This window comes from Paramormyrops kingsleyae, chromosome 9 (genome assembly GCF_048594095.1).
Source record: "Paramormyrops kingsleyae isolate MSU_618 chromosome 9, PKINGS_0.4, whole genome shotgun sequence".
NCBI lineage: Eukaryota > Metazoa > Chordata > Actinopteri > Osteoglossiformes > Mormyridae > Paramormyrops > Paramormyrops kingsleyae.
Window position 1 is genome coordinate 9,223,672 of NC_132805.1, and position 144,179 is coordinate 9,367,850.

The 144,179-nt window shown below is 45.8% G+C and overlaps 1 protein-coding gene and 2 long non-coding RNA genes across 4 annotated transcripts; all 3 read right to left on the reverse strand.

Annotated features, from left to right (window-relative positions):
• Window positions 1–5,931: 5,931 nt before the first annotated feature.
• LOC111848860 (uncharacterized) lies at window positions 5,932–8,634 on the reverse strand. Its single transcript, XR_002839409.2, has 3 exons — window positions 7,533–8,634; window positions 7,068–7,148; window positions 5,932–6,972 (listed from the first exon to the last, which is right to left on the reverse strand). It is a non-coding gene; the product is annotated as an uncharacterized lncRNA (long non-coding RNA).
• Window positions 8,635–11,290: 2,656 nt separating this feature from the next.
• Window positions 11,291–13,541, reverse strand: LOC140592592 (uncharacterized). Its single transcript, XR_011992942.1, has 3 exons — window positions 13,415–13,541; window positions 13,004–13,224; window positions 11,291–12,504 (listed from the first exon to the last, which is right to left on the reverse strand). It is a non-coding gene; the product is annotated as an uncharacterized lncRNA (long non-coding RNA).
• Window positions 13,542–30,361: 16,820 nt separating this feature from the next.
• grik3 (glutamate ionotropic receptor kainate type subunit 3) lies at window positions 30,362–113,746 on the reverse strand. Of its 2 annotated transcripts, XM_023821261.2 has the most exons (16): window positions 113,227–113,746; window positions 73,476–73,649; window positions 72,048–72,305; window positions 70,939–71,120; window positions 67,879–67,932; window positions 64,846–65,019; window positions 63,373–63,516; window positions 61,681–61,788; window positions 57,863–57,976; window positions 54,676–54,879; window positions 50,099–50,322; window positions 46,861–46,979; window positions 42,023–42,240; window positions 36,937–37,162; window positions 36,422–36,672; window positions 30,362–34,796 (listed from the first exon to the last, which is right to left on the reverse strand). In XM_023821261.2, exons 1-16 carry the CDS (start codon window positions 113,339–113,341, stop codon window positions 34,602–34,604), a joined length of 2,760 nt encoding a protein of 919 aa, XP_023677029.1. In that variant the 5' UTR covers window positions 113,342–113,746; the 3' UTR covers window positions 30,362–34,601. The 2 variants fall into 2 exon arrangements, with proteins under 2 accessions (XP_023677029.1, XP_023677031.1); XM_023821263.2 differs by lacking the exons at window positions 73,476–73,649; window positions 113,227–113,746 and having other exon boundaries at window positions 70,939–71,080; window positions 72,048–72,218.
• Between the last annotated feature and the right edge of the window lie 30,433 nt (window positions 113,747–144,179).

Consider the following 144,179-nt stretch of genomic DNA (forward strand, 5'->3'; position numbering starts at 1 on the left):
GGAACCTCTCGACCCGGTCAACAATCTCTCTGCAGGCAGACACACTGCTGATGGTTTGCTCAAGAGGTCGTTAAAGGCCTGGATCTTGGTTTTTATCCAGGACACTTGCAAACCCAGACACTCAGACTCCTCACTCAGTCTCTCGAGAACCCTGGTCAGAGCCTCCCTTGAGTCTTTAGAGATTACAACATCGTCGGCAAATTCAAGATCAGTGAATCTTTCTTCACCAAGGTAAGGCGAGTATTGAAAAGAGTAGGGGCAAGACGAACTGCAGAATCCGCAGGGAAGAACAGAGAAGCTCTGCCTCCACTCTGCACAGCACCCACTGTACCACAGCCATGACACCCAGCAACTTCGGGGGGATATCGCGAAGTCTCGTAATCAACTTTACGAAAATCCCCAAAGGCTACAAAGGAACTGGCGATATTTGCGATTGCGCTCAATGAGAACCCTCAGTGCCAGGGTGCAGTCAATGGTACACGTCTTAGGTGGAAAACCAGACTGTTCCGGTCACTGGTACAGTATGTGAGCAAGTGATGACGGATCCTGTTGAGGATGACCCTACAAGGACCTTACCTTGCCCTGATAGCAGTGTTGTCCCCCTGTAGTTACCACAATCCAGGGGACCACCCTCCCCTTTCCAGATAGGGACAAGTCCCGTTTTCCACAACAAGCCACTTAAAATCATGGTACAGTTACCTGACATCTACTGAGCCTTCCAGATGTTAATTACGACTGCATTCTTTTAAATATAAAATGATGTATAAGTATGGCACCACTGAAAAATAAAAAGGAATAACCTTCATATTTAGCACCCAGGTATACAGGATGTGTATAAGAAGCAGCTGATCGACCTCATCTGCTATGGCTGCTGGTTTCCACACTTAATAAAAAACGTGGCAACAAAAACAAAATCCAGCCTAATTATAGTAATACACAATAAAAATGAAATTGCAACTATTCTTAATTAATAAAATTTTAAAACGCGTCAGGATCAACACCCCTAGCACTTTGTCCTTTGCCTTTGTGTTCTTCACAATATGGATGACAGCTAATTAAATAGCAATGTGTTCCTCTAAAGACGGCATCTTCCGGCTTATAGGTCTAATTCTATGAAGCGTGATGTAACTACTCAGTCCCTGCTATCCTGACCTGGGAGCAAATGGGCTCACAACTCCAGTATTGGGGGGGGGGGGGGGGGTACATTTTCTGCCCTACCTGTGTGTGTGGGTGTGACCGTGTGTGTGTGTGTGTGTGTGTGTGATGACGTTTGCCTGTTTTCTCCTTATTGTGTGGATTTCCTCCCATAGCCTAAAGACAATAAATTAATTCCATCCATCTTTTTATCTATCGTCCAACCACTTATCCGGTGTGGTAGTGGCTCAATTAATGAATTGGTGACTCCTAATTGATTTGTAATTCAACAACTCATTTATAACCAAGCAATCAGCAACAGGCTTTGTCTCTGATTTAAAAACTCTTACAATGTTCCACTGAGATGTAATTAGATATATTTTTTTATACAGTGGAGGATCATTTACTATAATCAGGGCTATTGTTTTCTCCAGATGCAAAGAGTTAATACAAAAATTCAGTTGAAAACCAATGCATTATGGGTATATTGTTATTCAAAAATAATATGTGATTGCATTTCAAAAACCCAGCTTTTTAAAGAAACTGACGTACTAAAATAAGTTCCACTCCACTGGCGTGTTTTATCACCCAGCTTCAGGTATAATGACTGGTAAAAAGGCTTTGCAGATGATGCATTTAGCAAAATTGCTCATAAATCATAAAAAGAGGCAGGAGGAGTATCACCCATATCTTTATAGCTCTCAATGCCAATGTTGGACGCCTTAGAAATGCTTCCGCTTTCCATGTTGCCTCGTGAAACGATGAGCAGGGAAACGGGAAGGAGCCGCAAATCCGCATCCGCCCGCCGTCTCAGACGGGAGGACAGATCTGAGAGCAGCACCTGCTGTTACTTTAATGATATCTGACAGTACTTGGGGTATCTTTTACTGCCTGTACTCAGTTTTGATATTTCACCTGTGAAATTTCATCTCCATAAAAGTGACGCGGCACTCATCAGTTGGGGCTGAACACTGGAGTCTCTCTCTTGACAGAGATTAAAGTTGCCGGATTGGCATCAGCTGGCATGCAGGATACTGGAAAAGAAATAAAACGGAATAAATGTCTGCTGAACTGATCAATACAAATAACTCTGGTGAGCTGAATCTTCCAGATGAGACAACTTAAGGACCCCGCCCGTCCCCCCCCCCCCCCCACACACACACACACACACAACATCAGCTTTCAGTAATATGATCACATTCATTTAGCAGATGGTATTTCCAAAACAGAAACACATTTCAGAAATCAATTGGGGTTAAGGGCCTTGTTCAGGGACCCCACAGTGACATCACCATGGCGACCCTGGGCTTTACCCTTCCAATTACTGGCACAGTAGTCTAAATCGCTGAGCCACACACCGTGACCCACTCAGAGAGGTCAATAATAATTCATATAATTCATAGGTATGCTGCATCTTTACGTGAATACAATCATCATGTAACTGTAAAATGAAAATATGTGTGGCTAAATGTTTTGTTGGTGCTCTGGTAGAGAGTCGAAGGTAAGAAGTGCCGCCCCTAGCACCACCCCTGGAAGGAGAACCTGGGTACTGTAGGGTGCCACGTCTGTAAGCTGCTGCCTTCCCAGCACATGAAGCAGAACCTGAGACCGGTTCTGTGCCCAGAACATTTCCATTTAACGCTCCTCAACAGTACAGAGATGAAGGGTATGGCAGGTAGGGGTGAAATTCAGCTGGGCACATCCGCCATCTGGATTTGGGGGTGAGTGGGGGAGGGGGGGGGGGGGGTCACTACCTGATGTCTTGTTTTTCGCTGTGACCAAAACCCACAGAAACTGGAAGTACTGACCCGACATGAAGCGCGCGTTCATCACTGGCCAGCAAAAGATTGAGCCGAAAGCATACAGCTTCATTTTTCGTCTCACGAGCAAAATCCTTTTTAATATATTTATTCCTGCTGCTGTCTGTTGTCAGACACTAGAAAAAACACAGAAAAATGAATAATAGCAAAGATGTTTAGCTGGAATTTGCTGCCAAGACCAAAGTGATGCTGGATGTTTAGTTTCTCACGGCTCCTTCTAGGGAAGCTGTGTGCTATGACAGGGGGGAATGTGGATACTGTTATAGACAAACCAGTCATGTCCATTTTCCCTCTTACACCTCACACGCCACGTCTAATCCTCACCCCACAGACAGATGATGAAAACAGCAAGATCTGCTAACCCGAAATAGGAGATTTTGAAATGTGAGGATCCTGGGCTCAGTGAATCAATATGCTGCGTTTGGCTACGACGGAGGCTGTAATTAGTTAAGTTTAATGGAACTGTTAATTGAATAAGTCCTGAACATCTCTTGACAGTAATCTGCGACTAGATGTGAAAAGAGTATATGGAATTGCCTGGTATGTGTTGGTGTTAATGGCATATATTTTGTTATTTTGTTCGCCTTTAACAAATTAGTAATACAAGATTAGTGTATGACTCAATTAGAACTGATTACTCATTCATCTAATGAAATACCTCAGGCTGTAGAACTATTAAATAATGGAGTAACTAATGTAGTTGTATTGTTACATTTTGTGGGTTAGAGATGAGGAAAATGCCATATTGTGTAACCTCAACACCACAGGCATTTCTTGGGTTTAGCATCGTCTGCTAATGTGGTAACAAAATGAACATCTTCTGACTTGATTGAAATTTGCGGGCCTGGGTGAAGGAATGTGAGTGATCCTGCGGTTCCTCATTCGGCAGATTTTATCTGAAAGTGATTTTAATTGCATTAATGATTTACATGACTGCACATTGCTCACTGGGACTCTAGTAAGGCTCCTGGGATGTGAACCGACAACCTTCTGGTTAGAAGACAGTTACTTATTTAAATGAGTATTCGCAAATGGCTGGGGGTATTTCTAAAATAAATTACCATAACTCAAAACATAATTTGTTTTAGGCATTACTTTTAATTATTTTGCTAATTAAATTAGATGCAGAATATCGGTAATGTGCATTAGAAATTCTTTCACCTAAGTACAGTAAATGAATTTAGGTTATGGTGTGTCTGTAAAAGAATAATCAGTAATGTCTTATATTAGCAGTGTATTTTGTATAAAGCATTCACAGAACATATGTAACATTTATTCATAAGCAACATGTAAGTATACCTTAAATTCGTAGCATACCTTAACAGATTTAATGTACATTAATAACAGACATTACATGATTACACAATTATGATGATTGTTTTTAATGTATATTACAGCTGCCATAACATGTTCATTTAAATTATTATGATTGTGTAGCTTTAAGATATGTTAAGATATGCTTACATGCTGCTTATGAATATTCTTCATATTGTATTATGAAGGTGCACTGAATGTTCTATGAATGCAAAATGAATGCATTGTAAAGGTGCAGTTATTATAAAGCGTTACCTAATAACCTTGCATATTTACATTTTTACGATTAACTGTCATTTAAGGAGAAACTACTTAGTGGAGAATTTTGCATGGACTTAGTCTGGTAGATCAAAAGCCCTTGCTTTGATCCAACTCATGATATACTGTACATCATACTGCATAGATTAGTGCTGATTCCCAGCAGAGGAAGGAGCAATGCATTCACTGTGCATGGGAGACATGTTGATGTTCTGAAATCCTTTTTAAGGAAACAATGCCTGAGATGCAGATAAAGATGCATTCTGCTGATAAGCTGATCGCCGTGGCGATGTTCAGAGGACGTCTTCCATGTCCTTCAGGTTGAGAGATTCTTAGGATCAGGGCCGCGGCACCAAGGTGAGGGAGCTTGAGTTTATGAAGCATGCAGAAATGTGATTAGATCTACCTGCTATGTTTAGGTTAAGTATGAACGGAAGCTGAGGTGACGTGACAGCACCTACAACTGGGGTCATGCGCTGAGCCTGTAGTCACTCAAGTTCAAGGCCAAGTTTCAGCTCAGATGTGAGTAGGATCTCACTTTGGCGGCAAAGAAACATACCTTACTGTAACGCCAATGGGAAGAAATAGACCAAGATTCACTTTAAGACAAATACAGTGTAATTTTCACAAAGAAGTCACATATGTGATAATTGAAGGCTGCAACCCCTATTCGAAAAATATCACAAAAAATAAAATACAATACAATACAATGCCTAAAACAGCCAAACAACTCACTCGCACAACGTGCACAAACATGGTCCGGTTCACATTCTGACAGTCATGAGATGCTAACCAATCACAAACCGATTTCGACAAGTTTTACTTACAAGGATAAACAAACAAACAAAAAAAAACCTCACAGAAATACCAGTGTGGTGTCTGTTGGCATTTTAAGCATTTTGGAGACCCTGTTACCGGTCAAAAAGCTTATTTTGAAAGCTGTGACCCTTGGGAAGAATTGATATAAACCTGTTTAGCAACTGCAGTGTTTGCAAACAATCCTGCAAACTGCAAATAAAAGTGGAAAAAAGGACCTTACCTGTTTTTAATTGTTTTTTTTTTTCTGCTTACTTCAGTTCCTGGCTTTGTATCCTAAGTTTTAAGTCATTAAAACTGGTCTACCAGTGACTCGCACCATAAGATTTTGTGCTACACAGCTTTAAAACAAGGTGGGGCTTGTGTTGTTCAACCCATCTTTTTACTGGCAATTCGTTTATTCCCATGTCGAGGAACTGTAGGTTATTGGGTGGCTGCGATGTCCGTCAAAAGGAGGGTATGTACTCCCCATGTTATGAGGTGGTTGGCTGAAAACCCTTGTCATTCAGCGAAACCTGAGCGGATTGGCCCTTTCGAGTTCACCTCCAATCCCGTGAATCACGTGGATATGCAGTGTATGTGCTGATATCCACAGGTAAATACGGATAGTGTAATGGACACCATGTAAACGGGTAGTTTTTGCTGTGTTTTAGTCATTTTAGCTTGTTTTTAGACTAATGGACTATGTCAGATACCGATCATTGGCCCCTAATGGAGATAAGAGTGCCGAGATCAGCAAACTTTCTGTAGTAAGTGTTTTGTTATTCATGTAAACAAACAGGAAATGCACAGTTCAACAAATACCCATATTGAAATGTTTATTAAGAATTTTATTTAAGTTGCTTTATGATTTATGACTTTATGGTTAATGTTTTTAATGATTGGAAAGTTTTGTTTTACTATAATAAAATCATTTACATTATGATTTTTTTCATTGCAATTTCGTAAACTATCAGTCCTGGAAGTTCAGAGATTGTCAGGTTTAAACCTTTCCAAAAATGAACCAGCTCATGCCTTCGTTATGTTAGTACATGTGCTGCTGCACATGCCTTGTTCATCTACTCTGCTTGTCCATTAATGTGTCTATGCATGTTGTGGAACATTGTGGAAATGGCTTACACACTGTGACATTGTGCGTGCAGCCTTCAGTCGGCCGATTCACACAGGCCAGCATGCAGAACCGGCTCATTGGTGGACTTTGGCTTGAACCTTGACCATGGTATATACACCCTGCTTTTAGCACAGGAGCGGGGGGAGTTTTTGGTCCCTCTCCTCCATTGTCCTCTGGCATTCTTTCTTTCTGTATTCCCTTTTCCCCTGTTTTGTGTATTATCCTGTGTACATGATGTAGTAATGTATTACCAGACATTCATGTAAAGCAAACTGGGGCAACTCAGTTGTGAAAGACATTATAAAAATGAAATTGAACATCTCAGTTGCGACAAGGCAGGACACACTGCTATCTCGTATTCTGGACGTCGCCATTACAGGTGAGAGTCCAAATGGAAATTTCCAAATCTCCTACGCTTTTCTCTTCTCTACACTTCTCTTCTCTGGTTACGAGTGTCACATTGCCAGCACACGTTTGAGTGCTCTGCCAACACTTGAATCATCTTCATCATCACAGACTCTGCGTGGAACAAGACAAAAAAAAAAACCACAATAAATCTGTTTCTTAAATGCACAGATAAATTAGAAGGATATAAGTACGATGAGGAATATTACCCAAGAGGGATGGCCCATATGGCTTGGCGGAGAAAGAGCTTGTTATTTGATTGCAGGCAGCCCCAGCGGATTGGTGAGATGCTGATGGCAATTTGCAACGAATGGGGGTTTAACATTCCACAGGTGTTCCGGGTTTTCTTGTTTTATATTTTGGAGCATTAATTATACCTTAGCAACAGTATTATTTCTATCAAAGAGAACACATTTTCAGTGACATGAAAAGGTAGCTTTCACCGTAACTGCTGGTGTTTCACGTATTAAAAGATAATGTGTTGAATTAAAGGCATTCTTGCCTCTTTGAGCAATGTTAGCACATATTGTGCATTTTCAGACAAATTATTTTCTTGCGGCTCAGGCAAAGCATAACCCCAACCGAATGTTGTGGCACATAATCACCAAGCAGTGGAACTCATAGAAATTAAAAATTATCATTTCGAAAATCCAGGAGAAAAAATGTATTATCACCTTCCTTTTTGGACAGGAAGAAAGTGAAATTGCTGCAGACCTTGGAGGACTAGTGATTCTCTATTTAAGGTGTCACCAGGCTCATCACCTTGGAGAAAGGGTTGGGATTGAGTGACTGGCATTGACTTCCTGCTTTCTCACAAATCCAGCATCGATTCAGTCTCACGGGTTCAGTTTGAATGATTTTGTAGACTTTATGTGGTCCGGAACAGATTCTCCTTCAGCTTTTCCTTACAGATGTTTCACAAATCCTCTTGTCCTTGTCATCTTGTTAATAGGGCATTTTTACAAATATTCTCATCAAACTTGTGTCCCGAAGCCATGCTTGTAAACATGAAGATTAACATTAGACATGAAGCTTTGTAAAAAAGTAAAACACTGTCAAACTTCTCAATACAGATGCTCCTCTACTTACGAATTGTCAATTTACAAACTTTCAGACATATGAATGAGGATCACTGTAAGTCCAAATTGTGTTCATTGGGCTCCCGTTTCCTGTCCGCAACATCGATTTTTTTTTATCAGCGCACCATTTCCACCTAGTATGACTTCTGGCTGCTACTCCCGCCGCGCAGCAGCATAGCGTGCGTACTCCCAGCATCCTAGTTCTTTCTACTTGAGTATACCCTTTAAATTATGTTGAATAACGACTTACGGATATTTCGAGTTACGATCGTCTGTTCGGAACGTATCTCATTCGTAAGTAGAGGAGCGTCTGTATATTGTAGCATAAAAACTTAATGAGAAAAACACTGAGCCTATGAGAGTGGTGTCCCACGTGCCTGTGCAGCACAGTCAGCCGCCCCGATCAGAAACACCTCTGCGATCCCCCTTAACAAATCTGTCTCTTTTGTTGATTCAGTGTAATTTCTGATGCTCTTTCTTGTATCTTCAGTCCAGCCCTGACCTTCCTTCCAAGTTCCTGCCCTCCCTGATCACTGTCTCCCTCGAACCACCTCTAGTCTCCTATGTTCGTGTAGGGCTGATATCACCCAGCACCCTACACCTTTGGATCAGTGACCCCGACTTTGAGACCAGTGTGTTGATTTAATCTTTGTGTGTCCATTTCCACAATGAAGCCCCAGTTGTCCCAGTTTGGTTCTCTGAGATTCTGTCACCTCAAGTCTATAGATTAAATTTTTTTTATCCATTCAATAACTGTTGGAAAACGTTGCTTAATCAGGTAGATAAAATTACAGAAAGAAAACACCAATTTTTCCAGAAAAACAGCACCAAGTTTTAAGGGTTTGACTGTACTGCTTACTGTTTAATGTTTATCAGTTGAAAATAAAACTCAGAAAGGTCTTTGTGTTGTTGGAGGTACGCTGCAGCGATTTATGGAATTTTGTTTTCATCAAAAGCATAAATCCGTTAAGTTTCCTGGAATCGAAATTACTGAGTTAATAAGTGTATTGAGGGAAGTGGATCTTGGCGGCAGGTTATTTATGCTCCATATTCTCCATCGGCAACCTTTGGCACTCCCACATAGCGGAACAACAGCCCGTGAAATATCATTTGATAAAAGTCCCCCGTTGTTGGCCATCGTCTGGCACTGGGCTCCGAGGCACTGGGAGAACATGCGGTTGACCCAAGGCTCTTCATTACTGGAACACAGGGAACCAAACAAAATATTGAAACATCTGGGCTGGGCTTCAAAGGCCAGAGAGAGCCAGTCTTCTGAGCAACATACTTTTAGTGACATAAAAAGCAGGACCTCAAGTTTTAGTCTAAACATTCTCAAGGAACACATTTCATAACTCATTAATGCAGGATACCCGCTCCCTTTTTTTACAGCCAATTCCCAAATGATATCACCGAATTATAAGCAGCTTCATCGTTATTAGGGGTATCAGAATCCATTACATTCTGTCAGCTTCTGCTAGCCAGTGCTCAGTGATCTGATCGCTATCTGCCGCAGGGACTTTTGGAAGGCCACCAAGATGGGCACGGCCAGCTTGACTTGGCATTCTGGAGGTGTGTTTTTGGCTGGGACAGGGAGGAAGGGAAAGCCGCGACCTCAGAACAGTTTACACCACTGCCTCACTGTTCACAGGGAGCTGCCCCTGAACAGCTCAGCGAACACTACTGCTTTATTACCATCAAGAAACCAAGCCAGGTTTAGTGTGGTAGTGAGGGCAACTCCGACGCCAGCAAACACAATGGTCTCTTGGTCAATCATTAGTAGGAGATCGTTGTGAGACAGCAATCCTGCAAATGGCAGAGTTACCCTTAAATCAGTGACCAGCCTACTAAGAATTTCAAGAACATGTTAGCCCTGGGGCCAGTCTGGATAGGAATGCTTTCCTCATACTCTACAATGCCTGTTACTTTACACTATATGGGCTGTTAGCAGAATGCTCCATGTAGCACAACCCACTCCCTCTAATCCAATAAGAACATTTGTTGTAATTTACTTTAATGGCTCTTATCCAATCCAAGCATCTGTTATAGTATACCTTACTGGATCTGATCTTGACATTCGCTATTTGGATACTTAACAGAAACACATCCAACTCTAGATACTGCACAGGAGAAAGGAAGGACAAACGAAGTAAAATGAGGAAACAAACCTCGGACAACACCGCCAAGCTGTCACCACTGGTGCTGTTTGTTTATAACCTGAGCCGGACTATTTTTGCTTATAGAAAAATCGATACTGCTTGAGTTATCAAGCTATACGCGGATCTGGCTGAGCAGCATAAAAATCAATGCTGAGTTATTGCCTTATTTAAAAGCCGCTGTGAATAGCACCGTTATGATGTTAAGCAGCGGTGAAGTTATAAAGCGGATAGACGAGGTCAGGGAAGATGAAACGATGCCCGCTTCTTCCCGGTGCCCGGTGATTAGCCGCTCCTGCTCCATCACTGTCCTGTTTCACTTCTTTGATCATGTGCCCATTTATCAATGGCTTCCGTGTCCATTTACAGACATTTCGGTTTCCCCACACTTCTAATTATGAGCAGGAAATGTAAACGGTCGAGGATTGCCCCAGCAGGATGCAGAGACACTGAACCCTCGTCCCACTTTAAGGGCAGCCTGCTAAGATTAACGAAAACACGACTCAATCACCATGCCAACAATCACACTTGCTTGTCTAACAGCTGATCTCCATTGTGATTACATTTAATATGCTTCTTTACTGTTAATGGCTTGAGATGGTATCTAGCGTTTTTATGAATTCAGAGATTAGGCTAACCACATACTGTACATGTCCAGTGCCAGAGTTCACCGACTGTGTCTTGTAAATGTTAACACTTTGGATTTTTGCTTGTAAACATACAGCCAAACTGAGCAAGACCGTAAAAAACACGCAAACACTTCTTTGCTTGCACAGTCGGAGGCTAAAAGTGGAAACTGTGCCCTTTTCAATTTGTAGACTAGTGACAAGCATAATTTCCACGACGTCTGCAGAAACAATAGAGCAAATCACCTGCCTTTCGACTACAGTACAGAATCTCACTGAATGCAATCCGCCTGATTGATTCTCGGTGCCTGAAAGGGGAAGAAACTGTATAATGGAACCACAGAGAGAAACAGTTAAAACAGTAATCATGAAACAAAAACTCAGACTCTCTAAACCAGGGGTGGCCAATCTTATTCGCAAAGGGCCGGTGTGTATGCAGGTTTTTGGGATAACCTGTAGGTCAGCTGTTCAATCCCAGGTGTGAGGACTCTTCAGCCAATCAGTCCTCTAATTAGTAATCTAATTAGGGAGTTGCAGTGAAAACACCGGCCCTTTGCAGATAAGACCACCCCTGCTCTAAACCCTTCAATGGTAAACACTATGGCTAAATCATGACAAATTCAGCTTTCAAAAAATCAAAAAACGAGGAACCCTCAGAATATTTCCATCAGTACTCAAGCACAGGACTGGATAGGACCAGCCTCATTATTTTGATGTTGCGGGGACCATTTTTTTGGTCCCCACATGGGGAAATAAAAATCTGTTTATAAAATTTATAAAAAATCTGTGTCTGCAATCAAAAAACCAAAAATTCCCAAAATCTTTCATTTTGTTTGGTTACTTATGGCTAAAGTCAGGCCTGGGTAGGGGTGTCATTGTTGAGATTATGGTAAGGCCCATAGAAATGAATTGAGTCCCCACAAAAAAAATTTACACCAAATTTGCATACGTGCATCCGAGCATACATGTGTCCATCCATCCATCCGTGTGTGTGTGTGTGTGTGTGTGTGTGTGTGTGTGTGTGCGCACACTACACGACCCCAAAGACATTGTGTGGGCACCATCCATCTCGCTAAAACACACAAGCAATCAATCGAGTGCCCCCCATTTAAACCCTAATGACGACTGAGGGTTAATTGCGGTCAGCTGGGTTTCATTACCTTTGGCTGATTGTCAGTCACCATGGAGACACAACCAATCACGCTAAACTAGTGTCCTACCATTGCTCGGCATCCCAGCCACTGACAAACACGGAAAACCGAAGAAAACTGACGTAATCCTGTTACTATACTACAGGACTGAAGTGTCAGAAATATCACTTGTCAGTTTTTCTACCTGTCATTTACCTGAACCACTGTTTTTCAGAATCAAATATTTACCTAGTAGCCTTTTTTCATGATGGGTTTCAGTACAAACCTGTGTCATTGTCGTGTTTGTTGTTGCTCTTGTATTGTGGTATTGTTTCTTCTGATATGTAGTTAAACAAATCATGTTTACATGGACTGGGGGTTGGTGACCTCACTTCAGTTGTGTATCATTTGCAACAATTTTGATTTTTTTTCCATAATGGTGTCTCACATGTAGATGTTTGTATCGTGTTTGCCCCTTCATGGGATGTGTTGGGACGATTCGCTTGGCCTTTCTAACCACATCCATTCATTCCATGTTCGTTTACCCACTTCCAGTGCGCAGAACTGTATTTATATAAGACGAGCACGTCGACCAGGCTGCCCCCCGCCTTGTGTCCTGTGTCTCCTGGGACAGGGTTCAGGCTCCCTCTGACCTGCACTGGATAAGCAGCATTGAAGATGGATGAAACGTCAGGGGGACGATCTTTAAGATTATTATCATGATTGTTTGTATTTCAGCCAAATGAACAAGTGCCAGATGTAAATAATAGGTACCAGGGTTGGGGCCATTCTGGAATGCATCGGTCAATTCCAATCCAAATCAGGAAATGGAAATGGAGTTGGCATTTAAAACACCCTGAAATTCGATTCAATTCCAATTCTGTTCCTCAGAGTTTTTTTTTCCAATCCCAACTCCAGTTCCATTTCCAGATTTGGACTTAAATTTATGAATGCATTCCGGAATGGCCCCAACCCTGATAGATACATATTATGATTTATATATTTTGTGTTGTTGTACCTTAGTATATAAGTTTTATTTTCAGCTCCATTCAATTGCAGAGTGAATGAACAGTAATAATAAACCAAAATGTGTGTTATTTGTCGCTCCCATCATAAGGCACAATAAATGATGTATTCATAGACGGCGGTACTATTACCATTTGACTAACAGACATATTCACAGAAGGATCCATCTGAGGATGAATTACTGTGACGGAGAGGCGGCGTCACGTGTCTCTCCATTCGCTCGCTTCCTGGGGACACGCTTATTCCCTCACAGGTGCTGGTCCTTCTCGCATTTCTTCCCAGAGAATGTGATATTTTTGAAGCTTGGCAATTAAATTTCACAGCAGATTGTGTTGCAGTCTTAATCGGGCACCTTATACACAAACGGAGAAAGCAGGCGACACGTAAATCAGACATTTAACCGGCCTCCACCATTTCGACATCGAAGGCACAGCGAGAAGCCGCTCCAAACATCAGCCGTGCCACAGCTGCTATTATCGATTTCTGGCCACGTTTCGATAGCCGTCGTCGGACAGATGGTGCGACTCGCTTTGCGGGTTCACCTGGAATGCATGCCGACGAGTCGGCCGGCTGTCCACTGTCTGCGACGGCGGCGTCTCGCAAAACGCACCAGGGGGACGCCGCTTTACGAGACTAAAAACTCCGTCATGGCCTTACGAGGCAGAAAAGCAAGAGAAAGGCAATTGGAGAAAGAAGCAGAGAAAAGAGTAGTGAATAAAAAGAGGCAGACGGACAGGCTGGTTTCCGGCAGCCATGTGAACGATGTAAAGCTGCAGAAGAAGGAGAATCTCATGCCTAATGCACATGGAATGTGGTGAGCCGGGAAAACAGGAACATACCACGTGTGCGTCAGGGAAGGGGTGTCACTAAAATATCATCTTTTGGTGGGCATTTGGATTATTTTTGGATAGCAACAACAAAAATGTTGTTTTCCCTAAACGTGTTAAGGACATAGTATAATTTTGAGAAGGGTGGGGGGTAAAAGGAATAAAATTACAGTATAGGCCTACAGTTTTTTTTCTAAGGGGGTCAGGCCATTACCTTGTGAAAAAAAAAAGATTTAGATTTTATGATTTTATAATGGAGCTGGTTAGCTAGCTAAACCAATGGTCACCAAGTGAGCTGGTAACTTAAAAGAAACACATAGCTTACAAAATGTGCAAACTCAATTGTGAAACTGTACAAGCTACTAATATTTTATAAAAACCATGGGAAAGAATGAACAAGAATCAAAGGTATTAATAGTTTTAATTGGATTGCTCAGAGCAGCTAGCTACAAACAGGTTTTGCAGTTCACTTAAGCACTTCTGTACAAATGTGTGAAAAAGGGTCTCACTTTGGCAGAAATGTAGAAGAGGAGTCCTGACTGAACACGCCCCCTCCTTCAAATGGCCAGCAGGGAAGCGGAGCAGGGAAACTATGAACACTCGTGACTTTTTCATAGTTTTCTTTGCGATGTTTATGTCGCTAATAAATGAACGCAACTGGCGTGCACTCCTTCAGCACCAAAACAAATCCGTAAAAATCCCTGTCTTTCAGGCCTTTGCATGCTTTCGGTTCTGCTTTTCGATGTGATAGCCATCCTCATCACCACTACACTAGGCTTTTCAGTGTGTATGATCCCGAAGTGATCTGCCGAAGTGAATCATGAGGTGTTTCGCTGATTTGGAGCACGGTGATATTGTCTGCCCATTTGTTTGTGTTTAGGAGATGGAAAGAATCCAAGCATAGAGGTGGCTCAGCTGAAATGTGTTCAAGGGCTGCAATAGGGACAGGCTCGAGCCATTGTTCTGGACTATTCTGCATAAATACCACAGCATACCATTCACAACTTTATTGGTTTCAGTTCCCTTCCACCTCTAGTGTGTCCCATCCTTGTACCATGTTAATTGTCCATAAATGCCGAGTGCTCTCTTCATGCCAGGTTACATAAGGGGGTGATGTATGGCACTGTGGGTTAGGACTGTGATTGGAAGGTTGCTGGGTCAAATCCTGTAACTGCCAGAATGATGCCACCGTTGTATCATTTGACCCCAGTCACTGCAGAAACACTGTCGGACTCTGCTCTCTTATCTCACTTGTACATCACTTCGGACAAAAGCTTTGGCAGAATGAAAATCTTACTGTGAGGCAGGAGATTCAGAGTGCACCATTGCACCTTAGCAACTGGCAAGTCGGAGAGTGGCCACAGGAATTAACTTAGGCACTCGCAGGAGAAAGAAGGCAATCAAAGGCTTTTACGCTCTGCTATTTAAAGCACGTCCAATTTCAGAACAATCAGGAACTTTTGTTGTGCAAGAACTTTTCTTTGTAAAGCCTTGTAACGTTACGCTGTTCGATCGTTGCTCCTGTCGACCTGAACCCATGCCTGCCCCTCCTACCATAAAAGTTACCCTCCCTTCCCGCTTACATTTTCTGTAACACTTTGGCTACTGTTTCTGAGTGCTGGCTGTGCCAGCAGTTGGAAGATTGCTGGTTCAAATCCTATGAATGACTGGAGTGATTCTACGTCATTAGGCCCTTAACCTGCAACTGCTTTGTCCTGGGTATGATGTTAATCTACACCCAGCCCTATAAGGAGATCGTCCAACTTACAGGGCAAAAACTTCTGAGGTTGGTGGCAGGATTGGCACTCTAGCCACTGGAAAAAAAACTCACACTGGTCCATTTGGACTAGTGTAGTGTTGAGGTATTGCCCACTGCACGGCTGCGCTCTGGTTCTCATCCCTGACATGGTGTGGTCGATCATGCATGCTCCTTATCTCTGGGTTATTAGTGACCTGTAGGGGAAGCCTTTTCCCCCATACAGCACCATCATGGTGCCAAGACCAGTCATCACACATCCCCAAGCCCCCATGGCCCCATGGAGTAGGGAGCTCAAGCAGCTTCTTTGAGAGTCAAAAAGAAGAAGGCAGCTTTGATCTCCCTCTAAATGCACCCTGGGATAGCTGCTTCCCATAATGCCTTGCATCTCTCCTGGCATCCATACACTGAAATCTCCAATTCCAAGTCTGTTTACCCATTTTAAAGTTTTCTCAGCGCCCCTAACCCTGATCCTAACCCTTACTGTCACTCCAACCCTGACCCTAAACCTAACCCTAACCCAAATTACAACACGTGCAACAGAACTGCTTCACATAATTTGCAAATGTAAATGACAGCCCAGCGTCGGTACTGTCTGGCTCAGTGGGTTAGGATTCTGTGCCGTCGGTTTAAATCCCAGCATTTTGGGCCTCTGGTAAAGGCCCTTGACCACCAAATGCTTCTGGGACTGTCTGACTCAGCTTTCCTTAAAAAAAAAGTACATCGCTTTGGATAAAGGGTCCGCATCCACTCGATTCTGGTCACACGGGGACCTCCGCTCAAGCCCTCAACAACGTTCTCAAAGAAAAAGCGTGACAGCACTGGCTACATGCTCAGCTGGTGTAGTGGGGGCCGTCTAAGCAAGCTGTCACGCTCTACACCAATAATCTGCATGTACCTTAGGAGTAATGGTGCATTTCATGGCAGTCTAAGCCTCTGACTTTGTGCCCTGGCTGTGTAGTTTTATCATGTAGCCAATATAGGTAGCATGGAGTAATGGGGTGCCCAGTGAGGATTAATTACAATCCGTGGTGAATTAACGAATCAGTGAAGTTCAAGTATAATCCATACCTGACTAAGAACCTCTTTAAGTGGATGATGGGGGGGGGGGGGGGGGATCAGCATTTAAAGGGATATTCCCACATAAAGGGCATTTAACCCTCTTGGGCTTTTGGTGGTATGTTCACGCTTTGCTGGAAGGCCAGATTTTCAAAAGTGAATATTATTAACACCCCCTAGAAGGAAAAAGTCACTCACCACCTTCGAAAAGCCAAACGTAAAATCCACACCCCTGATATCGGAATTTCGAGACGTGCGTCTGACCAGCAAAACCAACGTAAACCCCGTTATCGGTCATCAGTCGAGCCTACCTGACCAGACGCTGGCGTCCAGGCGAGCGGCAGACCAGAATTAATTACCTCAATGATGTTAAACTTAAGATACTGCTTGGAGCGATAAGATTCTCCCCGCGGCCCCCAAAATCTAGAAGCGACGGCTTCTCGGCAGGCGAGCCGCTTGTCGGAATGAAAGGCGACGGAATTAAAGGCCGCGTTTATTAATTGCAAATCTCCTCGACTCGCCCCGAATTCCAAATCGTCGACACTAATTAAAACTACACAAACTCTTCAAAGGAGAAATAGGCATTAAATACTTTATTACTGTTTTTTTTTTTTCTCCCCCCAGAACACATCAGCCTGCAATATTTCAACTGCTTCCGCCTTATTAAGAAGCCCTATTATTAAGGCACCAAAATCTCGGGGTGCTGGAGAAGGGAGAAGCTGGGGAAAGAGAGTAATATATGCATTATAAAATTAAGTGCTTACTAGGTAGTGCGAGATGGGATTTCAGTGCAGGTGCAGAAATAACCAAAAGCTCAGCGTCATTATGGTGTGTCTAATTTTGACACTCGGCTAATTAATCACATTTGCTCATATAAAATACCTGGCGGCACATGGGGCTGCCTTCACGCTCTGGGGAAGGTGGTCCTACGTGTGTGTGTGGGGGGGGGGGGGGTGCGGTAAACAGGATCTGCTTCTATGCCCCACACGGCTGGCACTGACATCGACACCCCGCTGCATCAGGGACACCTGGAGAGCCCTGTGTCCGTCCCCCCCCCACCCCCACGGCAGGCGTGACGCCATCGTTGCCAAAACCAGCCAACTGTCACTTCCGTATGTGGAATTAATGAGCCGGAATGCATCATAAAGCGACCAGGCGGGGCCTCGCGAAGCCGTCCACTGCGGTGCCCGCCACATCACCTCCGGATTTGCTCTCTTCGTAGGGCTGTTGGGAACCGGAGGCAAACTAGGGCCCCCAGTGAGAATGGGGCAAACAGCTTGAAGCCTCACACAGCTTCCTGTCACCCAGACATTATTCTGGGGGGGGGGGGGCAATCATGATCCATTCTAATGCATAAATAATGGCTGCAACACCTTACAGTATGTACTTTCCTGTCTGTAAGCGACGTTTGCTGAACATAAAGGAGAATCTCTCACGTTCTAATAAAATATTTTGACTAGCAGGCCTTTGGGCTCCCTGTTGCTTCCCTGATCCACCTAAGGGCGAGTCTGGTATTTCTGTGTTATAAAAGTACCCTTTATTATACGTTCTGGGGAACGAAAATCCACATTTCGCTTTTAAGAAATTCATTTAGCTTTACTTAAAAGCTGAGTGTCTGCATGCTCATTTACCGCCGAGACATTTTCACTGGATGCTTTTCTGAAAACTGAAGTCTCTCTACAACTCCAGAGTCAGTTAAGCTTGATTGAATTTTGTGTGATTAAACCTTGTTTATCAAAACCTAGGTCTCATAAACTGAGAGATATTTATAAATTTAATTGCAGGAAAGCTTCCAATCTGCACTCAAAATGAATGCATATGTAAAGTAGTTCTTGTCAGTTCAAGAGAGCCATGCATAGATGTCACTTAATGATATGCTCTTAGACAATCACCTCACAGTATCCTGCTGCTCCACATTACAAGCATTTTTCTTTCAGGATTAGCAATGATGTCAATGTCTGCACTTCCTCATTCTGTATCGCTCTGTATGGAATACATTTGCTTTTAAAAAATTTTTTAGGACAAACCACAGAAATATTTTTTAGGTATTGCTACACCTAAATATCACCTAAATATAACATCATATGAACATCACATAAATATTGTCATAAGTTAGGAGCAGTGGTGGCCTAATGGTTAGGGAAGTGTGCTTGTGACTGAAAGGTTGCTGGTTTGAGTCCTTGAGTAAGCACTGCTTGCTGGGTGTTAAACAATAGCTGCTCACTGCTATAACACATATGGGATAAATGCAGATGACATGTTTCATTGCGGTGTGTAATCACTTTGCATACATTTGTTTAGTTGTCACTATACCTATAGAGTTTAGGTGTTGTTTTAGTGGCACCTAAATACCCACTGGGAACCAAGAAGGTGCAGATAGGTTACTGTCGATAAGCTGGGCACTAGGGGTGGAGCCGAACCCGAATACGGTATTCGGAAAGGCACAAATAATGTGTTTTTTACGAATACTTATTTCGAACAAATACTTAAAAAAAAAATTGTATTCGGGAACAAGAAAAACTTTATATTAAAAAGCTGCGTTTCCTCTTGAGACCGCAGTGCATGCCCGGATGAGTGAGTGAGTGAGTGAGTTCAGGAGTCGGGGGGGGAGTAAAAGAGGTGACTGACACAGGCTGCTCCACACAGCAACAGAGAAGACTCGGCTGAGCGAAAAAAAGACTTAACTGTATCACTATTTTTGTTGAATAGATTTTTGTACCTTAACTGGGTTCCGGAGGCAGTTTATAACTTTTGGGAAGCGGAGTTTGATCGGGAGATTATTCCATTACGCTGCATTATTGACGTCTGCAGTCAGGTGTTCTCATGTTCGCTCTGTTTACGTAGCTCTGTTAGCTCGGTAATTTAGACAATAGGCTGTTGAGAGTAACGTTAACGTTTGGTTAAAAAGGTTAAAACAATGCTTGTGTAGTTGTGTCGAATTGCATGCACTTGTAGGAGTTATATGGCACGTTTAAGTTACTCTGTCTACTGCATATCCATAATTATAATTAAAGAATACTTACACTATAACGTAAATTAGAAGTGCAACGCAAAAAAACTGGATTTTTATGCCTATTTTGAATTTTACTCGAATACGAATACAAATACAAATACTTTTCCCCCCTCAACAAATACAAATACAGATACAAATACCGGCTGCTTTGCACACCCCTACTGGGCACTGTGGAAAAAGTGCTTACAGTTATTAGGAAGAGGGCCGGGATCGTACAGAGACTCCCAAAACGAGCAGAACACAGGTTTACGTCTTAAAGAATTGCAAATCGCCTGCATATAAACTTTCCCCGTCTTGAAAAGGAGTCAAATCCTGTGTGTACTTCAAAGGAACTAGCCACTGGCAGCAAACAACCTTGGAATAAAACTTTGCCTGGATTTCAGTGTTTTTTTAGGGGACATGTATACTTAAAAGATCAGAAGGTCTTGGATAATGAGGACCATGGCCCACGATTCATGTGGGTGATCCAACTTATCTCAGATTTTAAGCAGTACACTGCTTAAAGAGGAACGTTTACATCATTAGTGGCATCGATGTCCGGCTCCACAGAAACCCAAAAGCATCGTAACATCTTCATAACCTTAGACATATTTAGCAGGTCTTACGGATTTTTACACGAGGTTGACATGGTCTGGTAAACGAACAGAGTCTAAATATTTATCTCCTCCAGTGGGATCTGGATTCTGAAATGTGTTCTTGTTTGTACTCCCTTAATATTCTAGCTGTGCTGTTTAATTTAAATTAAAATTTTAAATCCCAGGAAGCTACTTGGGCTTCTTTTAATTTAGCTAATACTGCTAATGTTATTTATTGCAGTTTTATCTGAAGCTGTTTAGATCCTAAGACATGGGATTAGTCCGAGCTAGGGCGGCTAGCTTAACCTTGCGAATGTCACTATTTTCCTTAATTTTATCAGCTTCAGGCCATGTGTCTCCGTCCTGGTGCTTTGGGTATAGAGCATGAATAAATCATTCCAGCCTAGTTTATCCTTGTTCAGTCTTGTCTTATGGAAAAACAACATATCGGACATGGACACCATAACAGTATTTGCAGGAAACATACAGTAACACACACACAGGCATAAACACACACAGAACAGATGCTGGCCTTTGACACAAGCTTGTTTTCAGAATGTAAATCACACTATTAATGAATCACATCTATTTGCTTAACCTACCGGCTTTGAAATCAGGGGAGGTTATACCACATCTGTCTAGGAGAGAGCGCTCTCTGCTCATTGCGATGCACCATGAAAGAGCCTTCAGTTAAATCTTATCGCTCATTAAACTGAAAGATAAAAAAATCTAACTCAGGCTTATTTTTTTTAAAAATCACCGCGATCCCAACCTCACAGCTTACGAGATGGAAATAAATCTGCACAAAACCACAGAGTCAGCGGCAGTTCATCACCCATCCCGATGCCCCCCTCTGACCTCCAGCTGCCCTGCCAATCATTTCAGAAATGTCATGCAAAACCACACCGACGGAGAGCACCACCGGCCACAACCAAACCAGCACTTTCTATGACGCATGTTAAATTTTGCCTTTTATGCAGAGAAATAGTGATTGTGAGGGGAACGCTTTTGCGTAAAAATGACAGATGGATGGAACCACGTTTCACCCCCCCCCCCCCTTTCTCATCCTGTCATGCAAGACAAATGGTCTTTAGGGTCAAAGGTCAAAGGTGGACATCTCACATCCCAAGCTCCTAATTACATCTGACAACTTTTCCCGGTCTAATCCTCTCCAAGGGTCTCAGGTCTCCAGGGAGACATGAAAAGATACGGCTGGCAGTATGGCGTTCGACTGTGGCGGGGGTGTGGGGTCTGGGGTAGCCATGTAAGGTACTCATTTATACGCATGAAACATATGGTTTCTCTCAACAGAAAAGCAATACATGCCATTTCGGACTGATTAAATGGGTGGAATACGGAATGAAGAACGAACATTTCCTGGCACCATGTCAAAACGCCGCAATTACACATCTATCAATAATTCAACGTTACTAATGTTGTCTGGGGGGTGTTATCACTCACTCACCCCCCACCCTGCTTCGCTCCCTTCTGCTCTCTAAATTAGCAATATTCCTATCCAAGCATAGCAGACAATATCAACATCTTGCTGCTGATCCTCTGTACTTCATATTTTATTTAGGACCGCCCGGTTCCGGACATGGCCCGCACTGCGGAAATCTGAGCGCGATGCCTGAGCCTGACGGTGCTGATGGGGGGTCTTGTCGGGAGGAGAACAGCAGGCTACACGCAGAGACACGTCCTTGTGCGTGTCTGAGCCTTTCACAAACTGGGTCAAGGTGTTACCTGTCTTCAGAGAGAGCTAAAAGCATTCCGTTGGACCCAAGCCACCTTGAAACATTTCACCATTTAATGGATCCCCTGCCTGACACTTCTTACCAGATTGGTCAGGCTGGACAACCAAGCAATACAACACCAAACAGGAAACCCTAAAATGACATACAGTAGAAGCATCATATTGTTGTGTGGATAATGGTATATGGCTAAAGTGTAAACTGGCTTAGTGCCTCATACTTGTTCTTAAAAATTCATCTGCTAGATTATTTGTGATGCCGCTTGGGGCCACCTGAAGGACCAGGTCCTCTCCAGTGCCGTTTGTTTATCAGGAGACTGGGCATTGAACTGATTACTAATAATAAAAGCTAAGAGTCCTTTAAAGGCAAAGCCTTTCCCTGCTGAATTTCACTTCAGTCTGAGAAGGACGAGAATAAATGAAGCCTCATAGACCCATTTCCTTGACTAGCTATTTTTATTTTTATATGACTAGAGAAATCCCCACTAATGAATTTAGAACTAGGGAAACACAATTGTCTAATACAACATGAGAGTTTTAAATGATGTTGGGACAAATGAGGATTTGAGGCAGGGGGTAGGGGAGGTGGGGTCTCGTGGAGTATTGAGTGCTGTTGCGGAATGGCTGGTTTAAGCAATCAAATGGTTGGCTGAAAGTCCTAGAGATTGACTGCTTTCGAAACCAGGCCTATCGTGTTTCAAAACCTGATTTGCTCCATCATAAAAAATCGGCAGGAATCACCATCATGGATCAGTTACTCAAACCTGACAATTTTTTACAGTTTTTGGGTCTGTTTCCAAACACCCTCACTTTCTGCTGTAAGACCAAACACATTCTCTTCCTGCTGTAAGACCAAACACCTTCTCTTCCTGCCGTAAGACCAAACACCTTCACTTCCTGCTGTAAGACCAAACACCTTCACTTCCTGCTGTAAGACCAATCACCTTCTCTTCCTGCTGTAAGACCAAACACCTTCACTTCCTGCTGTAAGACCAAACACCTTCAGGTCCTGCTGTAAGATCAAACACCTTCAGGTCCTGCTGTTAGACCAAACACCTTCACATCCTGCTGTAAGACCAGACACCTTCACGTCCTGCTGTAAGACGTAACACCTTCAGGTCCTGCTGTAAGACCAAACACCCTCACTTCCTGCTGTAAGACGTAACACCTTCAGGTTCTGCTGTAAGACGTAACACCTTCAGGTTCTGCTGTAAGAGCAAACACCTTAATTTCCTGCTGTTAGACCAAACACCTTCACTTTCTGCTGTTAGACCAAACACCTTCACTTTCTGCTGTTAGACCAAACTCCTTCACGTCCTGCTGTAAGACCAAACACCTTCAGGTCCTGCTGTAAGATGTAACACCTTCATTTCCTGCTGTAAGACCAAACACCTTCACTTTCTGCTGTAAGACCAAACACCTTCACTTCTTTCCGGGTTACAGAGGACACTGCTGTACATGATGCTTCTATTGAAAAGCCAAAGCACTGCACAGGTGAATAAGCCTGCATTTCAGCTCTTGGTTTCTCTGAAATAGCTTCTGTACTACATACCCTCCTACCAAAATCAGCATATAGTATACATATGGGGGTGTATGAGATGAGCTATGACAATCACTGTAGTTGATCTACATACACTGTTAGTAAATAATAGTCTTAAGAAATTCACTGAGAAGTAGTTCACTGGCTGAGTGTGTTGCACAACCACCTCATGGACTAGACATTGATAGGGTCCCTTCTGTCAGACAGAAGCAGGTGATGCTGGGATCAGACAGGGCGTCACAGATTATAAGCATGCAGGTGTCCTGGTGCTGGGATGATTTCAGCACCGAGACTTGGAAAACTGAGAAACCATTTCAGCAGGCAGCAAGTGGAACCGGCAAGCTTATGGCTGGCGTGGAGACCAGAATTGGGGTGACTGGGCCAAAGCGCACCACTTTAAATAATGTGCAAAACGAGAGGCAGGTGGAACCAATCAAAATGAACACCCAGGACTTCCCAAACATGCCCAAGCTCTCATAAAGTAAATACATTTAGCACGATATTCCAAACTTCCACACTCTAAGTGTGAGCTGTGTACTCCTACGTTTACACCCAGCATCATACACTTTCAGGTTTGTTTTTTTCGTTATTTTTCAGACTGTTTTACCCTGGCAAACAGGATTATTTGTGAACACACTTAACAGTATAATGAGTTGTAATAAATAATTATTTTGCTTGTTTATTCAGCTTTCAGCCAAAGCATGAAGCATTTCCTTCCCCCACTGTAACAGTAGCTATCATTTAAAGATGTTTTTTGTCTGATTTTAACAGTGTGAAAACAAGAAAAAAACATTGCAATTATAAAAAGGTAAATTAATGAATAAGACTGCCATTGTCAGATGGGTGTTATGCTTCAAGTACATGATTAAAGACATTTTTATCAACACGTTTCTCCAAGCATAAAAGCACTCCTTAAAAGAGGACATGCAACTATAAATTAAGCGGTTAATAAGCACTTAAAAGTGTGCAGTTTGGTTCTTCTAGCCATGAAGAACTCTGACCTATTTTCTGTGTGATTGCTGCCTAAAAAACCAGCCTGCCTCTCCCCCAGAAGCCTCGCAATGCTGCAGACTGCCCCTCCGCTTCCCGCGTTTCTCCTGTTTTTCACTCCATCATTCATATGACCCCCCTTATTCTAATCTTTGCATTATACTGTGACGTTATACTGTGACGGAAAAATTGTAATGCTGTAACAAAAAAATCTATCATTGCACACTCATAAATATTTAATAAAATATATGTTTGCACATTCCAGTCAATGCAATTCATTGACAATTTGCACAACTCTGTATATAATTTGCACAACTTTTAAACTCTTGTTTTTGCTTTTATTTCCCTGCCTACGTCCCTGTCTCAGTATGTCATGTTTAAATCGTCGGATTGTCAGTGGTTAAGTGTCTTTCATATTCATAATTATATTCTATTTATCACTGTTTCTTGCACTGTGACCAATGAGATTGTAATTTCATTTTAGCATATAACTCATGCAGGGGCACCGTAAAGAGGAGTAAGTTAGGCCCAGGCATTGCATTCACCGTGCTTAAATCTACCAAGAATAAGATATACAATGTAATATAAGAATACAGTATGATGCAATTAAAGTGCAGTACAAGTGGAAAAAAACAAAAAAGGTAAAATACAAAAAGATGAGGTATGTAACTAAAGTGAGTATGCATGTGCAGAGCGTGTAAAATGGTACCGTAATATGCAAAAATACAGGATAATGTGCAAAAACAAACAAAAAAACAACAGTAATCAAAATTAATTGAAAAGTACCATTAAGAACAGAGCATAGGAGCCCAGTGCTCGATATGGCCTGGTGTGGGGGCGTCCCTCCAAGACAAGTGAGAGGGGTTGTACAGTCTGGGTTGGGGGACCAGTATGATATGCTGCCATGGGACGCAGAATCGCCATGGACCGTGGATCAGATGGCTTAAGACGCCTAAATGATGCTGAGAAGATGATACTTTATTCCTGTGTGACCTCTGCCACTCTCCCTTTCTCTCTCCGTCATCCTTCCCTCCAGCTGCATTTCTTAGCTGGAATCATTTGCTCTGGATGCTGGTCCAGATCAGTCCTAGCCTGACCCACAAACACCCCCCCCCATGCTACCTGGCATAGCCCCCCCCCCCCCCATGCTACCTGGCATAGCCCCAATGGCGATAGTGACTCAGCAGAATAGGGAAGTTCTATTTTTTCTATAATTTCTCTCGATTACGGTAATGGTAAAGCTTCTCCAAAGACATTGTTTTGCTAAACATTTTCTTATTCCTTGCACCCCATGCTACCTGGGATAGCCCCCCCCGCCCATCTAGGGTTAGTGGTAAGATGGATACCATGTTAACGTGGTTCACCAGCTACAGGAAAGCCAAAAATAAAAAATATTGGTCTAATAAGGCCCAGTTGCCTAAAATTAGCTACTTTTTGGCAAGCACTCTTTCAAAGCAATATAACTTTAGGGATTAATAGTCATTATTATTCGTCTTAGTATTATATTATTCAGGATAAGTACTCAAGGGTACAAAAGCAGAACCTGCCCTGGGATTTAAACCTGCTGCCCTCTCATCATAAGCCTTTACCCTGCTGAACACTCTGCAGTAATTAAGGCCTAATTAGTTGTGAATAAGGCATGACAGGACTCCAAAACCAGGGGGTTGGATAAAACCGTGACGGGGGGGGGGGCATGTTTCAGCGGCGAACTTGTGAAATACAGCCGCCCATTTTCATCTTCAACTGGACAAGCAGAAATGTGCAGCTTGTTGCCTCCTGAGGGTGAATTCACGCCTATGATAGCCTAAATTGAATGAGATATTTCCAGTACATGCATTTTCCTCGGTTTCTATAAGCTTCTATTAGCGTGCCCATAACCCATGAATTTCATTAAGTGGATTGGGGGCAGAGAGGGTCTCCTCCAGTAGGCTGGGTCCCCAGCAACTGGCGGCCCAGTGCATTTGGGGGAGGCCTTCAGAGCAGCCCGGGCCATAGACAGAGGCGTTCTGTCCAGTCGCCAAACCCTTATTCATCCTGAGCCCTTGTACTCATTAGTTAACAGCCTGTTACTTATCCCAGAAACACGAATGCCGCTCTAACTCAGCACACCATGGGCAAACAAGCCACAATGGCTGCTTGTTATGCAGAAGGCTCAGATATCTCCAAATCTCCCCATTCAAATGCAACCAATCAATGACATACATGCATTTTGTTCTGATTCAGACGTTGGCGCTCATCCAATCAAAATACGCGTTATACGCGCAAAATAAGTGTAGCGATAGTTAAACGTTAGTTAAATGTAGGGCTGCACGATTTGGGGAAAATATTGAATCGCGATTTTTCTGACAGAAATTGCGATTACGATTTGATTTGCGATTTAAGTTTTTTATGTCAAGCTTCAGTTCAATTTTCATTGTGTAGTAATTTTAAAACATGACGCAGCATGATACCATCGATCAGTATTAGCTGGTCTACGTTCTAATGCAAGGATGAGAATTTAAAGATGTGATGTGTCAAGTTAAATAAAGTAATAATGAAAACAATTATAATATTAATATATTATAATACTGTTATTATATTTATTATAATAAAAATAGCGACCTTGCAGGTAACGCTTATTACCCTCATAATAACACTAGAACCGCCTTTTATCCCACGCCAATGAACAAGCAAGAACTACTTCGGTGTATGCAGCCCTTTTGTTTGCGCTATTGTGTTGTTAGCTGCTGTTAATAACACTCAAAAACCCGTAATGTTCATAACAGAGTGGCTGTTCTGTCCTGAAACCGTAAAGCTGGAAATTTTAAACGTAGTATGCATTTTATAAAATGTTGAATAAATAGAAGTCGTTTATTGGTGATTTCATGTTGGTCGAAGTTTCCGCTTTTTTACAACTGCATACGGTTATTTTCTATACAAATCAATTCAGGTGAAACAAAAAATGTACGTGTTCATGATTGCAAACTCTTTCAGACTCTCACGCAAGAAATCTTACGGCAAATCTATATTCCATTCTGAACTTAAAATTAACTGCATCAAAAACGTTACGGCAGTTTGTAAACCATACAGACTATTTACAAGGTAATAAAACTTACATACATGTAAATGCTTGTTAAGAACAGAGAACAGAAAATCTCACTCCATGCAGCTGACCACAGTTGCCCACCCTGCATTTTATTTTAAATGAGAAGTAAAATGCAGTTTTCGACTGAAGCAGCTTATCATTCCTATGCTTTGTTACTCGGACAAATACAAAACGAATGATTAAACATTATATGCGTCTCTTTTTGTATGTTTTCTAAATAAGACCGCGTGCCCATACCCAACTGTAATAGCGATTAAAGCGATCTATTCTTTTAGTATTTATGTTAAAGCAAGACTTTTATTTTATTACTGTTGTGTTGGAAACACTTAAATTTAATAAGCAGAAAAACAGAGAAGGGTCCAGCTGCAGACGCCTGTAGAGTGGAGCTCCACCGGAAATATGTCATCTCCAGAGGAAACACGTGGCCTCAACTCTGTGTCACAGCGAATAAACCTTAACCCTAACCCTAACCGGAGCTCCACTTTACGTCCTTAAAGATCCTGTGGAGGTGACGTATTTCCGGTTGAGCTCCACTCTACAGGCGTCTGCAGCTAGACCCTCTTGGAAAAACATATGACATAAACGACTGTATTGTGGGTTTTACGACTTTTTTGGAGGTCACCGACTCTGCTGCTGTGAGAATTACTGACTCGTTGTTTTGATGGGTTAGCGGTATACTAATGCTATTGCCTATTAACAAAAACCAAAGGTATTATACGATGAAGAATATTGCAACTTGTATTTAAAAGGAGCTCTCTAGGACCTTTCTGAAACAATATTGGACCATGAAATAGGAAGGCAATTCACTTATAGCTCAGTAGCGGAATCAGTATTTTTCCGCACCGCGAGTGTAACATTTTCCTTGGGTTTCAAGTATTTGCTATTTGTGGGCCTATACGCCTTCTTGGGCCACTTCTGATTGGTGAGCATGACTGGCACGCGAGAAGCACGGCGCTTGTGATTGGTGAGAATGACTGTCACACAGGGAGCACGGCATGAATTTGTAAAACTATTCTCACAGCAGATTTAAACCCTGGGTGCGATGTGCTGTATAATGTATGTCCTAAATCGCAATTTTTGCGACTTGCTAATCACGTTGTTTCAAATCGTGATTTCGATGTGAAATCAATAAATCGTTCAGCCCTAGTTAAATGTGTAATCACATGCCACTGCAGACATCAAGATGTCCTTATTCTTATTAATGCACAATTTGATGTGCAGTTTGTATTGGTATATACTGTAGTATTTGTAGTTTGCATTTGATTCCTGTGACGTGTGCGCATGTCTTTATATTGTTTGATTACAGTATTTTACTTAAAATGGTGTTGGTTGACTAAATAAATGTGACCATTGACTTTTAAATAACATCTGCATATCATGTTGTGTTGACTTAACAGGCCTAATCCATTTCAGGGAAGTTGACATCATACAGTGTCATTTGGCTAGTACTTCTACAATGGGACATGATGCAATTTCAAGTTTATAATTGTGTATCTTCAATTTGATGTTACAATTTCATCTACAAATTAAGTATAATTGAAAACAGTTACATATTTCCCATCCTTTAGACAGTTGTTGGAGGTGATAGCTGTTTTTTCAGATGACTTTGGGACCAGTCAGTACCCGTCATGTCAGTCCTCAACAGCACACAAAAGTTAAGGGAGTCTTTTTTTCGGTCTCGGTCTTGGTCTCGTCTCGACTTTGTCCTGATCTTGCCTCGGTCTGTCTTGGTCTTAGTCTTGGTCTTGTCTTGGTCTCGATACCCTCTGATCTTGGTAGTGTCTTGGTCTTGGTTTAGGCGGTCTTGACTACAAGTCTACCTACCACAAAAGTACAAAAGGCAACCTGAGCTAAGGGTCTGGACCAGGGGTGGCCAATCTTATCCTCAGAGGGCCGGTGTGTGTGCAGGTTTTTGGGGGTTAACCTTTAGGTCAGCTGTTCAAACCCAGGTGTGAGGACTCCTCAGCCAATCAGTCCTCTAATTAGTGACCTAATTAAAGAGTTACAGCAATAACACAAACCCCTGGTCTAGACTGACTGCATTTATTTGCTGTTAAAATGGAAAAAGGCTAGAATAACATCAGTCCATCCCCAAGAGCAGCTCAGCAGAAACCGCGCCTGCATCTGCACCCTCCCCGGCCCATTCAGGACTAAATTATAATTGGAAGAAGACTGAAATACCACTGGGCAAACAAGCTGTCCATCAGGCCCCCTGTTGGCCACCTCACTCTCGAGGCCTTTTAAGTTCACTACTTCAGCAGTCAGGTTCACGTGGGAGGACTTTTGAAGGCATAAACTGCGAACTATGGCTGGCTCAGGGGCTGGACATGTGCCCCAGAGTGGTGGGAGTCAGAGTGCATGATGTACCCAGCACTTGTCTAGACTCCTCTTTGATGCCGATTATCCATAGCTGGGAATGGAATAACAAGCATTAGCTGTAGGGTTGAAGTCCCAGGTGGGATTTTGTATTTAGACCACCCTGGTGACATACTTTACTACACCCCACATCCTGGTACAGTACAGTTTATTATCTAAACAGTAACAGAACAGAAGCCAAGCTAAGAATAGTAGCTGGGAGCCCGGAGCCTAGGGGCCGTCACGCTCGCTAAGTGTCAGTTACTTGATTAAATGCGTTATTGACATTAAGGGCCCCAGCTGGGCCCTTCATTAAGTGATACAATCAGTGACTGCTTGATTGGGCATCCCTTTGACTGCCTGCTCAAGAAGCACTAAAAATACACAGACAGAATCTGTGGGCTGTTAATCCTCACAAGACCAGTAAGATTAATAATAATAATATAACATGTCTGACGAGTAAAATGAATTTCAGCACAAATCACTGAAAAAAAAACATTTTATTATTTTTTTATTTAAAACTTTAAAACCATATTACCCATACAGCAAACTGTACAATTGAATTATTCACAGTGTTAAAAAGAAAATAATTCAATACCTTCTATATTTATTTTTGTTCCCTTTTTGCATGTTTTTTTTTTCTTTAATATAATATCAATTAGTCTAAGGGTGATCAGCTCGTAACACATACAGTTACTAGGAAAACAAAATTGTTACAAAACATTACAAAAAACTATATTCATATAAATCCTGCATCTCCACTCAGAGAACCCTGGTCGTCACCAAATATATATTCATCAATTTATTTTATTTTTGACAAACGATAAAGCAGACAACCCAACAGAAAATAAATAAATAAAACGAACCTTGTTTCTCCTCAGCCATTTTCGACTGGGCTTCAGTCTACTGGGCCTCATTCATATTATAAGCTGGTCTATCTTTCCTTCATTATTTCACATGATTTATAAAATAGGAGTATACATAGTTCACTATAAAATAGATGTTTATGCTCTGTACGTAAGAGTAATTCAATTTATATAACCAAACTAAATGTCTATTTCTGTGACTCTTTTGGGTATAAATTTTAATTATTCACATCTCTACAAATCGGGTACGGATTTTACGGCTGAATTTAGTCAGGGAAGTCAAGCCTGCAGATTATGAGATAGGCATCCATCAGAGACCATCTAGATGTGAGGTCGACTACAAACCAGCCTCTCTGTTCTGACAGCCTGCTGGTTCGTGCTCCAGCATTAGCAGTTAGAAACCAAATGCTATCCATCAGGACTGGAGGGAAAATTTATTTTCCTTCATTTTTTAACCTTTATGATTTTGGGAATGCAAATATATACACCTATTATAAATACATTTAATGTAAAAAATATAAAAATGAAATGAATTGTCCTTTTTCCCCACATCCTTCCATGTCTGGAGTAGGGGGTGATTCAGAGGATGGGGGGGGGCGGAGGGGGGGTCCAGCTGCCCATTCAGACAATGAAGACGATGTGGGGGGAAGGTGGGGAGGCAGTGTGCACAATCTGTTGTACAGACTAAACTATGCCGTACGCTCATTAGTGGAGAGACAGTCACAACAAATGAAAAACAGAACATTATGAGTACAGATATATTATTTAAGGAATGCAGCAGAAAAAAAGAATAATTTATTAAAGTACAATTTAGCTGTCTTGCTCTCATCTTTTAAATATCAGAGTGTGTGTTTAAATTACACTGATTTTAACAATATCCATATAATGGTATTTCAACGAATGTGTTTTGAAAATGGGTCAATGTACTAACATACACTATTTGCCTAAAAAAAAAAAAACTACTCAAAAAATGGAATCCCAGTACGAAATCGTACCTGTTTCAGTAGCCCGACCTTGGAGATACCCAGTCAGGCACCTCTGTGACACATTTAGCACCTGTAGCAATACACCAGAACAGAGTATCAGGAAAGGGAGCAGAACTATAATGGAAAAGGACCGTGTTTCCTCTCAAATAGCATCCCCCCAACCCAGGTGACTGCAGGCAAAACAGCCAGCCAGCAATCGATGGCCTCGATGTTGACGTTTAGCAGCGGTCTGCGTGAGGTCTGCCTGTATTTACAGAAAGTTAGGCACAAGAAGGCCGGGAGTCTCGCAGCAGACTGTGGACACGCTACTGCAGGGCTCTCAAAGTACCGGCCCGCGAGACGGTTCTACCCATAAAGTCACGTGTTTTTGAATCATTATTAAAACTACGTCACTGATCAATCGATTGTTCTCCACCGATAAATAACAACATTATGTCATTTCACTAATCACCGGCTGTAAAATTTGACTGCACCATGGCGAATTATACCACTGCCAATGTTGTCGACAGATTCTAGTGTGGACTGTTTAGCGGAGGTCCGCTTGAGCTGAAGACCTCCTAGCAAGACGCGCCTGGGTCGTCTGCATTTGAGACCTCTGGGATACAGCCTTACTGTCAAACGGAGACGGATCATATCTCATGGGCATCACTGCAGAGCTCACACGGCACTTACAGAGACGGCCATGCTCAATGGCCCCTACTCCCTTACAATAAGGTTCACAGAAGGAGGGGCTAGACAGGAATCTGCCTTTACGACCATCGGTCCAGATGGCACTGCACCCAGCACCCTGTCAAAGCTCTATTGGAATGACGTTTTAATGGCAAAGCTGAGCTGTCCTAGGTCATGTGACACAAGGACTGGATGTGTCACTACGGACAGAGATGTGGGCTACAGACTAATCGATCTAGCCAATCACATGTATGATGATGGACCTTTCTAATTAAACAGATGTCCCATATTATTGAGGGGGTGGGGGGGCTCAATAATGATGTTAACAAGGTGTGCAGCCAGCTCAGCTCCAGTCACAAAAACAGACACCTTATGCCAAAACAACAGGCGGGATTTTTTTTGTACAAAACCTGTTTCGTCCAATGAAATATCGTTCTGTATTCTGTATTGGTTCCTCTTTCAAGGCAATCCTGCCATTGTTGGTAGTACAGTCAGAATTGTGGGTCGTATGGGGTAGGGGGGGTTTCAAATTAGGCCAAAGTCACTTTCCTATAAATCTGAATTTCTTTGTTTGGCAACTGCTGGAGCTCCAGGGGCTGATACACTGGCTTTCCTGCCCCCTGCTGGTAGGGGTGTGACAGCTCGTGGGGCACAGGACCGGTTACTGTGGCACAGACACCAGCACGGGCCGACGGGAAGATGAGGAACATGGGGAAACCCAACCAAATGGTGGAGAAAGCAGGATTTGGGGGGCATATGACACCTTAAACGAGTGGAGGAAGAGGAGAACGGGGAATAATGATTGTTTTAGAACAATGCAGAGGACAGAATAAGAGCATCAGCAAAGACAGGATAAGTCAAGTCAATTACAGAATCAAGAGAAAACACCAGAATGCCATAAGCATTCGATCTGGTATCTTAGTGAAGAATTTGTAGGATTAACTGTGTCTCAGTTCCCTGTTAGCAAGCTACCCAGTCCTGAAGTGTAATATGGAAATTAATTTGTTTCATGAGAAATGAAGATGGCAAAAACATAGTTACTAGCATCACATACATTATGCAATTAAAGAAATCTGTTGTCTACCTTCTACAGAACTTAGCCTAAAAAAAAGACCCTAATTAATACATAAATGCACTGGAAATAAATCTGTTTTGAGAACAGCTATTAAATTCCAAAGAACATAACAGAATAATTTATAGAATGTCATAAATCTTCACAAAAAATATTGTATGTGTGTGAAAATGTTTTCATCACCACAATAGTTAACACATACCAGAGGGTATCTGAGAAACTCTATTTAATTTTAAACGATTATTTATTTACTAATTTTCATGACGTTCTTGTGGAACACAGGCGATTCTATTCTGCAGACATCTTTGGTAACCGTGTTACTTAATTCCTCATTTGTCTCCCATCTAAATATATAAAAGGTAATCCTGGTGAATTACGTAGCGTCGCACAAATAAATGAAAAAGCCTGAGCTAAATTATATAAAAAAAAATAAAGATTTCAAATGGCACAATTGACTTGTTTGTTGCTTGACTTCTTGACTCTTCCACTGGAACCTCGGGATGATATTGACCCTGTCATGCAGCTAAAAAAAAAAAGAAAAAATGCCAGACCGAAACTCGCAGCTGAAGCGGCTTCCTGGCAGTACGATGTTGATGGCTCAAAGTTTTTTCAGGCCGTAGAGTTCCTGCAAAAGTTAAAAAACCCAGTGATGATGATATCTACGATTCCAGCTAGCGTCTCTCCAAACGCTGCCGCCTTTTGAATCTGCGACTCCTTCAGGGCAGGAAAATAATCAGTCTGCACAGGATTTGAGGTAAAAGGTTATTTTTTTTTCCTGCCAGAGAACCACTGCATCTCCAGAAATGACAAATATATGAATGGCCAGACCCTTAACGCCGATGGATCATGTGCTATGTGTGACCGCGACCGCTTCCCCATCCGTGGTTCTTTTATTGCCACGCTAAAATGATGCCGTTTCGTCCTTTGCATCGGTCATTCCTCTTGGGTTCTCATCCTGGCATTCCACGTTGGTCTCGGAGCGCAGGTTGCTATGGAAACGCCACCCCGGGTGCGACGCCGCTTCGCCAAGGCGCTCCCTTCGGTTTCTCGGCTTGTTCGTTTTCGACGTTAGCGGTGCCGCCGTTTCCGCTGGCTTCCCGCCACTCCGGCTGGCCCGATCCCCCGCCCCCCAGCCCCACCCCACTCATGTCTGTTTGGCCACGCCCCCTGCTCCACCACGCCACGGTCACGGGAAGACCGGGGTCATGCCGGTGTTGCAGGTCACGCTGTCCTTGCCGGGCAGCCTGCGGTCGTTGAAGGTGTGCATGTTAATGACGGCGTCCGTCTTCATCATCATGGGCGCCTGCGGCTTGTGCTTCACGCGGCGCTCACAGGTGAATGACAGCCTGATCTCATCCGCCATGGCGCTGCAGAAGGATCTCTGGGAGGGAGAGAAACAGAGTTTTTTTTTCATTGGGCGTGACTGTGCCGGCTTCAGCGCGACGGTGATCATCAGGGACCAGCCGGCGACCCCACGGCGGCATGGCAGGAGATGCCACTGGCATAGAGGACCCATCTGACGCAGCGAGCGTCTGCACAGAGACCCCTGTGAGTGCACTACTCACAGACACACACACACACACTAATATACAGCAGAACACAGACACATCCTGAGACAAACACACATACACAGATTTGTAATTATATCCTTGTGGGGACTCTATGGGGATTTATATGGGGAAAACTCTAATCCCAACATGATGACCTTAACCCCTACCCAGCCATAACCTTAATTATAAGTAACCAAACAAAAAATGAGACTTTTGATCACCACAATGTAATATAAACCTAATCCATACACACACACACATACATGAAAATATAGACACACCAGAACACACACACCCTAGAGGACACACACACACACACACACACACACTGTTTTTGTTGATGCTTGTTGCTTTGTCACGGATAGATTGCAATTCGACAAGCATCACACTCAAACAAAAAGCCTGGGGTGCAGAATTGTGTTTAGGACCGAGCCTGAATTCCCACCCCCCACCCCCGAAACACCCCCATGGGGCCACCGTTTGCTGTTGCCATGGTTTTCTGATCGGTTATGACTAACAGAGGATTCATTTTACATGCTCCAGTTTGTAATTATGACAATTAAAATAAAAATTAGAGTTACTCAGTTTTACAGCAAAATGACGTGTGGGACGAATCGAGGAATGTCGCGTCTCGCCCCAGTGAATCGTGAGGGTGCCTGGTTGGGGGGCGGTTTACTCAGCCTCAGAGTCATAGTCGAACAACCACACAAGCCTGCATTTCTTCCTAAATATGAAAAGATGAAAACTGCCCAGAACCTTCAAAGGGGGCTGCTTCTCACTTGGATTCACGAGGCTGATATTATGTACACGGCACAGACAGGCCCAATATCGTCCTCCGTGATTTCCCAGCTGGGGGGTCCTAATCTACGCCCAGCCTGTGTCTTTGGGGGTCTGTGTCAAGTCTGTTTGCTCACCCTACTGCCACAGAGCGGAAAATGCCCTTCAGGTGAATCACACTGCCCTCACTGCCCTGTGCCGTATGCTTGTACACTTCAGCATAACAATATGACTAAACTGCAATAGACTGAGCTTCCTGCAATAGACAGTCCCCATCGTGAACCATATACCTCCGCGGACAGACGCTGAATTTCATACTCTGATTGCCTTCATAAGTTCATTGGCACGAACCTCAAGCTGTCTACAGCACACATTCGCTTCTTCCTCCTATTTATGGTCCATTGTGTTTATCTATTATTTGCATATTTGTATTTCTACTTTATTACCTCTGTCTAACTTGTGTTTATTGTTCTTTGCACTTTTTTTTGATTATATGTTTAATCGTTATGTTTAACTCCATCACCTGCACCAAAGAAATCCCCTGTACTTTTGAGCTTGGCGAATAAAGATTCTGATTCAGAATTACTGCAATGCTGACCGAATACACAAATGTGTAAAGCCGGAGGATGCCTATATCAGAACAAATCGTCTGAAAATAGGACCAGTGTGTGGGACTCACCTGTTCACGCTCTGCAGTTTTTCTCAGTTTATAGATGAACTCCCCAATCGCCACAAAGACAGACAGGACCAATCCCGCTGCCAGTATCATGAAGATCCCGCCCAGGTTCTGGATCCCCATTGGCCCGGCATCCCGTCGATCATCATCCGAGCAGGCATGCCCGCCCCACCATTTCTCCTTCATCATGTGTAGACGCCCATCTTCCAGGATGCTCAAGATGGCGATGGTGACTTTGTCTCTGTATGGGGAACCTAAAGAAGACCAAGAATGACAGACACTCCTCAACACTCAACTGGAAAATAGTACACACACAGCTTCTGCAATCTAACGGAAAGAATTTTGATCTGAGTACGTCTTATAATAAATGTTTATTTGCTTTCACTTTCGCTTTATCAAGCTGTCAAAGCAGATGCTTCGCTACGCAGTCGATTGTGATGACATCTTCAGCTTAACCCAGCAGATCATATTGCAGCAGTGCAGTAATGTAGGAGCAGTAAATCGTGCTCAGTGTTTACCCAGAGGGGTGCCGATGCCATATCCCTTGCTGTCGATGGTGCCCCCGACCTGGGTGAGGTTGCAGTTCCTGCGGGTGACGTACTCGATGGTGGTGGACTCCATTAGCAGGGCGTAGTCAGAGCTTAGCACTCTCTGCATTCCCTCCTCGTTCGACTTGACCAACGTCGTGCTCTGCTTGCTGCTCATGAAGGCCCACATCTTCTCAAAGGTGGAGACTTTGGATTTCTGAAAGAAGATGTGGGGGGGCATTGTTAAGGAGGCGCCCCCATTGAGAGCCCAGCCCATGTGCAAATAATTTCCCATCCCAAAGAAGAGGTCGGCCACACACTTAAGAGAAAAGCCACTTTTGTGGTAATGCGACGTGTCAGCACATGATCCCCTTAAGGTCAACGGGATGGGCTGACTGCTCTTCCTGCCTCTTGAACGCTGTTTAGAAGCACCTTATGGAACTCCACTGAAGTGCACAAGGCCCCCTCCGTAATCAAAGTCAGCCCGCCAAGAGCAAATGATCACCACAGATGGGGAGAAGACGGGCAGCTCATGTCTAACCGTCACACTTTATCATTCACCGACCCACCTACTGTAGGTCGATTTTCAAAAATGCTTATAAGATGGCCCCCACTGAGAGAGTTAACTCCATTTCCGCTCCATCCTGCCATACTTGGAACATTTCCAACATTATTTTCAGCCCCATGCGCTGACATCTTGCCCTCTCGACGAATAAGCAGCACCAGGTAATGAAAATTCACTGGATTCAGTGGACAGGGTAACAAACAGAAAAATCAAGCACTACCAAATAAACTTATTGCTATAACACGGCTAGACACGAATTACAAAATCACTTCATATGCTGTCCTGCAGTTAGGGCCAATGCAAAGACAAATATTTATAAACCAAAACTGACAGCCAACACAAATTCTATCCAGGATTAAAAGGCACTGGAGTAATGCTGTGTTTATATGGAGACAAAATTTAAACATTTAATTTCTGTTGAAACATAATTACAAACGCAAACAGGTGAGGCAGGCCTGCTCCTTTGTGCTGCTCCGTCTGGCTGTTTGAGGTGGAAGCAGCTGCGCATACTCAGCCTCAGCTGCAGTGACGACATTTTCCCAGATACCTACCTGGAAGATTCTACTGCTACAGTGTAACTATTGACAGGCAATAAAGTGAAATCTCTCCTCAGAAAAAAATGCCTTCATTTCTTATTTATAGCACCAGGAACACCTGCATTGTATGACTAATATACTCAATAACTGTGTTACATCAAAAAACATAAGCTGAAATGTAGCAATTTTTTTATCGGTCAATTCCAGTGAAACAGTTGCTTGATGAGCAGTGTGCAGCTTAGTGGGTTAAGAATCCGCCTTCGATTTTCTGTATCCATGCATGGAAGGTCATGGGTCCAAATCCTGTGCCTGGTAGAGTAATTACATCACCTTCAGGCCCTTGAGCAAGGCTCATAACCCACCTGCTCCTGAGATACCAGCTGAACCTGTTCTTTGACCCTTATATCTGCATCACTTTGAACAAAAGTGTCCTCTAAAGAAAAAAAAACATGAAAAATACATGTTTTCATAATAGACTGACATGCTTATTACCGATCTGACATCCACACCTAAGGGAAACATGAATAAGAATATAGACTGATGATTAAATGGGCTTAACAGTACATGGGCGGATTGAACGACTTACAAATGTCAACAGCAGTATACCGTGAATAGCAAATTCCTGTTATTCTGCTATATTACACCTATTCATCTTCCATAACCGCTTATCTAACACTGACGCTGTGAGTCTGGAATATGTTTGAGGAAACAAAGGTGAGGATATGCACTGAATGGGATAGCAGCCCGGTGCAGGGCAAACACGCTGTACAGCCATTTGGAGACAGGATGTTTTTGGATCGCGTGAGGAAAACAGCACAAACACAGGGAGAACAAGCAAACTGTGCTCGCACAGGGTGACGCAGCTACAGACAACAACTACAGACTCAGCCACAGTGCCACCCAACTGTATTAGATATACATTTATGGTTATTTGGATTTATCTGTTAAGCATATTCCAGTGTTTCTCATCTCGGTCCTCGAGAACCCCTCAGACGGTTCACATTTTGCTCCATCCCAGCTCCTGCTAGGGAACAGTGAGGGAGCAAAACTGTGGACTAACTGGCAGGGAGCTGGAAGGGAGCAAAAAGGTGGAGGACCGATTGGGAAACACTGGCATGTACTTTTATCTAAAGCAAAGAGCAGGTTAAGGCAGATATATACACAATACGTGTGCTACATATACGCATATGCTACGTGACGTTAGCAGCCTTAGCGTCTTCAGCTGTTCCTTGTTTTTTAAGCTGAATGTGGCTGGGTCAATGAACATAATAACACTGTGTAAAGCATGAGAGGACTCATTTATTTTCTGTGGACAGGAATAGCTTCAGGTTAATTGAGTTTTTTTTTTTTGTTTTAAGTCCGTCTGACTGTGAGATATTTTGTTTTCCATTTTGTAAGGAGTGATACAGATTTACCTTAACTAATGGTAAATTATTACCGGCTGGAATGTGACGCGGGGCTCGGGGTTTCTAGAGAAGCCGGCGGCGGCTCTCCGAATCTCAAACAGGAGGCTGATAACAAGTTCAGAGGAGCTTCATTGTTCCAGTGTTAAATGGGCCTGACAGACTCCATCTAAGTGCCAGAAAGGCGGGATGGAGAGACTGAAGCAGGAAACAGCGGAAGCAACCTAAAGAAATGAAGTAAAATAGAAAGAAAACCCAGGAAGGAGCTTTTGATAATAACAACTGATGCTTTTTATTGACCCTTGCAGGGAAACTGTCTTTTCACCACCCCCAACTCGATCTCCATGAGCGCAAGCTGGCTATGAAGGGCAACCTGTTGGGACACCCAGGGAGCTGGGGGTTTAGGGCCTTGCTGAAGGACCCACAGATATGGTGCGGCTGGGCTCGAACCCCCGACCTTCTGATCACAGGCACAGAGACTTAGCCCACTGAACCACACCCTGCACCCCAGCAAGGAGATTCTCCACCTCCTTCTCGCTCGATCTGTCCAGGTACCAGGGGCTTCTACAGGCTTCACCCCAGTGCTGTAGGGGGAGATTCTGTCAACCCCCCCCCCCCGCATGCTATCCTTCACCCTGACTTTCCCGTACCCCTCCACCCCCCCCAACTCATCAGCAGTCTTCATTAGCCATCCCGGAGATAACGAGATGCACAGACGAGCCGTACCCAGGCAGGCTTGATGAGGTAATTACTGACACCTGTCTCTCTCCAAACTAATGATTTTTTTATTTTAAAAGCTGCAATCACATTTAAAAACATCTCCCTTTCCTGTCGCTACTCTCTAGCTTCAGCCCATAACCGAAGGGTGGGTTAGGTACAGAGGGAGGGATGTGAAATACAGGGACCCGTGACACATCACCACCGCTCTCCTGGGCTTAATTCTGCACCTGACCTAAAGAGCCGGAAGTCGCCCTCGGATGTGAACTCACGGGGTGTCCCATGTGCGCTCGGCCAGCAAAGCAGGAGACGGGCTATTACCGCAGTAACTGTGCCAGTTAACCCGCTGATTTGGCCCTCAACTCGCCTCAGGCAGCCGTCGCCTGCTTTGGCCCGTTCGGAAATTAGTTTGGTCTGGCTGACTCCATTGTTGTTGACCTCACGTTAGCACACGACAGTCTCCCTCCGGCAGTCCTGGAGCGGTTACAGTGCGTCACTGGCTTGGAGGCGGAGGGGCTACTCTTTGGGGGCTTTATCGCAAACACAATAGCGAGATTCCGGAACCCAGCTGAAAGGCGCGTGCAAATATCACAGGTCCATGCTTTAGTATGCAGGGGGGGGGGGGGCAGCGTGGCACCCCTGTTTACAAAGTAGCTGATTAACGAGCTGCCTGTGACCTCAGAGGTCACGGGGTCACAGCCCAGAAGACCCCGCGTCATTATAACCTTGAACTACTACGGTAAACGATTAGCTGCACTAGAAGATAATAAAATGCAATTATTTAGCGTGCGTCTCACTTCAGGCAGAATAAGTGGCTAAAAAATCTATAACAATAACAATCGTCATTGTGTGCGACCTGCTTTCATAAGATGCTGTCCCCCATTGTGTCAAGAGGGGGAGTCAGGAGACTGCAATATCTGGCGTTAACTCGTACGTAATTCCCACCCGAACCCTAGCCCCCACCGTGATGCGAGCTGCTTTTCTTTTCTGACACTGGACTACAGCCTTGTTCATGCAATCCCCACCCCCTCCCCACCACATTAACCTGGGATTTCCAACAGGTCCCCTCGACATAAACAAAATGAAAGGGAGTGTGTAAAAAGGAGAAATAACATGTTCAATAATAAAAAAGGATGCGGATGAAAGAGAAGGAGGATGTGGAGGAGGAGGTGAAAAGGAGGAATTGGTTAAGGAGGTAAAGGGGCAGTAATGGCGGCGATATCTCACATGTTCGCGGACAGATTAATGACGCCTGTATTATGAAACTCGCTAACCCCCACAATATGTGAGACAAGCCCAGCAAATTTCCAATAAAAGTTCCATAGCTGTAGAGACAGAACAGAAACACTTTCCATGATAACAGCCTGTTATCCCTCGCCCTCCATTTCCCGTCGGGAACTAGCAAAAGCCTCCCGCTGGTCTTCAGACCACAGCTGTGTCTTACAAACGCATGGTTCTGCTCTTTTTAGAATGCGGATAAAAGATCTGCGAAGTCTCTTTAAGGGGAATGAACTGCCTTCAGTTTTACCAGAAAGAAGAGAGTCATATGGCGCTGTATCCTACACCTGACTGGTATCTGGCATCCCACTGCTAGGGAAAACTTTGGAATTCATTTTTTAAAATACGCCTGGAGGAACATAAGGAACATCACACAGGAACGAGAATCTTGGAGATAGAACTCAATATGGCATAGTTAAATCTTTTTCCCAAAATAGCAAATATGAATAAATTTATTTCAGAATAAAATTCTGAAAAAAAAAATGCTAGTATTGCAGTTTTGCTTGGTCACGGTTCAGTCATTTCTGAAGTGTTACCCAGTGTGTTGCAGTCAATGGAAGTGGAGCGAAGGTGTTCACCTTGAAGAAGGTCATGGTGGCACCATCACGCACGACGCCGTACTCTATCTTGGTCTGCTTGGCCAGGTCGTCCACCGAGTCCACGGGCGACTCCATGCGCTCCACGGTGAGGAAGGCGGCCAGGTTGGCGGTGTAGGAGGAGATGATGATCAGGGTGAAGAACCACCAGATCCCGCCAATGATCCGTGTAGAGAGGGCCTTGGGCATGAGCTCAGAGCCTGCAGACGACAGAGATGACAGCAGCTGAACTTTATGAAAATATGGGCAGTGCCATCTTCTGTCAAGGAACTGTAATGTTAAGATTGTAAGACGTGCACATTTAATAGATGAGAATTAGATCGGTCCTGATAATTAAAATGGTTTTGTGTGACAACTTGTTCGGACATGTTGGTTATCATGTAACATATTTTTTAGAATGCTTTCATGATTTCGAGTGTTACACAGCTCTTACATTTACATTATGTATCTAGTAGATAATACATAAGTATTCAGCTGTCAAGGAGGAAATTAGGCATAAGTGCAGGTAGGCTGAGCTTCCAGTGAATGCCCAGTAAGTGGAATTGTAGCAAGATTTATACAATATGACACATAAACAGCAAGAACCTATTCAATAAAAGCTAAGTGGAAAGAAGAGCATTAAGAAAACGCAACAGACCAGCTAAAGGTTCACGGGTGAAGATACAACACGTCAGTGGCTGAGGAGCTAGTTGAGGGACTGGTAAGTCCGATTCTTGAAGGTTGAGAGGGATTCAAATGACTCTTGCTATTGATTTGTTTTCCACGAGCCTTCATAGGCCTGAAAGAACACGAATCCAGGGCTTTCATATCCACACAGCAGAGTGATTCTGCTCATCATTAATATTAAAAGACAGCGCACAAGCTGAGACCTTGCCGGACGGGATATTGCAAGATCGGGTCAAGTACAAATGACCATCAGCTCAGTATGAACGACACCTTCTGCCTTTGAGGTGATTTGTCTGCTCCTAATTACTCGTCTAGCGTACGGAGAGCGGCCATTCATCACATCCCTCTGGCGTCTGCACTCGCTAATCGATAACATCGCACGGAGGGACCAGACGATGAACGTAACGCACGGAGACTCCTTCAGCTTGTTCGAGAGCAAGCTTGGGGGTCACAGCACAGTCAGAACCAGTGTGCAGCCCCTACAGGAACTGAGGGTTAAGGGCCATGCTCAGGGGAATCGGCAACCTTCTGCCGAACCACACATTGCCTTCCAAAAAGCAGAAAGATCTGCTTTTCCGATCCTTCTCTTAGTAACCATAAGTAACCCCGACAAAAACTACAGACCTCATCCAAATAAGAGTATCTCAAAGACAAAGGGACTGTGTTCACAGTCAGCATTTCTTTGAGTTTGCCGGTGCATTCACCCCATCGCTCAAGTTTTTCTCATTCACGCCGTTTCTTCCTTCTGAGCAAGCCGCGTTATTGCTGTCAGACCATGTTGGTTTCCACATCACTCCATTTCAAAAGGGCGTCATTTAATACCTGGGATCATGATGAAGGGATTCACTGCAGATCACCGTCTTTCTGTTCTGTTTTCTGAAAGCGCTTCGATCTTCGCCCTTCAGCTGAGACGTTCCGCCTTTCTGCCTGGCTGCTTCATCGCTCTTTATTTTCTAGGCAAAATGTTTCTTTTATGCTGGAGTTTGGCCTCAACGGCCCCAACGAAAGCCTTCATCTCTCTCGGATTTTTTCCCCCCTGTTCTTGAAATGATTTATAACAAAAATATTGAAACATGATGGGCAGGGAGGCGCCAGGTTTGCCGAATGTCGGCGAATGCAACGTGCCCCCGTAGCAGACGGCGAGCAGAAGCTACGGGCTAAAAGTCAAACAAATTAGCCGTGGACTCAGGGCCGCCACCACTGCCGCGTCATTGTTATTATTTTTGATTTATCTGCGTGGAATATTTCTTCGGTTTTGTTTCGGCGTCCATTTTCCAGCATACGCATCTGCTAATGAAATTCGGGTGAAGCGACTTTGAACTCGCAACTTTCAAACTGCGTGCAGCTAGAATGTGTCGGCCATTAGCGACTTCCTGTTAGCGGTGTGGGAAAATATAAATGGGCTGTACAACATGGTCACTGATTAGGTGTTATAAATCAGTCTCTGTCATGCTATCTGCCATGCAAACAAATGGAAATTATTCTCTCTCTCTCTGTTTTTTTTTTTTGGTCAGACAAAGGGTTCATTAAAAAATACCACCCATATTGTTCATTTTTATCACGGACGATAAGGAGACAGACACGGAAAATTCCCACCTAGTACAGACTGGAACAGCGGCGGTGACAGAAATGAAAGGCTTTTGTACACTCTGACAGGCAATTTTACACCCCAAAAAAAGCTTTGACTCTTTCCATAAATTATATAAATGAGGCCACGGGGTTTCTGCAAGTAACAACACTTCACCTGAGCTGGGAGTACAGGGTGGGGCAGGAGAACACGTGGATTTGAAGTGAGCCCACATTATATGACGCTGTAGCCATGTTAAATATCTACAAATGGGCTGACCTGCAAAAATAAAATGACTCTAACCAGTCATAAACTTCTAGAGACCCACTTTAGCAAGAGGAAGAGGTGCACACCACTTTGAAAGTCATCAGGCCTTCTCAAAAAACCCTAAACCTAACCCTAACCCTAACCCTAGCATATCTAAATCCAGACTGAACCAACCGGGATCCATAAATGAGAAAACCAGAGACTGATCAGAATCGCACAACCCACACATTCATTAGCGATTGTTGGCTCCCCGACACTCTTTTCTGGCAGGAGTGTGTGTATTTGTTTGTGTATGTGCACAGGTGTGTGTTTACCGTGTGCTCGCACGACCGCGGCCACCTGCCCACAAACGCCGGCGTGTACACAAGATACAGACGTGTCTGCCACAGCCGAACAGCGCCAATCCAGGCACTTTCCAGAAATAGAGGCACATTTCTTGACTGACTGGAGAATGTTCCTGTGGTCTGGGTCCATTCTTGTCTCATAGCTGTTTGTCTTAATCCGGAATCCGCTCAGAGCCAAACGGTGGTTCTCCTATTCGGCCTCTACAGTACCATCCACAGCCATGACAGATTTCACACCTTTGAATGCCACCATTCCCTGAGATGTGCATCTCTCACACAACGTTTTATGGCAGTAAATTCACATCCCCTGCAGAGAAGGACCAACTAAAAACCACTTTTTAAATAATAAAACGAGTGAATGATTTCAAGGCTGAGGTAGCAGATTTAACTGCTGCTGTCAGGCTGGAAGTAAGTATTTCACTTTAAAGACGTTTTATTTTTCTATGCCAAAGCTATAATTTTTACATAAATTGAGGTGGGGTGGGGGTGTGTTTCCAGGCCAGACTCACAGGCAGGACCCCTTAAGACGTCAACGGTGACCATTTAGATAACAGCTTGAAAAACAACATTTTGGGAAGGATTGTGCACAGAGGAACCAATCAGAAATCGACTCATTTTCTTCAAGGCAGTGTAATAAACATGCATTTCTTTATTTTTATTTCCGAAATCTTCAATCACATTAAACTTCGTCTTATCATCAAGGAGAACCTCTGTATTTCAAATGCCTCTCTGAATGACTTTAACATACAAATAAGTAAAAACCAATAGGACAACAAACACGCGTTGCTATTGGATGATTTTATTATAGTTCATCCTTAAATTGGTGCAGAAATAAACCACTCTGAAATGAATCTGGCCCACCTAAGCAGAAACCGGGAGTGTAGCTCTGCATTTTGGCAAGACTTGACAACTTCGTGTTCTTCCTTAATTAGCTTCAGCTAAACGAAGGCAGCATCCAAAAGCTGTAAACTTCTTGAGAGTATCCTGTCCATGTTGGGAATCTATTGGTTATAATAATTCTGGGCTGGTTTGCTAATGCCCCCCCCACCCCCGCCATCAACCCATTAGGTGATATAGGCGACCATCCAAGACGCCATCCTCCAAGGGGGCACTGACTTAGCAATATGTTGGCGCCACCCACCACCATCACACAAGGAGCATGTACAGCACCGTATGTGCCGTCTAAGACAGTTTACGGGGGGGGGGGAGGGGCGGTGAAGCTCGTCTAAGGCTGCACATGGGCTTCGACTGGCACTGATAATAACTATTACTAATCCTGTGAATAAATAAACTCTACCAGTGGATTAAGAAAACAAATGAAAAGCACATGTCAAGTTGGAACCTTCCAGTGTATCTGAAACATGGACAGGGCTTTTATGAAAAAGCCCAGTCAGGGCAGCTGACGGACACGAAACCTCGGTCACCTGACTCTCTCCCCTGACGGCTGTGGCCACGCCCTTCCCTACTGCGTCCTAGCAACAGCACTGAAAACCGCAGGCGGCGTAAACCAAAGGCGGATGGGCAGCTCAGAGGCGCTGGGAAAAAGACAGGCGGAAAACGGATAATGACTCGGACGCTCTAGGCGGGATTCATCCAGAACAAGGAGGCCCTGTGCCGGCTGACGTGGGCCGAGGAACATTAGGGAGGCCCGCCTCACATCAGCCGGCACCGTCTGCTTCGATCCAGTGACGAATGTCGTCCCCTCTGCTGCCAGAGGCTCCGTTTCCACATTGAGCTGTTGTTATTTCAGGAGGGGAAATGTAACTGTCTCCCCTACCCCCCCCACAGATGGTGACAGGCCGCTGACACGTCCCCTCCTCTGCGTTTATACCGCACGCGCTCAATGGTGACAACATCGTCCTTTCAAATGTAAGTCTGTGCTCCACTTGTTCCTGACAGTCAAGACACCTTAAAAAAAGACACACGGCCCGTCAAACCATGGCGGCGGGTGGGAGCGGTGGGGGGGGGGGCTGTACCTTGCTGCATCAGGGAGCCGATGCCAAACCAGAAGCTGTTAAGGAGGGTGAAGTTGTTCTCCACCACATCCGAGCCCGGGTTGCAGGGATGGGCATCGTACCACTCGTACGGGCTGAACCTGAAGAAAAGCACAAAATAAAACTCAACCACTCTGTTTGGCTGCAAATCCAATGTGAATCTGAAAATCTCCCAGAGGGTGCATCTCTGTCGGTAATCCATAGACCAAGTGCGACATTTACTGCCCCTCAATTTACCAAGTCATGGCATGGGGGGGGGGATTTATTAGACAATTTATAGTGTTATAAGTGTTTCCACTCCTGGACTCACAGACTCGCCATCAGCAGGCCACTGAAACACCAACAAGAGACAAGCATTTAGGCTTCACCAGCGGCGGCAAATCTGCAGCGGCTCATTATTACCAGGGCAACCTTCCGCGGTACGGGTGAGCGAGGGCCTCGCTGCCTGGGGCACCGTGCTGCGTTGCCAGACAGCAGAACTTTGGATAACGGCGGGACTGTAGGTCTGAGGTCACGGACCCAGTAAGACACGGCAAATCTGGCAAATGCAGAGCAGCAGTACGGTTCCCACATTCCACGCCCGGCTATGCGGCTCGCGAGCGATCCGGTCCGATCGCACGTCAGGGGCTCCTCCTTCACCGAGCCTCCAACTCCGACCTTTACGCCGCCTGTCAGTTTTCCCGTCACATTTCCCGCCAGATCAAAGTCCCGATAACCGCCTTGTCAGAAATCACACATCCTGACATTTCAGAATCTACAATCCAGAGATCTTTAAGATCTCTCTTGCCTTTTTTTTATTTTTTTATTTTTTTATAGATATGCTTAAACTTCTCGCAAGTTATAAATATAGTTTTTTTTTCAGGGTTGGTGCGGCAGACACTCAAAATGTCACTCGCGAGATGAGAGAAGCTTTAAAAACGTCAAAGAACTGGGTCAGCGCGACTCCCGCTCTGCCGATTTGCTCTCCCCGTTGCCAATGAGCAACACGTCCTTTTCGAGTCGACAGAACAGTCACTCCGACCGTGAGGAAAAATACACACATCTCTCCAAAAGTCAGATGCACGAAACTCTAGCAGTTTCCTTAGTGTCATTTACTGCAGTCATTGTAGATAATTGAATTAATGACATCACATCATTCCTAATCCTCTGGTTATGGTTTTCCCAGATGAAACATCTTGCATCCATCTTATCAGCAGGACACGTCGATTTCTTCAGCAAAAAAAGCTTTCATTTCTGTGTGAGGTTCCGAAAGAGGCTAATATATTCTCAGAAAAAGGGTGATTTTGAAAGGGAAAAAAAACACATGAAAAAGATGTTAGAATTGTCAAGCTCAAATATTCTAGGTGTGTAGACACTAAATTTTCACTGAAGACATTTGGCACATTTGGCAAATTATTTCCTTTTGTTACATGAAAGTAATATGACCTAAGATAACTCAGACATAATCTTACGATGGATTTGATCAAATATAATCATTCACTTTTTTCCAAATTTCTTCTCAACCTGGCACTCGAAACCAGAAATATAACCAATAAATCTTGAGCAAATACATAAAAAGTTGTGTTTTCTGAATCCGACATATGCCTCACATTTCCCTTTTTTATTGTTTTTTTCTATTTCTTTTTTTGGTTGTTTTTACAGACTTTGGTAAACAGTAGCCTGTGGGCACTCGTGTTATAAAGCCCCCGAAAGAGGCTGGAGAGATAAGTCGCTGTTTCTGTTTGTTATCTTAATTAAAAATTGCCCCCCCCCCTCCCACCACATCTGTTCCACCAGCCAGGTTCCCCGGGAGACTTTCGGAGCAGAAAACTCCCAGAGATTGAATCCTAGCCAGTGCCTCGCTATTGGAAACACTAGCATTGGAAAAATGGAGATGAAGAAAAAAATAATCTATTATTACATGGTATCTACAGCATTTATGCTTTCCCACACCAGCATGGTATTGGGTTTAAAATTTAATCTCCATTCCGCTGCCAGTTTTTATCTGCTAAATTTCAAATGTGTATTTTCCGAGTTCCTGAGCAGAGTGCTGAAGCGAGGGATCTGGTGACTCCCTCTTCCCTGTTACATCCTTAAAGTCATCCCGGGATTTAAAGGAGACGATAAGACTGTGAGCCCCATGCACGATCCGGTGGGGGTGGGGGCTTCCCATGCTAGGATCCTCCTAGACCCGCGTAGAATCCCCTGAACGATTTTGGAAGAGTGCCGATGTGCGGCGGTTTATTCACTTTGCGCGACTCTAGGCTCTCGAACGGAAAATCTGAGGCCTTTGAATCGGAGGTTGCACTTCGATTGCTGTTCAGTCACCATTTTGGATCCAGACTCCAAGTCAGTCATGTCAAGTGGCCAAATAAATTGGTGACAATTTAAAATAATGGGCTATGGTAACAGGCATCATGTCAGTCAAGGTGATATTGCCAGAGGAAATGTTTTGTCTTCACTAAAGGGCTTAAAACTGGGCTAAAAAAAAACACACTATGAACAGGTCAGTGTTTAGGGGCACCAACAATCTTCCAGAATGCTGGTTTTAGTTGCGGCTTTGTGTTGGAACAAGATTTTTGCTTCCCAAATATGTGAAAGTAGGTTCTTATTTAAGTACTATATGATTTTTTTCCCTGTTCACAGATATAAAGAGAAGCTGGGCCCTCAGCGCATCAGTGTGGTATCTGAGGTCATCAATACGTAGCTAATTAGCATTAAAATTTTGCTGAATTTTTTCAGTTTCTTGCTTCCGCACATGACACCTAAAGTGTGGAGCAGACTTGCTTCTCAAAGGTCAGGAGGGATTACTGCCAAACGCATCTCTTTCGAGAAGACGGGTTGTCTCTAAGACAACGAAAATAATCCCAGTCCTGTTTGAATTTTCCTGAAGTGGCACTTCACTCAAGAGTGATACTCGTGAATGGTACTCGTGAATGGGGATTTTCATACGGACTACCTCTTAAGCTCATCAAATCTTGATTTAGCCTGCAAACTTGCTTCTGTCCAGGTTTTGTTAGAATGCAACATTTAGTTATAATTAGTTGCTGATAAATTTACCTATCAGGATTTCCCAGTCGTCCTAATGTCTACCTTCTATAAACACCAGCTGTGTGAACTAATCAAAACTGAGAATGTACTTGAAATTCACTTTCATCCATTCCATTGAGAGTGTAACCATGCCGACAGTCCAGCTAATGATAAATGCCAACAGCCAACTAGAAGGAGATGCCACACTTACCTGGCGATAACAAACAGGACACAGCTGACCCCCAGATAGGCGAGCAGGATGTACACCCAGATGTCAGGGGTCATGGGAGTAAGGAAGGAGAAGAAGCCACTGTTGGTGTTGTTGGGCTTCCGGTAGAGTATGCTGATGCCCATACTCATGAAGGGCTTTGAGAAGTCGATGACCTTTTCCCGGAGGTACGAGATGGTCAGGGGTGCCACAGCCAGGTCGGCTTTCTGAAAGGAAGGTGGGAAACACGGTTACATCATTCTAGAGAATGCTAGACTCAAGTATGTCCTTCATCTTCTTGGTGCGGATGGCTAACTCATGCTCGTGGAGTGTGCTGGTTCAGCCTGCTGGGTCTCTCCTGTCACAAGAAGAAAGACAGACATGCTGCTAGCACCTCCACGGGCAGTACAGTGAAATCCGCCATGGCACTCCTCTTTCGTGTGGCGCCGGGCCGGTATCTCTACAGTGCCGAAAATCCTTCACAAACTGCCGGCCAAGTCTGGGAGATGCAAGGGGGAGTTTTCAGCAGACAGGCAGAGCCGTGAGCAGCTGATGCAAAACAGAGCCCGCCTGGAAAATGCCGGAATCACTGCTGTGCCGAGGACCACGCCTCCTACATAGAGGGATGGCCCTAAATCCAACTTTAATGGGTCACTTCAATGTGGGAAGATAAGAGGAGATTTCCTTCAAAAGATATCCCAGAAGGTGCAGGTGCTCTCCCTTTCCATCTTCTTGTTCCGGGGGGGTTGGTCCTCTATTTCTAACATGAGAGCATCTCCAGGCCCCACGTGGTGTCTTCAGCAGGAGCCTGATGGAAAGGAGCCGTCCCCAATTACACAACCTGCTGTATATTTAGAAGGTCACAATTTACATCACCTCACCTCCACCCCTCTCTCTCTCATGGGCTGAATGGGAGGTTAATGAAACCAGCTGCTTCCCAGCATTGGGGCGGGGGGGGGGGGGTCATTCCAATATGCAGCAACCCCCCCCACCCCCTTTCCCCAAGAACCCTTTATGGTTTAGGAGACCTTAGTCGTCCGACACCTCCTAGTGGCGCTATGGAAATGGCTGCTGCTTCTGCCCAGTGCAGCACATTGCCAGAAACAGGGCGTCCGAAAGTGAGGCTAGCAGCATTAGCCAGCATCACCCATGCTGTACTGTACGACGACACTCCAATACAGCCGAAGGATTGCCTTCTCTGTTCAGAAGGATGCTGACCTGTCAGCGACCTTGCGCAGTCTACTACGCCAAGTCTATTTCACACTTTCAAAGCTAGGCAGACATAAAGGCCTACTTAGTCTGCCCCCAACAGCTGGCGTAGGCTGTTTTATCAAAATGGCCGCCACAGCAGCGTAGCACGAACTCCTGTTGAGGACAGAGTGCTGAGGCCCCATTCCATCCTACCTGCGCTGCCTGCTGGCCATTTATTCAGAAAAAAACACACAACAATGAACAGAGCGGACGAGCCGAACTGAATTTCCATATAAACTGACCCATTAAGTAAAGTACATCTCAACAACATTCACATATTCCAGAAACACCAATATGGCCCATCTCCCATAAAATAACATTTTCCTTTAATTTCTAATCACTGCCTTTACCTTTTACTGCCATCACTGAAGGATAATTAGGTATAATTAATGAATTGTGAAGCATATTATTCCTACTGCTAATTTCATGCTTTGAACAGTAAGTGAATGCCAAGCTGTAAAACTAGCCACAAAATTCATTCTCTGGCTGTAGTAGTGTTTAGCCCACTGTTGTTAACATTTGCCTAGGATTGCCCATGGTGGCGCAACGCGGACACAACAGTCGAGTGGTAGCCCTCTCTATCCTCCTTTCGTCTCAACCGGAGAGCAAATTAATTTCCGCGGAGTGGAAAACAAATGAATAGCTAAGCTCATTATTAATCCGACCATCGTACAGCGATTAATGGGATCATCTGTTGTAGCTAATCAAGTTTAACAAGGCCTGTTGCATCACTTGGCACCTTTTCCCACAATGCCCTTTGGCTTTTTTAGTGCATTTTGTGAGAAAATGATAAAGGCAAATAAGCCCTGTATCTTTTTCACTTAATTAGAGCCGCGTCACATTGAGCATTTTTGTTCTGTGTTTACACTGACTGAGACTCTCGCTTCCGCTCATTTCCACACAAACCACACTCTCACACATTCACTCCCCCTCCGTCTCCCTCAGTCACCCACAGGGACAAATGGAAACGCGGTCTGCGGACTCCAACGAGCAACGCAGGCACGGTGCCTGATAATAGATTTGGGGGGCAAAGGGACGTCTGTAATTCGGTAATGAAGCTGTGATTTATTCAGGGTGGCACCGTGACACACTCAAAGCACAGCCTTGTGGGTAAGTGGCAGTCTGTGCAAAAAAAAATAAAAAATGTCGGGTCAGTCTGCTTTTTTGTGTTTGCAAAGCAATAAAACCCACAAACAGGATGTTCTTTAGCCAAGTTGCCCTGTGAGGTCCTGTACAGTAATATACACTGTTTGTCCAGGCTGATGAACAGATAATGAAATTTTTAGAGGTTAATAAAAAGCTCTGATGGCAAAAAAATTGAATCAATAAATAATGTTGACAGCAACCGTTAATAAACTTTCTTCCTCCCCTTACAGGACCTCTGGGCCGCTGTTTAGACCATAGGGTAGTCTCCTGTTTTCAGACAGACCTTGTAAAGTGCAACCAGAAGGGCAGGGCTGCTCGTCAGCATTTGGGGGGGGGGGGGCGTAGACGTCATTTGGGAGGCGGGGCAGACGGCGATGCGGTCAGGGACCAAAGCCATTTCAGTTAACAGATAAAGCCCCCAGCTCACTGGCTCGAAAACAGGGTTTCTTACCAAGCTTCAAAGAAGCCTGGGGGTGGGGAGGGGGGGGTTCAGGTCTCAGAGCACGTTCCCAGGTTTGCTGTTTGGGTCGACGACGTCGATATCAGCTTATCTGCCACCGGCAGGAGAGGGAGGTGATGAAGCTTAGGATGACCCCCCCCCATCCCACCGAAACACACAGGAGGCTCTACCATGAGGTGCCGATAAGGAGCCGGCGTAGGGGAACCCATCGCGCGATAAGACCTGGGGGGGAAATGGATACCTGAGCTCCGGGTACCGAGGTGTCCGATTTCAGATACACGATGAAATCACGCATGCGTGAATGCCCTTGGGTGCGCTCCAGACACAAATGCTATTGTTTGTTAAAGACTGATATGTAACGTTACAGGGTTTTCTCCAAATGACCAGATATTTCAGAGCATACCTCACAAATTGATTAATTGTGGCCTACCACAATCCCTAATTTAAAAATACATCTGCCCATCCATCCATCCATCCATCCTTTGCCACAACAGGGTTGCGGGGAGCCTGGGGAATTACAAAGCACAAAGGGCAGGGGTCGGCAATCTTATGCAGAAAGGGCAGATTTTCACTGCAACTCCCTAATTAGGTTACTAATTAGAGGACTGATTGGCTGAGTCCTCCTCACACCTGGGTTTGAACATCTGACCTACAGGTTATCCCAAAAACCTGCATACACACCGGCCCTTTGTGGATAAGATTGGCCACCGCTGATGTAGGGCCCTAGATGAGATGCCAGTCCACTGCATCGCGGAGAACATCTACAGAACGATTTAAACATGCCTTAAAAAGGTCATATTCCGATAGTCTCAGTCAACCTGTAAGTACTTCAACCCCACTGACTAATTTACCGACAGCTTTCTAAGGCTGCTGTTTTTCTGGAAATGCACTAGTTGGGCTTCTCCTAACCCACAGAATGGTGGAACGGCCTTGTGTGATTATGTCAGCTGGAAAAAACACCATCCTTTATTCCCGAGAATAGTCAGAGCATTTTTGATTGCAGCTACGGTGAAAATCAGAAGAAAAATACAAGTTTGAAGGGGCTTAAAACTCGACAGAGTGGCCATGTGTGATTTGTCTTCCTGGTCGCGTTTACTGACACGTTGATGCAAGCTTCACTGCTGACGGCTTGTGTTGCTCGTGAAGGTCCTGGTAGATGTAGCACATGACCAGCCGATGGATCGTCTGCACACGGAGATGCAACTGCAAGGACCACAGCCTTCTTCTCCACAGCCTTCTTCTCCTCCCAGTTTGTCTTTACCAATCCACAGAAACGTCAGGTATATAAAAAAAAACAAGCTATGTGTTTTTGCGAGCAGAGGCATGTCCACTTGTGATCTCTGCAAACGCTGTACTCTTCTTCACAAGAACACTTGGAGGCCTTTGAGAGAAACTTGACTTCACTCGCACAAAATAAAAACAGTCTTTCAAGTGTTGCCACTATGACGGACTGAACTTGCTCCTCTCTCGGGATAAAGCACGAGATTAAGCAAAGTTTCACTGCAAGAGTTAGGAGAGAGTCCACTCATTGAGTGAAATTACAAACCCTCCCAGTGGAACCAGTTAATTACCAGGTAAATGAAAAGTGTTTTAAGGTCAGTGTGTGTCTTACTGGTTTGTCTGTCCTGCTTCATTGCTACTTCTCCCATCAAGGCTGAATACATGACCTTTAACCTTTAACCTCTAACCCTTAACCCATCCCACAGATGGTACCGGAACTCACATGCTCCATCAGCTCCCTGACCATGCCGTTCCACTGGCCCTTCTCATCCTGAGAGCCGTACTTCCCATCAGGCACCAGGCGGATCTCGTAGCTGAAGCCCAGTATGTTAGCCAGCTCCTTCAGGAGGTCAATGCAGAAGCCCTCAAACCGGTCGTTGCCAATCAGAGCCTTGTCAGACCTCTTGAACATGACGTACGGCTCCTCCTATGGATGAATACATACACACATAAGTCACGGCAAGCTCAAAAGACTATCCGATTGCCATAACAGAAGCTCAGCGACTTGATAGATCAGCCACAGCTTTTCGGACGATGGGATAAAACTTCAAATGGCTCTAGCATCTAATCTTGATCTGTTCACACAGTAACATTTAAGCTTGCAGGTATGTTTGCTTCAGTCTCGTTCAATTACAAAGACTTATTTCAAGATATTTTAAATACTGTATAAGATACACTACTGTAACTTGTAACTTTAAGTTTAAGACTGTTAACCTTGCAAAGGGTTTGAAGACCTTATGATTACGGTCTGAAATGAGTGAACTCTGAAATTTCTATGAGTGAAATTCTTAGCTTTTATTGAAGGAGGAAATGATCACATCATACACAAATTATTAAAACAAAGCACATATAAACTTTACAATGAATGCTAACAAGCAGAAACATGTACACTCCTCTGCAAGGTCCCTGAAGAAAGTCAAACTAGTCAGGATCAGACACCTGCTTCACCACAACTCCTACATAGTAACAGCGCATTGCTGCACGTGTTGGGCTCCTCAGTATTGGATTGTGCTACGAATCACAAGGCTTTCACGCTGTTTATTACTTCAACACAGACAGATGTTCATTTCATACACTCCTAGTCTGGCAATCGATTCGAAACCCGTCGTCTGCATCTCAGACCAGATGTTGGCACGAGGAAAGCCGACCAAGGAACAGCAAAATAAATGCTTTTCAGAAGATCACTGAGGCACTAGGATTGCTGGTTATTGTGGAGGGGGTGTGGTGCGTGGGAGGAGCTGCAGAATGGGACATTCATCTTACTTCCTTTGTTCTTGGAGCAGTGTTGTGTCTTCAGTAAATACAAAGGGTTAGATCTGATGTGTGGGTGGAGTGTATGGAGCATTTATATCTGACAGACTATTGTCTGGGTCATGCCCCCCCCCCCCCCCCCTAAGCCCCCCCCCCCCCCCATATCAAAGCTGCTATAAACATTCTGGCAGGAAAGATGAGTTATGAGGTCTCAAATCTAATTTAACCCAATGGTCCAGTATAGAAGATCCATAAGATCACCATTAGTCCAGGTTAAAGTAATGCAAAGATCAAATTAGAACAACCATTGAATTTTGAGGCGCAGCCAAATGTTATGAGATATATCTCGTGATCTACCAGCGCAGAGGCACAAAGTCATCTGCACTAGCTCCCACAGCTAAGTCCCAATGTGTCGGAGCCTTCAGCTCCAGGCAGGCTGAGCTATGATTGAGATGTTCTCCTTGGTGAACACAAGGGGCAGAGCCCAGCCAGCCCAGCAGACCGGAAAGTCGCCAGGCCAGCCTCTTTCTTCAATTCAAAAATGTTTACAAATGAAGGAGAGGAGTATCACTGCTACCTGCATTCCAAATTCCTTGGAGACTAATCAAAACTTAGAACACTTAGAACTTAGAACACACTTATAGCACTTTCTGCCTCTCTCTCCATGGGGGAGGAGCTGCAAAATAAGAAATCCTTCCAGCCAGTGGAGTGTAGACAATTAATACACAATGGAGACCGCATTTAATATCTTAATCTGTTTTCCAAATGCAAAAACCCGTCTCTATAAAACCACCCGAGTCTGTCTTATTTATGCACCAATGAGAGCGTCAGACGTTCCATTATTAGGCCCCCGAGAGCTCTGCTATTAATCATTTTACACTCAAACACAACTGAGTCCGCAAACACCCACCCAGAGGCCCCTCCTCGGATCTCCCTCTCCGGTAATCTGAACGTTTGGATAACGGCGGTATGTAGCTGGCTTGGTGACACAATGAAAATTAATGTGAGGACTGTGAAAATGACCCACTGGATGGGGGGGGGGGGTGGATTACATTCAGGAAATGAACTTTGGGTGTTCTCCAGATCTGTCTGCCCGGAGGGGGGAGCACAGGGGAGCGTGGCAATGCACCCCTCCCCTGCACCCCCGACACCTCACTCAGGCTGTTCCTTCCCCCCCCCCCAGAGAAAATGCTTGTCTCGCTCCCTGACACCAGATGGGAGCTGATTATATCCCTCCCGATTCTGCTCAGTAATAATTACTGCCCGCGGGTCCAGCGTTCGTGTAACGACGACGTTTAGCACCTCTGATGACTGTCCCCCCCCAGCGCCCCATCCAAATTAAGCATGGCAGGGCTGTTTGTTGTCAGCGCCTGTCCCATAACCCCACAGAAATGCACGCCCTCCGTGACAGACTTAAATATAGGTGCTGGGGTGGGGGGGGGGATGTGTGTATCTCTATGGCACGGAACGATGGCATGTTTTCATTGCTGATATTAATAGTTTGACATCCTCCACACCATCCACTCTTCTGTAATTTGTCTTTAACTTGGTGTGTGTTTTTATCAACCCTTCCTGCCTCGGAATCATCCTGAAGCGACAAGACTAAGCTTGGGATATATTTAAATCCCCCCCACCCCTCACAAACACACACTTCACGTTTACGAGACAGGTCACAGATCGCGCGCTCCCACTCGGAATCTCACTGTGCAACTCTGCACGCCCTGGCACCCTGTTTGCCCCGGGGGGAGCCATCCCCCCCCCCCCCCCCCCATGCACTCCCACAAACCTGGGATTCCCCCGAGCATCTGCTGAGCTTCTGGGCCTGACTCTTCTGAACCCGGAATTATTTCAGAATGAGTCGCACGCCTCCCATGCGTATGTAACACCGGGTCTCAGCTCTCGAGCTTCTGTACTCCCACCATGTTTGAACAGTTTGTCACACTATAATTACTACAAATTCAAAACTTCAGCGCATAAGAAAAAAGGGCCTAAAATTTTGGATGACAGAAGTCCCGGCCCGTATGAATGTTTAATGCGTCAGGAAATGAGCTGGCTGTTCTCAGCATGGCCGGGCAGGACTCCGCTCAGCTCTCCCTCACGCCTTCTCCTCTTCTGTCCCTCCATTTCCTCTTAAGGACAAGCTGGCATTGCCCACTTACCAGCACAGTGGTGACGACCAGGGAGCGGTTGGCCAATGAGTCAGTGACGTTCATCCCTTTCCTCCTGGGAACCTCGGTGATGTTGAGACCCCCTGATGCACTCCATTTCCCCACCTGTGGATGGTGAGGGGGGGGGCAGGGGAGACACGGAGAACGATACAGAATCAGTCACAGCCCTCTGAAGGCCCTTCTGTCGGATGCTGGACGCTGCATCGTTAGCTATGCGTGTAGCATCTGACATTGCAACGCTGTCACTTTCCAACTATTTACATTTTATTTAATTATTAGACACTATGATTTGAAACAACATAGATATTTCCTTTTGCGAAGGCAGGGTCTTTCTTCAGGCCCCAATTACTCTGCCGACCCTGGGCTTTGAACCAGCAACCATCTGATCACAAGCGCAGCATGCAAACCCACTGAGGTACATGTCCCCTGCTGAGCTACGCACTGCTCACTATTGACCACTAGTAGGGTAAATCCCTGGCTTCTGTGCCTATACTTTTTTCATATATTGTAAAAGTACTCACAATTCTCATGCCCCACAGGAAGTACAATTAATCAGCCTTGATTAGGTTACCATTCTGCTGTAAGAGAATGGGTTCCTCTCAATGCAGTTTGATATATAGTCTCTGTAACAATGTTGAAGCTATGAGTTCAATCTGTATGGTGGTTCATATGCACAAGGGAAATTTCTGCCCCAATTATTGAATAAGAAGCCATTAAATTATCCTGTGAGTATAATCATCATATATAATGTGCATATTACGATAAGCTATGTGCAGAATTTTGAAAAATAATGCCGCTTTACAGCTTTTCGGATGAAATCCTTCATCTCATCAACTACTTCCAGGGACTTGTTCAGCGGCATTTTTCCTGTTATTAAACACAAGTGCTGACAGCTGTTTAATAGGCGCCACTATCCAGGTGCATTGTGGGAGAAATGCAGTCAATCATCCCTTTTAGAGCATGGGGCGTGACCTGAATATGCCTTTTCTGTGGCGCAGAGCCGGGCAGCGTGTTTTCTGATGCCAGGGTGTCTTTCATGGGAATTAAAGGGTGGCACATGTACAGAGGCATGAGCCTGGCGGCGGCCAGCAGGGGATGCCAGAGAGCAACTTTCCCCACTTGGTGAGAAGGGTCCAGCTGCAGACGCTCTAGTGGAGCTCTACCGGAAATACGTCACCTCCACAGGAAACACGTGACCTCTGTGTTTCAGCGAATAAACCCTAACCTTAATCTTAAGCCTAATCCTAACCCTAACCCTAACCAGAACTCCACTTTGCCCCCTTAAAGATCACGTGTTTCCTGTGGACGTGATGTATTTCCGGTGGAGCTCCATTCTACAGGCGTCTGCAGCGAGACCCTCTTGAACTTAGTTGAAGAGAGAAATGAGACAATAAGAACTCATGGTGGGCGGGGCATCAGCATTCTGTCAATCAGTAGGCGCCTTAACTCAATGACCCAATTAGCCCAGAGAGCAAAGGGTCTCTTCTTGAGCTCTGTGATCTGGTGGAGCTGCCAGCCTCACAAGTATCCTTAAATCCCCTCTGTAGGTCACTAAACTCAAAATAATTAGAAGAGCAAACTAACAAGCCATCAGCAAACGATGGAGCTGGCTGCCTTATAAAGCTCTGTAGCACCTTGGAAATCGCAGCTCTGACTCAGCTTTGGTGGCGGACTGAGACAGGGCAGCCGAGGCAGTTTTGTGAATGAACCACAAGTGGGTGGGTGTTGTGTCGCATCCCATCTTTTGCACATGGGAGTGTGCCCGTTTGTGCGCACGCGCTCCCACGTGTGTTTCCACGCGAGGAAGATTAAATATCAGTGCGCCGATGCGGTAAATATGCTTGACTCATAAATATTCATTCTTCTAAAATTATGACAGAAAATAATTTAATCGTTTTGCTACGGAGGTTTATACAGAGGACCCAAGCTTTGAAAGACCTGGAAAAAAAACGTGCGCTTGACGGAACAATCATTTCTCCTTGCTAAATGGCCTTTTTGGGACGGGCCTTCATGATTTTCATTTCAGGGAGCGCATTAATGCACATTTTTCGGTTTTTACTGGGGGGGTGTCTGCCCCAAGCGGGGAGAGAATGGGGGGGGCAGATCACTTTTGCTGAAGGCCCAGGCCCACATCTGAGCAAAGCCGGGAGTTCTGCACGGTCACGTTCGAAAACGGCCCTTTGGCCATCAAAGGGAAGCCTTTGGAGGAAGAGGACACGGACCAACGGAGCCCCGCCTTCACAGTCGGCGAAAACACTCATGGGGCTGGTTTTTAAAGCAGCCGCTGCCAGGCGGGGGCTGAAAGGCGCAGGAAACGATGTTCGCTCCAGAGTTCTGATTGAAAGCAGAGCAAGTGCCTCCTGAAAGGAATATTACTTACAGCTTGCGAGGGGAACGACTCCGCAAAAAGCGGGCCGTAAAAATATCGCAGCACTGCCTTCCGCTCAGCACGCTGGCCCATTCTTCCTAATTGCGCACAATTAACTCAATTCATTGAAAGTGATTATCCGAAGCAGTGAATCCAAACTTATTTTGGCGTCGCACAAAGCCGAGATTTCCAACTTTTTTTTTTTTTTTTCGCCTTTTAACGATATTAAGGCCTGCAATCAAGAGGCTTCTCCATTCCGGAAAGTTCTAATTTGATAAGAGTCTAAAATGCGCGTGGATATTCAATTAAGCGCAACCGAGCTGAAGTCTGCCTGCATCTGTCCGGGGGGGGGGGGCAGCAGATATTGGCACAATTCCCTTGAAATGTGACAAATATGCTTAAATTCCTTTTTAGGCCACTGACCGGTTTTTTTTTTCCCCCAGGAACATTTGAAGCGAGTAGGGTGGGGAGTGAAGCCGCGGAAGGATCCGGAAGGCAATAAATCAGAGTGAGTGATATCGGCAAGAAGGCATCAGCAGCTCCCCATTGAGAAATGATAACATGTCTCCCTAACTGGTTGCGCCTGAGGGCTTTTCTTGTGGGCACTTAAACATCACATGCGTTTGGTGCGTGTGTCTGTACTGAAATGCACGGTTTTACAAAGAAAAACCAGCAACGGGCAAATTAGCCCAGTAGCTAATGGAACAGAACCTTCGTAGAAGATTCCAGAATGCTGCAGTGTTGCCACGGCGACACCTGGGCCTCTTCCTACGGCACTAATAAGTTTAACGGTGCGGAGGCACCTCGCTGCCACGGGCAGCTTAACACGTGACCCCGGACAGTCGTTAGCAAAATCCACAGTTAACAATCCAATTTGCTTTACGGCCCACTAACTTACAATCGCATCAGTCATTTTGTTCCTTGTTAGGAGGTAAATTATACAACTGAACACCGATCGCGACGTACCAGTTCTCCTCTACAGACGGAGACAGAAGTATTACAACATTGCGGAGTAACAAACGCAAAAGGTGTGTCTGAGGGAGCTCATTACCCAAGGCAGCGGGGTGTGAATTCTTCCCGTTCGGTGGTGGCTGGTTTAAACGCCCCCCCCCCCCCCCCCCCCAGCTTCCTTCCTGTCAGTTACAGTATACATTTGGGTTAACACTGACCGGTGTGGTCCCTTGCCTGTCAAAGCCTCATCTGTAACATCACTACGTACTGTACATAGCCAGTGTTCGAACTAAAGGACACAGGGGACCCCCTAAAAAGACCAGCTTCACCCCCTCCCCCAAATATAATCTTGTATTATTTCAAACAGGTAGCTCCTCACTGGGGGTTCCCCAAGACCTCTGGCCAGTTATAATAATGTATATGACTGTTCATGTATGACTGTGTGGATGGTCTCCTGGCCTCTGGATCAGCCTGCTGGCCCCCTACCCACCTTCTCCAGCCCATCCTCCTTCAGGCTGATGATGTCCAGGTCGAAGTCGGTCCGCAGGCCGCTGGTCCTGTTGAACACCAGTCTCCCGGTCAGCCCCTCCCAGTGAGACTGTGGAGACATGGGGAGTTGTTCACATTGGCCCCCCAGCTGTAATCCACCCCCCCCACAACACGAGTTCTCGCCACCTCCTTTTAATTATGCTTCACACCCACATGGCTCAGACGTGTCTCGCCGGCGAGCCTCGATTAATTAATGACCGTCGCCCCCTCCCCCCCCCCCACCACCCTGCATTGACGCGGTGCAGGAGAAAACCCATTACAGTCCTCCATCCTGATTCATAGATAACCTCCCCCCTCCCCCGGCAGAGAGCGAGTCACATTCCCGGGGGGGTCAGAAAAGATGTCAGTTGATGTCACTGAGAGGCACCGAGCTCCAGGTGTGATGAGGACGGCTCTGGCTTATCAAGCACATACACACATGCGTCCCAGTCGGCCTGTTACACTCGCAGTCAGCCTCTGAGATTCGGGGCCATCACTTCTATAATCTTATTATAATCAGACTCATCAGAAAGGAGAGTCATTCTGCAGCATAACTGAACGCCGTCATTCTTAAGCTGCGTCTTGGCCAACCTGTGTTGACCAGGTCCCGAAAGCTGTACCCTGAATGGGATCTCCATCCTCTAACAGAGTAAGATCCTCCACCCCCACCCCACCCCCCCCCCCACACACACACACACACACATATCTAAAATGCCAGGAGAACAAAAGCAGAGTAGAATTAACAAACTTGTTTTAATTTAGGAAAATAAACCCGAATGTAATCAGCCTTAACACATTGCTGACAGATAATGAGGATTATTGTGTTTCTTAAAGGTACGGTACTGCTTTGGGCCATGCACTGTTCCTGGGAAATTTACAAAGTACTTTTCAGCCATATGCATACATAACATAACAGGCACATGCAAAATGGAAAAAAAATGCCTGATAGCTGTGAGGCATACTGCATCAAATTAGCATTGTGTAAAATATGTTATTTAACTGACATTATTTAAAATTCTATGGGGCTTAACATTCAGCACAAAGGTTGGTGAAATGGTATAAAATGTGGTATCAGTGTTTACTTCCACAGCCATGTTTACTCTGTTATGGTTCAGGGTGAATTTTTAACATTGTGCATTGTGTATGAAGGGCCCCTATTCTAACCGGAGAGTAATGTCCAGGTTATGATGTCATCAACGCCGACCCCTTGGTGCTGTAGGGAGCAGGCTGTCCCCTCCACCAAGCATTCTCACACTAGCAATTTTACCAGGGATGTAAGGGTGCAATTGCACCCCCTACTGATCAGATGAAAATACTATTTGAACATACCGAGTCCAATAAAATTTCAATAATTTTAAAAGTTATATTTGAAAATTTGGCTTATGTTAGAATCAAAATGTAATAATATCAATTTATTGTAAATGTATTTACTATTTGTTTTTGGCTATTTATTTATCTAGATTAATGATTGGTTGGGCTCTCTCATCTTGCACCCCCTGGGAGAAGAGCCTAGAGTCACTGATGCATTCTCAGCTGGTGAAGGACGTCGGTTTGGAACAGTTCAAGAGGACAGAGATTGTGACCTGCCTGGATCACCCGCTCGGACCCTGTGCTCGGACTCCCCAATTCCCCCAAGCATGCCGGCCTTCAGCACCTCCTTGATGAAACTCATGAACCGTCCCCCGAACCTCCAGGGCTTGTGGCGGTGGCACTGCAGGGAGTTGACGGTCATCTGAGGCGCGTGCTGGTAGGAGACGGACACCACGTGGACCGCGTCATACGTCAGAGCCGCGTCTGTCTGGAATGAAGGGAAGCAGTGAGGCACAGGGTCAATCAACCCAGTAAACCACAGACACGCGGTCAATTCAGCATCTGCTAAAGCAGGTAGCTGCCATGAGGTCCATTTACTCAGACCGAGATGCTGGAGAATCCAGGTTACATGGATACACTATTACACTTGTGTGGACATTGTTTGAGGGGGAGATGCTCTGAAATCCATACTTTTCCCTAATAAATGCAGCCAGAAGGAAGAAAGGTTGAGTTTGAAACCACAATGAATGGTGCAAATGCAACTAAATGTGATCCATTTTAATTGCTTACCGCCTGTTACTAATAAATGGTGCTAAATGCCAATTGCTGTGAGAACAATTTGTCAAAGCAGTTCATTCCTTTCGCTTGGCCGTAAGGCCGCCCCCCCCCCCACCCCCTCTTCAGGGTCTTGCGTGACTGAGCCTCATCGCAGGCCGAGCAGTCGGACAGCTGATGGATTCGAAAATAATTGCCACACCCTATGAATGGATGAGTTCTGGACGCTGTTTTTCCAAGAAAAATATCACCAGGAGCAGACGGGTAATTTAAACAGCCCGTCCGTTTTCATGATTCCCTTTCACAGAAGGCAGCTTTCAGCCTTTAGCAACACAAAATCAGAAGCCCGTGCGTCTGCGTTGTATTAGGCGGAAACGCAACCGAGTCTGAACCAATTAAACACTGTGGCCATAAATTATCCTGGCAGCTGTGTGAAAAAAAAATACTGCATTCAGAGATTCTGCCATCTCTGCACAGCAGAAAAATAAAAAAAGTTGTAGGGACGAGTCAGTAGTAGCAAATCAGTTGTGGTAAACACACACACAAACACAGACATATATATATATATATACAGTATATATGTGTGTGTGTGTGTGTGTGACGTGTAAAGACAGGAATGTTTCACTATTCAACTGCTTTATTTAAGTCCTAATGAAGCTTTTTGTACTGCTTACGGCAAAGAACAGAGCCCCTTCTTGATTTTTAGGCACAATTTATTAATAAATTCATTTTAAAATCTGTATTAAATTCCAGTTTACGTGTCTACGCTCCTTGAGTCTGGATGGGTTATGCTCTTATTTAGCAAAACCCCTAGCGAGGCTTTCCTTGTTATTTGGGTATCAGCGATGGAATCTGTGCTGATTGGATTTCTGCCAGCCTGCCGGCGTGGTTCACTGCGCCGAAAAAGGTGAGCAAATAAAACGGGGATCGATGGGAACTCAAGGCCGAGCAAACAGGCGTCACTAAGACACACGGTATGAACTGCACCTCTCCGCAAAGGCCAGACAAAAGCGGAAAAGAAAACAGGAAAACAAACCCATACCGTCATGATCCCGTCCAGGAGGCCGGACTCCGGCTTCGGGGCTGCCTGCAGCCTCTCCGTCGACCACTTCTCCACAATGGAGGCCACCTGAGGGTTCTCCACGTTCAGGATGCGGAAGCCGGTCATATTCACCCCGCAGTAGCGGTATGGCTCAAGATCCAGGGCAAAGAGATCCTTTAGGGTGGGAGACAAAAAGATCCCGATTAGCGGGTGGCGGTGATCAAGGTTTATTGTCACCAAGAGAGACAGCAATGATAGGAGGAGACAAGCCAAGAGGGCGGGGCTGTATACCCACAGAAATTATATCCGCAGCCCATAAAACATACACAAGCCCCTGATGAGGCCTTAAACAGAGTCCTAACCAAGTGATGAGATCACTAAGAAATAATACAACCAGGGATTAGTGGCCACAATGCCAGCTTTATGTCCGCCCCCTTAGGGGCCTGCCTACAGATGGGACCGTCCAAAAGGACTGCAGTACCTCCCTGTCAGAGCCACTACCGAAACGACGCTGAAAACACCCCCGGCACAGATGGAGAGATAGGTATCAGCACGGTGTCTCTGAAATAGATGTTTTTAAAGTCCCTCCGAACGGGTGGGGCAGGATATTTAATTAGCACCCCACCGGGTGTGTTAAAAAAAGCTTCGAGACGTGCACGGCTCCTCAATCCACACAGACGTCCTTCCCTTCTCCCAGACGCTGCCATGGAGTCCGATCACAGTACTCATGTGTCCCTGCTACTCCATTAACGTACCTCCTAGTGAAAACGTCATAATGTAGATGGTTTCTAACACGTTAACTGCAGGAAGGAATAATTAATTGGCACTTAAGAATATATAATCTTTTTATATCTTTGTGTGTTTTTTTCCTCTCTAAATAAACAGTCCATCAATAAAATGAGTAATTTCTGTGTTTGTACTTTCAGCTAAATAGAGGATGTTTGCGAGCGGAGGACTAAAGCTGAAGTTTCTCCGACATAATTATTCCAAATACATTTTGCTTCAAACGCAAAGTGATTAACCAGCCACAGCATTAATGCAGGGGCAGAATACTGAGCAGACTCGTCTAGGCTGCAGCTTAGGGGCCCACAGTGACCAGAGGGCCCTTTTTTTAATTATTACTTTTTAGAAGGGACCCTTTATTGGTCGTTTATTTGTTTGCAAGTTGGTGATTGGTTGAAACTGAATGGAGACGAATTTTAAATATATCTCTTTCTTTGGTACACTTCTTGTACCCTTGTGCGTTTTGTGGTATGCATGTGCATAGTCGTCTCTCTTACACTGAGTCTGTTTTTAAAATGCATGGAGGAAAACATTCTAATGCTAATGACTTTTTTTATTGATTGGAATGTGCCCCTCTCTGTAAAGTTGTCTATCTGTGGTCTATGCTATCTATGGTAACTGTATCTAGCACATTGTGATTCAGTTGACACTCAGTGGATGAGCGTGTACAGTAATGCTTTACGGTCTCCGCTATTGTGATTCATTCAATGAGGTCTCTGTTTATTGTTCTTCTGATGTGATTGTGTCACATTCTCTTTGACTTTGTAAAACTGACTTTATAATTTCTAATATTTATTAGTTTTATAGCTAATTGTTTTGGGGAGTAGGGGCAGAAGAAGGGCCCCCCAGAAAGTACTGCCTAGGGGCCCGAGCAGGGCAATCCGCCGCTGCAGAAATGTGTTATGTTTTGTAAACAGGAAACAGGTCTGTAAGGCTTGCTCTGATTGGGATAATGTAAAAGCAAGCATGGGAGGGCAGAACCGGGACTTTATTTGGGTTTTACGTTTAGCGAGATGGAGGAGAGCAATGAGAGGGCAGCAATATGAGCAACAGGTTCACAGACGGAGGCAGGATTTGAATTTGGCCTGGTACGGAAAGACAGAAGTCTAATTTCATGTCAACATGAGCATGAAAGGCTGTGTCAGCTGACCCCCCCCCCCCCCCCCCAGACCTCCACGCCCCACCCCCGTCCTCTGAGGACCTTTGTGAATTACTGTATCTAATTCATGCATTGTTCATGCCATCGGCAGTGACTATGCTCATCTGTATTCATAGGTGCTGAGAAAATTTACATGTAAACATAAAAGGAAGTGAATCGGTCATCGTTACTGCGGAGCTTTGCTGCTCCAAATTAACGAGGATTAATACTCATCTGGGTCAATAGGGATATATTTATCTCAGGTTGTGGTACGGAAAGTCCTGTGACGATTTAGAAACCTGCACAGAGATTATGAGGCGCACAGAAACTGCAGAATCATTTGTTTATGTAACTCTTTTGGCAATAGGTCAGTTAAGTATCAGAATTTACCGCCAGAAGGTTATGAGCTCAGACATTACTGGTTAACACTGGTGGGATCATGATACCCCTCTAATGGGCGTGTGGGTTTCTCTGCTTCTACTCCGAGAGGAGAGTTCATAAAGTCTCCCAACTTGGGCTCGGCGAGAGAAGTTTGGAGCTAGATATCAGGTGATGGAGGCGATAGGCAGAGTAAAACCGGCTTGGCACTGCGGGCGGCAGAAACCAGGTTATGTTATCGGGCCTCTGCTGGCGGAGCAAATTAGGTGTCAGCCGCCAAGGTTCTCCGTTATCGCGGCAACGGCGCAGAGGCGCAGACGTACGGATGGTCGAGGTGCTGCATCTCGAAATGGATACTGGAACACCGAGATAAAAGCTGAGGGAATAAATATTACCGTTAATCCCAGGAAGTTCAAAACCGAGGTTAAAAAAAAAAAAAGAGTATTTATTTTGAAATTCAGAGGAGTCACCTTCCGGTAGCTGTTCCTGCCTAAAATACGCCAAACAGCGACAGTACTTGCTGTAAGCGCGGTCTCTTTGTCCCGCCTCTTCAAAGGCCGCCGACTTTAAGAAGGGGGGGGAGGGGAGCTTATCGCAGCTCCGTCTATGTTATCCTTTCGTCACACGCTGTCGAAATCGCGGTCTGGATTTAACTCCCGCAAGCGGTGATCCGATAAAACGGGGAAGATGAGAACAGATGCGGTTTCATTTGCATGAGCAGGAGGGTACCTTACCAGCGTTGTGAAGATGTAGTGATAGTACTCCGTCATCATCCCCATGGCCAGCGCCTGTAGAGGGAAGCGCAGGAGAGCGAGTGGGGTAAGTAGGCCATGACACTGACTGATCATCTTACCGAGAGAGCTTGCGAGAGCCCCAGAGCTGCTGTACGGTGTCAACGAGCCTTAACGATCGGAGCACGAGTGCTGCTTCTTCTTCCTGGCTGGCTGTCCACCCGGCAACGAAAACCAAGCGTGATCTGTGCCAAGTGCCCTACTCAGGTCTAACAATTCAGCTTCGTGTTTAGCGTGAGCCGAGCAGCACAGGAAGCATCTTCCCGGTACGACTGCGGCAGGAGGAGGACATGTGAAGCATGTCACTGGGGCATGTCACACACGTTTCACCGGGGCATTTGTCCTCAGCTTCTCCAAAACTCAGATTATTCCCCATGTAACCACACAAATGATCTCTCCCTGTTCGTTTCTGCCTTGGTTATGCTAAAAATGGCTCAGAGTGAATACAAAAGACACTGGAATGGGATCCCGTCTAAATCAGGGGTGGCCAATTTTATCCTCAACGGGTCAGTGACAATGAATGCAGGTTTTTGGGGTGACCTTTAGGTCAGCTGTTCAAACCCAGGTGTAAGCGCTCTTCAGCCAATCAGCCCTTTAATTAATAACCTAATTAAGGAAGCGCAGTGAAAACCCAGCAGCCCTTTCTGGATAAGACTGCCTACCCCTGGTCTAAATCAAATGACACAATGATTATCTAACCCTTGCTGTTTCATTTAAGCTACCTGTAAATGCTTTATTCACCCATAGAGGAGATAATTTATTTTAAACTCCTGAGGTTATGCAAATGGGCTGTACTGCCCTTCTGTTCTCCATGTTAAACCTCAAGCCAAGCATTAATCTACTTATGTTAACTAATTGACATGTTCCGTGACCTTTAGATTTAAGGCGCCTGACTGTGGTGGCATGGGGTATCTTAAAAGGCACATAGATCATGGGAGAAGGACTTCACAAAGGATGGGAAGAGCACCTTACACCAGCGCTATTCAACTCACGGTCCTCAAGGGCCGAGCCCTGCTGATTTTCCAGTCTTCCTTCACCTGTGAGCCAGGTGTGAAGCCTCTGACCAATCAGAATCAGTAATTATTACAATAACCACCTGGGAGAACTGAAAAAAACAAGGCCTGGATTTAGAATCGAGGACCCTAAACCCTACTGTAAGCCCCGCCCAGGCCCGCATCAAGCCCCACCTCAAGCCCCGCCCAGGCCCCACCTCAAGCCCCGCCCCGAAGCCCCGCCCTAAGCACACTGGCTTCCTGTTCTTCATGACAGTCTTTATTTTTTTACTTTCCCAGCTAGACATCACCACGCTCATGTCCGCCGCCACACTCCCAGAAATAGCTTCCGCGCTCCCAGATTAAGTGGACAGGCGGCACAAAGTGCTACAGGGGTAAACAGCACACAGGAGCGCAGTGCGGCTGGCAGTGCAGCTGGCGGGGGCCCGGCGAGAAGCAGGGGGCTGGAGTGACAGCCGCAGAGGGCACGCTGGGACAGTAAAGGATCGGGGGGGCGGGGGGCGGCAGGGGGAGCGGGGTGGACATACATGTCCTGACAGCCAGGTCAGCGTGCAGAGGTGAGGCGTCAGAACGTGAGCCTCAGGCTCCTGAGGGGTCAGCAAGCGGCGAGGCTGATTACAGCGGTACTAACTGGGGGAGGGGGGGGCTGAGGGGGGGGGCTAACTGGGAGCAGCACAGCTGCTCATTTGTGGCCATGCTGTCACACCACAAGTGTGATAAGGGAGGGGTGGAGAAGGGGCATGTGTCATTTTTACCATACAACAGTCCCAAACAGAAACATAAACATGCATTTTAGGGGACGTATATTAACAGCTGGTGTTCAGCAATCAGTGCTTGGATAATGGCAGACATGCCAGAATATAAATAACCACATAATTTATTTCCCCCCACCATGAGCAGGAGACCTTCAGAGTCCCTGCTCTCCCCAAGGCCTTTGACCTTTCCTCAAGGGCAGAAGCGCAAATGACCTACAGCCTCTCAGGCACCTACAGCCTCTGAGGCACCTACAGCTTCTCAGGTACCTACAGCTTCTCAGGTACCTACAGCCTCTCAGGTACCTACAGCCTCTCAGGCACCTACAGCCTCTGAGGCACCTACAGCCCATGAGGCACCTGCAGCCTCTGAGGCACCTACAGCCTCTCAGGCACCTACAGCCTCTCAGACACCTACAGCCCATGAGGCACCTACAGCCTCTCAGGCACCTACAGCCTCTCAGACACCTACAGCCCATGAGGCACCTGCAGCCTCTCAGGCACCAACAGCCTCTGAGGCACCAACAGCCTCTCAGGCACCTGCAGCCTCTCAGGCACCTACAGCCTCTGAGGCACCTACAGCTTCTCAGGTACCTACAGCCTCTGAGGCACCTACAGCTTCTCAGGTACCTACAGCCTCTCAGGTACCTACAGCCTCTCAGGCACCTGCAGCCTCTCAGGCACCTACAGCCTCTGAGGCACCTACAGCCTCTGAGGCACCTACAGCCTCTCAGGCACCTACAGCCTCTCAGACACCTACAGCCCATGAGGCACCTGCAGCCTCTGAGGCACCAACAGCCTCTCAGGCACCTACAGCCTCTGAGGCACCTACAGCCTCTCAGGCACCTACAGCCTCTCAGACACCTACAGCCCATGAGGCACCTGCAGCCTCTGAGGCACCAACAGCCTCTCAGGCACCTGCAGCCTCTCAGGCACCTACAGCCTCTGAGGCACAAAACAGGGGTAAAGAAAGAAAGAAAGAAAGATGACGGAGGAGCGAATCACAAAAAAAAACACCTCTGAGGGTTCAAGGTCAACAACAGCCCCCCCCGAGTGAGACCACTCTGATGTACTGTTCTCATAGGATGTCACCGTTTCATCCAGCAAAATGTCATTAACAACTGCTACAGCGTTCCCCCAGCTAGGTGAGCTGTGGAGACCCTCCAGCATACGTGCTTCTAATTGGTCAGCAAAGCACAGCAGCCATAATAAGCCAGGTGACGGGGTGCAGCTCTCACCTGCTTGAGTATCTGCGCAGCCATGACGTGGCTGCAGTCGAAGATGATGCGGAACTCCCTCCCACGCTTCATCTCCTTGAGCAGCGGCCGCGTGTCTTCCGTATCCAGCGGGAGCTGTCGGATTTTTAACCTGATGTTGTACCTGGAGGGGGCCATTATCAGTTCCTGTAGTCTAATAAGACCTTTAGGGAACAAACGTCAGAAAGCTAATGCTAACTTAGCGCAACACAAACACAGTCACATCCCCGGCCGCCACATTCACACGGAGAGCGTCACAGTACAACTACAAGCAAAGCTAATACTAATTTAGGAGCGCTATTGCTAACTTAGCAGGGCTAATGCTAACTTAGCAGAGATAAAGCTAACTTAGCATATGATGATTCACCTCCTCCCACCCCCCCACACCATTTTATTCCAGCCCCACATTTTCATTTTAAGATCATATTTTATTGCTCCAACTGAAAGATAAATACACTTCCAAGTTAATTAAAGATGCAATCTTCTTGACGAAAATTACACAAGTTTTTCTGAGGTGACCCAAGCCCGCCGTCTCGGTTGCCAATGGCAATGGTAAAACCGCTATCCAATCATGGTAAAAGCTGTCACATTAAAGAAGGGAAGGTTACTTTTGTCTCCATTCAGTGCCTATTGTAACATCTGCATTCCTCCCGCACGAAGCTACCAAGAGAGGAAGTGGTTCGGGTCACAAAAGAAAGCAGAACTTCTGTCAGGCTGTGTAATTTAAAATGTATCAGGAATAAGATCAATGAGGTTTGGACCCTCACCTCTCCTCCAGCTCTACACTGCCCTGCTAAGGGCGTCCTCAAAGGCGATCATAACATCAGGCGACTTAGAGGTGATTGCTGAAAATTTCCTCAGAAAAGTGTCACCATAAAAATAAATTATGTGTAGAGGGACAAAGGTTTCCTCCATCATGTATAGGTTGGCAATCTGGATACTGGAAAAGCATGAGAGATCTGGAAAATTTTCTTTTGGAGTTTCCAGCAAGTCTAACAGCATTATTTCACTGTCATGTGGTGCGACTCTACTACCTCACAAACTAGCTGGGAAAAATTAGCGCTACTAAATCAAACTTTGAGATTTCCCACCTGTGCTGTCGTCGTAGACGACGGTGGCCGTCTTCCATTTGAGGAACTGGACGAGGTCCAGGATTGCGTAGCTCAGTGAGGAGTAGTCCGGGTAGAGGTTGGCGTAGAATGTGTCCCTGTTGTCCATAGGGTGGTGCTTCCACCGCACCTGGATGTGCGGCACCTCCAGCGCATTGCAAATGGACTGGACAGCGTTCGACGACGAGCTGTGGGAGGGTCCGAATATGGCCACGACGCCCAATGACAGCTGGTCGCAGGCTGTGGGAAGAGGAGACGGCATGGAGATGGGCAGGGGGACCCAAACCAACCACAGGTAGTGGTAAACTCTAGGCTGCAAAGCAGATTCACAACATGCTAGCTCCAATGTGCCATGGCAACCATTTCCACAGCAACGGGATCGGGTCTGCTTCATACCTGAAATAATAAAATGCATAAACGTGCTGCTGATGTCATATGAAGCTAATAAGCATTAAGCACAGGCTGATCACTAGACTTACCACTGGGAAATGAATGCCTGCCATTTGAAATTACTTCGGTTACAACTTAACAACATGTATTCTATGAATTGTCCAATTGCTTAGGCGATTCCATTAGGGGGGACTAGAATCTCTCCCCAGAAACTAAGGATACAAGTCCAAGAATGCCCAGGATACAAATCCATTTAGCTACATGTCTATAAACTGCAGTCCCCAGAGGAAACCCAGGGGCAACATATACAGAGCTGAGGTGGGATTCAAACCACCAGCCCTGAGGTATGAGGCTACAGTGTTGCCCCCTGAGCCAACATACCTTTCGATACTGTGGAAACACAGGTGAGATACATGTTGTATTAACAGTCTTTGGTATCATTTTGTGGTCTATGCTGAAAACCCCAACCAATGTAAAGGTTATCCACCCATCTGTTTCCCAACCAGGGGGGGCATCAGTAGCCAGTCAGTGCCCCCCCCCCCCCCCCCATCATAGCATATCTACTCCAAGGCAAAAGGCATGGGACTCCCTGGATGGGATGCCAGTCCATCACATGATATGGGTGAGTAAACATTATATTGTAAATTCTAATAAAATTTAAAATTGGGTGGACAAAAAAGATATCAGACCATCTGTGCTAGGGGGAAGCCGGAGCAGTACTCAAGAGTACCACCGTGAGTTTTTATTTAATCTTGGCATCCGCTGGTGTCATTGATGACCTCCCTGAGTTCCGGATGTAGGAGTCATTGATTGAAAATAAGCCTGAGAATATGTCGCTCATTTTGACCACCTTACAGAAATGTTATCTCTTTTGACATGGAAGGCGGAAGCATTTATTTTGGACATGAAGGATGAACTCACCATGGTAGGGCTTACAAAGGTTTCCCAACCTCAAAAAGATCAGTTTCAGTGAAATCTTCTGGCTAATTGTTAAACGTCTACAGCTCAAGCCTGGCTCACCTTTCCTTGAAGCCTCAAAGCTGTCATAGATGTTTATCCTCTGTATGTCGTACGTCAACGTGGTGTTGGGTAGCAACGTTCTATTCCTGTTGATGTTGTTGACGGCGAATTTGAAGGCCTGCTCCTCTGCGCTGACCATGGGGACTGGACCCTCCATCTGCTCGAAGATCCCGCCTGGGGTACAGAGGTCACAGGAAGTGTCAGCATGGGGGGAGCCCACGACGATTACAAAAACCAGCTTTGAAGTTCCAGATCTTAATGGAAGCAAAGTGAGAGAGGGGAAAAAAATCCGAAAATGGTCATTATATTCTACTCCTACTCCATCAGAGACTCCTAGTATCTAAAGCAAAAATGACTCAGGGCGAAAACATTTCGGAGAGTTCTCAAATACGAACCGACACTTTCCCAGCTGTAGTCCATGGCAAATAGGACACGCGGGACACTTTGCTCATCTTCTGCAAATACAAACGCAAGGACCCTGCTCACTGGCATGGCTTAAAATTCCCCTGAAAAGAATGTGCAGCTTTCAAGTGGAAATGAAGGTTGCTGCTAATGGAGGAACTGCACAAAAAAAAAAAAAAAAACAGACAAGTTGCCCCAGTCTGTACTTTCAACAGCAGATCTAAAGGGCAGGTATGTGTGTCCATTAAGCTAACCCCAGCTTGCATGTTAGCCCTTAGTGCTGGAGAACGTATTAATTTCACCATCGCTGGAGGAACCGAATAAAAGCGGCCTACATTTTTCTAAACATATTGAAACCATAATCTCATATCAGATTTCATAAATCCTATAGGGGGATGCATTTTATTTCAGTCTGGAAAGCAAATAGTCTCACAAATAAGTAAAATCTACAAGTCCAACTGCTGGTCCCTGATTCTGTAAGGAGCTTCTATGGCTGGCTGGGCACTGCTCCAGGCATAGAGCAACACCGGTCAGACTAGGAGGACTAATCAATGGCAGAGTAAATCCACACTGTCTATACTAGTGTTTCCCAGTCCAGGCCTCAGGAACCCCCAAGCAGTCCACATTTTTGCTCCCTCCCAGCTCCTAGCCAATCAAGAACACCATATAACTGGTACAGGTGTGATAGGGGACAGAAGGGAGCAAAAATGTAGACTGGAGGGTTGGGAAACACTGGTTGGTACACTTTCTCTGTTTATCCTGTGCTTAGCTATAAGGAACAATGGCAGAAAGAGGCATGCACTAGCAGCTGTGGTCAGCGGAAGATGACAGGAGCCAGGCTGGTGAAAATAAGGTACTCTGTGGCGGAGATGGGGGGCGGAGATGGGGGGGGGGGCAAGCAAACCTCTCTATTTGTGGCTCAAGGCTCTTCTTCCCAGGGAAGTGATGCACACGCTCCAGAGAAGAAGGCACATTAAAATAAATGAATCCTGCTGCTTCATGGGAAATCTCATTAGAGAACATTAAGTAATTGCTGGAGTATATACTAATTTGACTGTTAAGAGGATAAAATGTGCATAGCTCGGAAGCACTTTAGGAAATCTAATAAACAAGAGACGCGGCTCGCTCCCCGGTAAGGCCACTGCCTCTGGGCGAGCTGCAAAAAGCACATTAAAAGGTTAAAAAGATAGCCATTTTTGACCTGTACGTATAATAAAATAACATGCAGGCAGATGAATAGGCATGTTAATACTGAACATAAATAGTAGCATCTCTGTCTCGAAACCTAAACTTTGTGAAATGCATCCGTTTAGGCATGAAAGCACAACTGATGCTTTTGATTTAATTTTTATTTGTGAGAGTCGGGCGTTGGTTTAGATTAATATGTTTTCTGCTAATGGCCCACATTACAAAAGATCTTAATTAATCTCTGGAGCTTACCCCATCGCGGAGAAACACACCAATTACCACATCTTTTCTTCACGGATCCCCGTACCACGAGAAGCCCTGACAGCTGTCGTGTTTAATCAGGGACGATCGCGCCAGATCGCTGCCAGACGAAGACGCTCTCTCCCGCACATGCTGCCAACATGTGAATCCCGCAGGAAACGTCTGGAGAGGGGCCTCGCCTGACCAGAAGGGCGGCGCTCCACTGGTGGGAGCTGCCGTTGTACATTGGAGCCAGCGGTTTCGCTCAAAGAGTTTGCAACAGGCACAGCTGTTGTATTTTCACGTCAGAAAAAAAGTGGTCCATGGAGACATATAGACATATGTACCGCTAATGACTGAGGATTGTGGGAAAGCTGAGTCATATCAGTTTAACATGGAATTTTGCAGAGGTACCTTCATTTATGTCACTGGTTCCTTATCAGTCTCATTCCTCTCACCCCATCCCTGCCCCTTCCCAGGACCCAAGACTTGTTTTGCTGAGGTGGAAAGTTCATGTCCGGAAACTACAAAACCATGCCAAGATTTTGTTTTAGCCAACAATCTGAGTACTTTGCGACTGTAACTCTTTATGCTCAACTGGTTGGTTGAAGCAAAATCTTGGTCTGAATTTGTACTTCATGAACCTGAACTTTCCACCTCTGCTGTTTTGCTTTCCAGGGCATTTCACTTGTGCCAAAACTGCTGTCGTCTCTTCTCCTCCTCCTCCTCCTCCTCCTCCTCTATCCTGTTAAGCCCGTCTGTCCCCTCCCACTCCAAAAACAAAGGCTGTATTCCTCCCTCCCATTCCAGAGCTGTAAACACACCAACTGAAGGTGCTCACGACCCAGACAGGGTCAGCCATTCAGCAGGCAGATATGAGGGTCTCGTAGCTGCCGGGATCCGATCCATCATCGAGCCGTTAACAAAAACATCTAGAGCAAAACTTCAGATTGCTTTTCTCTAGGCCCCTGTAAAAGTGGTACTTAAAAGACTATCTTTACCTGTGCAGTGAAACTGCTCTGTGCTGAATTCACCCATCTATCACCTGGCAACTGATTCTACGGTCCATTGTGCTGCCAAGTAGCACCACGTCTGAACCGTGACAATATCATTACGGTCTCAGCTGACAAAGTGGCAGCTGTCTCGCAATTTGAGGCACTGTTGTTTTTATCATTGTTTTTTTTTTCAGTGGAGATTTAATAGATTCATAAATATCAATCCCACGTGCCTTTAAATAAACAAAAAAAACATGTTCAGCACCACAAACAATGATCCAATCACAAACAAACACAGCAAGGTCACGTGCAGTCACGGGAATCGTCTCGAGATGGTCAGGAAATACAAAGGCTTATTTTAACATTTTATTCATATGCTTATCAATGATGTTACTATTAATACCACTTGGCTGTCCTAATCTCAGTGTACTGTCATGTACAATGACAATAAAGAACTGATTCTGAATCGTATAATGCAATAGAGGTCTTGAACTACAAGGTTTCACTATTTAAATAAAGCACGGTCACGCATCTCGTGACCCTACCTTTTAAATAAAGACGTCATGTATCACATGATTTACCAATTAAACTGACTTCTAAATAGCTAAAGGCCAGACCTCCTTCCACGACTCTGCACAGTATTGGATTTATGACTGTGTTATGAAAACACACTTACTAGTTTCTTAAAATAGCGTAGTACTTGTTGTTCCGTCGTCTTATAACAAAAAAAAGTAACGGAAATGCCTTCCACTCTTCTCAAAGCGGTATGTATAAACCATAAGCCCCTTCTGAATTTGAGATTAACTCAGAACAGGCATGTAAAATCAGGCTGCCCCGTGCATATAAATCATCACACATTTAATTAGAATGCATTCCGGCTCTTGCCGGTCGGTATTGGTACTGTAGGTCCCTCTCTCGCTTCTGGTGGAGCCTTATTCCCGTCTGCCCTGAACACAATGCCCCTTCTTATCGCTCACTCTCTCCGTTATTGCTCTTCCCCATTCTTGTTCAGTCATAATGCAGGAGCAGAAGAGTGATATTAAAATTAAAGTTAGGCCGCCTTGTAATGTGTTTCCCCCCCCCCCCAAGGTGACGTACTTTTTCTTCTTTTTAACCCATTGAAACGGGCTCATATTAGCTGCACTGATTGAGGTTAAGTGCCTTTCTCAAAGGATATTGCCGCTGGGATCATCCTAAGGGACTTGACCTAGCAACCGTCTCCAAGTCCACGTCCTTATAACGGGCAGGCCAATGCCACGCTATCAGTTCCCCACGTTTCCGAAATCACTGCGATATTCTTGCTGTATAATTATTTAATATATTTCTCTGATTATCAGCCCCGTGGCATCCATGCTTTTGATATCCCGCTGTTTATTTTACATGTTTTCGTCGCTTAAACAAAGGATTTTGACTAAAAATGTAACATTAAAACAGATAAACAGCACATCAGACATCCTAAATCAAAGATCTTGCTGGTTGAAAACTCTAATGACAGAAAAACACTGAGGGATTGTCCTAAAAGTCTACGGCGATCTTCAGTGCGTTCGACCGCGAAAAGTCTTGTTCCATATTTCACTGTTTTCCCACTACACCTGGAAAATCCTAAAGGGCACAGGCAATAAATTAGAGCTTTAAATGTTTCATATTATCATATAAATTGCATTTCCTGGCGGTCCCTATATTTAAAGCGCTAACGGAAACGTGGTCCTTGCCATGATAAAGTTCTTTTCCCTTGCATCTGCCGCTCGGCCGTCGTATGTCGGCTGCCTCCGCTGTGAAGACGTGACCTGCTCTTATTTACTTGATATCATTAGTAATACACATATAGCCTCTAATGGTTTAATATCTTTTCTGTCAAATAACTGTCAGGAAACAACACATTTGTAAAATCTAATTTTATGCTCAAGTGCCCCTGTTTCTGCAATTTATCGCACCCCACCCCCCCCCCACCCCCCGACTCCTCTCTACCTCCGTCTCTCTCTGTTTTCTAGCCCCTCTGTTCCCTCCATCGCACACCTTTGTATACTCTTCCCACCCCATTCCCCTGGCCTTTCCTCCTCTCTGCACCAGGATTATGGTGGTTTTTTCCAATCTCGTTATCATCGGCAAACACGCGCTGTGGATAATCTGGCTGCCTGGCGCCCCAGTGGCCAGCACCGGCCCCTTCCTCAGCCGCTCAACCTCACTATCTCATTGGACTCAGCTCTCTTCAATACCTGCATAAGCAGACCATTTTCCCGGGTGTGGGAAGTGCTCCCCCTGGATGCGGGGGCCGGAACTGGACATGCTGGCTTGGTGGGGTCAATGGCAGAGCGCATTAGTCACAGAAGCAAGTGAGCGGATTCTGAAAGACCCTGCATCACTAGCTCGCCATGCCAGCCTCTGACTGTGGGTCTGCATGCCAATTAGCCCCCCCCCCCCACTCTGATCGTGCCCCTTATTCCTTACAGATGCAGAGATCGTCGCACAACATGAGCCAGGCCAAGATGGCTTCCGGCATTTTCTCATTGACCCCCCCCCCTGAATACACAGGCCTGGTTGATGGGGGTCACACTACTGCAGTTATTTGCCTTAAAAACTGTGGACAGTCTTGAAGGGTCTTAAGTTTAGTCAGAGGGGGTGGGGGAGGGTCGGTATGTAACCACCAGCAGGGATCAGCTGCGTTTTTGGGAGGGGTACTGTCGTCAAACTGCGAATAAGTGTATTCATATTAATATAAATGGAATAAACAGTATTGGTTTTCATTTGTGATTTTTGTCCCAAGAAACCATTTCATAAATTAAATGGAAAATTTGGTTAAAATGAACCTGAATCTGGCTGTTGCTTACACACACACTTTCTAGAACAGGGGTGGCAAACCTGATCCATAGAGAGTAGTTGTGGGTGCGGGTTTCTGGATTGACTTCTCAGTCATCCAGTAATGAAGCAGCGTTTCTCAGCTCCAGTCCTGGGTACCCGCTGTTATTGGCTGATTGAGAGCTCATCCCCAAAACCCGCCCCCATGGCCACTCTACATGGATCAGGTTCGCCACCCCTGTTCTAGAACATTCTGCAACATCTGCACTAGATACATCATTTATTTCTATTTTCGTACATCATTTTGCTATATTGATCGTCCTTAATTGTTTTGCATGACACCCCAGTAAATTCCTCGTATGTAAAGTGGTTTGTTGATAAACACAGGATTGTGATGTATGCATGTGTAAAGGTGGGTACAGGTATAGGAAGATGGCAGGAGAGGTTTCACACCCACAGTAGGTTCATCCACCCTCTGCTGCACCCCAAAGACACGGCACAGCTGTGTGCTCGAGTTTCAGCCGGCGTGTGCTTTTTCCCACGTTTGCTACCTGGTCCGCAGAGACTCCAGACGTGGTCCCTGCTGTCTCCTATTCCTGCCTGAAGCTGAATTTGGCCTCCAGCATCAGCCTTCATTTGAAAAGCATGAAGCTCAGTGCAGTTTCTTATGTGTTTTCTGATACGGCATGAAGGTCACCTTCCAAAGGCTGAAGTGTAAATGAAGGTCTGCTGCCTGGAATATTAATAAATTAAATTGTCAAATGAGGGTGGGGGGGGGACGTCAGCTGGGCCCTGGGGCTGGAATGGCGTCTTTGGGTCTGTTGCACAAACATCACTCAAGCCCCTCTGTGAAAGTGACACCTTTCTATTATGCACCCGACACCTCCCACCCAGAGAGCATAAAGACTAAACCCCTGCACCCCTTCACAATTTGTAAAAAAAAAAAAAAACCTCTCACTTGCACAGTGAGCCAAACCCTGCCCCACTGTAACACAACAGTAGTGTAAGCAGATCACAGCACACATTGTTGAGAGTAAGAGCACGCCTGCAATGTAAACCCCGCCCACACCTAAGCCACACCCCTAGTATAAGCCACACCCCATTCATTCATCAACTCCTTTAAGCAGAAAATGCTTCAGTGTGGTTTGATGCTACAGCTATACACCTAGAACCAAAGGCACCATGAAGATACCGAGAGGTTTTACTCAGACACAGAGATTAATAAGGCGACATTAAACTGCAGCTAAATGGGAATGATAATAAGGCAGCGTTGTGGTTCTAGACAAACTCCCATCATTCCCATCATTCACAATGAGGGCGGAACAAGATGGTAAAATGCTTTATACATGGATTCCTTGTCTGTTTTTCAGGCCCCCCGCTGCTTTTTTTTTTGGGGGGGGGGGGGGGGGGAGTTGTGCTCACCTCCACCACAGCACCCCCTGCTGTGCCCACACTGGCACCCTCCGCTCACACCTACAGAAGTGTTGTTTGTCAACTCCCCCTCCCATCCTATGGGCCACAGTTATAACATTGGGCGGGGGGGGGGGGGGGGGGGGGGGAGCCAGCATGCACGGACACGCCAGCCCCCAGTGCCACGCCTCGTCCCTCTCATCACTCTTAGGCACGTCTGTGGCATCGGAAGTGAAGAAGCAACATTAAAAAACAGAGGAAGAAGCAGGAGGATGTAAGTGATCCTCCCCAGGCGGAGCAGGGAGGCCGGAGACAATCGGCATCTCATCCATCTGCGTATCGAGGAAAGTGTGTCTGAGATGTTCCATACCCCGGGAACGCTGGACACTGTCCAGGGCACACGGTGGGTGGGGGGCTATTCTGAAGCTCCCCCCTCTTACTTCGCCCTTGTATCCGGCAAACAAGTTATTACTATATAAACTATATAAACTTGCTCAAACGAGGGTCACTGAGTCCCAAGAGGAACGGTAAACATGTTCCTGTCTCATCTTTTTAGCGCAACACTGGTGATTGGCTAAGAGACTTAATAAGAATCTGATTCGATACAAGCCTGACAGTGAACTTATTGTGATTCGCTGCAGGGCTGACTAAGCTTATTTTGATTCGCTATAAGGCTGACAGTGAACTTATTGTGGTTTGCTACAAGGTCGACAGTGAACTTATTGTGATTTGCTACAAGGTCGACAGTGAACTTATTGTGATTCGCTACAAGGTTGACAGTGAACTTATTGTGATTCGCTACAAGGTTGACTAAACCTATTGTGATTCGCTACAAGGCTGACAGTGAACTTATTGTGATTTGATACGATTTTCACTACAAATCTGCCCTGACAAGTCTATTATCTTCCTCCACCCACTTGACTTTGTTTCTTGTGCCTCTAAGGCAACAGAAATTAAATTGTGTGTGTGTCTATTTGTGTGTCAGTGTGTGCGTGTTTGTATTGGAGCGTCAGTATGTGTGGGATTGTTTTTTATTTGTGTGTCTGTCTGTGTGCTCATGCGTCTATTTGCGTGTGTGTCCGTGTGTTTCCGTGCGTGTGTCTGTTTGCCTGTGTCTGTGTGTGCTATCTTCCCGGCAACACCATTACCCCCCCCCCCCCCATTTTTTTTGTCAACGTCTCAGCAGCTGGCAGACGCTACGCTTGTCAGTGAAAAAAAAAAAACATGTCCATTTCCGTATTTCCCAAGAACATTTGCAAGGGAAGATGGCTTCATATAAAAAAAGAAATAATAATAGTAAAATAAAACGGGCGTGTAAAACTGCCGCGGGACATTCATGACTTTCACATCAGTTCCCCGGCACTTGCGGTCACCCGGTCCGATCACAGCGGGCCGGGTGAAGGGTTCCTACAGCTGTATAACAAATGTGACGCTTCAGGGCACACGGCAGCTCCTCCTGCGACAGGCCCAGGGTTCAAGGAGAGGAAAGCGCCCCCTAGAGGCTCCTGCGAATGGGGGTCATATATATCTTATGCATTATATCTTAAACATATAAAAATTCAAGCCCGGTTGCCATGGAGAGGGAAGCATTAAGATCACTGGGGACACGCGGCCGAGCCGGGCCTTGGACGAGGACGGCTCGACTTTGGGTCGGTGTGCTTTCCCTCACTCTGCTTTTGAAGGTTTGATCGTTAGGTGGATGGGTCCCCAAGGACGCCCCCAGATATGAAATTTATTACAGCCTTTTGCGGGGCCCGCGTAACGCCGAAAGCCGTACTGCCTTCCGACAGGGTGAAATATTCCAGGCACGTCAGAAAGCTCTTTAAGAGAACGTCTGCGTCCATTTGCGGTTAATCGAGATAGGGCGCGTGCAGGGAAGGCAGTGAAGTACTGCAGAACTCTCGCTAAAGGACATTCTGTTAAAAGGCCATCAAATATTAAACTTTTCCATAAATATACGGTTAGGAATAACACTAGTGACAGTCTTTTTAAACACGACTTTAAAAGATGTTTTTTTTTTTTCTTTCTTTTACGTTTCCTTTGGCTCTTATGCTTGCATTATCTATAAAAAGTTACCAGTGAACGGCGCTGGAATGAAATACTTAAGAATGTATTTCATGTAATTTTTTTTCCCCTGAAGACATAGGTGATGGGAGGGATCAAAAGCCAGTGGGCGGGGTTATGGCCTCTCATGTGACAATCAGTGATTGACAGCAAACTTTAGCACCACCTACCATTAAGCCATAGCCTGTCAGGGTAACCCTGTATGTTGCTGTCGTTTTGTAGCTGCCGTACAGTCCTTCAGCTTACAGAGACTCCACAGGCATTCCAAATGGAGCACAGCCTAGTCCTATTGTACTTCACCTTCTGGTTTGATGGCCTTGAGCACTTTGTGCCGGGTTCACATTCCCAATTTGGCAAAAAGGCAGCTGAGCATGTAGCTCCCAAATAGCCACACTTAAACTCCAAGCCTTGCTGATGGCGACACACGACTAAGCACCAGCCACATGCAGATGCCCCCAGGACCCCTGAGGACCACAGAATCTATGGTGGTCATCAATATGTATGCTGAACCACTCTTGTGTTCTTGTGTACCTGTTTGATATCATCTTTCTTGCCCTGCCTCAAACATATCAAGGATGCATCAGTTGCATCTTCGCCAACAAGAACAATCCCATGATTCATCGCACCCCAAGTGTGTCCTTGGGAAACAAGTTAGCAACTACACTCTTGGCAAGAACACAAGTATGTTCTTTGCGTTCTTGGTGTTGATAAACATCCTATGTCACCTTTGAACTCACCTGAACACAGGTAAGTAAGAGAGGTGACAACTGGGGAAAAGGGACACCGCGATTAAGTGTCAAAAGTCACAAGTGTTGACATTATATAAGAATAACATTAATGAGCTTCCCACCCTTGGAAATAGAAAACCACACCCACAAACCAAAATTATACATCTCCACTGTTTTCCTGTATATTATGTTTGGACATCCACGAAAAATGCAATTACCTGACTTTGGAAAAGCAAATTTATTAACTATGAATTTATGAATTTATTTTCTAATAAGCAGTCATTCCAAACATTCAGAAATAAATTGTGTTTGTGTGTGTATTTGTTTTTCTGTAAAATTTGATTTCATTCTAAGGCATTCCCTATCAAAGCCTGCAGAAATATTCTCATTTTAGCTGTTCAGAAGCCTTCTGGAAGGTTATAATGGTGGCGATTCTGTAAATGGCATCTTAGTTCTCATTTAACCTTGTTTTAGCTCATAACTGCCAAAATGTACTTCTGTGGTCTGCAGCTTCTCTCCATCCATCCATCCATCTTCCATGACTACTCATCCTGTACAGAGCTGCACTGAGACATGAATCTGTGCCAGGAAAGACAGGGCACAGGGCAGAGGACACCCTGGATGGGATGCCAGTCTATCAGAGGGCAAACACTCACAAGCTAATGGGCACTTTAGAGATGGCTGTTAGTTTAACTCCGCAGATTCTACCGTCACACAAGTAACCCAACAAACATTGCACTTTCAAATGCAACCGGCATCGACCCGGTCCCACTCCTGTCGATCGCTGACGTCTTACATTTTCCCAGTACAGTCAGCACCATCACACTGGGCGTCCACTCTCAGATGCCGTTATCGAGGGGGCCAGCCTTTCCGGCCTCACGATTAATCAGGGATAAACCAGCCCGTGTTACGAAACATTTGCTGACCACCGTGAATTTCTGACCGTCCTCTTAGCTTCTGGATTACTATGTGCTCAGCTCCAATTCCCAGAATGCACCTGCTCCCCAGCTAGGACAGCAAGCCTCTGTTTCAAAGCCGGCTTTTCACAGTGAGACACTTTCCTTTCAATTTGCTTTTTTCATTATTGTATTTCTGTTTTGGATTCTCCTCGTAAAAGTAACAGGACGAGACGTGAGGTAGGGCAGGATATTACACTTCCTTTAGGGGAGTTAAACAAGAAGGCTGACAGAGAAGATTAATGACTGCAGGGAATGCTGGGATATCGGCGTCGGACGGCGCTGCGTGTGTCAGTCCACTGCTCAGGCCCACGGATTGTTACATGGAGGCATCTGCAGCCGCCGCGCAGCACAAATTGCGCTCTCTGTTGCCAGGGATCTGAGAACGAGAGCCAGTTGCCCTGACAGTTTCTCTGCGATGCCCGATGTCAGCCAATTTGGGGCGCCTCAGTGATGAAATAAAAATGTTCTTGGCCTTCTCGTAGATGCGAGACAGATGAAAGTTTAACGTTCCTTCCTCAGACTCTTCCGCTACCAAAGTGAAAATTTTAAAGCATCCATCATTCATGCAGCCATCCATCTTCAATGCTGCTTATCCAGTGCAGGTCAGAGGGAGTCTGAAGCCTGTCCCAGGAGACACAGGACACGAGGCGGGGGGCAGCCTGGTCGACGGAACATGTCCTTGCAAATCCTTGCAGAAAATATGGCAGCTATTAATTCTTTTTTTCCGTTGATTTATCTGGCTGTGAGACGCTCTTATGCGAATGTCTTACCTGGCCTGACTGAATTCCACTCATTTTTTTCATTTTCATCGTGGTCGTTTCGTCCGTCGAGCCAGTGGACATTCAGGATAATGATCACTGACACGTTTACTTGCAAAATCACAAAAACAAAACAGCACAGAAGTACATGCTGGATTCTCCAACAGTCCTGTGGAAATGCTCTGTATCAAGAGATGTGAGTGGCATTTGGGTGCGGGGGGCTGCCGGGGGGGTGGGGGGAGGGGGGGGTAGCCGCGGTCACTCACTTGCTCAGCATTGGTGGGTACAGTGGTTGCACTGAGGCATGCGACTCCACATAGGGGGGGGGGGGGGGGGGGGTTGGTGGTGACACAATGACTGTGCTCGTGGGGGAGCACAAAAAAGACTGAGCTCCTGCAAAACACACTGCCTGGAACAGCAATCCAGTAACCCACTGAGGGACTGAGTCCACAAAAAAAAAACACCACAGCAACAGCATCACCAAGTTAAATAACAAGAGGAGCGGCAGCAGCCGGGACGATACTGCCAGCGCTGATAGTGTACAGTAGCAGTGCATTTGCTTGCAGACGCAGTTTCACGGCCACCTAAATGTCTCACTCCCCCCCCGAGGGTACGCCATTCGGAAACTGCACGGCGGAACCCGCTTATGTCACCGGCGGGGGGGAGAACCTTCTGGATAATTACTGGTATCGACATTTCCCTGGCCCATGGGCACGGGACACTGGCACAGAGCAAGAATGAGTATTGTTTGCATGTTGTAAACATTCATTTTAGCTCTGTTTCATGCTTTTTTTCCCCAAGGTCACATTCACAGAGCCGATACGTAGCCCCTGTAATATGGCTCGATTCGGGTGACGGGTACAGTGAATCATCACCGACGACTGGTGGCTGTCAACAATACGTGTCTCACGATGAAACAGGAAGAGCTTCTATTGTGTAACAAACAAAACATTATTGATAAACTAACGTCGCTGTGGGCAATGATCCAGTGCATCATAAATGAAAAAACCCAACGCTTGTATCATTCTTTTTTGATCCAGTGTGACTTCATTGTGCTGATATCACATTTGGTAAAATAAACTGAAATGGTGCGTGAGCAAAAGCTAGCCAGCGTCACACGCCATTAACATGCCGTCGTAAAGCTTTGTTGGTGGGGTATTCATGTCCTTTCTGAGTCAGTGTAGCTTTTCATGGGCCATCAAATCATTACAAATTACTGCTATATAATCTTACATTAATTTGAAAAACACCAGGTAGCTACTGAACCTAGTCATAAAAGCAGCTACGACCAGGACTGAGAAGGTATGAAAACATTTCAGATGTCATTCAGGGTATAAATCCTCCAGAATTATAATGTTTCAAATTTTGAAATACGTTATATTACATGAGGCAGCATAATGCAATATAAATAGCTGCATTTATTGCCATTCTATATGAGTATATGAATGTCTATTCAGCATTGTGGTAAATTAAAAGGAGTTTCTGAACGTCTCAGTGCAACTTAATAGGGTTGTATGAATTCTTCTGTTACAATTTCCCGGTAATTAGTTTGATATTTAAATGTGTCCATTGAAATTCCATGCTAGTGAATTTTCTCAATATGCAGAAAAACAATAAGACAAAATGACTAATACGTTTATGAAGTGTTTATAATGCACGGGTAACATCCTGATGTGAGTATCGGATTAGTGTCGGGCTCGGCCGTGGTTTGGGCAGATGATTCTAGGGTTCATTCTGTGATGGCCAGCCTTTGTGAACAAGCTCACATTAATGGGAACCTCACTGTGGTCCTGGAGGCGGAGTCAAAGAAGGAGAGGGACGAATCACATTCTTGATTGGCAAACTGACAGCAGCAACACATTATGAGCTACCGAATACATCTGCTGTACCACAATAGCCAGTTACCTACCCAGCACATGCAACTTTCTTCAACCTTGCACGACATTGCATAAATTGTATAAATTTGATAAATATTAGCCGCTGGGCTAAACAAATCCAATTAGAGCCTCTAGCTGTCTTTTTTCATCACCGTCACCAGGTACATTTAAATATCACTTAATTTCTTTTCATATGCTGCTGTTCTCCAGCCAAAAATAACGCAGAAAAATTTTGCATATACTCATAGGTAAAATAAATTATTAAGTAATAAAACAAGAATAATAAATAGACTATGAATATTTTATCATAAGACCATTTTATCCAGGTGAAGCAATGTCACAACAAAATCTTGGTGGAAATAAAATATTCAGTTGGAATTAAACTTTGCAGTCAATAATAATACTAATTACTATTTGACATAGACTTTCAATTTTAATGTGTTTCTGTATGAGAATGGAAATCCTGTAATTAGAACTGAATGCATTAAATATTTTAAAAGGACCTGTTCCAAACATTGCAGTTTTACGGAACATTACAAATCCACTGAAAATAATTTACTAGGACGTCCTGTACTACGTGAATACTACCATGCCGGAAATTACACAATCCGTACTTGGGGGGAGGGATCCAATAGCTCTTTGGAGTTATAAACATCCAATCAAGCTAGGCTAGTCTGTGACACCAGGCTGTAGGATAAATATGTCAGGCTTGGGGGGGGGGGGGGGGGTAGACTCTCAAACACAATCTGTGGCTTAGCAGAGACACTTAAGTTAAGCAATACAATTACTCAAATCGCACAAGTGGATGTAAAAAAAGAAAACAACATTTGAACATCTTGCTCAAGGTTACAACAGCACAGGCCCCCAGAGGACTTGAACCAGCAACCGACATATTTACTAACCCACTTTCTAACTGCTGGGCCGCCTGGTGTTATGGCCACATATGCCCGTCTATACAGGTAGCTACGAAGATTGACCCAGAAAGCTGGCTGGGTGATTTATGTGGCCAAGCCGCCTCCCCGAACAGAGGAACTTTAATCTCAGCGAAAGTGTCCGTTTAAACGAGGCCTGAAGGTGTCCCATAGCAGAGTAAGATGGGAATAAAACAGCCGCTGATTCCAAACAGGCTCACACTTCAACAGCACTTCACCTCATTCCGAGAAATCCCCCCTGGCCTAGGGAATGCGCGAGCGAGACGGAGCTGGAGGGCTATCGCACAATCGGGAGACGACCGGGAGCGCGGCCGTGAAAAAAGGGAAGGACCCCAGCGGATCTCCATGGAGACACGCTGATGCTCAAAGGCTGCAAGTTCATGTCCCAGAAATGGAAAAGCTACTGGACCATGAATCCGTGGCATTCAGGTGTGCAGGTGTGTCTTCCACTCCACCAAATACCTACTTGTCTCCTCTCCTATATAATCATCAATAATCCTCCCAAGCCCAGCTAAGGTATACAGCAGCATCTTACACAGTGCATTTAAAGCCTGTCGGTTACTGGCATTGTCGTGCCCCACTCCCCCGCCCCCCCGGACAATAATCAGACAGTGAATGAGTGTGTCGGATCCACATGGCTGTCGATGCACCCCCATCGATGACAACAGACAAGAGTGAGAGGAAGGACTGCAGCAGGGCAAGACAGCACACCTGGAAGAGAGTGACAAGCTGTCTGAGGCTGAGAAATCACACATCAAAAGAGTGAAATAAGATTGTGGTAGACAGCTTGCTGAGTGACTAAGGATCCCTGACTCGCGTTGGTTCAGTGGCTGAGTTCCGCAGGTAATTACCTCCCTGCACCATCACGCAGGATCGGGATTTAAATGTAAAATAAATCCCCCTCAAATTAAATTATTAATACGAACACAAACATATGTCCACAAAAACTACTTTCCGTCTCAGCCACGACTTTCCCACTAATTTAACCGACTTCAACCGTATTACCGTCGCATTTACTTAGGAGCCGGTGCGCGCTGTTCGTTTTCCGCGCCCTCAGCAGCGCCGCCAGCTCCGCACACCCACAGACCTTCCCGGCAAAGCTCCTCTGCGGCACTGATGGTAATGTGCATCCTAATCTGCTGATTCCAGCGAGCTCAACGAAAGGAAAGGAAAAGAGAGCCGAAGGACGCGGATGCTAAAGTCAGCAGCTTGTCAGAGCCTAATAAACACGTCCTTAACGAGATATCTGCTGACTGCATGGGGAGGGGGGGGGGAGAATAGACAGGAAGTGAAGTTAATTAAGGGAAAACCGGAACAAGGATCAATCGAAACCACAATCGCATTTTTTCCCCATTTGTGTTTTTTTTTATGTGATTATGCAAAAATATGCTCACCTTCAGCTACTATTAAAAAGCACCAAAGTGAAAGGTAAACAAATCCAGGGGAAGGTTCCAGCTAATAATTATTGAAAGAATGATATTTAGGGTGTAGGTGGTGAACGGCGTCATGCATTCCAAGTAATTAGCCAGAAACCCAGACTAACAGAAGAATTTGTTACCAGGTGGAGAAATGACTTCCGTTTTTAAACGATGACACATATCAGGGGGCGAATCAGACTGCGACAGTCGGTGTTTATCGCTTATGCTGCCTCCGTCTGACCCTTGTTGTCGCGCACCGTGCTTCTCCGAGCACGTTTTCCAGCTGGATGGCTCTCCAGCTCAGGGCCAGCCAGACATCATCCGGCACGGCGGCAGCGACGAGAGAACGAGAGGAGAATAAAACCAAGGAACTGGGGTGATTTTTTTTTTCCGGTTTGTTTTTGGCAAACGCCGGTCGCTTGCAGCAAATGAGATATTTGTCAGATGTCGCCCCTCCATCTGAAGAGGGGATTTATTTAGAGCCGCGAAGTAGAAAATGAGGCGTCTTTGCGGGAAGCGAGGGCCCTCAAACTGATCCAGCGAGGTTAATGGAGGGCAACCTCGGCAAAAGCAGAGTATGCGCCCACAGCCCCCCCCCCCCCCATGAGTCGCCCCAGATGTTGAATTCATTAAGCCATAAGCTATAATTTTAACATTTCTTTCAACTGCTGCCCAATTAGAGTGTAACTTCATAAGAATGTGAGTAAGTTTCATGAGTTTTTAAATGCATATGTGCTTGTTTGTACCCCATGGTGGGTGTGTGGGATAAATTCATTGCGTGTCCGGGGGGGGGGGGGGGGGGCAGGACCTGAAAAATGTCTGAATAGTGACAGGATTCCATAAGGTCAACCTTCTGCCCTGGGCTCTGCCTATGTGACTGATTAGCTTGTTAGTCTCCCCCCAGACCCTGTTAAGGAAGGGATGAGTTGGCCATCCCAGCGTGGACCAAGGAGGGCGGGACTGGGCGTGGAGCTCAACGACAGCAGAGTCATCCAGGTCTGGCAGCAAAGGAGAGCACACAGCTTCCTATCCTTCATTTCCTGTCCGATTGTGGTCCATGCACCTGCTATGATGGCAAGGCAGACAAAGCCCTAACCGCTGCTCCGTGCTGCCAGCGGACACAGCTGGGGTGTGGGATCGGGGGTGAGACAGCTGGGGTATAGGACCGGGGTGAGACAGCAGAGGTATAGAATCATGGTGAGACAGCGGAGTTATAGGATTGGGGTGAGACAGCTGAGGTATAGGATTGGGGATGAGAGAGCTGGGGTATAGGATTGGGGTGAGACAGCTGGGGTATAGGATTGGGGTGAGACAGCTGAGGTATAGGATCGGGGGTGAGACAGCTGGGGTATAGGATTGGGGTGAGACAGCTGGGGTATAGGATCGGGGGTGAGACAGCTGAGGTATAGGATCGGGGTGAGACAGTGGTGGTATAGGATCGGGGATGAGACAGCTGAGGTATAGGATCGGGGATGAGACAGCGGAGGTATAGGATCGGGGGTGAGACAGCGGAGGTACAGGATCGGGGTGAGACAGCGGAGGTATAGGATCGGGGTGAGACAGCAGAGGTATAGGACTGGGGTGAGACAGCGGAGGTATAGGATTGGGGATGAGACAGCGGAGGTATAGGATCGGGGATGAGACAGCTGAGGTATAGGATCGGGGATGAGACAGCGGAGGTATAGGATCGGGGATGAGACAGCGGAGGTATAGGATTGGGGTGAGACAGCGGAGGTATAGGATCGGGGATGAGACAGCTGAGGTATAGGATCGGGGATGAGACAGCTGAGGTATAGGATCGGGATGAGACAGCTGAGGTATAGGATCGGGGTGAGACAGCTGAGGTATAGGATCGGGATGAGACAGCCGAGGTATAGGATCGGGGATGAGACGTTCATCAGTGTCCCTGAAAAAGAGCAGCTTACAAAGCATGTCGGCTCTGTGGCAGCAGAACAAGACGTGGCTGATTCCCCTTGTCATTAATTGTCTGACAGATTTGGGGTGACTCCTCCCCCCCACCTCACCTGTGCAGATGGAGGTACATTTAGCAAACAGACACAGGAAGGCAGCACACACACACATACACACACACACACACACACAGAAATACTCACATGCTCTGGGCTGAGCCATGGGACACTGGTATAGAGGAGAGGACTGGGGATCTCAGTTTGGGACAGGAATTTAGCTAAAGGAAATGTTTAAAAAGATGCCCTTGGTCTTATGGAACACTGGTCTTATGGAACCGTTCCCACAAAGTCTGTTTTTATGAAACTGGGACTGCAAGACCTGTTCCCCCACAGATTCAGACGACCACACATTAAACATGAAGACACGGCTTTTCTGAATATCTGAGACAACCATTCAGACTTGATGTCGTCCATTATGGGCAGGCTGTTTGACTTTGACACAAAAAGCAGAGAGGAATGATCGTCTCTCCCATTGTTCGAAGGTGCGGTGCTCGGAATGGCACGGGCCGGCTTAAAAATGCCAGCTGATGGCGCTCAAGAGCGCCCCCATCATGCCGGCCCCCGCACGCTCTCGTCAAACACGAGCTCCCGGAGCCTGCGCCGTGTTCGCGTCGCACAACTGCTGCCTCTCACCACTCCATCTGTCTCACGACTCCTCCGCAGGCTAATTATCCTAATCCCTAAATCCGATGGGGGCCGGGGCCCGGTGACACGCCATACTCGCCGGCATGCTGCCGTTTTGCTGAGCGCTTAACGTGGAAATTAATTACCGCGGTTTGCCTGGGGGTTGGGGGGTGGCTCGGCGAGGAGGGCCTGTAGCTGGCGGGCGAGCTCTGCTCCTCGCCGCGGTTTCCCCGGATACGGGCCCCAGTCGGAGTACAGCATCCTGACCCGGCGGGCAGGAGGTCGGAGGGGGGCAGATAAATGACGCCGTACCACGACCTCGGAAATGAGCGCGGGACCGGATTCCCTCTGGCTCGCTGATTACTCTGCCTTCCGCACCCACCTGTCTGATTACACCTCTGACCCTCCTCACAGCACGATGCTCGGATCATGTTTTATCCAGTGCGGGATCAGAGGAACCTGCCACCTAAATCCCGCATCCAGGACGGCTGTCACAGCTCCGTGTCGGCTATAGGGGCAGTGTCACCCCTCTCTGTCACTCGGTAAACCCCATAGCTGTGTCACGTTACACTCCGTGCTGCAAATAAATTTATGTAAAAAGCTCCCTTCTCCTTATTGACTCAGATGGCCGTCTTCTTACGAATAGCAGCTAAGCAGGGCAGCGACAGGGTAAAAGCTTGACAACGATGTAAAGTCAGACAGCGGTGTCTCCCGCAGACAGCCATGTCCCTGCCGCCTTGAGCACGCCCTACGCCGATGCTTTCCCGTTGCCATTTAAGGTCCTCATTACTATGAAGAAAATGGGAAATGAATCAGCATTATGGTAAGTGTAACCGGCTCTGAAGAATGATGTTGTTCCCGAACGAGGCATCCCGTCTCCGGGTCCTGACACAGGAGCAGCATTCTGATGGCTCTGGATGCTTGATGTAAATGCCAATGTCGCGACAGACGGCGCATCAGTGGCCCAATTAATCAAGCAGCCGCTGAGGTGGCCTTTCCCTGTCCCGTACACACCGAGGACATGGAGCATGTGTGGGGCATCGTGGCCCATGTCATCCTGTACCTCGTGGGGTTTCCCTACAGGACCAATCGTCTTCCAGGTTTTCTGGGGGTCCTGTCAGTCTCCTTGGCCAATCATATCCCAGACAGTCACTAATCATTTGCAGGATGGGAGCCAATCAAGCCATTGCAACTGCATGGTCTTCAGGAACGTCGCCTCTTCCTGTATGAGGCCATCACTGCATCTGACCGCAGAAATTATGATCAAGCTCGTGAGCAACAGATAAAGGTGTGGTATTAATGGGTGGGGGGGGGTGTCCCAACCTGTGGTCATGAATGGCAGGTGATCATGAAACAAGGGAGACCCCTGGGGAGTCCCACAGGGCTAAGGCATGCGGCACTGATCATGTGACATGTGGCACCAATCACATGACGTGGCATCGATCATGTGAGGTGTGGCATCGATCATATGATACGGAACACTTTGCTGTGTTGTCGTGTCACCTTTCATAAGCCATCTGACTTGGACACTATGTGTGTCTGTCAGTTTCACTTCAGTGCTTCACACACGCAAGAGCCTCAAGCTTGCCATGAAGTACCTTCAAATGAGGCAGCTGGCAGGAGGACTGATTAATCCCTAGATGAACATAATGACACACATTAAAAGCTCCAGTCCATAAATAGGCATTTTCTCTCATTAAGTCACTCTGAACATGCATAAATCTACTGTATTTTCATTAATGTGGATAAATTCTGTAGTGCGTTTTGTATTAAATCCATCCATCTAAGACTGCACCCCAGCACAGGTATGTCCTGGACAAGATGCCAGTCCATCACAGGGCACAATGACTCACCTCACTGCACGTATCTGTATTGGTGGAGGAAACCTGCACAGCTCAAGAAGAGCATGTCAATTCTGGCATGGAACCCAACGCCCTGAAAGCATGCAGCAACACTCCCACTCCCTGAAACAGCCACTTCTGCGGCCTTTCACTGTGCCATACACGCCGAGGGCATGTGGGCATATGGGGGCATCATGCCCTTTAAGTATAATACAATACATACATACAAACAGTATATGCCATCCTGCAGCTCGTGGGGTTTCCTAACAGGACCAACACTTTTCTAGGGTTTCTGGGGGTCCCGTCATTCTAGTTAGTGACTGACAGTGTCCTAGGCCTCCTAAAGGCCAATCAGATCCCAGACAGACACTAATCATTTTCAAGATGGGAGCCAATCACACCCCTGGACTTCAGTTGTGGTCTTCAACCACGTTGCCCGGCATAGCATATAAATTCAGAAGTCAGACCCTGGAGGTGTCCAACAACACTGCTGCTCACTGAAGTACCATGCCAGCCTTTTAAAGTGGTGATCATGGTGTCAGCCACAGTGACAGTCAGGGTGTCAGTCACAGTGACAGTCAGGGTGTCAGTCACAGTGACAGTCATGGTGTCAGTCACCGTGTCAGTCAGGGTGTCAGTCACAGTATCAGTCAGAATATCAGTCGCAATTTCAGTTAGGTGTCAGTCACCGTGTCAGTCACCGTGTCAGTCAGGGTGTCAGTCCCAGTGTCAGTCACACTAAGAGTGAGAGTGTCAGTCACTGCCAGTCAGGGTATCACTCGCAGTGTCAGATTGTCAGTCACTGTATCAATCAGGGTGTTAGTCACAGTGTCATTTGCAGTTCCAGTCAGAGTGTCAGACAGGGTGTTAGTCAGGGTCTGAGTCATAGTGTCAGTCAGGGTGTCAGTCACAGTGTCAGAGTGTCAGTCACAGTGTCATTTGCAGTTCCAGTCAGAGTGTCAGACAGGGTGTTAGTCAGGGTCTGAGTCATAGTGTCAGTCAGGGTGTCAGTCACAGTGTCAGAGTGTCAGTCACAGTGTCATTTGCAGTTCCAGTCGTAGTGTCAGTCAGGTTGTCAGTCACAGTGTCACTTATAATGTCAGTCGCAGTATCAGCTAGAATGTCAGGTGCAGTGTCAGTGAGGTGTCAGGTGCAGTGTCAGTCTGAGATCCTAATGCCGGCACTCCCAGCTCAGCGTCCCGCATTGGCGTGGGCTGGAGGGGCTGCTGAGGCTGGAAAGGGGGTGGCTGCATGCTTCCCCCACCAACCACTCTGGCTGAACCAGAGCAGAAAAGCCCTTCCTATCCCTCTGCAGTGCCCCCAGTGACCCCTGCATATTTCCCCTTCGGGGGTGAGGCAGGGGAGGCAGTAGTGGGAGGTTAAACTACAACACGCCTTGCTGCTCAGGATCCACAGCGACAGGCGGTCAGCGGTGCCCCCTCTGGGGGTTTCGGTGCGTTTCACTGCGCTGCGCTGTGCTGTGTCCTTCGTCGTCCTCATTAGCTCCTCAGGGCCGCTGCTCTTCACTGCTAAATGCTCTAATCGACGCTCTTCTCCACCCGCGGCTCGTCAAAGATCCGATCGGCCCGCCCCCTCCCCTCTCCACCTTCAGGAAACCCATCTTGGAGACGGATGCAAGCAGTATCAGCTCCAGTTTGAACTTACAGTTTTTTGGCAAGGAAATTCTTTGCTCACCAGCAAAAAGGCAAACAGACTGAAGTGCACTGACTCATCACATACACAAGGGCAACTCATATAAGGTAGAGCATAGATACACAGAATATAGAAGGGCAACTGTATTGCAGTCATATAAGGATGTATAGCTACACATGTTACAGAAAGGCAAGTCTAATGCAGTCGTATACAGTTCTATAAATACATGGATATAGAAAAGCAACTCTACTGCAGTCTCATAAGGTTTTGTAGATACACAAACTCAATTACAGAAAGGCACACCTAAATGTAGATACTCACAATATAGAAAGGCATCTCTACTGCAGTCATATAGTGTAGATATACAGGGTATAGAAAGGCAAGTCTAATGCTGTCATATGAGGTATATGGTAGATACATAGAAAAAACTGTATTACAGTCAATAGGGTAAGGCAGTTAAATTCAATTACTGTTGATCACTGAAGACCAAGCCAGCATTTCTCTTTCCCATTAGTACACAGTCTTGATTAGCACCTTATTACTGACCAGGAAGCACTGTAATTCAGGACTCATTCAATATCAGAAAATGGCTGGTATAACATTAAAGGGAAGCACAGTTTGAGCTGAAAACAGAGAAGCCTTGAGCTTGTGCTTGAAGAGTCTCAGTAATTGTTTTTTTTCTTCTTTTTTTTTTGTTGCTTTCAGCCACAGCAGGAAGGCAGCGGACAGACACCTGCCCCTGTGCTCCTGGCCGTCTGGGTACGTGCAGCTAGCAGCTCCCTGCGAGGCGCTAACATCCACGCCGTTCTGCCCCGGGGGGGGGCAGGGAGGCAGCATGTCAAAGCCCGCAGCCTCGCAAACCCCAACGCTTGCGGTTAAAGTCCCAGGAGACCCCAAGCTGCAGTAGCCTGACAGCAGGAGACGCAGCCGGAATTTGATATATCAAACTAAATTTCCGGCTGTATAACTCGCTCGAACGATGTGCTTTGGATGAAAAGGAACCAGCTGGAAAGCTCTGTGAGTCCAGCAGGGCGTGTCAGCTCTGCCTAGGAAGTGATGTCATAGCTGCAGCCTAATATCTGCCAGCTTACTTTGACCGTAACCACAGTTTACACCTTGCCTTTAGCAAACAGGCCTTGCTTTTCTGCATAACATTATCATGGCTGGTGGGGGGGGGGGGGGGGGGGGATTGGACAGTCAGCTGACCTTGGGCCCCCAGTTGTTTTTAGTTCCTCTCCTCCATTGTCTTCTGTCTTACTTTCTTTCATTCCTTCTTTCCTTTTTCCCTGTTCCACATGTTAGTATATATAAATTAGGCAGTAATGTATTAAAATAAAACCATGTTAAGTACATTGAGTGACTCTGTTGTGAAAGGCTGTATATAAAAATAAATCATATTGAATTGAATGGAATGTTCCGGAGCAGCCTTGGACTGCGTCACTGTGCGCATGCAAGCAGGGGAACAAACGCCCGTCTGGGGCAGCTGCAGCACCCCAACGATGTTGCCTTTTGCTAATTACCCCAATATCCCTGAATGTTACTCCTCTGCTGAAGCCCTTTATCATTAAAAATCCACCGGACGGGAAAATTCTTCATCATGCCGAAATCCCTATAAATCGTGTCTGGTGGAATTTGAAAAGGAAATCTAGAGCAGTTAAACACCACGAACATCTGGACTAGAATCTTCCACGTTCACATAATTAACCCAATTTACAGGAAATCTCCCGGGACGAGTCCAGGTGCCTGTCATGCAAACAACCAACCGCACACGTGCACACGGACCACGGTGGGGCGTGACCAACACCCCAATCCGCAGGCACTGTCCCCACATCCAACCGGCGGCCAGTGACCGCATGCTTCAGGGGCTTGTTTCACCTGGAGGAGAAGCAACATTTTAGACAGATAGAATTACGACCAACCGCTACGTCGCTTTTCAGGAGATTGGGAATAATAAGGGAATAATAAGGGAGCAGAGAGGAGTGGGAATTGTACTTGCGTAAGTGGCCTCTGAGGCTGGAGTCGGGAAGGTGTTTGGAATAACGAGGCACGAATCCCGCGGCTTTTCCAGGCCGCAGTGTTGCCTCCGAGCCTCAGATTGAATCCAGGCCTGATTTGGATGCTCTGCCTGTCCCACCTGTTATTTATTCATTGGTTTTCCGCCATACGAGCCATTAAAACCAATCATTCTTTTTCAATAACGCAGCAGTGCCGCCACACGGCCGGATCGATTTCACGTCCCGGCATAAGACCCATGGGCGGGGGGAAAGGTTTCTCTGACGAACCTGGAAAAAAACATCTGCGGTTTGGGGGCCTTTGGGCGGGGGGGCAATGAATATAGAAATACATAAAGAAATTCCGGTTTTACCTCACGATTTTCATTACGGTCTGCAGACGTAATGTCTGTGAACCGTAACGGCAAAATATTCCCCGGCGGACGGCACTGGGCCCCAGCTGAACACGCCCCGCTGTCGTCACAGAACAGCCAGGGCCAATGGGGTTCATGTGGCCCATTCGGGGGAGGGGCCGCCTCGGCACGCTGTCGGGCGACACCCTCCGCGCTCCCGCTGAGGTGTGGAGAACCTCACATTCGACATGGACTGGGGGGGAAAAAAAATCAATGTTCACCTCCAACTGGAGGAGGAAAGACTGAAAACAAACTGGCCTCCCTTAAGAGAAAAAAAATCACCATTACACGCTTTTTTCTCAAAGGAAAAAACAAAACAGAGAGAGAAGGTGCTGCTGTGAGGAATGCTTTTCAATTCTGCATTTTTGAGGTTATATCTTATTTATTTAGACAGCCATAAATAAATCAATATAAAAGCATAAAGGAGCCGGCGACCAGATTAGCCAAGTGATTCAAAGGGTGCAAATAAGTTCTGGGACACCTCCATAATCAGGCCAGACCCTCACTGCGACGCCGACAAGCCCAGCGTGACCTGCTGCTCCGTGCAGAAAGTGCCGCTAACCTGAACAAGGAAGCGAGGGCCTTTGTCAGATTGTGAAGGGCAAGACAATCAGGAAAGAACCCAGTGGTGTTTCTGAACACAAAGGGAAAGTTTCCTCCTGGTTCAGAGCAGAGATTAGACGCAAGAAAAGGCCTAGCAGCGTCACACAGAAGGCCTACTTTCGCAATCGGGTGACCGCGAGGCTATATTAAAGTCACGTCACCCACGACGGCCACAAAATCTTTGCCCCTCAGGACAGAGAGCAAAAGTAGGTTCTCGCGATGATTTCTGGGTGCGTCACGGGGGAACAGCATGTGAGTTTTGCCTGCCTTCAGCCCTCCACAACTCGGCTGTCAGGCCCGCTCTCACAAACGACCTTTAGCGGACAAAAACCACCATTTTAGCGCCCTTTGATGTTTTTTTTTCTGAAGGCAAAACTGACATAGTTGGCCAAATAAACACTTGCGCAGTAAGAACTTACCCATTAGATTCTGCTTTCCGTATTTGTTTTAGTTCCCGAACAGGGATTTATACTGGAGCGAGGAGCTTTTGCTAATTAAAATGAAATACCTTGACGGAATGGATCGACATGAACAAAAAAATTGTTTCATAATCACAAGAGAGACCCAACCAGCCAGCCCCCCACCAAGTGTCTGATGAAAAAGCAATGAGGAAGTGAACGTTATCAGCTGACTTCTGGGGTCCCATTCCATACCGAAAATGAGGATTAATTTATACGCACACCTGCGAGCTGCAGAGGGCCGCGCTGATCTGAGCTCAGCTAACTGGGGCACGCCCCGCTGTGTCCCAGGGGGTTTCGACACCACGGGGGAGCCTGCAGCGGTGCAAATGGAGCTGGAGGTGTGGCGCCAAGGAGGAGCAGAGCGTGGCACCTCATCAAACCGCTTCTGGATTCTTCTGTCGCTGCTTTATTATTGGTGTCAGGGAGTCCATGAGGGGACACTGACCCAGGCCCAACGGCTTTGACTCCATGGGCTTTCACAGGTCCCCGCTACGTAAAGCGAGGGCGACCCGTCCACATCTATTAAGGCGTGTTGAGGCTCAGGATGAATTTCCAGAAGGAGGTGGAGGAAGGTCTGAGATCATTCTGGGAGGTGTACATCAGTGTTAAGCTGCTCAAAAGTATTCATACATGATACTTCGTAAATTTCACATTCAAATATCGTATTTCTCAAAATGTCCCAATACAAAAACACGCTGCTATTTAAAATATTCAAATATTCATAGGTCTACCGATGGATTGGCCTCCTATTCAAGGTGGGCCTTCAATGCTAATGTTTCTTTAGCTAAGTGTGTTGCTTCTGCTTGAAAACCCCCTGGAAGGTAACAGCAGGACTATTCGGCCGACTGGATGGGGAATTGGCGGCCGACCATCCAGCTTCCGTGGCCGCCATCGATGGTCTCCGCCGCCACTGCGATTAACGCCACACCAGACAGCTGTCAGAACACGTCAGAATGTGTCCCTGGAATCCAAAGTGACACGGAGACAAAACTGCTTATTGGCTGAACCAATCAAGCGATGAGATTAACGTGTGCCATATAAAGGGACGTGGCGTGTCATGTAGGGCACTCAATTACCGCTGCTCGATAAAAACGTACTTTGCACCATAATTATAATCAGAATCATTTCTGCGCTCTCCTGGCCTGCGTGAAGAGTGTCACCGTGACATCATCCAAACTTGATCATTTTTTTTTTGCACAGGGTGACAGGCTGATTGGGGTGTGACCGCTGCATGCTGGGTAACAGGAGCATCACTGGCTGCTCTCAGTGGTCTTCAGCCAATCTGCTTGCTGGCTTCTCAGCCAATCAGCTGAAACAGGAGCTTAACGGCAAAGCGGTACGGAGTATAATTCACACTCTGCCTCCTTGGATAAAAGCTCAGTCAACGGCATTATTTATTACATTAAATTCTTTGAGCGCCTGCTTTTGTCAAAGAAAATATGTTTCTTTGAGAAAGCAGGGTTAAGAACCTTGCTCAGGGATCCAACTGTGACATCACCCTGCCGACCCAGGGATTTAAACCAACAACCAACAGGTCACAGGCACACCAGACTAACTGGCTGAGCCACCAACAACATTTAAAGTTTTAAACAGCATTTAAAACTTCATTAGCTTTGCAGCAATTACATGAAAGCAAGTGTCCCGATCATGAGAACATCTTCAATCAGAACTTCTCAAATACATTCATCATTTACTGCCTCACTTATCCAACATCCTGCCTGCTGCGTGTTTCATGTACTAAACAAAGATTATATGCAGTTAAATGGTAATAAAAAATAATTCAGCCAAGCAGTGGCAGTTTAACAGTTACGAAAATGTCAGCCATTACACTATAAAGCAGAAAAAAACATCCCAATTCTCCGTAATGTAACTCATCAGTCAGTCACTGAATTATTCTTTATTATGGACAGGGAGCAAAGCCCAGGCCAACTGATCAAAACTCCGTAACTGTGATGACTGACACCTATCCAGACCTAGACCATGCTACTCAGATGCACACGAATGCACTATTGAGGGCCCGTCACCATCACCTCACCTATATTACGTGGCTTTTTCACGGGTATATGGGTCACAATGTGGTTTAAGCCCAATGAACATATGGAGAAGGAACTGCAAAACTAGCATAATCCTCCTTAGGGAGCAGGAACAGGGCCTGAAATCAAGTCCCCTCTTGGCTACCACCCACCCGCCCACCAAACAAGTAGTCTGGGTCAGCCAGCATACAGCGTCACCCTCGCAGATGCCAACACCCCCCCGCCCCCCCCGGCCCCTCCCCTGCTCGTGCTAGGTTGGCGTCCAGTCGGCTGCTGCCACACATGCAAAGGGGCGTGTCCTCCTGCCGTGACATCTGCCCTCTTGAGGTCCTCAGCCTGCCCTCTTCCTCCGACATGGGGGGGGGGGGGGGGGGAGGGGCTGCTGTCCCTGACCCTCAAAGGTAAAATTTATAATTGGGATTATATAAAAAATACCTTTAAACTGCACAGCTTGTGCGTTGAGCTAGCATCAGCTATCATGTCGATTCCTGCTTACTTTGGAAAACTCTCCAAGCACCGCCTAACAAACATTTCCTTCCCCCACGCAACACCTTTGCTATAAAAAATCCTTTGGCATTGAAAAGAAAAGACATACGGCTGAAAGGAGCACCCGCCACTGTCCTCCAGGTCCTCATGCTAACGCGCTACGCGACATTAGTGGGGATTCCGACGGACATGTATCTGAGAGCCGAGGCCAGCACTTCAGCAGCCTCTCGCTGGCGCTGGCGACCCTGTTCGCTCGCAGAAGGGCGGCGCTCTGGAATCAGAGCAGCAGACAGCGGAGCGCCCCCTAGAGGTGTGCGCCCAAAAAACCCAGACGAGATAACAGACGAATCAAAAACCAGCCCCGATTGGCCCCTGCCCTTGGAGACAGATGTAAAAATACATAAACAAGAGGATGGGCCCAATGAAACAAAGGGGTGACCGTACAGAGTGCAGTCAAGAGAACGGGCATTTCATTCCAGGTCGCTAATCCCCCCCAGAGATTCAGATTGTTATCACCCCATAAAAACTGTGCTGCTCTCTTCTCCGGCAGACAGACCGACCTCTGGCACCATTTGCCCTCTTTGGGAGCAAAAAAAGATGACGAACGATTGAGGTCAGTGACAATAAAATGAGTCTCCACTCCTGTCCGACGCCTATTAACCCAACCTTAGCTGAGGTCAGCATACACGCCACTGGGACGAAACATAAAAACAAACTAATTCTTTTTCGGTACAATTCTGTAATAAATCCATATAACAGACCGTGTCTGTATAATACAGATACTATTTTTCCTGTATAAAAATTATTTCCATGGCCAAAAACTGAATGGTCGTTTTCTATGCGTAAAGAAGCGATTTCTTGATTAGCACGGAGCACACCGCTTTTGTTAAGCTGTACTGGGTGTTGCCATTTTCATCCGGAATTTTCATGGTCTGTCTTAGGATGATGGTTACCTAGAAGAGCTAAAGAAGCATGATAAATCAGCCTGCAACTTTAATTTTACAAATAGCAGGAGAAAAACAAAAATATATTAACTAGCGCACAGACAATCATTCCATCAGAAAATACACATTGTACATTTCTCTGGTATATGAACCACAGGTTGATCCAAGATGGCAGTTACCAGCTGGGTGGAAAGACTCGTGTGCCTCTTCTCAGGGGAGCATGTCAATGCTTTAAACATGATAAGAGAATGAACTAAAGGAAGTAATGAAGAAAGGCTCATCGAAACAATGCAGATGATGCTAATCTTTAAGTCTCCCTCTGCTTCTACATGCAAGCAGTGTTGTTTTGAATCATGTTTCAATCATGTTTCTGAACACTGTTACCCGGCAAAAAGCACAGTTTATACCCCCAAACAGGGGCCTTTCCGAGAGGCGGTCTGTCACTTATGGCCCAAATCTGAGTCCCAGCGTCAATGTCCTTGCCACGTGTGATGCCGCGCTCCATTACTGCTCACTTTTCAGAAGACCGTCCTAATGGAGGACTGTAAGTGCAGTGACAGATCGTCACTCCAAATGCCCCTTAAGCCCCCCCAGCCTGTGCCAGTGCAGGGCAATTCAGCAGCGGCACCTGGGAGTCTCCCAGTTCCCAAAACATTGTCCCCCGCCCTCCCTTCAGATTCCTGCTAATTTCCTGCTGGACCATAACTGGCACACCTCATTCGTTATAACTGTCACACCTCATTCATAATAACTGGCACACCTCATTCGTTATAATTGGCACACCTCATTCGTTATAATTGGCACACCTCATTCGTTATAACTGTCACACCTCATTCATAATAACTGGCACACCTCATTCGTTATAACTGTCACACCTCATTCATAATAACTGGCACACCTCATTCATTATAATTGGCACATTATAACGTGGTAGATGTCGTCCCTATTTTGTCCATTTGTTTACTCAGATCCTCAAAAGTATTTTTAGGAATAACTATAAAATGTTTCTTAGAAGACCAGCAGAACCTTCTGGAGCTCAGGCTACACCATCATCTCGTAAGATCTATTCAACCAAAGAGCAGGGCCTTACGGGTGGGGGGAGGCGGGGTGGACGCTCAGCAGCACGACGAGCCCACTCCCCCCACCAATCAAGCTGTGATTACGTGCCCCCATTCCCTGGCAGAAATCAAAGTACGACATGTCCCAGCCAGGGTCCACAGGGGGGGCCCGACAAATCAGCCAAAGACGGAAACACCGATTCACTTCCCCGGATGTTCTCCGTCACTTATTTAGGTGTAACCTGTTTAATTGTCAGTATGTCTCTGCCAAGGCTGCCTCAATCCTGGTCAACGTCCCTCTGATGATGATGGGGCTGGTGATCATGCTGACAGTGATGAAGACCACATGTCTACAGAGCCTCAGCCGCCATTCTCAAGGAATCAGGACTGGCGATGGGTGCGGAAGAGAAACAGAACCCCCCTTAATTCTCAGTGCTGGGGAGGGATTACGACAGCATGCCCATGTTGAGGAGCAGACTAGGGCCGCTGCTTGGAGAAGAGATGGACTTAGAAGCCCCACAAAGCCGATTCTGTTCCGCTGGAAGAGAGAATTGGGAGAAAGGGAACTCACGGTCCCCGTCGCTGCTGGGGGTGTGATAAAGCCTCTTTGTGTGCTCGCTGCCCCGAACGCAGCCGGGCCCAGGGCCTGACGCTCTTTTCAAGCCATGCGGGGCCGTCTCCGTCCGGCCCGCCGTTGCCGTGGCGACTGGGTCGTCCTCTGCCAGGCCCCGCCGAGCACACTGAGGGGGAGGGGGGGTCCCACAGACCCCACTTCTCGTCCTATAATGGGCTTTCTTAGAGCCGTGGTAGAGCACCCCTGTCACTTTTCATAACCTCAAGAAACATCCTGGGTGTGAGCCATGGGCATTAGTGCCACGCAGTATGGGGGCGGGGGGGATGTAATTTAAGGTGAGATGGGATGGGCAGGATTGGCCTGCAAAACCAGGGAGGGATTCATAAATACCCATCGATCCAAGTGTAAATGAACTGGAGCTGTCCTCCTCTATTTACGCACTTGCGGGACGAGGTTCGGGTCATGCCTCACCACATTTAGACCCGAGTGACTGGTAGCTGAAGCAGAACGCCGGGCTCAAGGTCAGCCCTGATATGCACGTGTGAAGCGAGCAGGCGCATGCATACACATGCACGCCCTCCCAGATACACGGGCCCCATCGCCACAGCAATGCTAAGGGATGTTAAAGCCACACGTCTCCAATTAGATCAGAAATGTGAAGGCATTTCAGCTGTCAGTGAATAAAGAAGCGTACATTTAAACTTTTTGTATAGCAATATGATTGTTTCACTTTCACTTTTAAGGTCAAAGTGTAAAGAAAATGAATTTGACATGCTAGGTTGATCAGCGGCACATTAAACAAGGTTAGTTGGGGCTTCTTTGTAGCGGTGGCCCCTGGGCTTCAGCCAGGGTAACCCTGTGCATTAAAGCACCCCCACCGGGGAAAATACATTTGGGACACAGACAACACCAAACCCCCAATCTGACATCACATGGAACTGTTCAACAGAGCCACCTGAGATCTAGAGCCTGATATACAGTCTGAACAGCACCACTGTATATCCAAAGCTCATCATCTCCATTCCCAGTGTGAAACTAATTTACTGTCCCCTCCGCTTTGCTATCCAACACTAAAAAGTTTTATAAGACTTTTTTATATTTTTGCCTAACTGCCTCAAGTCCCATCAGTTCCCGGAGCACCTGTTCCACCTTCATCAGTGTCTTATTAGGTTCTTACAGTGATTTTGAAACACTTGCTCCCATGTTACTGTAAACTTGCAACTGACCATGTATGCTTGTACAACGCTTTGGACGATAGATAGATAGATAGATGGATGGATGGATGGATGGATGGATGGATGGATGGATGGATGGATGGATGGATGGATGGATGGATGGATGGATGGATGGAAGTGTAAATGTAAATACCAGTGCATTACAACCCTAACCTGCAAACCCGGAAGGACATTTTATTTCCTATCCTGAGCAGTAGGGGGCGTAATGCAGGTTCTGAGGACTGATACAGTCAGCTCCAGGTGAATAAATCCATCCCCACTGCAAAGTCATCCATAGCTGGCCAGGACTCCGCTGTCAATCTCCAGAGCGCAGAGGAGGAGGCGGATTATGGAGCTCTTTTTATTTTAGTCAGAGGTGTCAGGCAGAGGCTGACGCAGAGGCACAGGGGAGGCTGACGCGGAGGCACAGGGGAGGCTGACGCAGAGGCACAGGGGAGGCTGCCCCGCTGCCCCTGGATGACCTTGCACCTCAGCGTAAAGGGTAGCGGGGCAGCTGCTTTGTGTCTATCGGCTCCGAACGTGCCCACCCCTCCCCTCTTCGTCACACGCCCACAAACGGTGTTCCTGTGACGCTCGTAACGCCGGTGCCTCAATCAAAGGGCTCCGTTACACACACACACACCCACACACACATGTCAGCACCCCCTGCTGTGTGTCAGCGGCGTGCCATGTGTGATTTCCAGCATAGGAAACACCACCCATATTACCTCTTTGATCTCCTTCAGGTCACCCAGAGTTTTCAGCCACATTATAGTTATGGAACATCACCATCACACCATATCACTTTTGTGCCACATCACTGTCATGCCACATCGCCATCACGCTACATCATAGTCACAACTCATTCCCGTCATGCTATATCCCCTTCGTGCCATATCATGGTCACACAACATCATGGTCACGCCACAACCCCACCACGACACATTGCCATCACCCCACATCGCTGTCACTCCACATCACCATCACCCCACATTGTGGTTTCACTGCAATGCCACATTGCCATTACGCCACATTGCTGTCACCCCACATTGTGGTTTCCATATTACCATCACACCACATCACTGAGCCACACAAATGTCACACCACACTTCTGTCCCAGCACATCACCATCACACTGCATCACTGTTGCACCATACCACTGTCACTCCACATCTCTGTCACGCCACATTGCCGTCACCCTACATCACAGCCACACTACATCACTGTCACACCACATCACAGCCATGCCATATCGCCATCACAGCACATCACCATCATGCCACACTGCTGTCCAAAATATAAAGTGCAGAGTTTCCAGGGCAGTTATGTCACATTGTTACCCTTCACTGCCATGATCTTCCCCTTCCCTGGCCTCAAAGGAGCACAGTGATGTCATGGTTATCACAGCGTGCCCCTCATGTGGGTCTAAAGTCCCCACTGAGGCCGAGGAGGGTAGAGCCTGACCCAGTGAGCTCCCCACCGGGGAAAAAGGTTCCATTGTTCCAGCTGCCATGGGGGGGGGGGGGGGGGTGAGTACAGAGCGTAATTGCATAGAGCACAGACAATGATTGGTGGGGGGCCTGGAAAATACAGGCAAGCAGACATGGGCAAGCTTTTTAATCAGGATCAAAAGGTGCATGCTGATCAACTAACGTTCCCCATCGGTGTGCACAAACACGATTCTCAGGGCCTCCGCATAACTTCCACCCGACCCCAGCCTGACCTCAGCAGGACATGGTGAACCCCCCCAAGGCCATGGCTGGGGTGGGGGGCACAGAATATGCAAAATCTCACTACTGTTTGCTGATGCTGGAATCGTGGGACCCCAGAAGAACAACAGTGCAGAAAATGCAAGTGTTTGGGGAGGCTGGCTTCTCTATGGGAGATACCACGATACCGGCGGTGGGCTGAGGTGGTGGGGAGGGGGGGGGTGGGTTATAGCAGTGATACACCTCTATAAATGTTCCCCACAATGCAACAAAAACCTGTTATTTTGATGTGGGGCCATTTCTCAGGTCCCCACAAACATCCGTGAATGCGATCAAAAAACAAAAAATGCCAAAAATCTTGTATTTTGTTTGGTTACTTATGGTTAAGGTTAGGGCTGGGATTAGAGTTTTCCCCATAGAAATGAATGGAGAGTCTCCACAAAGTAATACTTACAAACCTCTGTGTGTGTGTATGTGTGTGTGTGTCTGAGTGTGTCTCTGTATACTGTATGTGCGTCTGTATGTAGGTCATGTATATATTACATTGTGGGGGGCAAATGTCCTCATAATGTGATAAAAACCTGTTGTTTTGATGTTGCAGGGACCTTTTTCTTGGTCCCCACAAGGGGAAGCTCAATTTATTAAAAATCCATGAATGCAATCAAAAACTTAAAAATGCCATAAGTATTTTGCTTGGTTACTTATGGTTATGGTTAGGGCAGGGTAGGGGTTAAGGTTGTCCTAATTGGGAAAAGGCTTTTTCTCATGGACGGTCCCCACAAAGATATTAACACAAACATGTGTATGTTCTCATATGTGTGTGCGTGCATGCATGCGTGTTTGAGTGTGTGTGCATGTGTGCGTTTGTGTTTTTGTAATTATTATGTTGCGGGGACCAGATTTCCCCATAATGTGATACAAGCCTGTAACTTTTTACCTTGTGGGGACAGGACAGCAAATGGCCTCATTGCTATGCTGGAAGTTCTGACCCCAGTGCTTCCAGTTTTCCAGCACCAGAGGAATGGACAGCAACTGGTATTTTTCCATAATGCTCAAAAATAGAAAGCTGAGCCACTCTGCTCAGCATGTAAGAGCTGCACATTAACCACTACACGGTGCAGAGTGTCCGCGTTTCAGAGAAAAGGACACGTTCCCTCTTCTACCGAATAATGAGTCAGCGGCACATGAATCTGCAGCTACGTGGGATTCTCTGTTTGTGCCCTTGGGAGTCCTCCTGGTTTTCACTGAATTTGAAGGAAAAAATACAAAATTATATTTAAAAAAATCAATTTATCTACATGGTAAGTTCATTTTAAACTTCACTCCAATAATCTACGGCACGGTGAATTGCGTTTGCTGTTTATTGTCTTTGTGGTAATCTTCCCTTTTTATTTCATATTCCGTTTCCGCTGGAGGGGCAAGGAGGAACAAAATGCTCTGAACAAGCTGCAAACTGACTGAAGCCATTAATTACCTGTAAGGATTTCACACAGGCTGAAACTGAGAGCAATCCTATAAATAATGTGGGGATTTTACTGTGATTACCAAGCCGTGCTTTTCATTAGATACAGGGATAAGTCCCTTTAACATTAACTTAACCTTATTAATTTAAATCATTAGTGGGAGCATATGTTACAGTGTTTTACTGTGGAGTACACACTTTAGCATGATATGAAAACACCATCTGGTAGAGAAACACGGCCTGGCAGATAACGGAGGGGAAAAAAAAGGAAAAACACGTTTCACTGTGTCATCGCATCTTCTGCGAGGCTGTGGTTAACTGGCTCACGATCGCATGGTGCGTTGCATGCAGCCGCCGCATGCCGCCCCGGCCTAAGCCTCTCCGCAGCGAATGCGGCCCGCATCGCTGCTGCCATTTGCATCTGCCCGTGGATGATGTTAGCTGTGAGAAGCCTACGTGGGTTAGGGGCGGGGGCTGTCACTGAAATCATAAACCTGTGCTGCTGAACTGGCTGAGGGCCGGCAGGATGGACAGTGATTGGGGTGACGGAGTGACTGGGATGCCCTGAATGGGTACAGAGCTGAGTCGACTGTAACACACAGCCTGAAAAATTGGGATGTCTGCTGGGGAGACCTGCCCCCCCCCACGTCTCCTCCTGCCCTGCTGTCCTGCCCCCTTCTGCTCTGCCAGCCCCTCCTGCCCCACTGTTCTGTCCTGCCCCCATCTGCTCTGTCCTGCCCCCTTCTGCCCCATCAGCCTCTCCTACCCCCTCCTGCCCCGTCACATGCTGATGTGTCCGTTCCATTCACATTTATTCCCGTGGCCCCGCCCCTACAGAATGGGCCAGTTCCTTCCAGGGGGGGCAGGATTGACAGCTGCCATTTCTCACTGGAATTTCAGCACTAATGCCCGGGGGTCAAAGGTGAAGGGATGGACAGGGTTGAGGGGGGGGGGGGGGGGAGGGGGGGGTAGTTTATGCATGCAGTCCACGTACAGAAATACACAAATTGAAGAAGAGTGTCTTTGTTTGACCCTGTTCCCTCATCTCAGCTCCTAAACAGAGGGACTCCTTAATTAAACATCAAAAACCCATCCAGTGGGAAGCATTCCTCAGAAATCAGCCCTCAGTATAGTCACACACCCCCCCATACAGGGCTGGTATGTGTACGCATGAGGACGTCGCCAGAATATTCATTCCCTGCGAGAAAGTGACGGACATCCTAATTCACCAATACTGCTTCCCCCGCATGAGCCACACCCAGCATCGGCTGGCTTCCCTCCCCCAGACACCCTTTTCATGACCGATTATTCCCATTACAAAGCAATGGGAATAATGGTGGCGTAAAAAAAAATAAGGCTCAAGGCCCATCCATTCCAATTTGTATATTTTGCTGCTTTTTGGAAACAGAAGCACTTCACTCAGGAATGACTCATTAAGGCTTCACACCCAGCCCAGTGTGAGTAAATAACGCCTTTCCTTTTGCAATGAAAACAATACATCCTTCAAAACCTCCCCAGCTTTCAATTTCCTAGAGCAGAAATTATGCAAAAGAAGCTTATGTTCATAAACAGCATGTTTTACTTTGAATTGGGGGGAAAAAAAACATTTTCCCTCATTACCCTCATTCCAACTGAAAAAGTCTGCAACGTTGTCATAACGTTTTTTGGGACAAAAACAAGGTGATCTGTGGAAAAAAAAAGGTAGAACGACAACTGTTGCTCACCTTCAGTAAAAAGAGACGTTAAATAACAGGTCCAATTAATTATCCAAATGTTTCGCGTATAAATTAGCAGAAGTGACTGATCATTCCATAAATTCTTGGTGGTGGAATATAGATATAGAGAAGCAAGAGAGAAACAGCAGACAATATGCTGGCAGCAAATGTGCTTGTTCTTCCCAGAGCTCAAGTAAAAAAATACATCTATATTTCTTTTCTGTGATGGCATCGAAAGGTGATTACATTCAGGTCAGGTCAGGTTGGGGGGCATGAACTGGTACAGCGCGTTGCCGCACCCACCACACGATGAAACACCTTGGGATCCCGGTTGGCGACCCCCCCAGGCCAACAGGCAGTCCAGTCCCACCCTTCGGAAATGGCAGTCTATCTGCCGCAGCCAGGTGTTACGTGGGCGTCCCCTTGGCCCGGTCCAGCCGCTCGGGTCCTCAGCAATGAGGATCCTGCGAGCCGGATCACCCTCAGGGAATCACGCCACATGGCCGTAGTGACTCTCCCTCACAATGCAGGCAATGTGCTTCTTTGTGTCAAATGAGCGGTTGCTCAGGGAGTCCCAAATGAGGTTATTACATTAATGGAATAAAATATAAAATCTATGTTTCAATGAGGTAAAGAACTAGCATATTTAATTACAGATTTATGCACGGATTTCTATTGGATTTCATGGAAATTTTAAGCGGCTCCATTCAATTCATCGGACTACCATTTGGCTGGCACGGTACTACGCACCTACCGCAGAACATGCTCCACCAGCTGTGCGTGATCTCCTGCAGGTCTGAAATGATGGTTATCAAACACAGGGGTCTTTAACCGCCAGAGCATGGTCTGTAATCAGGCAGAACTCAAGGAGTATCGAAAGAGCCTACGGACAGATGGAGGCAGCGTCTGTTGGGATTGACGAGCGGTACCAGCATCCATGTTCCATTATAGTTCAGTAAATTCAGAGAAACTGGAATATCGTGGCAATGGTTTCTATGCAAGTGCACGCATCTGCTGTAAATCGTAGCAGAACAGCAGCAACATAGTAAAAAGCATAATAGGAAGGAGAAGGGTTGTACTAACTAAACCTTTCGACTCTTCCAGAAAAAAAATCAAATAATACTCAACATGCTGGAATGGTTAGGTAAAGTGAATTAGGAAGCAGAGAGTACATTAGAAAATTAGTACCGTATCTCAGCACCACTCCTATGCAAAGGGCTTGACACTGCAGTCATGAAGGGTATATATAATGTAAAAATGCACAGGCACGAAAGCCAGGTTCGAACTTGGTTCAAGCTACAGGTTCAGACCTTTACATTAAGACTGCGCCCTCTAGTGGAGATCTACGTGCAATGGTACGAACTTAAAAATGTGATATATATGCGCACATATATCTTAAAGTCGGACATCATAAACAACAGTGCAATCTTTAACAAATGAACAACACAACAGTGAATTGTTGTTTCTCACTTGCTTGGGGTGAATATATATTTAAGCCTTAAAAAACAAACAAACAAAAATAAAAGACAGTATAGGCAAGGGAGAATAGATAAAAATCAGTTCTCGATAGTACCATCAAATATGACAGTGTTAATACGTTTTGCTAATGACAAAACCAAATGCATTTAACTCCATCACTTTCATAAGCCAATATAATTAATGTAATACACCTTTATTAAAACAGTATAAGATCATTTTCTCCTCTCTACAGTAAATCATGCAACATATTCTCAAACATGACAACAGTATAATTCTATAATTTCCCATAAATAACAAAAATGAAAAGCAATTGAGAACAATTAACTATTAGAAGCAAACAACGCAATTATTTACCAACTGTATTAGGTAACACATATAACTCCCGACGTGTGGAATTTTTTTTTAATTTATAGCTACTTATATTCTTAAGTGTGTCGTTCATTATGTAATTTCAAAAAGATTAATTATTATTATTATTATTATTATTATTATTATTATTATTACTACTACTACGTAGGCATGTTTCCTTTCCGTTTTACTGACTGGAACTCAGATGAAAAGAAACAATAAATGCAAATATCTTACGGCGTGCGTAGGTTGTGCGAAAGCAAATATTGGTTTAATATCTAACAACTTAAATCGCGTCAATGAAATGTGAATTTTTTGATTTCATAAACACGTCGTAAAATGCGCTCTCCGCGGAGGTCCATCGACCGTGTTTCACGAGCTTTACGGCTTAATGTTAATTTCTGCTAATACCATCCTGACTACTTGTCAAAAGCGATTTTTCTGGGAGACGAAACGCATTGATTTTGATTCTGCCTCCGCTTTGCTCCAGACAAACAGCGATTCGTAGCGTCGCCGGTCCCTGAAAGAGTTTATTCTAAGCACCTCCGAGTGATTTCGTTGCACTTTCCGCTTCACACCGACGCGCTCCTATTTATTTTAGAAAGGTAACAGCTATGTAACGGTGATTTTTTTTCTAAACTTCCTTGCTTTGTCTCGGAAAGTACGAACCTGCAAGAAGCAGCACACCTGCAAAGTCTCGTATTTTAAATGCATTTATTTGCGATATACTTTGCTCGCATTCAAACTGCAAAGGAAGGTTCAGTGTGTCTAAAACGTAACACCCTTAGCTTTTCATTTTGGTTTTCCAGCCATTGATTTATTTCCCCCGAGCGCAAAGGTAGCCTATTATTTGCATGCGTGCGTAGGGTAATTTAACTTTATTGCCGTCTGCCTGTCGTTGCTGACATATTTTTAATGACAGTTTGCATTACTGAATCCCAAGTGTGTTTTATCGCACCTGTTTTTGTAAATATGCCCGAAAGACTTGCAAACAAGCAGAGCGCATCGCGCTTGTTACCCCGAGCGCCTGCCCTTGAAACTTGAACATTTCGGTTCTGGTACAAACAAAAAAAAAAACCTAAGAAAAATCTAAACGCGCCAAACACTGTACTTTACAGGCACTCTATCATTCAGCGTCATCTCTGAGGCAGTAACATTTTTACATATAAAGAGTGACAGGAAAAAAAAAACGATATTCTGCGTAAATATATTTTTACAAATAATTTTTAAATGATTAAGCAAATAAATAAATCAAGGCTCTTAAAGGCACCAGACATAATTGTATTTGCGCTTGCATAAATATCACATGGTTATCCCTTTGCAAGTTATTGACATCTGAATAATTGCACTTAGTCTTTTACCTACACAAATAAAGTGTGCCCACGTATGATTTTGAGCACGCTTACCTATGCGAATGACATGGGGCATCCCGCACGAATACTGAATCCACAAGAGGCACAAAGAGAGCGCTGTCCAGTATTCCCAAATCACTGTCCGGGGCGACCACCAAGTGTTTCTCATGACTGCAGAGTGAGGAGATCCACTTTTTTTCTGAGCTTCCAAAAAGATGCTACAAAAAGCTGCTCATCAAACCTGTGGCCGTGCAAAACTGCGTGGACGCCGCAGACCGACTCTCATTTTACCTGGCACACCCGATTCCCCCCCAGCCCTAATCTCGAGTCTCAGACCGAGCCCCCCGGTCCTTCCCACAGACGGATCAGTGTTACACCTGCAAACGCTGCCCGCTGCAATTAGCCTGCAGGAGTCCCTGTATCCCCTCCTACCGCTGATGCTATCTGTCGGCAGGCTCGGGAAGCGCAACAACCGGGCTGGATCGCCGTCCAAATGCGGAAGGGGAGTGTCGCCTGCGCTACTTTTCGCAGGGAGGCAGTTTTGGTCCAGCGCGGCTGCTTGATGGCGGAGCGCTGTGTTAGCTCCGAGGGGGGATCTTAGGGAAGCCACGCAACATGGCCCATGACACTGAGCGAAGGACCCGTTTTAATTATTCATCACATAAGTGCCGATGCGATCTACGAAAATGCGTTGCGTTCCCATTTTGGGACGGATAAATGGCGTTTAGCGCTTTATGAATGGAACGGGATGACGTGTATTTTATGTCCGCGCAGGCACCTTTACAGCGGTAACACATACTGATAGCAATGGTCTTGAACCTAAGCTCAACAAGTGAGTTTATAAATGGATGTGAGGTAGGTGAAGGTGATGCAAATCATATTTGAAATTCTGTTTTGGTCAGGTTGAATCTGACTGAAAATACTAATAAAACGTAACGTAACTCGTAAATTTAATATATAATAATAGCAATATATATGTGAACATTAATAAATGACTTTAAGCGTCTCGTTTTGGGGATTTCCATTTAAAATATATATTAATTTAACATAATCTATCACACCGCAAATTGTGTTATGTTTTATAGGACGGCTGATGCGTGAGTAGCAGTTTCTTTCACCATGGCATCATGATAACTAACGGAGTATATAAAACAGACTTCGTTTCGTCACTTCGCCGGAACCGTGTCAAAGAGGATTTTGTGCGCGGTCTCATATCTTGATACCAGGCTTGATAAACTTAAAAGGGATAGACCGCAGTATTTCTCTGCCTTTTTATTTTGCATCATAACCTTGTGAGTCACACAAGAAAGTTCAGATAGACTTAAGTAGGCCTGTTTTTCAAAGCCATTCGTGAACTGGTGCATTCGTGCCTTAATTATATCAATAACTAATTCTTACTAAATAGAATATGTAACGCAAGTGGACTGATAATTGTATAAACTCTGTTTTGCTGTAAGAACATTTATCTTACTGCTTCTTATTTACTTTAACCTTTCAGTCAAACCTAATCTTATTTTGAGATCTGCATTAATCCTTGCAAAATGCAATATTGCTTCTAATATTAATTAGAAATAGTTTAACCTTTGTTGTGAAAGGATTATTGTCTCTTTGGTATAACATAATATAAACTGTTCACAAATTAAATTGCTTTAACTAGAAATGCCCCCTTTTCCCTTATTGTTTGTTAGGCAGGGAGAGGAAGAATGTCCAGGGGTCTTATTTGGACTTGAATGACATCTGGCACCTCTCAACAGGAAACACACTGCGAAACCTGAATTAAACAGGGGAAAAAGAGGGGAGGGGGCATTAACTGCACATTTTGGAAATGTGTTTCATAAAAACAACACCCACCCCCCGCCACACACAGGCCGACACACGCCAACACCAGTTGCTGATGTACCTCATCAAATCTGAAAGACTCACACCAGAAATTAAAATTAAAAATCAGCAAAACCAAACAGAAGGTAGCTTGCATAAGGGTAAACTGTTAGGCGCAGCTGTATGGTGTAATACCGCAGCTCTGTGTACGCAGAATCAGGATGAAAGGCATCTAAGCAATATGGAGGACACCAGATGTAAGTCCAGAGTGGACTGGACCATCGGGCCGGTACCTGCGGGGGTTTGTGAAAGTGCGCCGATTCAGGCTGGGGAAGCCGGCTGTACGGCGCCGGAGCAGCCAGGCTGCGGAGGACGCTGCGCGTAAGTGACAGGCCCTCTGCTGAGGATGCGGCTGCATTTCTTCTCGAACTCACTGTTAGGAGCCGCAGTAGTGCAGCGCCTGCGATGAGCGAATCCGCGTCGCCACCATTACCGGCTAATGACACGTCTTCTATGTGACAATCACTCTGAAAGCTTTTTTGTTAAATTTTGAGTAATTTTATCTGAAAACCAACCTAACAAAATGAGCTAATCTTTGTACCTTACTAACACTAATGGCGATATATAATTTTAACCGCATGGGACTTTCATTGATAGGTGCCATTAAGAGGTATTGTATTTGTATTCACATCCACAGCCTCGACATGGTGTGTTAATATGGCTTTGTGTCATTTTGAGGAAAGTTCCCGTTTGTTCCAGTTCAGCCTCGCGGCAGGAAGAGAATAAGAGACTTTAACTTTTTTCATAAAGTTCATAAAGGGGACGGGAGTGTTCGATTTGCGAGGGTGGAGGTGTCTGGTTGTCGCCACGGCTCTCGGCTGATGACTTCGACGTGACAGATGCGTAGCTAGTTCAGAGGTGGGGGCCGGTGTCCTTAATGTCCTCACTGATGTGGAAGCAGTGGGATGAAGACAGCAGATAACCGGCAGTCTCGATATCGGCAATCCGCACCAAGAAACCCGGGTCTCGATTTTGCCTCATTTAAATAAACCGGCCTATTTAATCACATCTGTCTTGCAGCGGACAGAGACAATGCCCTAAACATGCATACAGGCCTCGATCCCCCCTCCCCCGACATCATTTCTTACACGATCATTTTACTGTTGGGCAGGTGTTCCATCGATCATCCGCGGATTCACTTTTCCGACAAACAAGTGGTGCTAGCGATTGTCAAATCCATGTAATAAAACCATTGCAAGGTTGCTGACCAACTGGCTTTGCTGATAGGAACAGTGGCGCACGTGTTTGCGTAGTGAGAATCAGCCCCTCTGCTCGTGGAAGCCTTCCAGCTAATTCCCGCACTGTGTCATTGCAAAAAAAAAAAATCAGGGGAGTGAGTGAGTAGCATACCCAGAATGCTTTTCTTCATGACTGCTGCTCTGACATGTGTTGCAAACAACCCGCTACAGTGATTTAATGAGTCATGCCATTGCCTCTTGTCCTCCTGTTGTCAGCTGAGTAAGTAAAACCTTCTCAGTGGGTGCCTTGCTCTTCTGTGAAACTCCTACCATTGTGCCTAAAACATACCAGCGGTTCCCGGCCTGCTTTGTCCTCAAACAGCTGCGATCAGCCCGGTAAATACAGGGCGTCGGGTGGGACACGCATGGGATTAGGTGGGTGTCCATAGTTGGGGACACACCCGCACAGTCACAATAAACTTTTGTTTTGTTTTTTTGACAGATTCAGGAAACAGCGAAACCACAATGTGAGATTTTCCGGGACTGTGGGGCATGTGAATATGTAAACACTTGCCTCGCATTTTTCTGGATAGAGATAAATGTGGAAACAGAGCTCCGAGCAATAAAATACCCGGAATATTAGTGCTTTGCCGAGAATGGACAGAGAACCTAAGTAAAGAGGTTCCTATTATGAAACTTATCAAATTACTCCAGGTTTTATCCATTATCTGACACAATTCCAGCTCTGCTCATACATCAAAGAGATCAGCTAGAGTTTGCCTGCAAAGCAGCTGAAACCTGCCGCCTGCTTCCAAACGCTCAAACGCCGTGGCTTTTGTTCTGTAGCATGAATGCCAGCTAGTGGAACAATCTAGGAAGGAAGCGACACGCTCGGTCAGGGTGCCTAACGACCTCCCCCCGTGCAGGGGGGTTACAAACACTGGAACATTCCGGGGATCATTGTAGCCCGAAAAGTGACTCCGCAGACAAAGGAACATGAGCGGAATCTGAGGTCTGAGAGGAGAACCGTGCAAAATACTATATTTATGAGGAGCAAACGCCTAAGGCTTGGATCTCTGCTTATGGTTTATTCCCTGTCCCTGTCTTCACCTGCTGCTTGGGCTGCCTCAGTATAAAACACACAAGTCAACTGCTCACAGACACAGATGGCTGTCTGTGTATGTCTCCATAATGGTAGCCTCAATTTTATAAAAATCGGTGACTGCAATCAAAAAACTAAAAAGGCCAAAAGATTTGTATTACTTATGTTACTTTTGGTTAAGGTTAGGGCCAGGTAGGGGTTAAGGTTGTCGTTTTTTGGATTTTGTTTTCTCCCATAGAAATGAATGGGGAGTCCCCACAAGGATGTGAGTTCAGGTCTGTGTGTGTGTTATGTGGATATTACATTGTGGGGACCAAATTTCCCTTAATGTAATAAAAACCTGTAATTTTGATATTGTATGGACCAGTTTTTTAATTTTTATAAAAATCTGTGGCTTGTAGTCAAAAAACTAGAAACGCCAAAAGTTGTGTATTCTGTTTGGTTACTTATGGTTAAGGTTAGGGCTGGGTGGGGGTTAAGGTGATTACAAAAGCTCCCTCAATACTGTGCAGTGGTGACCATTTCCACTGCGCTCGTTCAGGACGGGCTGGGAAATCTTATAGGGTACAGTGACAAAATTTATGTATATTTGTGTGCGAAGGAACATAGATGAATGAATTGTCACTCTGATCGTCAAATGTTTGGGCCTTAAAAACATCACGCTTCCATTGCGAGCGGATGTCACTCACTCCATTACTGCAGTCAGCTACTTAATGGCAGGAGTGGGACGAATGCCTACGGAGGGGGCTGCAGATGAGAGGTGCGGTGCTGACGGCGGGGCTGTTAGAGAGATGTACTGCATATTCATGTAGGAGGTCCGAATTTACGGCGTCCTGGCATGATGCAAGAACTATCAGCATGAGTTATATGCCTGACACTCACATTACCCAGATTCATCGACTCCTGCGTCGCTCCATGCGAAACAGTTGCCGCCCTCCCAAATAAGGATTTCTTGATCTTGAGTGCCCTCTATTGAGAGGACTTTGAAAACCCCCCCAGCCAGCACACGTGACCAGCAAGACTGTCACTGGGGAAAATAGGCGTTCCCTATGGGGGGGGGGGGGTCGGCAATGGCCATCCGCCATCAAAAAAATCAGATAATGACAGTAATGATAATTAACACAACGGGAACAAGTATGAATTATGTCTTTATTAATTCAATAATAGATGCATTTAATTAAAGGCAAATAATCATAACGCACATTGCAGCAAATTTTCCTGAGGAGACCACAAAAAGTTGACACCCCAAGTTTCCGATATTGAAGAAACCGGAAAATGATTCTTTGAACAATAAATCCAAGTGATTCAGTGACATTTTATGGCAACAACATCTACATAATGGACAGATTACAGAGACACGTATGCATCAAGTAAACAACAAATTGATCATGGAGGAATGCAGCTTTAGTGACTGAGTGTCAGTGTCCTCAATCGTTGCAACACACTGGATGTATTCTTTCGACACTGTATGGAAATCAGACCTATTGGCTTTGGGCCACCTGGAAGGGAAAGTGGTAGAGATTTGGTAACTATGGTGGTTTAATGAAGAGTAAGGAGGCAGATACCATACAGGCTACACAGGAGACCTGTGACTGTTAACCCAACACAGGCCATGATTGGTCAGCTGTGGTCCGGCTCCACCGTCCAGCCCGGGTTTTACTTCTGACGTTACACTGTACAGAGCTGGGCGCCTGAATCCCAGACATGAGTGGGAAGATTATTCCAGAAAACGGGACCTCTGTGTGAGGAGACTCTGATGCCTTTTGTGTTCTTAATCTCGGGACACGGAGAATGGGTACAGGAGGAGATCTGAACCACTGAAGGGCTGTTTGAAGACTTTAAACAAGAGAAGAAGGATTCCGCTTTCTGCTTAAAAGGGAGGCGAGATCAGAACTAATATGTTCTCTCATTTTAGTTTAAGTAAGAACTGGTGCAGCTGTATTTTATCCCAGCTGAAGGTACTTTAAGGAACTGTCTGAGTGGCCAGATAGTGCAGTGTTAGAGTAATCTAGTCTAAAAACTGTCCCACATATTAGCAGTGCCCTTTTAAAATAAATGTAATGAATGCACTCTTCATTAAATCTTCCTACACTGTCTCCCCAACCTGAATGACTAAGAGCATAATTCACCGGCAAATCTACGTGAACTTAATTCTGATTACTCCCACAGCTGGGCTTACGTAGTCATCAAACGGTATATTTGATTAGGGTGCTTCTGTGGATTTGGTGATTTGGTTTTCAGTGAGATATTTTGGTATTGAAATTCTGCATGGGTCCCGTCTGGTGCCTTCACTTTTTAATGACCGCCACTGATTGGGTTTCGCATGTTCAGAAAACTCGATATGAACCTATCGAGCGCTTTAATACAAATTTGGATACGGTTCGGTTCACCCCATAATCCTCATGCTCTGTAAATAATAAGCTGACTCTATTATTTAGACATTTAGATTTTTGAGAGGTATTTGCTTTTCGTTTTCCACCCTCCTGCCCTGCCCCGCCCCATCCACCCTCCCAGCCCGAAACGCGATCGATGACAAGTTTGAAAAGTGGGCCACCGATGACAGCTGAGAGAACACAAATGCCCATTGTGCGAGCTGCAGACAGTCGAAGGCGCTGTGTTTAGTTGGCGGGACTGAACGGTGCGTCGGCTTTTCCGCGGCGATCACTGGGTGAGCGGGACGGACAGTCGATGGCGGCCTTGCCAGCCCCCACGCGATTGGACGGCGGAGCCACACCATGCAAGGCGCTTGATCGTTCATAATTGTCCGCAAAATTGCACTGTTGGTATTGAGTTGAAAAAAAAAAAAAGCCACGAAAAGTCCTTATTGATTTTCGCACCCTTCTTTTCAGAAATATAAAAGGCTTCTCTGGTGAACCAAAGATAATTTGGGGATTAAATGTCTTTCCCATACAAAGAAGGACAGAAACGGGGCTGTATTTTAATCTGAGTGTGTATTGAGTGCTATGCTTTTTTCCCAAGCTTTTTTTGGAAAGTAATAACTATTGTGATGACAGAACTTACCAGACCTTACAAGAATTGCTTTCTGATATTCAATACTTCAGAAAACTTGAAAGTGATGAAACTTTCATGGGTCTATTCAAAGAGAATCATAATACTTATAAACCAAAAAATAAAACTGTACAAATCAAGAAACTGTTTTTAAACTTTATTTGAGTATATTGTCCAGTATTCATGTTTAAGTTTATTCAGAAATGCCAGCAGACAGACATGTGATGTAATCATTGTTTATTGATGGAGATGTTGGTGGTAACAAGCCTTTGTGTGAGCAAAGAAGGAGTTCTCTGTGTACGACATTCAGTTTGTGAGATGACAGCGTGATATGTGTCTTTGATTACAACCATGAGTAATGACTATCAACCGGGCTGCTCAATCCCGCTCAACAACCAATACAGCCAGTCCCACATAAGACTCTCACAGCCCAAAACTACCCTATTAATAACAACAAAACTCCTTTAAATGCATCGGAGAATACGACATCAGTGCGTTGCATGACATATAGCTGAGATTTTGCACGTATGCATACAATCGATGAACATCAGCTCTCCAGAGATATGCTCCCAGTGATTTCGAAGATAATTTCTCACAACATAAACTTGAGAAATGTGAGACTAAGCAGTGATTCACCAATAAAAAGAACATATAAAGATAGAGATTTCACGTTACATTACTCCAGAGATCTCACAATGCACTCTTTTTCTCAGGAATAACCAGCTAATAACAATGTCAATGTGTCTTAGTTCACTGCCACCAAATCACAGTAATGGGAGGGGAGTGTTATGCTACCGGCCAGGTGGGCGGGGCTAACGCACTGTCTATCCAGCCATCTTTATCGCCAGCGAGTAGCTCCATGCGGGTCGCTGAGGGAGACCCAAGGCTTGTCGTCAGGGCTATCCGGCCAGTCGCCTCGCCATTCCAGATGAGGAGAGACTCCTGCCTGTGGCTCAGACCCAATATAGAGGGCATGTGTGCCCATGTTGCCATGAGCAGTGGGAAGGCGTCATATCCATCCATCTTTTGGACACGACCACGGGGATGAGGAGAAGGCGTGGGGCTGGGCTGTGGTGGGGGATTGAGGTTTCCCGGGTACCCGGGGCCACCAGCATGCAGAAAAATATCAACATCCACCCTATATCCCCCCCACCCCCAACCCCAGATTGTCACTGTTTTCCGTAATCTGACATCTTCGCACGGAGTAACCTTTCCCGAAATCCATGCATACATCGTTATCTGGTGCGACATGGATCAGGCCTGCTATTATTTCACTAGAAACAGGACAATTCCGCCGCGGCTGTATGGCATGACGAAACACGGGTTACCTGCGGGTGTGTCGAGTGATTTCTCTCCATGTCTGTCTGGCTTCTCTAAAGGAGCTGCAGGCACTGGACAAAAGGGGAGGCGAAAGCTAGTGAGGAAGAGTTCAGAACATTATGGACCCAAACGACCCAGTTAATCTGAAGCAGACTATTCAGATGATAATCGGAAGTGTTGACCTGGTCGACGTAGCTTGTCAAACTGCATACACGCTCTTAGGGCAGGACTGATGCCTCCCAAAACAGACCAGAGAATAGAGTGGCTAGTTTTTTGTGGAAGACTTGGTCTCAGATTATTTACATAGTTAATTGTCACATGTGTCAGTGACACATGAGCCTCTGTGTGTTATTTTGGAACCCAGATCTCCTTCCACTAGCTAATGTATGCTGCACTATAAAGAGGCAGGCAGGCTGCAGAGCTAGATCATAGCCTGCCTACCCCTCCTCAACCAGAACCGCCGTTAGCAAGGCTGACTCACCGGCACAATATGAAATGCGGTTCCACTCCGCAAGTGAACAGTGTCACCTGTTATTGTGCACCCAGCTGTCAGGGCCAGCTTCATCCTGGCACGATGTCACAACCTCGCGATTGCCTGCGAGAGGGCAGCGTCCCCACGAGGCTCGTGTCCTCCACCAAGCGAGCTACTCCAGAGTTATCCCTCATGGGACAGAATCCCTCCTTAGCGACAAAACAGAGGTGATATCACTGCCTGATGTCAAACCATTGCTCAAATGGATTAACATCATATCTTCTTCTGCCCAGTGTAATTTTTCCATCATTAGCCTGAAACAGCTAACGGCAGAGGTTCGTGTTCATGACACAGTAAAAACAGTGTCTGTGGCCCCCAGCCAGGAATTTGTAGTAGGATTTAATTAACCTGCACACCACTGCCAAAACCTCACAATACAAAATTAATTCTGTGCATCATCCATCGTTAGGTGAGTGGCACAGGCTAAAGAAAATGTCCCTTAAACGAATCACAGCTCCGCTTCTGGATGGCAGGGCTTCCAGGCTTTTCCGGGGAAGCTGCCATTGCTCACTGGGATCATCTTAAGCACACCTGGTGGCACACGTGCGCATTGCACGTCAGTTTCTCGAAACCTTCTTAACGCTACATCATTCGTAAGTTCTCCGTTAAGTTGTCTCTTGACGCTCCAACGTGTTTCACGAAATGTTCTTAGCTAACTATATCTTCCGTAAGATATTCTTTCGTAAGGTTGGTCTGAGCCTCTTATCACTGTTGTCGGATCATACTGTTTATTTAAAATAAGACTAACATCGTTAATGGTACAGTTTCATAACCAAACATCACTTAACTAAAAAGTAACTGATCCATATGATAAAATGATTTTGTCTGGTACATGACGACAATCTTTGTTGGGTTTCGTCCTTGTGCTGTGAATGCACAGAGAATTGGCCTCAGTAACACGCGGATTCATAATGAAAGATATGGAACGCGCTGTTGATTATGTATTTATTTATTAATTGGGGGGGAGGGGGTTCTGTCGATATTGTGGTGGACGTGTTCCCCCAATTTCCGACGCCCCTGGAATGCAAACACTTCTGAACATGGGCCAAAGATGCAATATATCAAAACTTTGGTTCATGAGGTTGATAAGAGTCGACATTGTAGGTTCATTTACATGTAAGTCTAATATATTTCCCCCAAAAAAGCAGCATAGAATATTCCTTAGCAGTCAGTACTGAAGCACATAGGACATTCTCTTATCTTTAGAGAGTAATGCAACTTTTCTTTCAGCTATAGTGTCATTGCTCCTTCCGGTATCAATGATATGCACACATATTGGAGCACGCAGGTCTTGCTGAAAGTCTGCTTTTAAGGCGAATAGTAGGTATGGGGAGAGAGAGATAAGGAGCGTGCACTGATACAGCGTGAGTAGGGACGCTAGTAGTACATTACATAATAATAAGAATCATATAAATAATAAAGTAACTACACAAAGTGATACATTGTACCTCAAGCCAACGAACCACTGAACCCACACAATGTTTCCACATGTGTTACAAAGTACTGTGTGCATTCATTATTACGAACCATTGTATTTAACTCGTTTTTTAAAAATATAATAGACAGTCCATTTATAAGTACAATTATTGTGTAAGTCAGATGTTCATAACTCACAGCATTGTCTGTACTGAGCTGGACTTCCGCTGTGACTGTAGAATAGGAACAGATAGTCCAAGTTCATCAACAACTTTTCTTGAGCAAAGATAAGATTTTGTTTCTGTGTGAGAATAAAAAGGACTTGGGTGCTCTAGGCCCTTCAGATAAGTAGCAGGTATACATGTGAAGGACAGACAGAGGGTCAGCTGACCAAGGAGCCCTCTGTGGATTGGTCCTTTCTGAAGCAGAGCCAGCCATGGTGAACTGGAGAGCTGCTTTAATGCAACTAGGCTGTCAGCACATACAGCCACTCACACGCGAGCGCTAAGCACCCTCCATGGACGATTGGGCACTCCAGCAAGCGGGACGGCTTTTGACCAATGGGGAGTGAGACATTCTCACCCACTCCTCCTCTTCAGCCTGTTTCACTGGATGCTGGGAGTACTTTGGTCAGTTCTCCCCGCTCCTGTTGTTTGTTCAGGAAGGGGTTGGGGGGGGATTGGGGCACAGCTGGCAGTCACTTTGGACCATAAATCAGAGAGATCAAAGCGGAAGAAAGACACAAGACACCATTCTCTGGAAAAGAAGATGGCAAGGTCGGCGTTCGGAGAGAGGGGGACAATATGGATCGGCAGGGCCCTCAATAAAATGTTTATCAAACCTATTAAAAGGAACTGGCAAAAAAATACATATTGCTTATACTTTTTTGGGTTGGACGGTAAGGAGCCTAAAATCAATGGAAATCAATTAATAGCACCATTTTAAATTAAACTGACTGAAATGTTTAGAATTCTGCTTGTTCTAAAATGAGCGATAAAACATTGACGATCTGATGGGAAGGAACAGAATGACAGGAGAATTCCCAGGAGAACCAGACTGTATTTTCAAGATCCGACAGATGGATGGATGGATGGAGGGAAGACCAGACCTTAATACACTGCAACTCTCTGACCACAGCTCTGATCAGGGTAGAACATGGCGATACTTACAAAAACCTGCGGGCAAACAAATGAATACAAACCATTTTGCTGTTTTGGCCAACAAGTCTCCCTCACGGCACACTGCACCCCCCCCCCCTCCCTCCACCCCCTCCTGAGCCTCTCCTATTAGCATCATGGTGGCTTTTCTGTCAAATATTTTAAAATACACTGCAAAAGGCAAACACGCTGCATAATTCGCTAAAGCCTCTAAGCTCATCATCTTGAAAGACATCATCCGAGGGTCATCACTCTGCATGATGTCATTGGAAGCCACTGAGCATGCGAAGAGCCCTCCCAACCGGGAGAATGGTACGGCCCGCCCCGGCAGGAACGTCGGGAGACCATGAGGCGAAGAGCCCTCCCAACCGGGAGAATGGTACGGCCCGCCCCTGCAGGAACGTCGGGAGACCATGAGGCGAAGAGCCCTCCCAACCGGGAGAATGGTACGGCCCGCCCCTGCAGGAACGTCGGGAGACCATGAGGCGAAGAGCCCTCCCAACCGGGAGAATGGTACGGCCCGCCCCTGCAGAAAAGCCAGTGCCAAAAGTTACATGTGTGATGGTGCTGAGGGACTCAAGGAAGGGAGAAGGTGGCCACACATGAAGGACAGCCAGGTGTATCTCATATCTCATACAAATAATGGCAGGTTCATGACCCAAAATTAAGCATGTGACATGGGGGGGGGGGTCAGTTTGGGGTGGTGTTGTGGCCTCTGATCTACAGCGCTCTGGGGTCCATTTCAACTAGCAGCTCAATGGAGTTTGGGAGAAGGTGATAATGTCAGGAATGTGGCTCAAAGACACAATATGATGTCCCTGTGACATTATCAGTGATTATGAACTGGCTTGTCACCTGATTTAGCTCTACCTGAGGACAGCTACGATTCCGCCCCACATGGATGGCATTTTCGAAAATGTGTGTCGAGGTTCTTTCATGGTCGATGTCTGAATGCTCCTTCTCCTCCGTATCTCAGCCACAGGAAACGTTTCAGCACCTGAAAGAGATCTTTGATCTAATTGCTCTAATCAAAGAATAATCATGGATGAGGATATCGAACAGTGGCTGGGAGAGATCACTGCCTTTATCGATGTGACAGAAGCTTAGCCTCCGATCTGGCATCTGGTCACGGGAACAATCTGACACCCGCATGTGCCGTTCAGATTTATCAGCGGTATCCCTGTTTTTGTGGTTATCTGTAGTCATCAGGCGAGAGAGCAGGGAGATAGGAGTTTCACAGTGAGTCAGGCATCGACTTGGAGACGCGACAAACTGGTTCTGGCAGTTATTAAACACGCTATGATAAAACAGGCCCGTTTCAGCAAGCTCCACTGCTGGAAAGAGGAGGGTCATGGGAATTGTCCGAGTGTATCGGCTGATGAAGCTCTGGACCTGATTAAACACTCTGCTATTGATATTTATTTGCTCTTGCGAAAAGTATTGATCAAAAGTCATGCTTTTCATGGCCGACGGCCAGATACAACGATGGGGAAGGAAAGGACCTCTCAAAAATTCAGATGTGGTTCCGAACTAATTGGGCTTCTCCAGATTCTTGTTTACCAACATGAAAGGGCATGATCTTTGCATACGGCCAAGCACAGTCGATTTCATCTGGTCCCCCTTCTGATGGATGGTACTCCTCATCTCCATTTGTGAAGGGGACCGCAGTTGTGTTGCTCGGGTTCGGCTGTCGCTTTAATTCAGCACCTCTACACTAACACAGCTATAAAAAAACGGAGATGGCTCACCCCATCATGCCCCGTCTTCCGGGAGAATTTTGAGATCACGGCAAGCGTGTAGCAAACGAAGACGCAGTTGAATGTTTTGTCGTGCAGAAGTCAGGGAACAAATCGAGAAAGGGGAATTTTTCCTGTCAGGGAGTGCGGTTTTATCATCGACGGAGGCTGAAAGGGAGTATATGAAATTTATCACCTTTTCAAGGTTTATCTGCAGGATACATTTTAAGCATATCTCGCAGAACTGAAACGTTCCTTTAAAGGCCATTTTTCATGTGTCTAAAGACGGCCGACAGCCCTGATATCAACTGAAAAGCCGTGAACATCGGCGTCGGGTTTTACTGAGATCAACGGGCATGCACCACAAAGACCAGGAAAAGAATAAGTGTATCAGTGCATCGGCGGATGTGAAAGTGTTTTTGAATATATTACCCTATACAGGTCCACCTAAACTGGGAGTAGCACATGGAGGAGGGCACGAGCTAATTCTGTTCTTCATATCTCAGAAAAACTGCCCATATAATATGAAGTATAGAGGTTGTGATAGAGTGCACCCCCATTCCCCCCCGCCACCCCCATTCCCCCCCGCCACCCCCATTCCCAATAAATGTGGACAGTGTTGCAGCAGTCTAAAGAAAAAGAAGATCCACAGAAGCTCCGAAACTATCTTTGCCAACTTTCATAAAATCTTCGGCTGCAGTCTTGTGTTTTTCCTCGTGTGAGGGACAAAAAACTGATCTTACTCAGTATAGCTGAGGTATCTGGACAAAAGCTAATTATGGAAATCTGTCTATTGGCTGAGCTACTGGTCTAGCATAAGTCTTTATTGGTCAGCAGCTAATCATGCTCCTTTGCCAGCAGTAAATTGTTCATATATGAGCGACAGCCCCTGGCGTCACATGACCGACTGTTTGACACACTGCACCACGACAATAAACCCACTGAGTGAAAATATTGAAGTGTTAGAAGCTGCAAAGAATTCCATGGAACACTGTGGTTTTTTTTATTTCAATGTTGACATTTCAACTGATAAAATGGACATGATAAGCTTTTCGATCTGAAATGTAATTATATTAATGTGAAAGAAGGCCATAGTATTCAAAGATACAGAGGAACTGGGAAAGCCTAACATAGTCTTTAAATAAATACAGGTGCTCCTTAACTTACAGTTGTAGTTGGAAAATATATTAAGTCAAATATGAATATAAATAAATAAATACATACTGTCACTGAATAAGTAAATAATAAGTACTGCAACTAACTAAATATCAGCAACTGAAAAGCAAATAAATGAATACAAGTTTATTTGGTTAAAAAAAACACCTTACAGTACATTGCTAATGTAGCGTAACCGTATGAGATGTTTCTGATCACTACAGTGACTGGAAGCGTGGCTGGATGGATGCTGTCACCTGCCAGCATCAGTAGAATGTATCATACGGCATATTGCTAATACGGGAACAGGTCGAAATTCAAAGTTGACTACTAAATGTGTGTTGCTGTCATGGTACCTGAAAATCGAAATATTATAAGTCTGAGTCAAAGTTTTTTGCTTGGCACTTAAGCGAAGCTCAGTTACATTTTTCAGAGTTGGCATGATAAGTATTTTTGCGGGAGACTGGTTAAAAAAAATGAGCAAAATCAAGATGCATGATGGGAAATAATAGAATCACTGAGAAACAATTACAAAATGAAACATTGATAGCATCGTTGTTAATTGCGTTCGCTTGAGTCTCCTGATGTCTTTTCAAAGACAATATGCCTACAGCTAAGCTTATTGCCATGACAACAATCACCATAAGATTTCAGTCCTATGCCCGTATTCTGTCACACCTGGTCTACCATCACTCTTTGTTATTCATAATTGGTCCAGAAGTCTCAGAGTGAGTTACAACCGGTCAATGATCTCATTGTTAGTCATAACTGGTCCAGATGTTCTCTGTGTGTCAGTCAAAATTGGTCCAGAATCTCTCTGTGTTAATCATAATTGGCCCAAATCCCCTCTATGCGTCAGTCATTACTGGTCTAGATCATCTGTCTCTTTTACCACTGATCTAGATTCCCTCTCTGCTGTTCCAAGCCCATCCAGTTCATATTTCACTTCATGGCCGGGCACTTGCCCTCTCCGTGGGTCTCTGAAAGACTCCTTAGTGATCCCAGTGGGATTTGCGGCTTTGGTCTATTATGTGCAGGATGTTTATAGCAGCTCAGCTAAAATGGCATCAGGATGACAATGTAACGATATACAGACATGTGGGCTTACAGAGTCCTGTCTCTCTCTCTGCGCCCTGCTGAGATCGCTGAGGTCACGTGACACACTAAAATGGGAAAGGTGGGGGGGGGGGGGTCGTTTTTCCGAAGCGAAACAAGCAATTAAGCATTTTACAGCCAGTCAGGGAGGGAGGTTTTATCTGATCTGCTCGAAGCTTAAGGGTGCCGTCGGATCTCAGCGCCGTAGCTGAAAAATGCCACAATTAGCCATAGACAGCTAGTTCAAATTAGAGTGGAGTCTGAAACGGTGCCTCAAGAAGGAGGATGAGGATGACGAGAGTGTGGATGCTAAACTGCCGTCCTTAGGGAGAGAGATCAGGGGCACCGCAGCGGCGCTAAGTACTGTTAGCAATGGAGCCCTGCAGCATGCACTTGCTTCGATAAATGAGACAGGTACCACTGATCCAGGATCTGCGGCAAACACACACAATTATAACAGTGTGTGTCTGATACCCTTGAGACTAAACATTTTAGCAGAAACAGAAGATGTATCAGGATTTTCATAACTTAATCAGCTGCTATTTCTCAGTCATTATTCTGATGCTATGTCATGTCTGTTATTCAAAGTAACTCGTGGTTGCATTTATTTACGCAACTAGATAGTTTACTAGAGCACTTCAAGACAAAGGACCTACGCTAGAGTCCAACATCTGAAGCACTATTTGCTGTGCTTCACACCCATTCCTCCATTGCAATGATGCGAAACTTGTCATTGTGCTTAAAAACCAAAGCAGAAGTATGTTTGATGGTCCACATCACATGCATAAATCACACATTGCTTGTGACACAGACGTGCGGTGGGACAGACCTTACGACAACATCCCTCCACAGTACAGATCTATCGTGAAGAACAGCCATTCTTGTCGTGAGATGAATGTTCGCAACAGGTCTGTGCCTCCACCTGCAGCGCCTTAGAAAGCATTCAGATGAACAGAATCAAAACAACACAACTATCGTTATTTTTAAGTCCATATATGGCGCTGAATGCGATTATCCTCTATCAAAACAGGTCTTTCTTTGACAGATTGTAGCACCAGGTTTCCATTAAACTTTCAAAAAGAACCACAGTCAAGTTCAATTTTAATATGCAGTGTCTCTTCTGAAATTACTGTTTTTCTCCAGGGTGTCGAATGTGCCAGTTCCTTGACGGTTACTCTACGTATGCTTCTTTACTATTTTATTTTTGGTCACATGGCGGAGAAGAACTCCGGCGTTTCACTGAACGACAACGTATATTTTATCGGCTTTATTGATTTCTGGCGCATTCAGTTATTCGAAAGGAGAAAATCACTGTAATTACTTGAGGGAAAATAAGTTCAGTGATTTGACAAGAAAATTATAGGGGCTTATGAAAGCAGTGATACATATTGAACCATACGTTCGCAATTCGAATGCTCGCTGGACGGGCAAAATCTTGTTTTTCATGCTCAAAGAAAAAAAGAAACATTCACTGACCGCAAATTACACGTTAATACGTTGACGGAGACTTTAATTTATTCCTTAGTAAGCATTAATCAATTCATGCATCTCAATAAGATTTGCTTTTACATTACCTATAAATGATCAAATAAATGCATTAGATGCTTATTTTTTATTGCTATGTATCTGCATATTTTTATTCTATATATAGGATATATATATTCTATAGTTTAAAACTATAGAAAATATTTAATGGCTTTCTTTAGTCATATAGAAAAGAGGGGCAAAATATTTCAGTTAGGGGAGCAAAAGCTCAGATTTGGCTAATGTCGGAATATAAACGTCAAACTTCACGCATAGTGAGTGCAGCTCGCGAGGCTATTTATCTTTCTGGCTCTCGTGAGCGTTCAGATAAGCCCGCACGCTGAGGTCGGCAAGCGCGTGTGTGTGCCCGCATTTCACGTCGCGCGCGTGGGGCCGCCACCCGGCCCGCGGGGAGGGGCCACGCTCGAGCGCCTCGCCAAATTGGATTGCGCCGTAACAAACAGCAATGCAGATGAACCTCACGGAGACAAAAGGCAGAAATTCAGCCTTGGCGCTCTTGGTAGGAGACTGTGCGAGTGTCACACACGATATGACTATTAAGATCTGCAAAACACGAATGAATTCACAAATAAAACCATAACGGCATAGATTAAGTACTGTAAGAGTATATGTGATGTGTTTTAAGATTTTTTTTAAATGACTGCAAATCACTGAGTTCTTTCGAGAACTTCGGACTGGAAAGTTGTGGTTTCTATGGCAACCCTTCCTGAAGCGTGTAAAACAACAGAGGCTGCGAGCGATTCAGTGTGCCCCCACCGTCGTTTCCCAACATGCTCTGCAGCCATCCTACTCCAGAAAAGTACTGGATTCCTAAACATTGATGGAGATTTGAAATGTTGTCACCGGTCTTGAAAAATTTCAGGTATGAATCACAGAATCATGCTCATCTTTTCCCTGCGGTTCTACCTGTATGATTTTCTGTACCAACGTGGAAATCTCCAGAATGGAGATGATGGACAAAGAGATAAAATGACCATAAAGTATGACCAGCTATTCTGGTGTGGTTTATGTTTGCACAGGACACCACAGGGAGGTGAACTACTTCAGTCTTCTTCAATCTGCTTAGTTGCAATAAAATTCCCTTTTTTGAGCTTATTTGTTTTTATTTATTTATTTCATGCTAAAGCACTCAAAACTTTGAAAGGACAAGAACAGTTTTTATTGTAAAACAAAATGACTGAAAAAGAAGAAAAAAAGAAGTCTTAGTTGATATTCAACCATTTGCCATGGATCACATCTTGTTTCAGCAATTACAGCCGTCAGTCTACTGGGGCCTTGCGTCAGTGTACCTAGCCATTTTGGCGGTGAGGTTTGGTCACAGTGTTCAGTGTGGGATTTGCCTCTTTATCCGTCCCCAGTCTGCCGCCTCCACGGTCTGCGGCAGCGATGTTGTTACCCTGTGGTCCCTTCACTGTCATTTGCAGAATGTGCTGTGCTTTTCTGCTCCGTGTAGTGTTTTTATTCCGCTACAGTATTGTGCAGAAGTCTTAGGCGGTCAAAGAAAATGAGGTCTAAATGATCTTCATGTTTGTGTAAAACTGTGATATTACAGTGTGTCAGCTTAGCCATTTCAAAACCTCTCCTAAAGTCACCCCAGCATTTGCGACAGTTGTCCAGTACACCCATGTATTTATGATTCGATCACTAGCCTACCGTGTTTGGCTGATCAATACCCCATTGAATGAACTAATTATGTTAATTAATTCATCAAGCTGGTAGTAATATTTAATGTGTACATGGAATGGCTGGGATGCCCCTGAGGAGAGGTTTAGGAATTGAAGTGCTGTTCATCTAGTCATCTAACAAGATATCAGTAACTTTCTGGAGCAAAGCGGAATTTTATTGTAGTCTTTATTGTGTTTCTGTTAATTTCAATATATTCTAATGTCAAATTGTATTTTCTTTCAGGGCACATATACACTTACTACCCAGATAAATACCTTTAAATATTTGCTTTGACTTTTGCACAAGACTGTATTTCATTGCCTTCCTGCAAATTCCATTTCGTTTTTTTTTTTCCACATACACATTTCTCTGTCCCACGGTTGCTTTTGGCTTCTACTCTGAGCTTCTGTGGCCAAAAACAAGGAGACTCTGTGTGTTGCTGTTTGTTCTCCTTCTCTCAATATCACTGTTTATATTCAATGCTTGCTGTCAGACATCCTGTAGGCTCGATAATCATCGCCGTGGTCTTTGACTTTAATTTCCCACCCAGTTGTGTGAAACATCAGTCTTCCAAAAATGCTTATCCAGCCTGGGTCACCAGGTGGCTGGGCTTTCGGCACCATGGACAGCACCCTGCTAAATTTCACATTACAGCAGGAAGAAACAAAGTATAGCAGTCAGCTCAACGGCCAAGGAGGTTACAGTCCGGCTTTACAAACACATAAGTCTTCCAAGCTATAGCTGTGTATTTTTGCTTCTTTTTCATAAATACAGTCATATTTTTGCGATGTGTGGCTTAGCGGGTCACGACTCTATGTCTGTGATCAGAAGCTTGGTTCAAATCCCAGGGCTGGAAGAGCGATTCCAACACTGGCCCCGTAGCAAGGCTCCTAACCCTCAATAGCTCTACAGACTGTCCGACCCTGCTCACTCAAAATATGTATGTCGCTTTGGATAAAAACTGCGAATGTTAAGTACCTTACCTATTAATGCCATCACCCCTACTGGGATTGGAACCCGCTGCTTTCTGGATACATAGTCATGCCCTTCTTCAGCACGGGCATCCATCCATTTTCCATATCCTATGCAGAGATATGGGAATCCAGAGCATAGCGCAGAAGCTACAAGCCCAAGGGGGGCCCAGCCCATCACAGGGTACTTGCTCCGTTTTCCTGGTTCAGTAAATTAGTAAATTGGGTTTGAGCGTATCCCTCCCCCGACTCACCTTCTCTGGGGACATTTTGTGCCCCTGTCCGTGCTGCCCCCGTATGACAGACCCTTCAGAGCAGGGCCAGTAGCACTGGGTGATGCAGCACTGGCGTGTTGTTGCAGGGCATGCCTGAGCCATGCACTGGTGCTTCGTCCTCAGCTCCTGTGCCGTGCATTGCAGCTACCGCGCATCACCTCAGATCGTGCGAGTCGCCGGACTTCCGTGCCTCCGTTCCCCGTTTGCACGGCCCATGCCTATACGGTGCAGTCCCGCGTCAGAGAGGGGGCGGAGGATGCTTCCTGGGGCCGTGGCAGATTCGTTGGGATTGAAACAGTTCTGCAGCAGCCTCATCAGACAGGGAATATGCCGCTCGCCCGCAGCTAAGCCCGATGAAACAACATTTTGCAGAATGCATGATGTAGGCTCACGGAACTGTGAACGGATGTACAGTACCAGTCAAAAGTTTGGACACACCTACTCCTAGAAAGGTTTATTTCTGCTATTCTCTGCATTGTACAATAATTATAAAGACTTCAAAAGTGGAACATATATGGAATTATGCGCTAACCAGAAATGTATTAAACACAAAAATTAATTTGTTGGGGGGTAGGGGGCAGCTCTGTGGATAGGTTGCCAGTTCGAATCCTGTCGATGGCAGACTGATCCCACCATTGGGCCCTCGAGGCCCTTAACCCCAGTTGCCCCAGGGACTGGATGACCCTGCTGTCTCCTCTACACCAGTTCCATGAGGTGGCCTCCTGGGATGTTCTTCCAACTGTCCTGAAGGAGTTCTCACATATCCTGAGCACTCACTGTTTTCTTTTCCTTCACCCTCTGGTCAGACTCCTCCCATACCATTTCTACTGTGTTTACGTCAGGTGGCCAGGTCATGTGATTAGTCTCCTTTGTAAGCGGCTTTGTAAACTTTTGACTGGTACCGGATAAGTAAAGTAATGGTCAATGAGGATGAATCCCTCTGCGAAAAATAATCGTGGAAGGTGGTAGCGATCACTACAGCTCCCCTTTACGCTACACTTAAAAATTGTTACATACAGGACTGTCACAGAAAATTAGAATATTGTGATAAAGTTCTTTATTGTCCGTAATGCAATTAAAAAAACAAAAATGTCATACATTCTGGATTCATTACACATCAACTGAAATATTGCAAGCCTTTTATTGTTTTAATAGTGCTGATTATGCCATACAGCTTAGGAAAACTCAAAAATCCTATGTCAAAAAATTAGAATATCATGAAAAACTATACTAGCAGGCTATTTAACTAATCACTTGAATCGTCTAATTAACTCGAAACACCTGCAAGGGTTTCCCTGAGCCTTTAAAAACAGTCAGCTTGGTTCAGTAAACTAAATCACAAGTATGGGGAAGACTGCTGACCTGACTGCTGTCCAGAGGACCATCATTGACACTCTCCATCAGGAGGGTAAGACACAAAAAGAAATCTCCAAAAGAGCAGGCTGTTCACAGAGTGCAGTTTCAAAGCACATTCACAAAAAGTCTGTTGGAAGGAAGAAATGTGGCAGGAAACGCTGCACAACCAAGAGAGAGGACCGCAGACTTAACAGCATTGTGAAGAAGAGCCGCTTCCAGAATTTGGGTGAGCTTCAAAGACAGTGGACTGAAGCCGGAGTTCAGGTATCAAAAGCCACTGTTCACAGACGTGTCCGGGAAATGGGCTACAATAGCCGTATTCCCATGGTCAAGCCACTCCTGAACTCAAGACAACGGAAGAAGCGTCTGACCTGGGCTATGGAAAAGAAGCACTGGACAGTTGCAGAGTGGTCCAGAGTCCTGTTTTCAGATGAAAGCAAGTTTTGTATTTCATTTGGAAGTCAAGGCGCTAGAGTCTGGAGGAAGGCTGGAGAGGAGCAAAATCCAAGTTGCTTGAAATCCAGTGTGAAGTTCCCACAGTCAGCAATGGTTTGGGGAGCTGTGTCAGCTGCTGGTGTTGGTCCGTTGTGTTTCATCAAGTCCAGAGTCAATGCAGCTGTGTACCAAGAGATTTTGGAGCACTACATGCTTCCATCTGTTGAACAGCTCTATGGAGATAATGATTTCATTTTCCAGCATGATCTGGCACCTGCCCACAGTGCCAAAACCACCAGTAACTGGTGTATTGACCATGGCATCACTGTCCTCGATTGGCCTGCCAACTCCCCTGACCTGAACCCTATAGAGAATTTGTGGGGTATTGTGAAGAGGAAGCTGAAACACACCAGACCCAATAATGCAGTTGAGCTAAAGGCCGCTATTGAAGCATCCTGGGCATCCATAACACATCAGCAATGCCACAGGTTGATTGCCTCCATGCCACGCCGAATTGATGCAGTAATCCGTGCAAAAGGATTCCCAACCAAGTACTGAGTGCATTAATTGACATTTTCAAATGTTTGATTTTGTTTTGCTGTTACAAATCTTATTTTTTTACTTGGACTGAGGAAATATTCTAATTTTCTGAGATGGGATTTTTGAGTTTTCCTAAGCTGTATGGCATAATCAGCACTATTAAAACAATAAAAGGCTTGCAATATTTCAGTTGATGTGTAATGAATCCAGAATGTATGACATTTTTGTTTTTTTAATTGCATTACAGACAATAAAGAACTTTATCACAATATTCTAATTTTCTGTGACAGTCCTGTATCTGTCTGTCTGGCCGTCTATCACAATCTGTCAATGTGTGTGTCTTTAGCCGCAGCAGCAGAAGTGATGATGTCGCAGATTCCCAGTGCTATGCTGCTGATAGCGGGGGCCTGGAGAGACGCCCCCCCCTTGCCCGAAGGAGACAGAGCTGCCCTCACCAACACCCCCTGCCCAGACGAGCGCCTTCTGCGATCACCCAGAGCCACACTAGCTGCGCTTCCTGCTCTCCTAACACTTTTGTTTTAGCCTTATTATTTGCGCCTCACCCAGACCAAAACCAGATCTGAACTTTGAAGCACATTTTAATGCCCGTTTTATGATTGTTTCCTGCAACCCGATTTAAATAAGTCCAGCTTACAGCTGCACCCTGCATTTATGCAAAATATGAAAATTGAGATTTTACCATGACATTACAATTTACAAATAATAATTTTAACAGCCTATATTTCATTCTTAGCCTGTGCAATTTTCATGTTACATTTGAAAGCGAGGTATTTATTCACTGGCATTTTCCCAGCTTATTACGCGTGTTCCCATTAAAGCCTGGCCTGTCCTTATTTAAAAAGCAAGCACACAGCTGGCCAGTGGTCATATCTCTGCCGAACAGCTGTCCTTCAGCTGACTGGTGGACGGAGGCTCCCCTCATAGCCAGAGCAGCAGCCTTGCCTACGGCTGGAGAAAACTTTCCTTTTCGGGAAGTGTTGCTATCTACCTCTCTTTCTTACCAGAAGCCACAACTTGTGTTTTTTATATTTTATTTCAGAAGATGCTTCGTTTGTCCAAAGCAACTGTCTGTGTTCTGGGGCCCAACTGTGAAACAATAGTGCAGACCCAGGGATTTGAACCAGCAACCTTCCAATCACAGGCACAGCATGCTAACCCGCTGAGTACCACACCACCTCCAGAATCTCAGATGAAAGTCTGGATGTGGGTTGCAAATTTCCCGGCGCCCCCACCTCTGGCGGGCTAGCGTGATGGACAGCAAGCCTCAGGAAGACTACTTACGCCAAAGTACTGTCCAAACTCATCCGGTGTCATTAGCCATGAGATTATCTACTGTATGCTCTATCTGACATGTGCTGAAACTGAATTTTGAGCAAGGACCACCCCCCCAACACCCAACATTTATAGTGCTGAGAGTGTCAAAAGGTTAATTTCTTTTCAGAAGTCAAGCCAGAAAACGATGAGTCAAAGGAATGTGGCGTTTTTTACTGTATGAAGCTATTGATGATCTAGGGTTACTACGGAGAGTCGGAGAACAGCCAATAGGATGCTAACTCAGCTAAGGCAAACATGATGTGACTGAGCCATTCTGATAAAAAAAATCTGTTGTGAAATATACACACCATTTATAACAAAATAAACCAACTGAAAATAAGTAGGAAAGCTTGAGGATTTAGAGTGAGTTTAAAAGCAGATGGGCATATTGCTGTGCTGTTAAGGTTCTTTGCTCGTTTTTGGTGTGTGGTGTGTCTAGATACAGTACTGTTTTCTGCCTACAGGGGGCAGGCATCCTCCTACTGTTTCCCATAAAGGAGACATCCGCCAAGCGTCAGAAACTGGCCAGGATTTCCCTCTGACCAAGGTTTCTGCTCAGTAAAGTCAATGAGGTTTCAGAAAACCTGGGTGCCTGTAGAAAAATGACCAAATGTCAGCGGAGCAGTCAAGAGAAACAGCGTCCTGGAACATCCCGGCATTTGACCGTCTAGGAGCCCCTCGGGTGAGGTGACATATCGCCCGGGGCTGTTCTCCCCACCCCAAAGTTCCAGTGGTCCGGTGGGTTCAGGAGGTGAGCGTGTGCCCTTCTTATCTGCGATAGTCTGACAGCCGTTCAGCAGATATGTGCAGCTCCGTTTATGTGAAATGACAGAGCACGCCGAAGCGATCTGTGACGCGGTATGAAGAAATACAGCAATCCAGGCCTGTTAAAAAAAGACAGAGTGCAAATTCCTGACTGCAGAACGGCCCCCAAGGCAGCAGCGGTGCCTGTGGAATGTGGAAGCCACCATTTGTCTGTCGTGACATATTTCCCAGGGCTACGCAGCACACTAAGTGACAGCACGGCTCGGCTGTCCACGGCCGCTCAACGGCTACGTTTCTCATGGAGCTGTGATTCATGGGAAATGGTAATATAGAGCCCCAGCTACAGGGGGGTGCTTTGGAGAGACAGATAGCACTGAGAGGATTTATAATATTGGCTATAGGATATTGGATAAACGGATGAGGTCAGGGGCCCCGACTTTTCAGATTTACCTTAAGAAAAATCCGGAAGCGAGGTCGGTTAATCTCCCCACTAACTGGCACATAATTGCCTGCACGTCCTTTGCACCCACGACAGCTTAAATGTGTCGCCTGCGAGTCCTGATTTAAAGTGACACCCCGAGTCCCCCCGACTCCGTACTTCCAGGTGATTAAAGGTGAAATTGAATTAAAGCATGAGACGGCCCACAGCACGCATCGGGAGTGGTCATTAACGGTCACGTCCCGGAATGAAGCACGGGAGCCTCAATTTGCTCCTCTCGTTAACCGGGAAGAAAAACCTCAGATAGATGTGATATTCTGATTCTGCACTGGCAGGGAAACCTGAGGGTGAGTCTTAAAGTTCATGTGGAAGTATGAAAATGTATTGAGCAGTTGACTTTAGTTCAGAGGAGATGAGCAGAGCATGATGGAAAGGGGGGGGGGGGGGTAGTGAATAACAGGGGCTAATTTTTTGTCACGGTTTTAGCCCACAGCTCAGCACCCTACAATGCTGCATCTCCCCCCCACCAAAGCATGCCCCAGACTTCAGCGGTGTGAGAGTCAATCCTTAGATTTATGTCCATTATTTAATCCAATCCACCATGCGAGGAGGTGGGTGGCTCAAATCAGGGTGGGGGGGAGATTGTTCGTCACTTGATTTAGCTACGCTTTCAGAGCCAAGGTCACCGAATGGGATGCCGTTCTGGAAGGTCAGGCAGGACCAAACAATTATAGAAATAAACTTTGCGGATGACACCATGGAACGATTCGGACTGGAAGACTGGGCAGAGACAGAATCCTGTGCAAATTAAAATAAGGCAAAAATATATATGCTGAGGCAAATGGATCCAAAGTCCCTTTAAGAAAATCTAAATACAGCAAAAGAACTCGTCCTGCTACCACAAGCCAAAAACCCCACGGTGATTGTGGCGGCTGCTTCCTCCTGCTTACCCCGCTCTCTCCTCCTCACTCAGTCCACAACCTGACCCTTTATGAGGCATAACAAGGGCCAATCAGGGCCACCTGGACTTTATTGACAGAAGAGGCTGCCAATCAATTACCACGGGAACGCCAGAAGAGAATCTGAGCCCAGCCCGGCATGATTACCATGCACCATGCCCCGTGTCAGTCACTTGTTCACACGACCCCTCCAGCAACATGCAAGCCACCCGACACCCAGAAATTTCTGCTCTGAAGGTCCCTGCCAAGCAAAAACAAAAACAAAAAAAAAACTTACGCTAATGTCCACACTCGTTTAAGAGATGGAAAGGAAAAACTACCCAGCATGCCTGGCGGCAATTTGTATTCCCATTTCGTGTCGTTCCACCGTTCCAGTGTTCGGCTGGCTTCTTTTTTTTTTTTTTTTTTTGAAAGCTTCCTCCATTAAGTCAGACAGGAACCTAAGCCAGTGGGTGAATAGGGAATGTCACACAGAGCACAAAGACTGGGAAATAGGGGGAGAGAAAACAGGTACCTCTCCCCTGGCTCTATAATCCTTAGATTACTGTTCGCTCACAGACCAGCTACACTCCCGCGCAGGTCAACTCCAGCTTCACTTCTAATCTCTTTGGTCCCAGCTGCCCGGGAATTGATTTTAAGATCCACTAAATCAATTACGTCGCTATCGAGGACCTTGGCACTAGGAGAATTACTCCTCCACATCGGCACCTCCCCCACCCCCCCAACACACACAGATGCACAAGCTTTCTTGGCTATGTGGCAGGTTTCCCAGAGCAAAGGTCATCCCATGTGCCGTTTCCCATGGTTCTTCCGTCTGCGCCCACATTTAAACACGCCTCCCTGTTCCTGACGGCCTGCGGATTGGCTTTTCACTCAGTTGATGGATGAGGTGAGACAGCCAAACCCACCAATTAGGATTGCCGTAACATTTTCTCTCCGGTGGAGTTAGTGCAATGACAAGTGTCGTAACATGTGAAATGTCACCTGCGCACCAGTAGTGCCCCCCACTGTGGAATTTTGTGAAGTTTGTGAATTCAATCACATAAATCATGCAACAGACCAAAGGAACATAGAGGACTCTACAGCTGCATTGATGCTCCCTCCCCCCCAAATGCTAACATGCTACTTCTTCTAGGTCAGCAATAAAGCACCATATTTCAATGCCTAAAGTTTCCAAAAATTCCAAAATTCGCTCAGTCCATTTCTTGCTGATGAGCCTGCCAGTGACCTGCAGTCAGGCTTTCTCATCATATGTTACAGTACTAGCAACCGAAGTTCACTCTACCATCATGTATTCCAACAAGGAACTTTCGTTGCGTTTCCAAAAGTCACCAAGTCCACAGAAGTGTTCTCGAAAACATTTCCGGTGGATTGAGTGACTTCTGGAAATTTGCTCTTCGGTCGTCGAAACTGGGCCGTACGTGATTAGTTTGGCTTAACGGCACCTTTCTCTTCACAGAGTTCACATTTTCCCTGTGCGCTGTGGGGTTTTAGCCTCACACTCCTGCAACACCTCCCCCCCCCCCCCCCCCCCCCACTTAGGTGGGCAGACAGGGGACAAGAGAGAAGGAGCCGGTGAGACACAGGGCATAACAGGGTGAGACTAATGTTTTGAAGTTGATACATAAAGCAAGAATTGGGTTGCAGTCGGAGGTTAATGGCCCTATTGCTGAAACGTTTGTGTTGAACCCATGCCGGACTCTGATAAAAAGAACATAAGCCGTCTGAGTTCAGGCCCACTCTTCATTAGTTTGATTGCATTGTGCATTGCCCATGAGCCGATGGTCGATCATCTGAGGAGGAAGAGCGTAATCTGTCTACTGAAAATTGATACACAGTAAATAGCAATGTGGGTGGCCTGTTGTTGCCTCGTAAACTTCTGAAAATGAACTGGCACGGTGTAATTGTGTAAACGTGCGGCACCACGGGTGTGCTGGCCAGGAACCAGCAACGCCCCCCTCAGAGCAAAGGGGGTGGGGGGGACTTGCTACATCATCACGCTTTATGGTCTGTCACGCAATCTCACTCTGCCTCTCCTACCGGCAGGCTGTTACAGCTGCAGAAATAATTGCCGCTTACTGCCAATTAAACTAACGAGTTCAAAGATACCCCAGAGGACTGTACCCAGCATGTCAACCTGGAGCAAAAAGCGGGGCAAAAAGTGTCCTGGAGCCTTTGCAGTGGCTGGCAACTGAAATCTTTCCAAGGCAGCCCCCACAGGACCGAGAAGGACCCAGGACTGAGTGCGTTTACTGGAAGCTTCTGCACGGTAAAGCACAAACTCTACTTCTTTGTTGAACAAAACAGTAGAATGAGGTTATGGTGCACGGTAAACGAGGTTAGACCTCACCTAGAGCAGCCTGGCCTGGATAGTGGGTGCCAAAGTTACAGCCGGCTGTCTGGCAGGGCCCCACAGAAGCACACTGTGCGTCATCTTGTAGGATTCCCCAGTTAAGGGCTGAGTAAGAGTCAAAAAAGGGGCCATTTCCTTTGATAGAAGTTAACCGGGGACCTAGTTTCCAGCTGTGTTGGCATCCCCCCGTGTTCAGGTCTGACAGTCCCCCTGTGTTCAGACGCAACAGTCGCCCCATATTCAGCCCTGACAGTCACCCCATGTTCAGGACTGACAGTCACCCCATGTTCAGGACTGACAGACCCCCTGTGTTCAGGTGCAAGTCGCCCCATGTTCAGGTCTGACAGTCCCCCTGTGTTCAGACGCAACAGTCGCCCCATGTTCAGGACTGACAGACCCCCTGTGTTCAGGTACAAGTCGCCCCATGATCAGGACTGACAGTCACCCTGTGTTCAGACGCAACAATCGCCCCATGTTCAGCCCTGACAGTCACCCCATGTTCAGGACTGACAGTCACCCCATGTTCAGGCCTGACAGACACCCCACGTTCAGGACTGACAGTCACCCCACGTTCAGGACTGACAGTCACCCCACGTTCAGGACTGACAGTCACCCCATGTTCAGGACTGACAGACCCCCTGTGTTCAGGCGCAAGTCACCCCATGTTCAGGTCTAACAGTCACTCAGTGTTCAGACGCAACAGTCACCCAGTGTTCAGACGCAACAGTCGCCCCATGTTCAGCCCTGACAGTCACCCTGTGATCAGGTCACAGTCTCCACCTGTTCAGGCTAGACAGCCACCCCATGAAGCTGATGTCGGAGCTGCTTTCTGTAGAACATCTCCATGTCAGACAACAGGAGGAGAGAGACGTCCGGCAGGCAGGCACCAAGCAAGGAGGGGTGACCCCCCCCCCCCATGACTGTCAAAAAACAGCATCCCTACCGCAATAGGAAATCGATTTTTCCAAGATCAGGGAGGTGTTAAACCCCCCCACACTCTACCTTCTCATAACCCCTTGCCAAGACTAATCATGTAGCTACTTAGCAAGCCGGTTTTTATACGCCCTGTTAACTGGCCACTTGCAGACCTACCCAGATAATGCAGTTTGGGTGGAGTGCGCTGATGTCACAGGTAGCAAAAAGCTTTGGGGAATAAAAGCCTGTTTTTTCCCCTCTCTTGGTAATAAATCCACTTAAGCAGCACTTTTAAAATGTCAGCCACTTTGGCAAAGTTATTTCTGAGGATAACAGGTCTTTGAATGCGTCCTTTTTGCAAATGCAGCCTCATCATACGGTGCTTGTTGTTTGTGCAGCCGGTAAGACTTAAGCCGGCATGACTGTCAGGGGGACGACTGCCCCAAGACTTTCTTTTTTAGGAACATGACAATCAGTTCCCTTTGTGGCGTCTAGTCTAGACCAAGGTGAAAAATCCTTACCCTTACGCTAAGTGTTCACAAGGTGAAATACCAGGTGCTTCAGCCTTTATCCACTAGGCATCTGGGATGTTCCTGTTAAACACTTACAGCTTAGTTCTGAGCCGATCTTTTCAGCCACACAACACTGTAGCCTGTCGCTTACACATCGTTTCAATTATTTGCTATTGCGTTAGCGAGTCATAACAGGAAAATGTCACCATTTAACTTAATTCACATCCTCTGTGCCTTTGCCCTGCCATTTCCGAGCTGAGGGGATAGGGGCACCCCATCTCACACAAGCATATGTTTACTGTCACCTCCCGAGCGTTCAAATAGCCACAATGACCTTATTTTTGTCACCTGGGCTGCAGCTGATTATGATGTGCAAATGTGTGGGTGGTTGTCAGCTTCTGAAGAGGACACTGTTTGGCCAAAGCTGCCAGCATGGTTTGCAGACGTGTCATTTTATTCATTCTGGAATCTCAAGTCTTGCCCAGGATTGGTGGGTGAGTCACGTTACAGCTGAGCCGGGTTGCACCACTGTGTTGCTTCACTGAAGAACAGCCTGATCTTCACCCCTGTACGGAAAGAGTAGGTGCAAAGGGGTTTCCCCTTCCTCTTTTCAAGGACCTGAGTTATCAACGGCCATGCGTGTCCGTATAATTCGTCTCAAGCTTACTGATGGGATTCATTAAAAATTAATGGCTCCCAGCCAACAAAACATGGCACATTACACTGTAACATAAAACGTAGAGGTGACAAAGATTGTGTAGGGGTCAGAGGTGGAGATTCTAGGTCCAGAAAGTACAACTCCAGACCAAGATTTTGTTTCAACCAACCAGTTGAGCATAAGGACTCACTTTCACAGAGTACTCAACTGGTTGGATGAAAGAAAATCTTGGTCTGGAGTTGTACTCTCCAGACCTGAAATCTCTACCTCTGGTAGGGATGTCCTGCATAAAGTCCCCTCTGTCACCAGTCACCTCTTGTCAGCCATGAAGTGGTCACACACCCACTGAAACTGACTCCAGTTCTATCTTTGGGGGGATGAAGGTAGCAAGACCAGCCCTTCTCAACCGTAATCCTTTTAAGACTCCTAGATCCCACGGGAAATAGACCACAGCACCCCCCATGGATGAAAGGGTTCTCTAAAGTACTCCTGGATTCCTGCTAAGCCTTGCTGCTTCCAGTCTGGAAGAGAACCTGCTAACCTCATTCTGATTAATAGAATCATACGAGGAACCTTACAAGCACACAACATGTTGCCTTGCATTCTGGCCGTCTGTGTCCTTTGTTTGCGTTCCCCCCCTTCCTTGTTCCCATTCTGCATTCCCCGTTTTCCAGCAGAGGACATGCCTTGTTAAAAATAGCCCAGG

What these genes read in the sequence shown, in the direction of transcription:
- grik3 (XM_023821261.2), bottom strand. Translation starts at nt 113,341, where the DNA reads ATGAGAAACACTTGGTGGTCGCCCCGGACAGTGATTTGGGAATACTGG. An exon ending in TCATGAGTTTCATCAAGGAG is followed by an intron (nt 61,789 to 63,372) that starts GTGCTGAAGGCC and finishes ATGTCTCCACAG; the next exon opens with TCTCACTGGGAGGGGCTGAC. An exon ending in CCACCATGACCTTCTTCAAG is followed by an intron (nt 37,163 to 42,022) that starts GTGAACACCTTC and finishes ATCTTCTTTCAG; the next exon opens with AAATCCAAAGTCTCCACCTT.